General features: G+C 39.2%; 2 protein-coding genes across 3 annotated transcripts; both read left to right on the top strand.

Moving 5' to 3' along the window:
* Positions 1-29754: 29754 nt before the first annotated feature.
* TMEM139 (transmembrane protein 139) lies at positions 29755-48653 on the top strand. The gene is given in 6 exon segments (XM_032214242.1): positions 29755-30003; positions 43551-43692; positions 43694-43769; positions 43772-43862; positions 46811-47028; positions 47031-48653. Coding segments are annotated over 5 exon segments (666 nt in total). The 5' UTR covers positions 29755-30003; positions 43551-43614; the 3' UTR covers positions 47234-48653.
* An 8909-nt stretch (positions 48654-57562) lies between these two features.
* Positions 57563-82236, top strand: CASP2 (caspase 2). 2 transcript variants are annotated; one of them, XM_032213994.1, is made up of 12 exons: positions 57563-57767; positions 58926-58996; positions 59486-59636; positions 64335-64502; positions 66193-66274; positions 68801-68898; positions 70397-70573; positions 71057-71185; positions 71552-71642; positions 80018-80167; positions 80278-80387; positions 81131-82236. In XM_032213994.1, the coding sequence occupies exons 3-12, from the start codon at positions 59487-59489 to the stop codon at positions 81263-81265; spliced, it is 1290 nt and encodes a 429-aa protein (XP_032069885.1). In that variant the 5' UTR covers positions 57563-57767; positions 58926-58996; position 59486; the 3' UTR covers positions 81266-82236. The 2 variants fall into 2 exon arrangements, with proteins under 2 accessions (XP_032069885.1, XP_032069884.1); XM_032213993.1 differs by lacking the exon at positions 58926-58996.
* Positions 82237-124216: the final 41980 nt, after the last annotated feature.

The raw sequence follows: 124216 nt of genomic DNA on the forward strand, positions 1-124216 counted from the left end.
TGATTACCCAACAAAAGCCTTATCTGAATCTTCTCCTTCTCTCTACTCCAGAATTTGTATTCTGCATTCCTTTTTTAGTTACCAAACTGAAAAAGCAAGCTAGGGCCAATAATCAGAACATTATATGCATTGTTATGAAACAGCTTTAGCAAATTTCAGTCTCATCCAGAACCCAACTGAAACTCTGTCTTACCACCTTTAAAGCCATTATTGGCTTAAACATCATATGTTCATATCCAAAAGAGAGTCCTTGTTACATATTGTAGCACGGGTCAGCAACCTGCGGCTCTGGAGTCGCATGTGGCTCTTTCATCTCTCTGCTGTGGCTCTCTGTTGGGTCAGTAAAAGTAAAATGGACACTGTTAGGAATGTAAGCTAACAGTTGGGTTAGCAATATATAAGCCATGATAGTAGTACTGTTTCTTTAAGTACTGCTATAAATGAGGTTGGTTGCTGTTACCCCAAGCGGCCATAAGATGGAGCCAGAATGACTGTTAGCTCTCTCTGTTTGTTAGATGCGGAGCGTCGGATAATGCTTGTAGATGTGTCATGTGTTACTCAGCGTGTTACTGTGAGTTTTGCTACTGTTAGCGACTTTGTGTGCTGAACTGATTATATGATACTGGACTGTGTTTGATGAATCACCCCTTAACTGAGAACGTTGATGACTGACTGTCTTAACCGTGTATGAATTGGACTCTGAATACCTCTATTTCCACAGAAGTAAAGTACTATCTGTTTTTACAATTCAGTGTCTCCGTATGCTGGTTTATGCGTTCTTCCAAACCACTCTCACTACGCTTCTCTGAACGCACTCATTCTCCTAATGGGAAGCTTACCTAACACTGGTTATGGGCCCAGGTTATACCAGATGTAGCTAAAGGAGAGTTGGTGTTGATACGCAATACCGTATACAGACAGCTGTTTAGTTTGTGATAGTTACTATCATGGAGAAGATGGTACACGACCCATCAAGAAGTCTATCACTGATAACCCGATTGGATGAAACAAACTATGTTTCCTGGTTTATGAAGTGCAGTCTACTCTTGTGTAGTGAGGGATTGTGGGATGCTGTACAGAATCCACCGGATGTAACCTCTTGGAATCCAGATGACGAGGATGATGGCGAGAAGATTTTCTTTTCTTTTTTTTTTTAAACAGAACTTTTTTATTTTTCTTTAAAAAAAAAACCACAAATATGTCATCATTTGTCAATCATTAAGACATTGAAGTACAATTTTTTTTGTTGTGTGTGCCCCTCCCTCCCTCCACCCCCCCACCCCCCCTCCTCCTTCCCCCCCCCGACTTCCCAGAACCCGTACACGGTATGGATTTTTAACTAACACAGTCTAAAATCTATTGAGAAAAAAGAAATAAAGAAATTAATGACATTCTAGATTGACCTTAGCTTCTTCTTACTGAACTGACTTTTAACAGTTTAAATCATTTCTGATCTTAAGCATAGGCTAACTGGAATTTCTTAGTCCCGTATTTATTTTGTATATAGTCAATCCATTTTTTCCAGTCTCGTTTATATATCTCATTTGAATGATCTTTGAGATATGCCGATATTTTAGCCATCTCGGCTAAGTTTGTTACTTTCAATGTCCATTCTTGGATTGTAGGCAAGTCTTCCTTCTTCCAATATTGCGCCACCAACAGTCTTGCTGCAGTTATCAGGTGCAGAATCAAATTGGTCTCTACCACTGTAAAGTCAGTACATATACCTAGTAAAAATAACTGAGGACTAAACTTTATCCTTCTTTTAAAAACATTTTGCATGACCCACCATATTTTTATCCAAAATGCCTTAACCTTTTGGCAGGTCCACCATATATGATAATATGTAGCATCGAGAGAACCACACCTCCAACATTTAGGCTGTACATTCGGATACATAGAAGCCAACTTTTTAGGATCTAAATGCCATCTATAGAACATCTTGTAAAAATTTTCTCTCAGATTTTGAGCTTGTGTAAATTTCACATTTCTTACCCAGATTCTTTCCCATGTATCCAACATTATTGGTTCCTCAATATTTTGAACCCATTTTATCATACAATCTTTAACTAATTCTATTTCCGAATCCATCTGTATTAGTACATTATATATCCTCTTTATATGCATTAAGCTTTGATCTCTTATTTGTTTAAACAGATTATCCTCAACTTGGATAAAACCAATTTTTTGATCTATTTTCCACCTAGCCTGTAATTGCCCATACTGAAACCATGTTTGAACTACCTTCTCCTCTTTTAATACCTCTAAAGATTTTAATTGTAATACCCCCCTTTCCGAGGTAAGAAGCTGTCTGTAAGTAATTCTGTCCTGTTTTTGTGCTGTATTCATATTTTCAATTGCGTGTCTAGGAATTGCCCACATGGGTATCTTGTCATTTAATTTATATTGGTATTTCTTCCAAACCCGCAATAAAGCATTTCTTAAAATATGACTTTTAAAATTCTTATCCAATTTTTTGTTGAATAACAGGTAAGCATGCCAACCAAATACCAGATCGTGTCCCTCAATATTCAATATTCTATCATTGGTTAAATGAGTCCAATCACTAATTACAGATAATGCCACTGCATCATAATATAGTTTTAAATTAGGTAGTTTCAATCCTCCTCTCTCACGTACATCTTGCATTATTTTCATCTTTACCCTCGGCTTCTTTCCTGCCCACACAAATTTGTTGATACCCTTCTGCCATTCTAAAAGGTTCGCATCTTTTTAAGTATAGGTAACATTTGGAAAAGAAATAAAAATTTTGGTAAAATGTTCATTTTCACTGCCGCTATCCTACCCAGCAAAGATAAGTGCAATTTCTCCCATTTTTTCATCTCTGTCTGTATGCTATGCCAAAGTGGTTCATAATTATGCTTATATAATTTCCCATTTGAAGTTAAAATGTTAACTCCAAGATATTTGACTTTTTTAACTACCTCACATCCTAGCATCACTCCTAATTCTTCCTTTTGTTTAATATTCATATTTATAGCTAATATTTTGGTTTTTCCTAAGTTTATTTTAAAACCCGACACTTGACCATATTGATTAATCGTATTCATTAAAACCATACTGGATTCCTGCGGTTGTTCCAATATTATGACCAAATCATCCGCGAAAGCGCAGACTCTATATTCTTGCTGCCTAATCTTGATCCCTTTTAAACCATCCAAGCCCCGTATTTTATTCAACAATACTTCCAAAGTTATAATAAACAATAATGGGGACAAAGGACAGCCCTGTCTTGTACCTTTTCCAATTTGAAAAGAGTCTGTTAAATTTCCATTGACTATAATTTGTGCTGTTTGCTGTTGGTATATTGCTTTAATTGACTGTAAAAAATTATCTCCTATCTGCATTTTTTGCAGTATCTTCAGCAGAAATTGCCAGTTAACTCGATCAAAGGCCTTCTCAGCATCCAAAAATATAAACGCAGCAGGGATCTGGTTGTTGTTTCCCAAATATTCTAATGCATTAATAATTAATCTAACATTACTTTTCATCTGTCTCCCTTGTATAAAACCTGTTTGGTCCATATGTATCAATTGTTGAATGACCAACATTAACCTATTTGCTAATATTTTAGTAAAAATTTTATAATCTACATTCAGTAATGAAATAGGTCTATAATTTTTGGGTTGAGTAGTATCTTGATCTTCTTTGGGTATCAAAGATATAAACGCTGTCTTCCAAGATGGAGGGACTTTACCTTCCGTTTGAATCATATTAAATAATTCTCTAAGAGGTTCTACCATTTCTAACTGTAAGTTTTTATAGTAAACCGCTGTCAAGCCATCTGTACCTGGTGCTTTCCCTGACTTTAATTGCTTAATTACCTGCAGGATTTCCCCCGAGGTTATTGGTTGATTCAATTTTTGCCTGTGTTCTTCTCTAACTGAAGGTATTTTCTCTTTGTCTAAATATTTGTCTGTCTAAACCATTAATTTTATCCCCTTTATACAGTTCTGTAAAAAATTCCCAGAAAGCCTTTTGAATCTCTTCCTGTTGAAACACCTCCTTCCCTCTGTAAATCAGTTTAGATATATTTCGAGTTTTCCTTTTTTTCCTAATCTGATAAGCTAACCATCTGCCAGGTTTGTTTGCATTACAAAAAGTATTGTGTTTTGCATATAATAAATTAGTAGCTACCTGGTCAGAGATCAACATGTCAAATTGAGATTTTAATATGTTAATAGCTTCCTTAACCTTTGTATCGTCTGGGTTCATTGTTAACTCCAGCTCTTTTCTCTTAATTTCCTCTTCCAGTTCTGTTCGTTTTAACCCTTGCTTATTTCTATGTGTTTTATTTATATTCATCAAAACTCCTCTCATATACGCTTTGCTTGCGTCCCATACAAATTCCATAGATGTACCCTTATTCATATTCAAAACAAAATATTCAGATAGTAATTTTTTACAATCATTAATATACTTTTCATATCTAAATAAGTTTTCATTCAATCTCCAAGACCTTCTTGCCTGCACTACCCTTCCCAACTCCATCCAAACTGGGTTGTGGTCCGAAAGGACCCTAGCTGCAATCTTTGTTTTCTTGACCCTAGAAAGCAAATCATTAGTGGTTAGGATAAAATCAATCCTTGAAAGGGATTGATGCCTGTCCGAGAAGAAAGTGAAGTCATATTCCTCTGCATTTCTTTCTCGCCAAATATCTCTCAATTCAAAATCATCCATAATGTCAAAGAAAGATTTGGGTAACTTTGCTCGCATCTTGGTATTTAGGCGGGAAATCTTCTTATCTCTCTTAGTATCTATCACTCCATTCCAGTCACCCAATAGTATACAGGAACTATAGTCCCACTGTACTAATTTAGCATGAAGATTTCTATAGAATCTATCTTGCTGTTGATTGGGAGCATAAATTCCCAAAAGTAATGTCTTTTTCCCTTCTAAGATTAAGTCTAAAGCAATATATCTTCCGAAGGGATCTGCTTCTATTAATTCAGCTTTCATATCTTTTCTTAAGTATACAACTATACCATTCTTCTTTTCCATAGCAGAAGCTGCAAAATGTTGACCAAGTTTTGAGTTGATCAAATATTTTTGATCAGTTGACTTGATATGAGTTTCTTGCAAACAAATTACATCGTTCTTAAACTGTTTGAGATAATGAAATATTTTCTTCCTCTTCTGTGGAGAATTCAGTCCGTTGACATTCCATGTTAAAATCTTAGTTGTCATCTTTGGTTGGTTGAAGCATTTTTAGAGCTTCCTGCACGGCCTGTTTAACCTTAGGTCTAGCTCCTCCCACTGCTTCCAGATTTGTTATTGTAGTTCCTTGATCGATGGCCGATGATTGTTGATGCTGTTGCTTTTTAGCTTGTTTCTCCATACGTCTAGTAGTCATGCGGCTAGGTCTTAGTTCCATAGCACCTTGCACTTCTAGAGAAGAGAGATGCTCCATCTTGTCTGGTGGTTGTGTAGTTTGCTGTCTATCCTGTCCTTCTTGTGGTCTTTCTCTGGGTCCAGATGGTGCAGGGTGTCCGGCCTTCAATATATTATAATAAAAATCTCGGGCTTTCCATACAGAGTTGAGGTGGTACCTTTGCTTATCAAATGTAAATATGATGCCAAATGGCGCATCCCATCTATACTGTATCTGACGATTTCTGAGTTCTTCGACCAAAAAAGCGTAGTCTCTCCTGGCTCTTAACATTTGAGGTGATATCTCTTTCAAAACAGCCAGGTCTTGACCGCCAATTTGAAGCTTAGTGTTATAAGACGCTTGCAGTACCATATTTCTAAGCTCTCTTGTAGTAAAATATATAACGATGTCTCGAGGAAGCTGCTTCTGCTTTGCCAGCCAGGAGTTAACGCGGTAAGCTTTGTCAATTTGCCAGTCTTGGTTGGTCCCTGGTCTTCCCATCAGGCGATCAAAAGCTTCCGATAGGATCTATTTCAGGTTCTCCTGTTTCTCCTCACGCAGCCCCCTTACTCTTAATGCGAACTCCATTTGTCGGTACTGTATCATAATAATTTCTTTTTCAGAATTTTCCACTTTTTGTTCCACCACCTCTGTTTTCAATGTCAAGTTAGCGTTGGCATCATTAAGAACCTCTAGAGTATCTTCCATTCCAGAAATATGTTCTGTTAATACAGTTACAAGACTCAGCATGTCGTCTCTAATTTTATCAACCTTAGCGTCAAATTTCTCATATAGCTCCTGTTTAAGTCCTTTTATTTCACTTTTAATTTCTTCCTTCATTTCTTTTATTTCCTCTTTTCTCTCCTCTCTATTATCTCTAAACTTATCTTCCATTTTAATTGTCTGTGCATTAAGAGCCTCGCTTAGATTACTCAGGAAAAATTCTTTCGTTAACACATCCCCAGCAGGGGGCGTAGGAAGCGGAGGCTGCAGCTTTGTGCCAGGCACTGAAGATGTGCCCCTGGAAGTAGAGGGTGACGACTTCAAGTTAATATTTGGTTTTGAGGCCATTTCAAAATTTATCTGCCTGCAGTTAGTAGAACTCTATTGCCTGAATATGCAGCTTTAAGTAAAGAGGCTTTTATTTTGAAGTTTAAGGCTTGGCAAAACTTTCAGTGAGTAAACATTGTATCAAAACCGTTCAGCAGATTCATCACCATTTAACTTCCAAATAAGCAAAGTTAATGAAGGAGTAAAATTCTTCTATTGTGAAACCAAAACATATGATAAGCAATCTCTTTTGTTTTGAATTCTTGTGAGGATTAGCAAAAAGTGTTCGTTATTACCGGAGAAACCAGCCTGCTCAGCGCCATTTTAAAAGCCTCTAAGTAAATAATTTTTCGGAGGAGAAAAAGAAAAGAAGCTAAAATGTTGATAAACAATTATTGTCCACGCAGTAAACGGATTCAGCTCGTGATAAGATTAAATCAAACAAAACTTTGAGCAGAGTGGGGGAGACTTACTTTGTCCCTGCACAAGGCAGTTTGAAGTTCCCAGCACGGACAGCCGTTCTGCCTTGGGCTAGCCCCCCTTTCCTTGCAAGCACAAAAGCTGCAAAAATCGAAGAGCATTTGCCAGCAAAACAGTTTCTTCTTTCCTTCTTGCCTGAAGGATAAGAAAACCTGATAAGACGTCAGATGGAAGATCCTCTAAACAGGTACGTAGCCAGGAATTCGGAGGCAGCTGATTTTTTGCTGCCTCCACCAGCAAGCTCCTCCCAGGAAGTCCTGGCGAGAAGATTTTCAATGACGCAACAAACAAGCGTTGTGTATAATTGGTCTAACATTGACTGACCAACAATTAGTACATATTCATAGAGAAAATTCTGCTGTAAGATGTTGGGAAAATTTGAAGAGCTTTTATGTACGTGACAGTGTAGGTGCACATATACATATTACATGCAAACAGTTTAGGGCACGTCTTCTGAAAGGTGGAGATACGTTAGCTCATTTAAACTTTATGAAAGGAGTTTTCCAGGAGCTACATGAAAAAGAACTGATTTTTTCAGAGCTACATCAAGTTTACATCATTCTTTCCTCACTGGATGAGAGTTATGATGATTTTGTATCTTCCTTTGAAGTCCTAACCCGAAATGAACTCACATTGACTGACATAACTGCACGACTGTTGGAAGAGTGAAGAAGAACGGTGGAAAGAGAACAACTGAGAGAGAAACCACCACAACATGAGGAGTTGTCCTCCTACTGCCTATACTGTTGTAAAATGTTTTTCTTGTGGGGCTAGGGGACATATAGCTAGATTCTGTAAAAAGGCAAAACAACAGAATACTAGAAAGGCTAAGAAAAACACTAATGGCTACTTAGCTATGTCATCTTTGGCTATGTCTAGCAATGCACCAATAAACCATGATTCGTGGGTTGTTGATAGTGGAGCATCACAGTGCATTACTAGAAATAGAAAATGTTTTGTGAAAATGTCCGCGAGCAAGCAACATGTATCTTTGGCAAATGGATGGAAAGTGAAAGCATCTGGTGAAGATACTGCATATTGTTCATTTGTAAATGAACATTTATCCATGTTATATGTATTTAAACTGAAATTTAATTTATTATCTGTAAGGGCTCTAGTTAATATTGGCTGTGCCGGCAGGCCTGGGGTTGATGAGTTCCCCTCCCCTCTCGACTTGTATGGCTGTATGACTCTTGTGTATTTTAATTACATGTATTCTGTTTGTATCCCCGTTCCCCTTTTGAGTTGTTTGCCGCCCTGAGTCCCTCCCGGAGAAGGGCGGCATACAAATAAACTAAATCTTAAATCTTATGTAGCAACCTTTAGGGGAGATAACTGTATAATTGAAAAAGAAGGTAATAGGGTTAGTGTCAAATTAACAAATGGATTATATGTTATATCTGGTGCCCAGATAGTAAACTTAGTTTATGATAATGTGAACCACATGACGAATGTATACATTTACTACATAGACATATGGGGCACATTAATTTTAAGATGCTGCAACAAACTTAAATTGTCAGAAGGGGTAAAATTAAAACCTTGCAGTAAATACTTAAACTGCAATGTGTGCAGTCATGAGAAAAGCAAGGTTACTCCAGCAAACAGATGGAATGGTTTTAAAACAAAGGAACCTCTGGAGGTTGTTTTTGCTGATTTAATTGGACCTTTAAAACCCAGTTTGGGAGGTGCCTGTTATGTTTTGAGTATCATGGATCATTATTCAAGGTACGGTTTCTGTTCTGACCCCCCCTTGCACGGCTCATTAACAAACACAGGCAAATAACTTAAAAGGACTTTTCTTTATCAGTTTTCAGTTCAAACTGGCTTCGAGCCCAGAAAATAACATAAACATAAATCTCTGATAAGAATTCAAAACAAAACTCTTACAAGCAATATGCACTTCTTCCGAAGTCTTCACGGATCAGTTTACATGAAACACCAAAGCACTTGTCCAAGTGTAACAGGAGTGCAACATAAATCACGATTAGTAATCAAACAATCTTTTACCAAACATGGAACACACGAAGGAACGTTGACTCCAGCGACTGGGGCGTGGCAGCATCCGTCCTTTTATCGCCAAACTTGCCTCAAACCTGCCCCCAGCTGCATAATGAATCTTGATCCCGAAAGAACTCTCAGCAAAACTGCTGAGTCACAACAGGTTTCTGCTATTTAATGAAAACCAAAACAGAAACGTTCCAACATTTCTTTTATTGGCTGAGATTTGCTGAAAGAAAGATGAAAACTAAGGTGATTACTGTTGTAACAGATAATGGGACTGAATTTACAAACCAGAAATTCCAAACGATGTTAAAATCAGCTGGTATTGAGCATAAACCTTCTGCTCCTTATAGGCCACAGCATAGCTCATTTATAGAACGAAGGGGGCAAACTTTACAAGCCATGGCTCGAACTATGTTAGCTGATTCAGGATTGCCTGAAACATTGTGGGGTGAAGCTATGATATGTAGTAACCATGTTTTAAACAATATGGTGAATACAGCAACTGGTGAATTGCCATTCACTCGGTGGCATGGCAGAAAACCTGATTTAAGTTATCTACACACATTTGGAGCTCTGGCATGGGTGCATGTTCCCTCACAAGTAAGACTGAAAGAGCAACATAGAGCTCGATAGTTATTTTTTGTAGGTTACGAGGCCAAGCATAGATCGTTTAGATTTTGGGAAAAAGGCATAACTAAGGTATACTGTAGCGCTAGTGCTAGATTTATTGAAACCATTGGGTGGGATAAATTGGAATTTAACAATGATGTAGTTATCGACACCCAGGTAGTCCCTAGTGATGAAATAGTAAAACCAGCAATAGCAATTAAAGAGGAAGAACGGGATCAGGTGAAACAGGAGAGTCCACTGGTGAGCCCTGAGTTACCTAGACGTTCAACCCGTATAACACGACCACCTGACAGATATCAAGCTACTATAGTGTGTCAAGTAGATAAAGTTCCTGCTACTTATGATGAACTAACCCTGTATCCTAAGGAGGAACAAATAGTTTGGAAAACAGCAATGGAAAAGGAACTGAAATCTTTATAGAAGTTAGAGGTGTATGAAAATGTAAGGTTACCCCCAGGTAAACATGCCATAGGATGTAAATGGATCTACAAGATTAAACCAAGTGTAGATGGGACTGTTACCCATAAAGCCAGATTGGTAGCACAAGGGTTTGATCAGTCAGCCACTGACTATGATGAGGTATTTGCACCTAGTTTAAGGGCTACAACATTATGTGCATCATTAGTTTGGGCAGCTACGCATGGATATGTAGTAAATCATTTAGATGTTGAGACGGCATATCTCCATGCACCGCTGCAACATACTATATATTTAAAGAAGCCGTTGGGATTGAACACTGATAATAAGTTAAAAAAGAGTCTTTATGGCTTAAAGCAATCAGGCTATGAATGGAATCAATGCATAGTGAAGGAATTAGCAAAGATAGGTTTCAAAGCTGGAATGGCTGATCCATGTTTGCTTAAAAAAGAAAGGAATGGTGTGATTTCATTGTTGCTATTGTTCACTGATGACATAGCATTAATCGCTAAAACTGGGCAAGAAGCTATTGAGATTATTACACTGTTGAAAACGCGGTTTAAAATAAAAAACCTTGGAGAGATTAAGCAATATCTTGGTTTAGAAATAGATAAAACTAGGAGAGGATATAAAATATCACAAGAAGATTAACCAGCTACTCAGGACTTTTAAAATGGAACTGTGTAAACCGGCTAAAACTCCAGTGGGTCAAGAATTTAGCCATGATGATGTAAAAAGCCCTGTATTTGATAAAGATATTTATCAGTCTCTAATTGGTAGTTTATCTTATCTTAGTAATTGGTAATTGGTCAAGGCCAGATATAGCATATAGTGTTAATCAATTAGCCAGGTTTAATGCTGAACCAAGAGCCAAGGTGGCGCAGTGGTTAAATGCAGCACTGCAGGCTACTGCTAGATCAGCAGGTCAGCGGTTCAAATCTCACTGGCTCAGGGTTGACTCAGCCTTCCATCCTTCCGAGGTGGGTAAAATGAGGACCCAGATTGTTGGGGGCAATATGCTGACTCTCTGTAAACCGCTTAGAGAGGCCTGAAAGGCCTATGAAGCGGTATATAAGTCTACTGCTATTGCTATTGCTATTGAACCTACTGAAAGGCACTGGCAAGCTGTTAAGCATATATTGAGATATCTTAGACAAACAATACGCTATGCCTTATATTTAGAGCTTAAGGATGAACTGATCTTAACTGCATATGCTAATGCAAGTTTTGCTACAGACGTGTCTACACGAAAATCCACAACAGGTATTGCTATATTTTTAGGAAAAGCGTTAATTGGATGGCGGTCTATTCGTCAAAAACATTTAAATCTATCAACAATGGAGGCTGAATTCTCATGTTTCTCTTTGTTATGTACGGATTTGGTTTGTTACAAACAACTCCTACTGGATATGGCGATCAATGTACAAGAGCCTATTGTTGAATATGAAGACAACCAAGCAGCGATTCAGATGGCATCCAATCTTGTTGTAAAGACAATTTGCCTGCGCCAAATCAAGCTTAGCGAATATTTTACCCTTGCCTAAGGTGTGGAGGACTTGTTGAACCACTGGCACCGGATAGGGGTGCGATTGCAGGGCCTTGTTGACGGTGGATTTAAAATCACCACAGATCCTAATGGATCCGTCGGCTTTTAGGGGAACGACAATGGGGGTTTCCCAGGGAGCAAAATCCACCGGCTCCAAAACGCCCTGGGTGAGGAGCTTATCAAGCTCCACATCCACCTTGGCTTTTAAAGCCAGGGGAAGGCGGCGCGCCTTCAAATGTATAGGAGTGACAGCGGGGTCAAGGCTGAGGGAAATTGGGGTGCCAGTGTAGCAGCCCAAGGTGGGGGAGAAAACATTGGCAAATTCAGACAAGAGGGAGGAGAGGTCATCCCCTAGAGGCAGGGAAGGAGAGATAGAGTGGACCCCAGAAATAGACAGCCCCAAAGCCCAAAACCAATCCAGCCCCAGAAGGTAGGCTAAGGGACTTTTGACAATAAGGAGGGGGAGGCGGCCGGAGAAGTTGCCATAGGAAACCCTGAAATAGCCGCAGCCCAATAGGGAAATAGGGTTGCCCTGGTAGTCACGGAGACGGCAGCGGGCAGGCACCAGTTGGCTCTTTTGGTAATTGGGCAGGAGAGAGTGCAGGGAGTCCCAGGACATAATGGACGTAGCAGAGCCAGTGTCCAGCTCCATAGAGCAGGGCCAGCCGTCCAGGAGGAGGTGGAGATGGAGCTTACCCCGAGCCCCCAGGGAGAAGGAAGAGGCTGAGTCAACCAGCCACTCGGGATAAGCATCGGGCGCATCCCCTACAGAAAGGCAGTTTTGGCGGCGGGCAGCAGGAGGGGCCTGAGAGCGAAAGGAGGCAGCAGGCTGGCTGGCAGGGCGTTGGTCCGGCAGGGCGGACTTGCAGACAGAAGCCAAATGTCCCTTCTTGCCACGCTTGCGGCATACAGCAGAGCGGAATTGGCAGGTAGATCGGGCATGCCGGCCACCGCAGCTGAGGCAGGGACAGCCGCCCGTAGGTGCCAGAGACTGCAGGTGGTCAATGGCCAGGTCGAGTTCAGCCTGGAAAACATCAGAGACTTGTGGCGGTAGACAGGGTTAGCCGGCACCTGAGGCGAAGTAGAAGGTGGGAAATGGTGGAGGTCAGGTGTGGACCAATCAGCCATCTCGTAGGCACAGGCGTCATCCACCGCAATCTTGAGAGAGAGTTCGGAACGTGAGAGGATGTGCCTATGCAGATGGACGTCTGAGGCCATAGATAAATTGCTCCAAAAGAGCATCTTCAAGATCAGGAAACTCACAGTTGATGGCCGTAGCCCGAAGGGTAGCCACATATTGGCTGATAGACTGCCCTTCCTTCTGGACACAGCGGCAGAAGAACTGGCGCAGCGCATATTTGGAGGGAGCGGGCTCGTAATGGAGCTTCAGCCGAGAAAGGAGCAGGTCCCAAGGCACCGAGTAGACCGGGGAGGGCGCGGAAAGAGCTTGAGCGGTAGCGAGCATCTCAGCCCCACCATAGTGCAGGAAAATGCCGCGTTTCCTGTCAAGGGAAATGTCTGTGAGGCCATGGGCAAGAAGAAAACATTCAAAGCGTTCCATGAACGCATCCCATGCCTCAGACCCTGGCCGAAAAGGCGCAAAAACAGTAGCGGCAGCCATGGGAGGCATGCAGTAAGGATCTGGTTCTCCAGCCATCGTCGCCAGTTTTGTGGTCTGAAGTAACGACTGAGGAGACCGGTCTGAGATCAACGGAACGGTTTATTAACAGCAACTTGTTCAAGTAACAGGCAACGAAAAAACGCCGCCTGACAGCTATTTATACAGTGAGCTGTCAGACGGGGAACCAATGGGAGTGCAGGGTTTCTCCCGCCAAGAGGCAAACACGTCCTGGCCAATCAGAGGTGCCTTGCACAGTGCCATCTGCTGGCCAGGACACAACAGTTTATATATTGCTGCCAGAGAGATCAAGGAAAAGAAAATTTCCATGTCAGAGGGGATTTTCCTTCATAGCAAAATGAGTGGAGGGAAGGGCTATATTTGTTTCTAAGCATTCACTTCATGTCCCGAAAAGTTTAGCATGGGAATTTTTGTACTCACTGCTGAAATGTTATGCTTTCAGAACTTCATTGATTGTTCATTTTCTTTTATGATCATCCAGGTATTAATTAGACCTATCAACCAAAGGGAGGGCTGTAAATATTGTAAGTAAGTAAAATCAGTAAGTTCAAAAACATTGTCAATGGATGGGTTTAGAGATGCTAACTTGCTTTTATGCCTTCAACAGAAACTTGCGTATCAGAAATCAGTAGGCGAAACTTTTCAATATACTGAACATCAAAGGTCAGTGGTTTTGATCCATTCTACACACTGCCCAAATATGAAGGAGAAAAGAATGATTTAATGATAGCAGCCAGAGCTATAGTCAGTGCCTATTCTTCTTTGGGATATAATCTAAGAGGTAGATCAACTATAAGCTTTTTTTGAATATACAACATATATGAACAAAATGAGTATAAATTTTTACAAATGCTTAAATTCAGGAATCCACTATAAATAATAAAATTTAACTAAAGTTAAAGTGAAAAGCCTTGAGAAATGCATTGGAGAGCGCTATTTGATGTCATCCTAGCTATGATAGAAGAGTGATTCCATAGAGACAGCACATTTTATACCATTATAGTTTTCTGCTTACTTGATGACTAGTGAATATCACTTTAAGTTGCCTGTGAGAAAGAGCACTTTACCTGTGGTGCAATTGTACAACTCTCTCTCTGGATCTGAATAATCTGATCTTTGTGTTATTGTATGGTAAATTAACATTTCTGGGGCTAGGGTTGCATAGAACTTTTTAGTGAAATTTCCTTTTTCCATGTTAGAACCTCCTTAGATTAAAGTACTATAAACTACTGTCCTTACCAAATTATCTTTGTTGCTAATGATACAGCTCTCCATATCTTCAAAGTGTAGCTAAATAATTAATGAGTTACCTTAAATAATCTACCAGCCTCCAGGAGGCAGCAAATCAGCCTGATACCAAGTATAAATAACAATTCCGCAAAGTAGATTAAAAGAGTAGGATTTAAATGCAAAATTCATGGCAGGGCAAATGCTGGTATTTCAGTTACTAAGAATATGTAAGTATAACTAGCTAGGATTTATCTAAGACTGACCAACCTAAAAAAATTACACTGATGTCTATTTGAACCTTTTTCTTTTCTTTCCAAATACAAAATTCTGGTTTGGTGCTGCAGATCTTGAAGTGTCCTTCAAGACTTTTTCACAATGAAAACAAACTAACAGGAATGGTCTCTTGCGGAGTAATGCACTCTGAAAACTTTCCAGAAAACTTATATTTGGCTACCATTCCAAAAATGACTCTTGAGAACATTCAGCAAAGAAGTTCTTGTATTTTTTAAATGACATGATAATTCAATGGAAAGTAATTTGGGTATAATGCAATGTTATTTATTGTTCCACTGGATAACAAATTGCAAAAAGGACAAATTCACAGCCTCCAGCTTTGATCACATGAATGAGAAAAACAGGTTTTACGTTTCATGAAAAACTCTCTGAACTTCTGAAAAATATTTTAGTGAAAACATAGATACTGCCCTAGGATCTAATGAACAGCTGAGTGCACTAAAGTGCTATGGAAATTTTCACTTCATTGGGTGTAGTTGCCTATTGCCTAGAAAATAGATGTATTTGCACTTAAAACATGTCTCTTTGCTTCAATTATTGTGATCTCCAATTCTGAAAGTGTAGGTGCTTCTAAATACTGTAGACAATCTTCATACCATAAGTCAAAAGTCCTGTGTGATCCTGCTGGTGTTCCAACCTCCTTGCTATCTATCAGGATCACTTCTTGAGCTGTAAAGTTGGTTTCTGAACAGGGGGCTGGAGAATCGCTGCCTTTTAATGCTTGGGAATTTCAAGCTGCCCACCATGAGTGCCAACTTCAATCAAGCTTGGGAATTCATGTCCTCTATAACCAACCATGGTCTTGTTTATATCACCTTGATCCTGATTCATATTGATGGTTACATCTTGGATCTTGTAATCATCTCAGAATGGTTGATGATCAGGAGGAGGAAGGGATTTGTATCACCCCATTGCCATAGTCAGAATATGTCCTAATCTGGTTAAAATTCAGAGCCACCTCAGCGATTATCAGCAGTCTAACTGGGCAGAGCTGCTGCCATTCGCTGAGGTGGCATACAATAATGCCATTCATAGTAGCACTGCCATGATCCCTTGCCAGATTACCAGTGGCATGGAATTTGTTCCCATGCCCGAACTTCCCAGGGAGCCTCCCTCATCTAGTAAATGAGTGGATGGATTCTCTGAAACAGGGGTGGGAAAATATGAAGTGGGCATTGCGGGAAGTGGCAAAAATCTATAAAGCACAAGCCGACAAACACCGCAGTCCCCAGCAGCCATTCTGGGTCTGGAACTTGATCTAAGATTAAAGCTTCCATACAAAATGCTAGGGCCTAAGTTCGTCAGGCCTTTCTCTACAGTGAAAGTGATTAATCCTGTTACAGTACAGCTTAGCTAGGGATAGTGCATCCGGTGTTCCATAGCAGTTTGTTGAAACTGGTGGTAGGCTCCCTAATTAGACTGATAGACCGGTAGCCCTGAAACCAATAGTGGTGCAGGGGGAGATGCATTACAAGGTAAAGATTTTGGATTCAAAATTGCATAGGGGTAGGTACCTGGTGCAGTGGAAGGGGTACCCTCTCTCTGAAGCCACTTGGGTCAAGATCTGGGATGTAAAGGTGGATAGGTTGGTCATGCAGTTCCATGACGAGTACCCCAGAAACCTAAGGCACCTCCAGGGGGACGAAGGAGAGGTTAGGCTAATTTGTAACTAATCTCTTTGTGCTTTCTTATCGTTGCAGGAATTAATCGATGTTCTCAAGTTCTGGGGTGCCCTCATCATGGAGTTGGGTCACCTACTCTGCTGCTTTGTCCTCTAGGTTGTCTGTGATGGAGGAGATAATCTCTTGGTTGGTTAGGTACTCGTCCCCGTAGCGATCAATGTAGGCCCAAACTCGGTTTACATAAAAGGCCAGTTTGTCTGGACTTCCGTGAAAGGTAGCCCTGAAACGAAGTGACACTGAAACTGAACCCAAATAAAACAAAATTAATATATTTATACCTGGGTCCTCTGTCAACATCAGTGTTGCTTCTGGATGGGCAGGTGTTACCAATTAAAGAGCAAACTCAAAACTAGCAGATCCTTGTAGATTCATTTGTTGTTAGTTGCAAAGTCGTGTCCGACCCATCATGACCCCATGAACAACGTTCCTCCAGGCCTTCCTGCCCTCTACCACCTTCTGGAGTCCATTTAAGCTCACGCCTATTGTTTATGTGACCGGTGTAGATTCATAACTCCTGCTAAAACAGGCGTATCTAATGGGGAATTTGCCTAGCTAATGCACCAATTGTGACTCTACTTGGTGCAGGAGAAGCTAGCTAAAGTAATTCATTTTGTGGTCACCACCCAGTCTCACCACCCAGAAACTGCAACTGGTGCAGAATGTAATGACCTATGTACATGCTAGCTTTTGGCAATGGGAACAAATAACACCCATTTTCCTGATTTTGCACTGGTTAAAGATCTAAATACAATTTAAAATGTTGATGTTAATCAAAAATGGAATTTTGAATTGGGCATTTGCGGAGCTGACTGCTTCAACCAGAATCAGCCCATCTCATTAGATCTTGGAGGGCTGGTAGTGATCTCACTTCTGGGAGGTGAAGGAAGCCAAGATAAGATGACACTGTTTTTCTGAAACAATACCATTATTTGGCATGGTCTCTGGCATGGTCTATTTTTGATATATTGTGTTTTAATTATTCTTATTTATTTTATTTATTGTCATCCATGCTGGTTTTTACCATGGAAATTTTGATTATTATTTGATTGTATGCTTGTTACTTGATTGCTGTAGGATATAAGTTCAATCAATAATAAAGGTCATTGCAGAAATTGTTCTTTCCTTCACTGACATTTTTCTCTACAAAACAGTGGGACATATGTAATGATTATAAGCTGAGGACAAGATCATCTGGATTCAACACAAAATTGCATGAAGGAATACAGCAAATGTCCAGTAAAAGGTGCCTTTTCGAAGCTACTTGCACACCTCAGAATGAGAAAATTCTGAAATTAACAAAACTACTGTATTAGATCAGCACTGCAAAAAGTTGGATGACCACCAGATGGCAGCAAAGCACCAACTTTGCTGACACTTTGTGATTGTCTGGATTTTTGCAGCACAGATCAGGTTAGTCCTAACATATTTAAGTCTGGCATCAAATCAAAGAAGCACAGTACACCAACAGGGGAACAAATATATTCATTCAAGTAAACAAAATAATTTAAAAGTGATATTATGGAGTCAGGTGGTGTTTCTTGGAAGGCATGCTTAAGCAATGCCTTTATTTCTGGTTTAAAAGCATCATATATGGCCAAAAAGAAAGGGGGGGGAATCTTAACTGTGGTTATCTAAAACATTGACTGGGGTTAACCAGAAGGAAACCAGCTACTCTCTCCACCCTTAAAACCACTTTCCCTTTGCACCATTTCAGCTTTGTATTATCCAGTGTACCACTCTTCTCTTCCTACTTTTATTTTTAGTCTCATAAAACTTTATCTGGGATTACAAGTTAAAATGGACAGACTGCATTTACGAAAAAGACTGAAAAAGACTGAAATTGACTGCATTGTTCTTGTCTTGTTTAAGTTTGAAAAGACCTCATTGGGTGCATTCTCTTTTCCGAGTGTGTGTCAGAGGGGAAGCATCGCTGGGGAGCGGGCAGTGATAATAAAAGAAGGAAAAGTTGGTTGGAAGAAACATGAGGCTATACATTTTAACAGTTGTATTTTTTTAAAAGTGAGTGGAAGTAGAGGAAACTTCTTTACTCAGAAGATAAAACTGGAAGAAAATTCATGGTGGCAGGTACTGGGCAGTGACCAGAGGGACGTGTGATCATACTTGTGGTTTCATTGAAATCTGGAGCTAGGCCCAAAACAGGACACTTTACTAATTATCCTGAAAAGAGGCTGTAAGTGACATTCATATTATACACTTTTGTGTGGGATCTTGCTGAAGGTGGAGCGGCAACCTTTAATCCAGGTATGCGAACTGACAGGAACTGGTTAAAATGTGTGGTGAGGAATAGATTAGATTAAATGATTCACATTGGAATATATCTTAGAGCAGGGTGGGAAACAATGGGCCCTTTATGACTTGTGGACTTCAACTCCCAGAATTTCTGAGCTAGGCTCAGGAATTCTGGGAGTTGAAGCCCACAAATCATAAAGGGCCCATTGTTCCACACCTTTGTCTTAGAGGTACATACGGTTCTATATTGAGGGCATGATCTGGTAGGATAGTCTCTTGCACAAATCTTGCAGAAACGAACAGCCCCATGGAAACGCCCCTACTGGTGTCTTTCTTAACTTTGAAAGCTTGCTTTCTCAGTATTTTGTGAGATGTGTTAAAAATGTAATGCACTGTTAAACACAATAAAATGACAGTACAACTTTAACACACATTCAGTTTTCTAATTACAGAGACCTATGTGCTATTGTAAATGTATGAGGAACAGTCTGTTTGCATAACCATATATCACTTTACAAGATGCCCTTTCCCCGAGCATTTAACAATTTTGCATTTACGTGCTGTATCTGGTACTCATGTAAAAATAACTGAAGTCATGAAGATATATTGCTCTTTCTTGGTATTATAAGAATATTCTCAGCAAGGAAAATACAAGAAAAGTGAAGAAAGAAGAAAGGAAGTAAGAATGACTCACCCATCCTCTTTTATGTTTACTTGATGAAGTCTGAAGCAAGAACATACACATACTTCTCTTGCGATGGAATTGGACATGGTGAAACAGGAACTTTCTAATTTCATTTAGAGAAAATGTGCAAAACGTTAGGGTAGTCAGTTTTGAGGTGGTATTTTATTTATTAATTAAATTGAGGTATCCACTAAATATGTGTCTCTGGGTGGCATTCAGTAAAAACAAAATAATTAAAAACAACAAACCATTAAGAATGTATGTATGTATGTATGTATGTATGTATGTATGTTGCTTTGTGCTGATAAATAAATAATCAGCACAAATGCAACACAAATGTAACAAAGGCAACAGTAAAAATAATGGCTTTCTGTCTGGATGGTCTCTTGTGATGAGCCGATAGACAGAGAAAGGAAGCAGTATGCTTCCTCCCATATTTGGGCATACCAGGGGTTGTGACATACATACATACATACATACATACATACATACATACATACATACATACACACATATGTCAAAATCCTTGATTTATGACCAAAAATGAGACCAAAATGTCTTTCTCTAAGCAACGTGAAAAGCACAACTGATCTTATGACCTTTTTGCCATAGTCATTAAATGAATCACCACAGTCATTAAGCAAATTCCCACTTCCCCCAGTCAATGCTTAGTTTAGGATGTGAAACAGCCATTTTTTTGGGGGGGGGGCTTTTAATCAAAGATTCTTTTATTACATTTTCATTTTCCTTTATACAATCACTTAAATACTGTGCAGTTAAAAAAAAAAGAAGAAGCAATAAACAACTCATAACACTTCTATCCTACATACACCCTTCCTTCTACCCCTCCAACTTTCATTTCTCCCTTCCAACAATCCCCTCTTCTACTTCCCCTCCCCCTCAGCCATTCCTTTCTCCCCTTCCCACCATCTCACCCTCCTTACATTCCCTTCTCACTCCCTCTTAATTCCCCCCTCTTCTTTCCCTCTACACCTCGCTTCGGTGTATTTCTAGTATTCATTGGTCTATTTGTTTGTACTAAAACAAAAGAAAAATAAAAGGAAAGAAAGAAGAAAAGAAAAAAGAAAAAAAAGCAACAGTATCCAAGTGCATTCATTGTTCTGAAAATTGAGTCTATACTTCCACCCTCCCCCCCACCCACCCCCTGAACCCCCCTCCCTGACCCCCTTCCGACTTCCCAGGTCCCATTCCCGGCATCGTTCTTTATCAAGCAAAGTCTGGAGTATATTGAAACCAATAGATTAGAAGTTACAAAATAATAAAAAATAATAAAAAATAAGAACAAAAAAAACAGCCATTTTGAAGTGGAGCTTCAAACGCAACCAGGGTTGTATTTGTGATGGGCTGGGAATAATAATTGGAGGCCACACCTACAGAATAGGTTCTAAAATTTTTTGAAACCCACCACTGTTCTGTTTACACATTTCTAGGAATAAACTAGGTATCCTCCCAAAATATTCCACCTGTCCTGACCTATCTCTTTGAGAATAAGGTACTTACTAGGCTGTGCAAAATCTAGGGTGGCTTTGGTCCCTATTGATTTTGGCATTCCAGGTTTAAGTGGCTAGCCTTTTCAATTAACTATAGGTATGATTAATCAAGTGTCAAGTGTGAGTAAACAGGTGATCCAATGTAGAAACCAAAGCTTGTCAGTCTTTATTTGCGTAAATATAAATTGCTTTATTGCAGTGATTACCAACATAAGAGAATTGATAGTCAAAGTCTAAATTGACTAAGTCAGTCAAAACTAAATTGACAAAGTCAGGACAGTTGTGAAAAGTACATATACACAAAAATTTCTTGGCTAAAATATGATATTAAATCAGAATTTGCTAAAGGCTTGCTTAGGCTACTCATCTACAGCAAAAAGTGATTAAAGTTAACAATCTGTATAATACAAACTTGGAATACCAAATAAAATGCAAATACTATATAGGTGCAATTAAGATTCACTGCATAACATTTAAAACTTATTTGGGGTATATGACTGACTAAAAAGGGTAAAAGGTGTTAATTGTGCACAGCAAGTAAGCATGAATAGGCACTAATTACACAATCCCATTTCTGTGGAAAGTCCCTTTACACAAAATTGGAGAGCAACAGTAGCCTTCAGAGAACTGAAAGTAATTCAAAATGAATTTCTCTTGCTATTGACATAGAGCGGTTTCCTCCATCTACCATCCTCCAAATTTATTGGGGCTGGTGTGGCTGCAGATCCAACATACAATCAGCAGTCCTTTGTGTTCTATACAGAGAGACTCCTACGTAACCTGCTTGAGACAAAATATTATGAGCATGAAAAGGTGAAGCAATGGCACTCTAAAACTACTTTCAACGCAATAAAACTGTCCCTGTCTTGAGCAGCAGAAAAAACAAATCCATTCCTATCAGCATGATTCAACATATCATGTAAGCATTGTAAGGCAATTGAAAAGTAAGAATGTTTTAGTGTTTTCAGGCCAGGGAACAAAGATAGGAAAATCTAAACTTAAGGGGTTTCTTCAAATTCAGGCTGTAGAGATGGGTCTTTGACTGAAAGACCCCTTTAGGCAAAAATTTGCCCCATTTAGGCAAAAATTAAAACCTGGTTAACTAAAAGCTTTTTTCAGATTAAGGCAGATGATGTCATCTTTACCAGATAGACCAGATAAGAAACACAGGCACATCAGCTAATTAAGCTACACTATATTGCCAAAGGTGAGCGAATATTTTTGGCAATATAGTATACATTAGCAGAATCTTGTAAGTTTGAAAGTACAGTTCTCCCAACATCCCTTTTACAGATCCAATTTAGGGAGGATCCCTCCTGAGCCTCTTGCTCTGCTCACTGTTCAGTTGTGGGCTATGCTACCTCTTATCTGATATGGTCTTTTTGAGCTCTCTCTCAAGGCTATTCCTGTATACAATTACAATGCACTGTTTTCCAGTTAATTACAGGCTCTGAGCTATAAAGTATTTTCCATTTGTGATAACTTTGAACCTCAAAGGAAGAATAAGGAGCCTTAGGATTGGTTACTGAGCACACACTCACAGGATTTCTATTACTGGCCTAGAACACTGATAATAGACATAGGATAGGCAAGGAAGTTGCAGCCTAAGATCAGAGAAACTTATGGATGGTCAAATTAGAAACAAAATTCAAGTTGCATACACTAGATATACTTTGTCTACCATATTTGATTTTGGTGCAATTTAACTCCAAACACAAATAAAAATCACACAATAAATGCTGACATAGATGGGCAATCTAGCCAAATAACACAAACAACATATATAAAACACAGCCATGAGAGTCTCCATCTTGCCTAGCCCAAGGTTTAAGGGAACAACAAGGTCTTTAGTGGAGGTGGCACTTCTATACAAATTGTTTTATTTATTTATTGTACTTTTGACTTTTTCCAGCCAAATACATGAAATTTAGAGAACTATTAAAACCATTAAAAAATTTAAAAGCAAACATGAACATCACAGTGTAATCCCCTTCCCCCTTTATCTACCACTGTTGTTGCAGCTGGTAGCCATTTGGATCAGAAGTGGGTTGCCAATTTTTTTACTTCTTGTTCGGGCATGCTCGCACTTGCACACATGTGTGCACCCCTCCAGGAGGGTGGGCGGAGCCACACACCATCATTACTCTGGTTTGGCTGATCCAGGCCGAACTGGCAGAAAACCCACCTCTGATTTGGATGACATCATCTCACAAGATGTTGAAGATCAAGTGGTTCCTCACTATAAAGCAGAACCAAAAACTATCCCATTCTGCAATGGATTCACATGAAATTAAGCCTCCATTCCCCCCAAAAACTGATTATATCCATAGCTTGATTTTGAAGACTAGCCTAGCTGAACCAGACAATGTTTAGCATTGCAATTTGCTTCATATATTTTATCAACAGCCATGTAAGTCAAGAGCTGTACTATTATCCCTATCTTATTAGGAATGCTGAAATAGAAAATTGCAGTTTTCTTTAGACCACTCTGTCCTCAGGGCCAGAGTTAAAAATGGAACCCTAGATTTCTCTGTTTATAACAGCCACTATGCGACATCAAGGACACACATCCTTCATACCTCCCAAGAATCATTTATGCCCCTCTGTGTCCTTATGCCATCATCTGTGTTTAGCAGCTGAGTGACTGATTTCTGGTTCACCCTTGGTGTAACCAAAACAAAACAAAAAGTGATATCTCTATTGCAACAACAAAGCTGTGTTGCCCTTGTGGGTGGGATGTTTCCCATTAGTGGTAACTCTTGTTTCACTAGTCTTCTTGTTCTATACAACAAAATGAGTACTAAATTAGGAAGTCATCAAGTAGAGCTATTTACAGAGTTTCCCATGACAGGAAATATTATGGTTTGAGACCTAAATAAAATATGTATGACTTTTTTCAATTGGAAGGCATTCAGATTGATCCCATGAGGGTCTTATTAGCCAAGGCCCATAGCCATGAGAGTTCCCTTAGCTTTCCTTTACTTTTTCCCAGGATAATATGGGACAGTTGCTTGAATTTATTCTAGGACAGGGGTGTCAAACTTGTGGCCGATAGGCCAGATGCATCACGTGCTGCCCCTGCCCGGTTTAGCAAAGGAGGAAAAAATTCCAATAGGTCTCATGATGCACCATGACACCGCAAGTTTGACATCCATGCTCTAGGAGATATAATATTTGCACTGCTATTCTTACCTGTTATCAGCAACCGCTCCCTATTACCTCAATCCAATAAATAATTTCACATAACTCCTGTTGCTTACACACAAAAAGATAACAAATAAGGAAATTGGCAACCAAAAAATCCATGAAAGAGAAAGAGCAGAAAGAAAGGGAAAAAAAGAGGGAAATTAGTGGATCGACAGATTGAACGAGCAAAATCTTGTACAAAAGCCTACAATAATGGGTTTAATCACAGTTTTTGAGATTTTAAAATTAGCTTATCAGATTAGTCTGTTTTTACCAGTGTTCCTGTGAATGAGCATCCAGGTGGAAGATGAGCCTCCTTTCCATAACCCACAGTACCTTTCTCTGTTACTATCTATAGGTCTCTGCCTATAGAGAAAGCTATATTCAGAAAGAATTGTGGGACCACTTATCTTCTCACATCATTTAGATCTGTATGTCCAACAGAAACATCTTTGACATGCAGGAGACATCTCAAGAAAATTGGCACAGGATTTTATCTAAAGTGATTTTTATGATTCTAAGAATTTAGGCAGAATTGCCAGAATTGGCAGAATTTTAAGGAAAAGGCAAAATATTTTGGGGAAGTATTTCAAAGCTTTTCATTTCTAACTAGATCAAGGGTATGAATAAGGTCCTAATATTAATTTACTTTTAATATTAAGCAAAAAATCAAGAATAAGGAAGCATAACTTCAAACTGACAGGAGGGAAGTTCAAAAATAATGTTAGAATATTTATCTCACAAAAAGCGTAATGGAAGCTTGGAATCAACTTCCAATAGAGGAAGTGGATCAATCATCAGTTACTAAGGTTAAACATGCTGGGGATAAACATGTCTATCATCCAACAAAAATAAAAATTAAACAAACAAATAAAATATGACAATAATTAAGAAGGATATTTTTGATCTTCCAAAATGCACAAAAGAATAGGACCTCAGACTTGTAGACTTTCTATGTTTATAAGCACTTCTACCCAAGAACCTTTCTCCACTGTGAAACTGAAGGCTCTCCACCCATCCTCGAATCAGCAGAAAACTATGCTGGCATGAAATTGGCTGTCCCTGTTGCAGGCTATACCCTGCCTTTATTGCCTCTGTTCTACTCTGTTTAGTCATCTAACTTTCTATCAAGGGGGGGGGGAAGCCTAACAGAGTTTGGGACTGTTATTAGACAATGTCAGAATAAACAGGAAAGACTTTGATACTGCACAACTAAGGATGACTTAAATCTTTCACACTCATGGGCTGGGATAAGTTGAAAGTGATGTCATGGTGTACATAGCACAAAATAGATACTGCCGAGACTTGTCTGTGCCGATGAGGTTAAGTTCAGGTGAGGAAGGGATTCAATGACTCCATGTTAATTTAGAAGCAATTCTGGATCCCTGTGCTTCTGTGACTTCTGTTGGTTTTATTGCCAGCTGAGCTTCAGTGAATCCAAATTGCAACCAGTCAACCCATTTGCAACTCTTCTCTCCCTGTTCTGTTGGCTCTTCACCTTCAGACTTCCCAGGTATTCCCAGGTGATCTATTGAATGTCCTTTAAGGAGAAATTCAAAAGTGAAACTGACCAGTGTCCTGTCAGTTTTCCCTTTGGTTTCCACTGGGAGGAGCAATGTGCTGTATGTGTTTCCTTCTTTTTTCCCACCCTTTTTTTCCCTTTGGGTGGAGTGAGGGATAAAGGAATTTTTGATTACTCCAGGGGATTAGAAATGATGGCAATATTACACAATAAATTCCAGTAGCTTTAAAACTATGCAATTTATCTAGCTGGTAGTCCACAGTAGTCTATAATTACCCAGTTCATTATTTTCATGATGTAAAGTTATGCCATCTCCCTGAACTTTTTAATGCAACAAGAATTATGGCAATGGCCTGACAGCTTCATCCTATTACAGTCAGTTTTCATACAACATGTGTTTATACTACATGGATTCACCTATGCACAATTAATAAATAAGGGGACAATCTCTGTAAAGCAGGGGCCATGTTTGCTTATCCATGATTTTCCTGACATTCAATTTTGAGAAAATGAGATATGGCAGATGAATGCTGCAAGCATTACCTAAGTGAACATTAACAGATTGCTGCTTTGTTTACTGCTCACTCAACTTAGTTTTCTACATGTGTGCTACTTTGATAGTGTCTATTGTGCCTCTCTTCTCATTTTTGATGTTATTCAAGAGTGTCCATAGGCAAGGTAAAAAAAATTAAGATGGTGACCACGAACCTGTGATCAAAGCCCTGTCTCCCTTTTAATCTGCATTGTGAGACAAGATCAAAAAGGTGTGACTACATGATTGTAGTCATCCTGACTTTTCTAAAATTCCCTTCCTGAAGATAGCCCAGGTGCTATTACTACTTTTACAAAAGTGTGTTTTTCTCTCCTAAAATAGTAAAACAGTTTAAGGTACCAAACAACGATAAAGGTGTTAAAACTTCAGGTAGAGAAAGAAAAGAAAAAAAACTATCAACTGAGGAGAAATTTTGAAAAAAACTGAAAGAGCATGTAACATCTTGCATGCTGCTGAAGTGATGTGGACAATTGGGGGGGAAATGCTGAGAAAATACCCACAAACGTTTTAGGAGGAACAAGTAAAGTGCTACAAAGCCTATTAGGACAGGTCATAAAGGAGGAGATGGAACATCTATTAAGAGTTTGGATTGACGATCAAAGAGGACAGATAAAAGAGAACTTATTAGCAATATATGAAGACTTCAGAGAAAAAGTTGAAAACCTTGAAGACATGTTTTCAACTGTGTAAGTACTATATTGGGATTCTTTATTGTATTTGGTTTGCAAAAGTATTTTTGAGTGTCTTCTTCTAATCCTATTTCCCCCCCCCATTTTTTTTAATTATTCATTTGAATGATTTTGCATCACATGAGGTTTTCTAGCAACCCAGTTTTTGAGGTATGTAATAGCTGATTGTTCAAACATTTGAAATTTGACACACTGCATCAGATGAATACATCTCTAGGACTTAGAGGTGAGGGTGTATTCTTCTCCTAGACCAGAAGTTGCCACAGTTCCAAGTAACACCCCTAATGAAAGAAGACTTGAGTTTCCTCAAAGTTCCATTGTATTAGAGATGTCATATTGGCACATCTGGGAAAATCCGAATCTGAAAGCTTCAATGTTTTCCCCACACAATTGAAAGTTCAAATCCCTTCTCAGCACCCACATGTCCATTACATGGTCCAATCAGACTCCAACCCAACTGGAGATGCCTCCCAGTCACACCACTTCAGGTGCAGGACAAGATGTCCTTGACTCTCTGAGAAAGGAATGTTATTTAGACTATATATCTCCCATACTTCATATAATCCCTCCCCACCCCACCCATTTTCCCTCAGACTAAATCTGGCAGGCCTGAAGGCCCAAAGCAAAAGATGGCTTCCAGGCCTGACAGCAGTTGCATGGATACCGAATGAATAACTTTTTCCAGCTAAGCTTTTATTGTTCAGTTAGGGCTTGGCACTTTTGTTGTCAGTATTCTGAATTCAGCAGGGTAACTGGCAAATTGCTTCCAACTACTTTGGAAGGGATGAGTGATGTTTCAAAGTGTCCTACATGTCCTTGTCTAATTTACTAGATTATTGGTCAACAAGGTATTATTCACATACCACAGAGTGCATGCAGGGTTTCTGCTTAATTGACAACCGCGACCCAAGTTATTTCTTCCATGTTCCATTACAGGGCTAGTAGCTGACTCTAAGTGGTAATAGGACTGTGGCCTCCATTTGAGGGCAGAGGTTAGGTTAGGAAGAACAAGGTCAAGCCAAGTAGAACATTCCTAGCTCAGTCCTTTGACTTTTGCTATCATTTACCACCCCTCCAATCCAAAGAAACTATCTTAAAATGCTGTGTTAATTATGTGTTAATGCTGTGGTAATCTTACTTTACAGAATAACAACTGAAATGTCTCCATTGGTTGATGTGATATATATCACTGTGCTCTCTATTATGTTGTGGTATAAATGACCTTAGAGGACAAGAGGCATGTAAAAGAATGGGGATGTTCTAGGAAGTGTTTCAGAAGAGATCCTTTCAGAAGTTTTTCCAAAGAATAGAAGGAAAGGAGAGGAGAAATATTTTCTTGCAAGATTCTTTTGAAGTAACTTTATATAGAGCTAGTACTCATGGTTGTACATCTTGTCTGGACTACCTTGCTAAACTAATGTATGTTTTATATTATTTTAAAATGTTGTAAGCTGCCTAGAATTGCTATTGTGAGCTGGATGCCACATAAATTGAAGAATGAAGAAATGAATAATAATGGAAAGTATACATAAAAAGACAATAAATATTTTTTAAAAAGTATAAGGAAAAACTTTTATCATCTTTCCCATAAGACAATTTATAGAGCAGTTGCTGAACAGGCTTCTGGAATAATTGTTCTGAACTTCCTCCCTTTTAATTAGCAGGGTGAGCTCATTGAAATTCCAGATTGCCCTGGCTTTTGATGGAGGGGTGACTTCAAATGTTTGCATCCATGGTCACATTTTTTCTGATATCTCTTCCAATTTTTGTTAGATGTTCTGTTAAATGATCTGGGTTATGATGCCCTGGATATGCGTGTATGCTTCATTCCAGATTAGATAAGCAAAGCAGGTAACAGTACTTTCTGTCAGTATGAAGAGACCTCCAAACACAACGCAGCTGTACCCAGAAATGTTGTTAACTGGACCAACATCTGATTGCAGATTTCTGGGACATAGATGGAATCATATCTGGAATATGTGTTGAATGCAGATCAGTACAAAGGTATATAAAAATAGAAATCTAGGTCGCTCCAGCCCCTGAAGAATAATAACAACATCATGCCATAGTTGCAAAGACAGAATTATAGTTGTGCCTTCATTTTATATCCTGAAATCTCAACAATCTCAAGACAATTTTGGAAGCCACAGTCTGGTTGGGAGATTGGGGGGGGGGGGGAGAGCTCCAGATTCTCATAGAAGGTGGGAATTTAGCTTTACCTGATGGTTCCTCTTTCAACCAGTTATTCCCAATTCTCATGTAAGAGCCAAGTTTCAATCCCCATCACAGGTAAGGAACAGGCTGGAGGAGAAGTAGAATACGAATTTTCCCATGGATGGGGGAGGAAGTAATTTTGGTCTTTTGATATAAATCATTGGTTCCTAAAGATAAAACATTTGGACACCTCTGAATTATAGTATGGTGTTTCTTTCTTAATGGAAGTCCCTCAGACAACCAGGGCTTAGGTGTCACTGCTGTAAGCTTAGTTCCTTTGTTTGAGTAAGACTTCTGAGAATTTTCAGACTCTTGTTGATGTTTCCACTAAATAGTTGTAACTTTACAGAATTGTTGAGCACCTGCCCTTTCACTTTTTTCCAAACTTGAAATCATCAGGGGGTTACAGACACCTCCCTTGCCTGGGAAGCTAATTTGGCTGCTACTAGTTCAATAGTACAAAAGCTAGGGTGAAAACAGCACCTGGCAAGCAATTGGAGTAGCTAGGATGCCGTGTGTGTATCTTTATAGTTCTCATAAACAGTTTAATGAAGAACAGGCTATGGAGTTAAAGGCTAGGCCAAAGCCTCACCCTGTGGAGGGAGGTGTCCTTGAAGGCTTTTTACAGAAGAACAAGAGATTAAGCCCGATAGGGGAAGGAGGGTAAGAGGCAAACTACGTACATATTCCCTCCCTCTTTCCCTCCCTTTACACCACCCTTTTCCTTCACTAGCTTCCTGATCATTTGAGTAGCTTAGCCTGAAAGGCAGCGAAGAAAAGTGAAGAACATTAATAGAAGCTGAAAGAAGACAGCTTTATTTGAGAGGGGGGAAATCTAACAAAGCTGAAGAGTTTGCAATTATGTCTTCTCTGACTTTCTGAAACAGTGGTGAAGACAGGAAGTGTGAGAAGTTGTTGGAGTTGCTTTAGCTGGAGACAGTGGCAAAGGAGTTACTACGGTTAGCTGGAGATGACAGCAAGAGTCAAGAACACATGGCTGGATCTGTCATAGGATCTCCGTGGCTGGTAAATATCCATAGCTTATTGCATCTTTGGCAAAGGGGGCTGTAGAGAGATGAGAGCTGATTATGTAAATGAATTAAGTATCAGTTTCCTCGAAATATGAGTTTCCTGTAGTTGTATGAACACACACACACATAAATGAATAGTATTGTATGGAGAATGATTGACAAGCATAAAAGCAGATCAGAATATGTCCCAAAGGTGCTTTTCAAAAGGCAACTTAAGTTTCTTGGGGGTTTTTTCCCCTTGAAAATGTTTGCTTATCATCCAAGAAGCTTCTTCAGTTCTGAGATCAAAGTATCTTCTTCACAAAATTTACTGATGTGCTGACAGCACGGTCCTATTCCCGTTCATAAGTCTGAATTCCTGGTACTTTTGTTATAACAGAGTTATAACAACAAATATTGTTAAAAATCTTAATTAAGAGAATTCCAACTTCAGTCTGAAACTTGTAAATATCATTTGTTATATTTAGATATGTAACATTCAGGTACATTAACATTGGTATCCCCTAGTCTCTTTTAATAACTCTCATAACCTTTCCTAAGTGTTTAAAAAGACATTAAAATTTACATCATGAGACTCTGAGCTGTCATTTAATCCAATGTGGTAAGGTTGGCACTACTCACAATGGAGAAATGGTTGGTGAAGTCTAAATTAACTTCTTTGATTAAAGAAAAAAGCAGTATCAACATTTATGGCTGAAAAGAAACACCTTATAAACTTTTTGCGTGAAACAGAAAAAAAATGCAGTTTTAATTTGTAGTTTTGATTATTAGGGGGGAAAATGCTGGATAATGGAAAGTTAGGGACTGGAATTTGGAGGGGAACAGTTAAGGCTACTATAGTGATACTGCTGGAGATTAAGGCATTGGGATTGCTATGGTTTCAGTTTAGAGAAGTTTGTGTTAGTTTCTTTAAAAGGTTCCCTAATATTCTGTTTTTCCAGTGATTTGTTGAAGAAATTCAACTGCACAATTTATAGCTTTTTTGTAATCAGGAAATAAGAGAAAATTTTGTAGTAGTATTTATGTTTGCTGCAAACAAACTCAGAAGCAGTTTTTTCTTTCCCTTTTCTTCCTTTCTTTACTGCTGTTATTCTTGATTAGTTTGTGTTAGTCTTTATGTTCTTTATAAAACTTTTAATAAATATTTATATACATAACTATTCTGAATTGTCAATGACAGTATGTACAAACTTGAATTTGAAATGCAGTGCATTATAAGGATCAAGGAATAACAAAGTGACAATCTTTCTTCTGCATGAATGAAAATAATTAATTTTAGAACTGAAGAAGAAAGAAATATAACTTTTAATTTTAATAATTACACATTAATCTGTAGATCAGAAAGTTTTCAGACTCTGTGATTCAGTAGATGTCCACTTAGGCAAAACGAAAACTCAAATCCAGAATCAGTTTGACATTCCCGCTTTGTCAAAACAAGTCTGATCAAGACTGTTTTTTAAAATAGTGACTCTTCTCCCAGTTGCTTAAAAAAATGGGGGTTTAACTCAGCAGATTGAGAACTGCTGGCATGTAGTTTTCAAATTGGTGCCAACTGCCAACACTCATGAGACGTCATTTAAAATGTAATGTAGAAGTATAAAGTCTAGTTATATCTTTTTCTCTTCAAGATATCAAAAGGTGTATATTCATATTAACCTTTGTTATTATATAAAGATTATATTATAAAGTTTATTTATAACTCTAGGAAGGAATTGTTACTTATATTACATGAGCTACGGGTAATTCCTAATTAGTTTTGGGAGAAGGGGTTCTAGAAATTGTGCAGTTGAATTTCCTCAACAAATCACTGAAAAAAACAGAATGTCTGGGAACGTTTTAAAGAAAATAATACAAACGTTGTCTCTAAACTGGAAAAAACCCCATACTAATCCCAATGCCTTAATCTCCAGCAGTATCACTATAGTGGCCTCAATGGTTACCCTATGTTAGTCCCTAACTAACTGTTAGTCCCTAACTAACAATGCTTCCTGCTCACATATTTATTCAACTAAATTAAAACAACTTTGTGAGACAGGTTAGGCCAAGAAATTGTGAGACTGGACATAGGTCACAGTGAGTTTTAATGGGCAAGAAGAGAATTATGCCAGTTGATTCCTGAGTTATTTCTTGATTCCTAGTTTAATGTTAGCCAGCATTTCATGACAAACCACACCACATAATCCTGCTCATCATAGACATGTTTGCTTTCATGAAATATTATTTTAGAAAGTTTTATCTTTCATACCACCCATGACCACATTTTATTCTAGACAGCCATAGCCTAAAATGAGGAACCTGAAGGCGATCCAGAAGTCTTTTGAAGGAATGTCCATAGCAGGTGTGTCTAACCCCTGCCCTGCAGGCCATATGCGGCCCCAGACAGCTAGTAATGCGACCCCATAGGATCGTAAACTAATGTATTTATATACATTGATTATATTAGGTTTGAAGGTTTGAAGATTTTATTCGACTTGTATGCCGCCCTATTCCCGAGGGACTCAGGGCGGCTAACAAAACCAAGGGGGGGGGGGACAATATAAAAGGAAAACCACAACAAAAACAAACAACAGTACAAAACAGTCTAAGAGGTCTCAACACGCATACCCATTCGAGTAGGGGATGGGACTCAGCAACCCCAGGCCTGCTGGAACGGTTCCACCACAAATCCGTGGTAGACTAAAGCGCGCTCGACGAAAGTGCGTATGTGACGTCATCACAGCGCGACGAAAACGGCACGCTGTGAGCGGTAAATTTAAAATTAAAGCGAAAACCTTACCCTAACCCCCCAAACCTAACTCTAAACCTAACCCTAAGCCTAACCCTTAACCTAACCCTAACCCTTAACCTAACGCTAAACCTAACGCTAACCCTTAACCTAACCCTAACCCTAACCCTAATGCTTAATGTAACCCTAACCCTAACCCTTAACCTAACCCTAACCCTAACCCTTACCTTTATGTGAATCGGCTTGCTTTAATTTAATTTTAATTTATTTTTAATTTTATTTGTCACGCTGCTGATGACGTCACGTACACGCTTTGATCGGGCGCGCTTTAGTGGACCGCGGTTTTGACGGGTCACGGCTGGAACAGCCAGGTCTTGACGGCTTTACGGAAAGCCTGAAGGGTGGTGAGGGTCCGAATCTCCATGGGGAGTTCATTCCAAAGGGCGGGAGCAGCCACAGAGAAGGCCCTCCTCTGGGTAGTTGCCAGCCGACATTGGCCGGCGATGGAATTCAGAGGAGGTCTAATCTGTGGGATCTAATGGGTCTTTGGGAGGTAATCGGCAGGAGGCGGTCTCTCAAGTACCCAGGTCCAATACCATATAGGGCTTTATAAGTGACGACTAGCACCTTGAAGCGTATCCGGAGACCAATAGGTAACCAGTGCTGCTCGCGGAGGATAGGTGTAACGTGGGTGTACCGAGGCACACCCACAATCGCTCTCGCGGCTGCGTTCTGGACCAGCTGAAGTCTCAGAACACTCTTCAAGGGCTGCCCCATGTGGAGCGCATTGCAGTAGTCCACTCTTGAGGTCACAAGGGCGTGAGTGACTGTTGTGAGAGCCCCGGTTCAGGTAGGGACGCAATTGGTGTACCAGGCGAACCTGGGCAAATGCCCCCCTGGTCACAGCCAACAAATGATGATCTAAAGTCAGCTGTGGATCCAGGAGGACTCCCAAATTGCGAACCCTATCTGAGGGACGTATTATTTCACCCCCCAGCCTGAGAGTTGGAGAACATAGCCAATTTTTGGGAGGGAAAAAACAAGCCACTCGGTCTTGTCAGGGTTGAGAGCTGGTTTGTTAACTCCCATCCAGACCCTGACAGCCTCCAGGCACTGACATCACATCAACCGCTTCACTGAGTTGGCACGGGGTGGACAGATACAACTGAGCATCGTCCGCATACTGGTGATTTTTATCCCGTATCGCCTAATGATCTCACCCAGCGGCTTCATGTAGATGTTAAACAGGAGGGAGGACAGGACTGAACCCTGAGGCACCCCATATTTAAGGGGCCTAGGGTCGACCTCTGCCCTCCGACCAACACCGACTGTGACCTGTCCGAGAGGTAGGAGGAGAACCACTGAAGGACGGTACCTCCCACTCTCACCTCCCACAGTTGTCGCAGAAGGATACCATGGTTGATGGTATCGAAGGCCGCTGAGAGGTCAAGGAGCACTAGGATAGAGGAGTGACCCCTATTCCTGCTCTCCAGAGATCATCGGTCAGTGCGACCAAAGCACTTTCTGTGCTGTAGCCAGGCCTGAATCCAGACTGAAAGGAGTCTAGATAATCGGTTAGATTTTATATGTGGCCCAAGATAATTTGTCTTCACTCAACATGGTCAGCAAGTCAAAATATCTATAGTCTCAGGAGTTTAAAATATTTTTTTTCAGAACTTTTAGTTTCTCTCTACATAATTATATGCTCCATTCTATGATATTTAGGATTGCAACAAGGTTTAATATTTGAATATTTGAATTTTAATGTTATGTGTATGTGAACTGGCATGCGTACTTCTGTCTTGCTGTATGTACAATGTTCTGCTTCTTGGCACCTGTGTGGATGAATTGAATTGAATGGGTTTATTTATAGGCCGCCCTTTTCCCTGAGGGGACTCAGGGCGGCTAACAACTCATAGGAAGGGGGATACAGACAATAACATAACATTACATATAATTAAAAAAAACAACATTCATCCAACATTCGGGTGGGGGCAGATCAATCTCTACCCCCAGGCCTGGCAGGATAGCCAGTTCTTGAGGGCTGCGCGGAAGGTCTGAAGGGTGGTGAGGGTACGGATCCCCACGGGGAGCTCGTTCCAGAGGGCGGAGCTACCACTGAAAAGGCTCTCCTCCGCGTAGTGGCCAGCCGGCACTGGCTGGCAGATGGCACATGGAGGAGGCCTAATCTATGAGATCTAATCGGTCTCGAGGAGGTAATCAGCAGGAGGCGGTCTCCCAAGTACCCAGATCCACTACCATGGAGGGCTTTATAGGTGGTAAGAAGCACCTTGAAGCGCACACGGAGATCAACAGGTAGCCAGTGAAGCTCACGGAGGATAGGTGTTATGTGGGTGAACCGAGGTGCACCCACAATCACTCGCGCGGCCGCATTCTGGACTAGCTGAAGTCGCCGGATGCGCTTCAAGGGCAGCCCCATGTAGAGCACGTTGCAGTATTCAGCCTGGAGGTCACGAGGGCGCGAGTGACTGTTGTGAGAGCCTCCTGATTCAGGTAGGGTCGCAACTGGCGCACCAGGCGAACCTGGGCGAATGCCCCCCTGGTCACAGCCGACAGGTGGTGATCAAAGGTCAGCTGTGGATCCAGGAGGACTCCCAAGGCGAACCCTGTCTGAGGGTGTAAGTTTGTCCCCCCAGCCTGAGTGATGGTATGTTGGTCAAATTTTTGGGAGGGAAACACAACAGCCACTCGGTCTTGTCTGGGTTGAGTATCAGCTTGTTTGCTCTCATCCAGTCTTTAAACGGCTTCCAGACCCCGGTTCATACGTCCACCGCTCATTGAGTTGGCACGGGCGGACAGATACAGCTGTGTATCGTCCGCATTGATGGTATCTTATCCCGTGCCTCCGAATGATCTCGCCCAGCGGTTTCATGTAGATGTTAAATAGTACGGGGGACAGGACCGACCCCTGCGGCACCCATATGTTAGGGGCCTCATGGTCGATCTCTGTCCCCGACCAACACCGACTGCGACCTGTCCGAGAGGTAGGAGGAGAACCACTGCAAAACGTGCCTCCCACCCCCACCTCCCGCAGTCGTCAGAAGGATACCATGGTCGATGGTATCGAAAGCCGCTGAGAGGATGGAAGTAAAGACTAGAGTAATTCAGAGAACTCATTTGTTTGAGCAATTATGCAACTCCTGTGAATCTCCCCTTCTGCTTCCAGTTTCTGACTATTTTCTTTTTTTCCCCTCCCTTTCTAATTTGGGTTTCATAAGCACCTTCTGACTCTGAAGAGTGGAATTTTCCTGCCCTTTGCTGTCAACAGATGTGCACTTAGGCACACAGGGCAATCTCTTTGTGATTTAACCCCCAAGAAATGTGACTCGAGCATAAAGCTGTTATCATTGCAAATGGAGAATATGAGCAGAACTTCCGTCAACTGGAATTTCCTTCAGGCCAAAAAAGGACAACGTTCAAGTGGCACTTAAGATATTTTCCTTCAGAACTTTTTGTTTTAAAGATTATGCCCCTAACAGGCAGTAGAGGGCCTGCTTGCTCCATTCAGGATAAAAGCCTGTCTTTGTAGCTCAATAACCCAGATCAATATTAGGCTATTTCACTTCTAAGGCAAAAGGCAGTTACTTCAGGCCAGGTAGACTTCTAAGCATTTCACCTACCGAGGCCATTCTTAATCCTGTGTCAGATTGCAGTAAGTGATGGTATTCATTTGTGATGTATGTTTTGATGTGTTCTTGGAGCTGATCCCCGCTTGCAGCCTTCATCCTGCCCAGACAATTCTCATCTCCAATTCATTGCTCCAAGATTTTTCTTCATCTTATCTCCAGCCTTGTGCTGTCCTTTAATGTATTAGAATAAAAATACCCTTTCCCCCTTAAATTGATTTTATCCTACTCAGATTCAAGGCAAACAAAATGTGTGACATTTTGCCATCTGTTGTGGACATAAGAAGAGCTGTGTTCGTGAGTATTTGGCATGGCTATTAGCCACCTCACCCCCTGAATTCATTCTTTCCTGGTGTTTGCTCTCCCATTTGTGCTGAGATCAATCCCCATTTAATTTATTTAATCTGAGCAAGAAAGGGAGGATATTATTCAGTACCAGATCAGCACTATGCCAGAAGCAGTATTTTTGTTTTCAAACATGGATTGTCACTTTTTTCCCCTCACATAAAATCCTGAAAATCACAAGAGACTTCAAACTAGGCCTTTCTTGGTCATTGGCTGGTTATATCACCTTACACAGCAGCTAGTCAGCTTTAGTTAACCCTATTTAGAGGACATAATTAATTGTACATCATAGTAGAAACGGGACTTCTAGAATGTGCAATTATTTCTATTCCAATCTTTCTCTGTTCAAAATTTCATATTTAACTTGGGAGATGTGATAGGAGGCGCAGACCAGGCTAGAAAGGAATCCCCAAACCAGGCCCACCCCATTTGTGCTGCAGCACCCTGATTGGTGCTGATTTTTCCCACTGACTGGTGATTTTTTGAAGGAGGATATCATCTTAACCAGAGACTAACCACTGATTTTAATGACTGACATATGTGCAAATCCCTATGACACAACTTGACAGTGATATACAGCAGCGACAAAAGAGACAAAATAGGAATTGGTGACAGGCATACCAAAGTTTATGGTGGATTGTGTTTTTGTGTCCAACCCAAGGAATAAACAGCACGTAATAGCAGGAATGCCTACAGTTATTTAGGGATCATTGAATCTTGTTGCCTCTGGGTAACCGTTTGAACAAATCTTTGCTAGCTTGCCCTATCTTTAATAAAATTCATAGCTTTTCTAAGGCATTCCAGTAATCTCTTAGATTCTATTCATCCATCCAATTGCTCATTTCACTCTCCCATTTCCCTCAATCTTGCCAAGCACCTGAATTGGCTGCTGGCCTGAGTCCACAGCTTCTGTGGAATACATGACCTTGAGAAGCACCACCTACTCTTCCTGCCACCTTGTCCTTGGAACCACAAGGAAGTGGACTATCGGCTCTTCGCTCCAAATGTTGGGGGTGACTTTTGTGCTGTTTACATGTAAGGCACCAGAGTACCAGGTGCTGAGAAGCACTGGGACTTTGGGCAGGTGCTTAGGAAGGATTATTTTTTTCAGACTGGAAATGTCCAAGTTGGGACAAGTATGTCTGTTTTCTCTCTGAGTGTGAGATAGTAGACACAACAATATCCTAGGCAACAATATCCTTCTCAGGTAATGCCAGTTTGCAGTTGTCAGTGTGGGATGAAATCAGGGTTTTGTATTATAGTATGTTGATTGATGCGATGGATTACTTTAGGTTCTACTCATGAGTAGAAGTGAATTAAGGTTTCTGACAAGCTAGCTGGTTAGATAGTAGATGGTTGCATCTTACTTCAACCTGGGGGAGAGCTTCCAGGTTTGGGTTTGGTTCAATTGGGAGGGGGATGGTTGCCACTTGCTGGTGATGGGCAGAAGGAGATATGGCAGGAGACAAGGAATGGGCAGCTCTTAGGGAAAGTGTACTCAGTTTCTTGTACCAATTCTGCCTTCTACAACCCTGGCTCAACTCCAGGGATAGTCACTGATTTCTCAGTGGTCCTTAGTGCCATGTTGCTCTGTAATAAGCCATTCCTACATCAGGATCTTACTATGGATGATAGAGTCAACCTAGCATTGTTTTACCAAGACCTGGATAGGCATTTTATGTACATTTCTGAGTCTGGATTATTTGAGGCATCTGTCAGGTAAAACACTTGGATTAGCCCTTAGTGAACTCCAGCTTGACATGGTTATCTGAGAGAGTTTGTGCTTGTTCATCTCAAGGAAGTTGGTTGACCTATGAGAACAACTATTGGACCATGCCTCTCTGATTGGTTAAAGCCAAAACTCCAAGCAGTGAGGGAGGGAGTAGATTCATCTGAGCTTAAGGAGGCAGTGGTTTACCTTCTTCTCAAGATAGAAAGTCCTTTGTTACCCATCTTCATCTTCTCTTTTTGGTTGGTGCTTCAATCTATGGATCTATGGAAGATCTATGGAAGATCTATGGAAGAGTCTATGGAAGATCTATGGCATCTGTGGAAGGACCTATGGAAGATCTATGGAAGAAAACTATCTAGATCCTTCCCATCAAACCTCAGACTTGAGCACAGTAACAAGACTCATAATCGAGGGTGGCATGAGCGGGACCTCTCAATCCAAGAATAGGTGCGCTTGGTGCACAAGATGAATTTGTGCAAAACCTGCCACTGCTCTTCGTATTTAGAATTGTGAATCCTATGTGCATGTGAGTAAAGCAAGTGATTTTTCTTTCAGTGCTTGGCATCATCAATCTTTGCAGCTCTGGTCCAATTATCATTGTCACTCCAGGTTTGTTTGTGGAATTCAGCACTCTTTCCTAGACTAAAAGCATCCCTTGCAGACTGTTAGTTTTATCATGATAACTCATCTAGAGAGTTGAACTTACACTAAGAAGTTACACTATTATTGTGTCAATGATCATGGAAAACAGAAGGAAAAGTGGCAGAGTCTAGACAATGATCTGAGAAACTAAATCTGGTCTGAAGGAGGGGTGGAGGTTGCGGGGGAAAGCATCTCAGAAAGGGCCTCCTAGTTTTTGAGACAATAAACTAGAAGGAAGAGAGGGACTTTCAGACCTGCAAGATTTGTGTTACTATTCTTACAATAATGGTAGCATTAGTATTATCATTGGTGCTCTTGTTGGACGCTCAAATAGCAAGACAACTTTCAGTGTTGATCAAACTATTTCATGTAATTCAAAGGAATAGTATTCAGAATGTATTTAGATGTATTGAAAATACAGTAGAATGGGTTACTATACTCATAGTTCTGAACTTTTAAAATGCTTCAGCTCCTTTTTGCCTAAGTAAAGTTCTTGCATATTTCCATCATGGTTCATCTTCCTTACACTTTACAGACACCCTGCATAATACTCACTAATGTGCAATAAAAAAGGAATGTCTAACCATCTCTGATGGGACCGATATCTTTCAACATTTTGGAGGGATGTCCTTAACAAAATGAAACATATATAAATTTTATTTTTATCAAGTTTAGACCTAGATTTTGACCTTCTTTATTTGATAGAAAGGTAAAAAGTTATGAAACAAGAAGGTTATTGTCTAACTGCAGTGAAGTTAATCATTTTCCACCAATGGAAACATTTGGATATCTCTTACTCAAAAACTGGTTCAATAAAATTGGTCAATAGATCTGCTCGAGAATGTGTTTGATGAAATTTATTGTGGTGTGTGTGTGTGTGTGAGAGAGAGAGAGAGAGAAGAGAAGAACAATTTATTGGAACTATCAGGATTGTATCTGTTTATTAAGATGAAATGAATAATCTTTAGGATATGTGGAAAATATAAAGGGCCTGTTTAATGTAGGAATAACCTATATAATATTATTTTTAGAATTAAAAAAATGCTAAATAAAATGTTTGTGGGTTTCCACAAAGAAGACGGATCAGCCTATTTCCCAAAGCACTTGAAGGCAGGACACGAAGCAATGATGGAAACTAATCAAGGAGAGAAGCAACTTAGGCCTAAAGAAATTTCCTGACAGAACAATAATCAGTGGAACAACTTGCCTGCAGAAGATGTAATACTCCAACCCTGGAAGTTTTAAATAAAGGATTAGACAACCAATTGTCAGAAATGGTATAGGGTTTCCTGCCAGAGCAGGGGTTGGACTAGAAGGCCTCCAAGATTCCTTCCAATTCTGTTATTCTGTTCTTTTATCCTGTTAAAATGAGAGCATTGCAGTCACTTATTTGCATGTATTAATCAATTTCATAAGATCCAACCAGCTTTCGTCAGATCTATCATATTCTTCTCCATTCTCTTAGCTTTGTAGACACCCAAGATATTTGTTTTTATTTCTGGCATTTCATGCATGAATTCATGTTCTATCAATTATACCTATTATGTTCAAAATTGCAATCTTCCATATATGCCATATAATCCCAATAATGTTGAATTCTGCTGCCCATTTTATATATAATATATTTATATAAATATTTTTGTATTAAGGCGCCAGATGAAAAACAGTAGAATGTGAGTTGTGGTCCTGCCTTACCTATAAAAGCTGACTAGAGACTTTATGGCAGCCACTCTCTCAGCCCAACTCACCTCACAGGGTTGTTGTTGTGGGGAGAATAGGAGGAGGGAAATATGTTGGATGTGTTTGCCTCCTTGAGTTATTTGTAAAATGATAAAAGCAGGATGTAAATAAAATAATAAAATGAAATAAATTAAGTTACCAAGCTATTCATTTTATTCCGAAACAATCTGAGTAAAAATTCATCATCACTTAGCCTATTCCAGACTACATTATGGAATAAGTCATGCTACAATTATATTTCTTGCATAAATGATTAAGTCTTTCACAAACAGAATCCTTGGCCTTTTTGACTCAGTAGGAACTGAGTAAGGTTCTTTCTGAGTCAGGGTCTTTCTTCATCCTCCAGAGTCTCCTGATTCATGCAATTCATCCCTAATGCGATGTTCTGATTGATGGTTTCTGTTTTCATTTTGGCTAAAATCATACTTTTTTTTGACTTAATGTCACACACTTTTTTTTCCCTGAGCAATCACACTTTCCAGGTGAAGACTTTAGGTTAAACTCTAGAGTGTAAGCGAATACCCATAACTAGGTCCCATTGGTATCTTATTTACAAGTATACAAACTGCAAATACTGAAAGGAAATAAAGAGCAGACTAACTACTGTAATTACTGCTTTCGATCACCACAGAATTTCTACATCACAACGTGACTTCATTTTCAACTAGCTCCCAGATCTTTGTCCATATACCCTTTGTTCAGAGCTACTGTGATAATTCTTTTTCCTCCGGCTGTTGAACCAGCTGAAGTTGAGAGACAGTTAAAAGCATAAGGCTGCAAACGGAGACATTGAGTGTTAGTCCAGCCTTAGGCATCAAATTGGGTAAATGACTTTGGGCCCATTTCTCTTGCTGCCTCAGCTCTAGGAAGACACCAAGAACAAGCCACTTCTGAAAATCTTAGCAAGACAATCAATTTGGTGTGGTTAAGATGCTGGCCTAGAAGTCAGGAGACTGGGATTGCTAACCCATGTTAAACATGGTAAACTAGCTGGACCAGTCTCTCTCTCTCTCTCCTCCCCCCTCCCCCCCCCCCCCCTCTCAGCCTAACTCACTTCACAGGTTTGCTGTTGTGGGAAAATAAGAGGGAAGAAGTATTAGATATGTTTTTACCTTTTGAGTTGTATGTGAAAAAAACCATTAAAAATTAACCTTTAGGGTACTGTAGTCAGGCAGTCCCCAGGAATCCTCAGTAAGTTGAAGGCACACATATACAAGCCCTCCCCATCCCAACCTAGCTGAAGAATGTGACTTTTCAAGGACACAGAGTGTTTCCAGGTGTATAAAACAGTTGCAAGTCATCTGTATCCTTCTCTAAGTCTTTCATCTACTTGGTCTTTGCTATGAGCAAGTACTCTAAGGAAGGTTAGTCAACCAAGCACGCATGACGATATTTTAGAGTTTGAACGGTTAAGTGGGCTGGAACTTTTATATTCTTGTGTCCTTTTGTTCTGTTACATTTTATTATACTTTGTCCTTGCTATAAGAAAAAAAACCTATTTTCTCTTGTTTTGCTTTTTCCTTTCATTGCCACAATAATTATATTTCTGTACTTACTTATGGGCCAATTTAGATTTTAGCAAAGAACAATTCTACCCCCTATTTTTTTTTCTCTTCCTTCTTCCTCTACCCTTGAGTCTATCTCCATGTAATTCTAAAAAAAATCATTGACATTACTGGATCCTTACCCCACTACTTAAAATATTACATCTCCCAGCAGAGCTCAGGAACCATTGACTTTTACCTGAATATACGTATGCATTGTTGAATTTCTTCCTATTTAAAGTATGTAGCAGTGATGGGATTCAGCCAGTTCGCACCACTTCAGTAGAACAGTTGTTATCTTTCTGAGTAGTTTGGCAAATTGGTTGTAAAATTATTTGAATCCCACTACTGTGTAAGGATTGTTAAGTGTTTACAAATGAGAAGTACTGTGAATGGTTGTGCCTAGCATCCTCGTTAAACTCTTGATATTTGGAAATGCATTGAATCATGCATATCACTCTGTTTTGGTTGATGCCATTTCAATTGTTGGAGACTGACGACTATTGATATTGCATTTTTTCAGAAGTATGGCAGCTAGGTTCAAGAGCTTTCATGGTCTAGCATACGTACATTACTTGAATCTGTGTGTCTTGTCAATCTGCCATACAGGTATCTTTGACTTACAACTGCTTGCTTTAACAACCATTCAAAGTTATGATGGAGTATCAAAAGGTTACTAAAGATACTGTCTTCAAAGTATGATGACTGCACCTTTCTCACAGTCATGTGATCCATTTTGGGTGCTTGGCAACAACTCCATTTACAGTTGGTTGCAGTGTCCCACAATCAAGTGATCACATTTTGTGATGCTTTTGTTTTGTTCTGGCAAAAAACCCTGCACATTGAACCAAGCCAGAATTGGACTTATGACCCATGTGATTTGCTTAATGACCACATGATTCTCTTAACACCCATTGTACAAATGGTTGTAAAATTGTCCGATCATGTGGTGACTTGACTTATGACGCAACAACTTACCACCAAAATTCTGGGCTCAGTTGTGGTCAGAAATCAAGGACAACCTGTATGCTTTTATAGCACTTTGAGCTGCACATACGATAAGTTCTCACATCATCAGGTGTTAGCATTTCATTTAATGAATATTTTCCATCCCATGGATAAACAGGCATGTGTTATTCTGTGCACTATTTTTCATCTCTTTCACAGGCATCCATACTACCATCAGCTCTGCCTCATCCTGTCAACAACTGTTACCCCCACTTGTGTTGCCATGTTGTCAGAGTCACGCTGGAGGGGTCTCCGTCATACCTTGCTGGTGCTCTTCTCAGCCACCCTTCTCATTGGCATAAACGATGCTGGCCATCTCCACTGAAATCAGTCCTGTTGGGGTTTTCTTTCTTGTAGCAGGGGGCTTGTGTTTGGTTGGCTCCTCATTAGTGTGGCAGCTGAACAATGCCTGAAGCATCAGAATGCAGGAGAAGAGGCCCAGGCAGCCCCAAGAAGACAAAACCACAATGGGTAAGACCATGTAGTTGTGCTAATTTTCACATATCTTAATCACAGGATATTTGCACCCATTTCTGATACCAGTTTAAGGGAAGCTGGCAAAGACCAAGGACTTTTCTAGTTTAGAATCCTAATTCCAGTGATGAGTGCTCAAGCTTTTTGGGAAATGTATAGCAAGATATGAAGATTGTAACCTTTCCACTGTTGTGTATCTGCATCATATTTCTTCATATACCCATTGAGTGCTGACATGCATGCATGCATGCATTTTCATTCATTCTGTAGTAAAATCAGACTCAAGGCAGCTACTCTGATGCTGCTAGAGTTTAATTCATATTATCACTACCTGCCTTTCTCCAGGATGGCTTGAAAATTCAGTTCCTAGAATTCCAAGCCAATTTCATTGACTGGGAATTCTGTTCTGCAATACCACACATCTGAAAAGGGATCATTAGTATAGATTGAACTGCAGGTAAACCTTGACTTACCACAGTTTGTTAGTGACCATTCAAGTTACAATGGACACTGAAAAAAATGAGTTATGGCCATCATAATTTACACTTATGTGTAAGGCCTATGTGGATGCTTGGCAACTGGACTCATATTTATGATGGTTGCAGCGGTCACTTTTTGCAACCTTCCACAAGCAAAGTCAATGGGAAATCTGGATTCACTTAACAACCATGTCACTAACTTAACAACTGCAGTGATTCACTTAACAACTGTGGCACGAAAGGTGGTAAAATGGGGCAAAAGTTTCTTGACCATTGCTCAAAACATTATCTTTTTTTAGTATGTTCATCTGATGTTCTAGGACCGTGATGGCGAACCTATGTGGCACGTGAAGCCATATCTGCTGGTATGTGAGCTGTCAGCTCCAGTGCACATGTGCATGCCGGCCAGTTGATTTTCAGCCTTTCTGTCTTCCCTAGAGCCTGGGGAGGGGGAAAAACAGGCCCAACGGGGCAACTGGAAGTTCGTTTTTGCCTGTTGGCCTGTTTTCCGCCCTCCCCAGGCTCCCGACTCTTTCCCTGGAGCCCGGTGAGGGCAAAAATGGCTCCCCCGGCCGCCTGGAGGAAATGCCAAGCTCAGCTTAGGGAAGAGTAGTGCGGCGCATGTGGGAGAGGATGTGGTTGTGTGCGCATGTTGGGGGGCACTTTGAATTATGGGCAATGGCGCATGTGTGCCTTCGGTGGTAGCCAGAATTAGGGTTTCTCAGTTGTAGCACTAAGTCACGGAATTCTTCCAAGGGAATGCAAGTAGACCCCGGGCTGTTTTAAATGACTTCCAGCCAAAGTAGCTGTGCTTCAGATCCCTTCCATAGAAAACAACGACACCTAGTGGAACTGGAAAGCAGTTACAGTGCTTACTCTTTGGAACAATATACCCGAAGTCTTTGAGATTTGGATTGGTTCTGACTGTAGTGGCTTTCCATAAGGTTAAAAAAAACCATTCTCCCCACCCCCACCCCCGGCGTTTGGGCCAGAATGTGGGACAAGCTCTTCTGTAATGGTTTGGATTACACTAAGCCCGGGTAGGCGAACCTATGGCATGCGTGCCACAGGTGGCACACGGAGCCATTTTCAGGGCACACGAGGCGTTGCCCTGTCAGTTGGCCAGCGCACATGTCATTTTTCGCCCTCCCAGGCTCCAGAGGCTTTATAGGAGCCTGGGGAGGGCAAAAAGAACCTCCCCCCCAGGAGGCTTCAGGAGCTTCCCTGAAGCCTCCGGAGCACCAAAAACAGCCCTATGGGCAAACCGGAAGTTTGGGAAAGGACTTCTGGTTTGGTCGTAGGGTCAGTTTAAGCCCTCCAGAGGCTTCAGGGACCTTCAGGAGGCTTCCCTGAAGCCTCCAAAGGACTAAAAAGGACCCCACGAGCAAACCGGAAGTGACTTCCGGTTTGCTCGTAGGACCAGTTTAAGCCCTCTGGAGGCTTCAGGTTCCTGAAGCCTCCAGAGAGCCTACGGGGGGATGGAGGCTGTTTTCGCCCTCCCCAGCTCCTATAAAGCCTCTGGAGTCTTGGGAGGGCGAAAAAAGCATGCAAAAATGGGGGGAAGATAAGATAATGTTTGAGCAATGGTCAAGAGACTTTTGCCCCATTTTACCACCTTTCGTGCCACAATTGTTAAGTGAATCTCATTTGTGCATGTGCACTGGGGGGGGGCGCACGTTGTATTATAGGTGCGACCCGTGCACGACCCCCTTGCGCTCCCCCCCTTTATGGCACGCGAGCCAAAAAAGATTCACCATCGCTGCACTAAGCTGTAACATGGTCTCAGTTATGCTCTAGTACAGTGTGTCTCAGCATTTTGTTGTTTGTTATGCTTTGTCTGTATGTAAGCCACTTAAAGTCACCATTCATGAGTTGGGTTGCCGTATTCAATCAATCAGAGACATGTCTGTTAACCCAGGTATTTGGAGTATACAATTTGTTTCACTACCAGATTGCTTTTTAGGTTGCTCAATTATTCCTTTTTTTAAAGTGAAGCTTGTTAATTGTTGTTTTTATTGCATTTAAAAATGTTTGGTTTAATTATTTTCTTCTTCATTTAAGATTTTCTTGGGAACTGCTCTAGGCTTATCAGGACAAGTTGTATTGGAAATAACATTAGTATAATCATTGCATCACATGCCCAATGGTGCATGAAAGAGATGACAATCTACTGGATAGATGACAATCTACTAGATTATTGCTTACTTATTTCAGATAAATACGTCAGGAAGTTGAATTATATAGCATAATTTACAAGGAGGAGATTTTTGCATTCTTGCAGAATAATAATCAAACAGGATGTAGAATGCAATTATGGGAATTAAGTAGAAATAGATACAATAAACCTACGTGCTTGAAATGATTTAGAATCTTGCTTGAGTCTCATTAAAAAAAATAGGTAACTGTTCCTCATGGAACCCGGAAGCAGATATTTTGAACTTTGCTCCCATTTTTTTTATTATACAGAGACAACGCAACTTACGAAGCACCAGCATATGAGGAAGTGGTGGCTACTGGCTACTTGTCAGATTCAGCGCCCACAATTTGGACCATTACATCTAGTCCTGGAGTAACCCAAGGAGAACCCCCTCCCTATAGTGTGGTTATTGAGCCTCCTGCCCATGGAGAGACAGTGGTGGAAGCATTGAGTGTCTCGGTGGAGCCTGGTACACGGCGGGCCTCCGAACAGATCTGCACTCGAGGCTGCGCTTCCGACTGTTCCTGCCCCCAAGACTGAAACGCTTTGTCTCAGATACTCATGAACTCAAAGGGAGCGAAGAGCGCCTAGAACGCCTGGAACGCCTGGAGCCCCTCACTCCACCTCCTGCATATGAGAATGCGACTGGTGATGAAATCTTTGAAGGACACTTTCAACCTTCAAAACCTTGACTGAAAGCTGGAGATTGACAAATGGTGCCAGTATTACCTCATTACTTCTTTCGAGCCCATTATCTGCTTGGTATTGGAGCCTGTGTGCTTCATCTGACTGCAAAGTTTGTTTGCAAGGGCTTGGCTCTCTTTTATGAAAAATGCATGTATTGTAGACATGCAGCCATGGTAAGCACTCCTTTGCTCCCTTTGGAGTTTCTTTCAGGGAGTGGGGAGAGGTAGAAAGGTTCTTAGACATTTCATCTGATATGGTTACACATTTCCAAAGTCATTCATATGTTCTTACCATGAACAGCAGCTTAGGCTGCCTAGGAAGTGGAAAACAAAAGGCAGGTTGGCATACCTGGAGGAGACAGATTATAGACACAGATTATTAATCATTCTGCCTGGCTGATATAAACAGAAGTCTGGAGAGAGGGAAGAACAGGGCAGGGTAGAGAGCCAGTGAAATAAAGATTTTTTTAAAAAAAACCAGGAAGTTGTTTTAATTTTTCTTTTAACTTACTGTAAGTCTCACTGATAAGCTAGTCTAGATCCAGGAAGCTTTTAAAAGATCTTAAAAGATCTTCCTGGAAAGATTAATATCAGCCAAGAAATACAACACAATAGTGATGATTCATCTTAAAAACTGATTTCTCTTATTTTCTGTGTCATACCTGTCAGGAGTAGGCATTTTATCCAAATATTTATTTCAACATTCTGAATGAAAGCTAACCGTAACAATGAACATCTTCCTTAAAATCAAGTAGGGGCAAGTAGGGGTTCTGTAATGCAGAGGACAGTGCCAGAGGAGACTACTGAAGCGTCTCCTTTCTCTTATTTATTGAAACTGGGCTTGCTTTATGTGAATCATGATATGTACATGTGGAGTAGTTCCTGTTATGAGGATAACGAATCCAGTATGGATCTCTGTCATAACCTTAGAATCTCTCATGATGAAATAAGCTTTTATATACAAACAGTTCATACAAGCTAGTGTAATATAGTTTCCAAAGATTTTAATTAAAATTTTTCAAATCCGTCTTTGGTGAAGGGGGCTAGTAAATCAGATTTCACTAATTTTACCTGAAATAGATATTGTAAGAGGTACCTACTCCATGTAAGTATGAAATAAAGTAAGCTGTGGTGGCAAATTTAAAATTCAAATATACTAAGACTGCCACTTTAAGTTTTTCTAACAGAAAAATCTGAATAATTTTCAGGTATGTTCAAAAAATTCCTGTCTGAAATTATGCATCAGCTGCTAAAAGCAGTAGTATTGTGCAATAAATGTTATTTTTATGGCTTCCACATTGATTGTTAAGGTGCAGAAAGATGAATGTTAACATTATTTTTTTCAATATGTAAAATTGTAAAACAGAGTATGCAAAATACATTTTATAGCTTGCTAGATTTTAAAAGCATAAATCCAGCGCTGCCAAGGAATGCTCAGACAAAATAAAACATTTGATCACAGAAAATCTATGGGCTGATCTCTTGCATCCAGAATAACAAATAATGGAAGATGTTACCATAGTTGAGTAAATCTTTACCTTTCAAGCAATGCACTTTTAAGAATCCCTTGAAACAGACCAGCTATGTGATTCTTGTGTCTATTAGGCCAAGGGATAGTCACAAAAGAATAGGGTGCTGGAAATGAAAAAGAGAACTTTCTATTAAAATATAGTTCTTTCAGACATCATTCCTGGATAGAGGAAGAGGACTTAGCCCTAATCTTCTAGTTTGAATTAATTCCCGAGTGGACAATTAACTATTCACGAGTTTCACATGCCCCATAGCCCCATGGGTTCTTCTAACTTTTCTTTGTGACAGTTATCTTGGGCAAACACATGTTCTATATGCAGTAGAGCCTCTGGTCACAGCCATAATTGGTTCCATAACTTTGGTCACAAACTGATTTGGTCATGATCCGAACCTAATTTTGAAAATTTGGCACTTACAAAAAAAGAAAATGGTGCGGAAAGGGAAACTGGCTGTAAAAAAAAATTGTGAATTTTTTGGTTGGAACCCGATTTGGTCTTGGTCAGAAGTGTTCATGACCAGAGGTTCTACTGTGTTGCCAAACACAATGACTTTCAAACAGAAGAGAATATATGTAGCACAGGTTTGAACGGTGAAGTACTTGTTGCTCTGAGCTTTCTTACTTCTGAGAACCTATTTAGGGACATTAGCAAAAAGGTGTCCCACCAAGCAGTTTTTATCAAGTATTGTGAACATGACTAAGACTTGATTTATGCTGAAGGCATTTGGGTATATGAAGAATATAATAGTGGCATTGTCCAAAACCTATTTGCTATTTAATAGAAACACAACAAACAGTTCAGCAGCATATCTATAACGTTTCTGAAGTGAGCACAAGGCAGACACTCTGAAGTCTTTCAGACGCAGAGGTACTGTATGTTTTTAAAATCTATGATTACTGTTGAACTTGGAAGCTTCGGTTGCCACTGCATTTTTTGCCTTTAGTCCAATTTTCAATCGGCAAAAATTTGTACGTGGATTTTCTGTGCTGAAAGTTTTTATTCCCCCCAATAGAATATCAGAAAGACATTATGCAAAATGGCTTGGGCACTGTGAGTGCAATAACTCTCCAAGAACAGAAAGACTGCAAAATTTGCTGTGCTGGGAGAAGCTGAGGGGGGAAAAAGAGATAGTAACAATTAATGGTGGTTAGGACCGCCTTCACATAGCTCTGTATTGTGTTCCAGTTACGGCCATTTCTAGATTGGGAGGCTCTGCTCAGTCACTCATGCTTGTCATTTCCCAGATGGGTGTATTAAGTGGTGGGATTAATTTTTTTTTACTACTGGTTCTGTTGGTGTGGCTTGGTGAGGGGGTCATGTGACTGAGTGGGCATGGCCAACTCAACATCACTCACATCCATGCCCACTCAGTCACATGACTCCCCCCACCAAGCCACACCCACAGAATCCAGTAGGGAAAAAAATTGAATTTCTACCTATCTATTTTCTGCCCAGGTCTGGCCTAATCTGTCAAAGGCCTCCACCTGCATGCTGCCCACTCTTTTTGGTAGTCCTGTTTCCGCTCCTTCAGAGGCCCCGGCCCTAGTTCTGCTTCCTCCCCCATGACTGCCTCTTTCTTTGCACTTACCTTCCTCCCACAGCGGCTGGTCCGGACTCTGGAAGGCAAGCTCTCTTTTTTGGTGCAATGGTGAGAAGCCTCCCAGCCGCCGTCTCTTTGTCAGCAATTTCCCAGCAGCAGCAGCTGACTGGAGGCCACTGAAAACTACAGGTTGTCTCGAACGTGCCAAAAAAGCCGCTGCCATCACCATCCTGTTCTTTGCGCTGGCCACGCACATGCTACCCATTGCCTGCTGCACCATTCCTCTTGGACTTGCCTGAGCAAGTTCATTCGGTATGGAGGCGATTGGCGAGGTGATTAGCTGGGTCGCATGGTGAAGCCAACATATATAGGGCTGGGATGGGCGGGAGAACATCAAACAGGTGGATGGGGGAGTGTTGAGCAGGTGGACAGGGTGAGCAAGCATCAAGTGGGTGACCGGGGTGGGGCCAGCCAGAGGTTGTTACTAGTTCGGTAAACCAGGTCAAATTTCCCCTACCGGTTCGGCTGAACCGGTGCAAACCGGCTGAATACCACCTCTGGTGTATTGTAATGTGGTATGTATGGGGCTGCCCTTGAAAAGTATCTGGAAGCTTCAGCTGGTGCAGAACGCAGTATATCTCTGGAATGGTACACATTACACCTCTAATCCACAAGCCGCATTTGATGGCAGTTTGCTTCCAGGTCCAATTCAAGGTGTTGGTTTGACCTTTAAAATCCTTTATGGCATGGTGGTAGGTTATTTGAGGGAACACTTCTTCCCCATTGCATTTGCCCATCCCATCAGATTTGGAAGAAGAGATATGTTGTAGGTTCTGTCTGGTAAGGGCCCTATTTGGTGGGAACCTAAAGACGGGCATTTTCTGTCACAGCACATGCACCTAATGGAACACCATTCCCCACACCCCTTATCTCAAGGTCAAGCTGCCTCAATTCCTGCTAACCTTTTGCAAATCTCTCAGAACTTGGCTATGAATCAGGATTGCAGACTCTCAAGGGAATGGTGGGTAGTTGAGATGGTGCCATTCTTGTAAGTATCTGTTGCTCTCTCCTTGCCTTTTAAAAAAATGTATTAATTTTTAAGTGTTGATTTTTATTTTTTTTAAAAAAATATTGTGCACCATCCCAATTGTGCACATTTTGTGAGATGGATAATTTTATAAATATGAATGAATGGATAGATTAAATTTATATGGCACCTGGCTCCTAATGACTCATTAAAACATTTACAAACAAAGAGCAATAGGAAAAAAAACAAATATTCAAACAAAACACAAGAAAAAGAGACAGGGAAGGTAGAGAGACAGAAAGAAAGGAGGAGGCATCAATCATGCATTCTACAGGTCTGTGCAAATACCCACATCTTTAAAATCCCAACAGTGTGAGAATTGTCTGGATTTTGGAGGGAACCTAATTCCACAAGGCAGGTGGTATTACAGAGAATGTGCATTTCTGGGGTCCCAACAGGTAGCAAGTGGCATTGTTTAATTGATGGAATATGGAATCTGCCAACCATACCAGATCAAAACAGCTGGGCAGATACTATGGGAGAAATTCAGAAATAGACCAGAGGTCCCAGTTGGGGAGGAGGGGGAGGAAACAGAAAAATTCCCCAATGTATTTTTGCAAGAGACAAAGTTGGTCAGCATCTCAGAATGAAATCAACTTCTCCATTCTAAGCTTCTTCTTGCCTCCTTTCTGGTTACTGACTCAAAGGGCTCCTATTGTGTTATTAAAGTGTTGGAAAAGCAGATGGAGGGAGGGGAGGGAGAGAGAGAACACATATACTATAGGCAGGGGATTAAGAAGTCTAATAGTTTTCACATTTATATTATATAATCTTCCAAGATTTTGCTTTGTCTCATAAGTTTTAGTTTCATAAATGTTTTGTGAAATTTTGGCTATACAGCAAGCTGTTAGGGCGCTATACTGTGTACAGTATGGTGTTTATGGTGACATCATATGTGGACCCTTGGTCCTATTTGATTATGTTGGAATTGTGGAAGAAGTCAATATGAACAAAATGTTTGGGAATCTTTGCCGTTTACCACATACAATATTTTTTTCCCACTCATTAAAATGAATATTAATTCTCGCCGGCTCAAGGTTGACTCAGATTTACATCATTTCCATGTGGTAAAATGAGGACCCAGATAGTTGGGGGCAATATGGTGACTCTGTAAACCGCTTAGAGAGGGCTGTAAAACACTGTGAAATGGTATGTAAGTCTAAGTGCTATTGCTATTTCAATTATTTATTTATTCATGTTTGTTTATCAAATTGTATATGGCTGCCCATCTCACAAGAAATAACTCTGGGTGGCATACAGTGAAAAAATATGAAAACAAACAAGTTAAATACAGTCATATTTAAAAAAAACACTCACACAAAAGATAAAGATTCTGCCATTTCATTAATACTGGTGATAGTTCATCCTTTGTAAGAACATCCTTTGTTATTTCTTGTTCCATATGTGTTCTTTGCAGAGCACATGGAAAATAGCAGGGATGATTTTCTGTCGACATTTTCTAGGCATCTTTTCAGATAACCCCTAATTCAATCTATGAAAGGAGACCAATAACTAAGAAGGAAAATATATTGAGTTGACATCTGTAATTTGCATCCTTTTACTTATTACATCACCTGATTTGAATGCAAATTTATTTCTGATTATATATTGTCTATCTCAGGCCCCTCACCTTTGTTTAGAGTTCAGTTGCTAAAATAATCCATCCCTCACTCCACTAAGCAGGTGTAATCTTTACACTGGCTCTCTGCCCTGCATGATGTCCTATATCCCAAAATGTCCCTTGCCTCCATGCATGCTTCTAACTAAACTTTAATTATTTTTCAAAACCCAATAATAAAATAAAGATATTTTCTGCTTATTACCACTATCGTATTTTTCGGAGGATAAGACGCACCAAGATTTTGAAGAGGTAATTTTTTTTAAAAAAAGCTTTTGCCTGCGAAGTGCTCTTGAGGGCTGTGGGAGACGGGGGCAAAAATGACCAAAAAATGGCCCATTTTTCACAAAAACAGGCCTGTTTTTTCCTTTAAAAAGAGCATGCATAGCCTTTAGGAGACTTGAAGAGTGCTCCTGGGGACTGGGGCAAAATGAGCCCAAAATGGCCATTTTTGCTTGTTTTTGCCCTCCCCAGCCCCTATGAGCACTTTGTAGGTCTCCCAAAGCCTATGCACTTCCAATTTTGTGAAGGGGCGGGGATTCAGGAGGCGACAAATGCTGTATTCAGTGTATAAGACACATCCAGATTTTTAGCCTCTTTTTGGGGGGAAAAAGGTGTGTCTTATACTCGGAAAAATATGGTATTTATTTCCTTCAATAGGGACATGATGGCTCAGTGGCTAAGACGCTGAGTTTGTCGATCAAAAAGGTTGGCAGTTCAGCGGTTCGAATCCCTAGTGCAGCGCAATGGAGTGAGCTCCTGTTACTTGTCCTAACTTCTGCCAACCTAGCAGTTTGAAAGCATGTAAAAATGCAAGTGGAAAAATAGGAACCACCTTTGGTGGGAAGGTGACAGCATTCTGTGCGCCTTCGGCGTTTAGTCATGCTGGCCACATGATCACAGAGACATCTTCGGACAGTGCTGGCTCTTTGGCTTTGAAATGGAGATGAGCACAGCCCCCTAGATTCGGGAATGACTAGCACATATGTGTGAGTGGAATCTTTACCTTTACCTATTTCCTTCAATAGTATAAATATGAACATAAATATATGCATAGAGAAAAATAAAAAAATCTTAGTTTTAGATAAAGTGCATACATATTATAGGCAGGAATAGATTGATCCCTATTACCTTTATCTTTTACAAGTAATATTCAATTAACCTAATGAACTGAATCTTAATTTGTTACTAACAACCTAAATGACACATTTCAAGATAGATGGGAATCATAGACAAACCACTGAACAGATTTTTTCCCCTATTATGAGAAAGGAAATGTTACCTGATGGAAACTGACATGCACAGATTTTATATTTACTCTAAAATATAAAATGATCCTTTGTTTTGGAAACATTACTAATCTTTCAGGCATGTGCAAATTTTCTTGGACCACATAGAACTTAACCTTATATTGATTCATATTGCCTAATGCTAAACAAGCCAAGAAGAGTGCAATTATATCATTTGCTTTTAGGATAGCTGCTTACTATCCAGTTTCCAATAGGAAACTTCTTCCCCAAATTTGCTTAAGAAGGGTGGGGAATTTCATTACTTTTCTGACTGGGGACTGTTGGAAAACAAACAATGAGTAAGAGGGAAGAGATCAAAGACTTTACATCCACATCTGCAATGTAGGTCAAAGACATTACATTACTAACCTTTAATGGATTTTCCTGTACATACATGCTTATGTTAAGAACTATATGTTGCTCAATGGAATGTCTCCAGGGAATCTGGACTACAGGTAGTCCTTAATTTATAACAGTTCATTTAGTGACTCTTCAAAGTTACAACAGCAATGAAAAAGTGTGGTATGACCGTTTTTCACACTTACAACTTTTGTAGCCTCCTCATGGTCATGTGATCAAAATTCGGACACCTGGCAACTGGTTTACATTTATAACTGTTGCAGTGTCTCAGTCATGTGACCTTCTGACAAGCAAAGTCAATGGGGAAGCCAGATTCACTTAAAAACTGTGTTACTAACTTAACAACTTCAATGATTCATTTAACAACTGTTACTGAACAACTGCAATGATTCACTTAACAACTGTGGCAAGAAAGGCCATAAAATGGGGCAAAACTCACTTAACAACTGTCTCACATAGCAAGAGAAATTTTGGGCTCAACTGTGATTATAAGTTAAGGACCACCTATATTAAGTAACACATCAGATTCAGTTGCTAGGCAAGCTATTTGCTTACCTAGTGGTTGCAAATTATTTATACTAATGTACCATTATTCAATTGTTGGAAGAAATGTCCATCTGGATTGAGGGGGCTTTGGGCAATTCCTCCTATGGCTCTGTCTGAAGGAGGTAGATCTTTGTTACGTAGAATAGCCTGGGCCAGGGCTTAATGGCCCATTGACAAAGGGGGGGGATGGGTTTCTGCCTTCCTTTAAGGGGAATAGTCTGCCCTTTTAATGTTTCCTAAAATATTTCATTTTTCTAGGAGAGGTGTGAGTGCTAACTTCCTACACTACACTACAGAACATGTTATTGTTCTTATTCCGTGCAAAAAAAATTAGCAGCTTGGAAAGATGGACACCCACCCCACCCCCACTTTGCCAATTAGTTAAATGAAATAATTGATTAAAATTATTAATTCATTTAAGTGGATCTTTTCCTGTTAATGAAATCTCCTAGCTCTAATTCAGCTACCCTTTCCTTTTATAAATTGATTCCCAGGGGCTTTTAGAGAAAAACATGATTTTCATAACTCATTAAAATAATAACAAGTCTCATTCATTCAAAGTCAAAGTTGAGTTGCTTTTTCACTGGAGTTTGGGTTTTCCAGAACACTGACACTCAATTCTTGATTTCATGGACAAGTCCATGTAGTTTGGTTGACAAGAATATGAATATAGATTGGGGTTGCATTCTTCATCAAAGTCTACTATCAAGCTAATCTTATCCAGTGTTGTATTTTTTCCTGGACCTAGCTGAAGCTGGACTGATGCTGCCACCTGCTGACTGAATGGTTAAAAGGTTTTCTTATTTATTAGCATCATTTTTCTAGTTCTGAACAAGAAAAAGTAAGTGAAAGTTTGATAGCTTTCATATAATTGCAGGTAGTCCTCAACTTACAATGGCAAAGTTACAATGGCACTAAAAATGTGACTTATGACTGTTTTTCAGAGTTATGACCTTTGCAGCATCCCCATGATCGTGTGATCAAAATTCAGATGATTGGCAACTGGTTCATATTTATGACTGCTGTGCCCCAAGGTCATGTGATGTGTGACCTTCTGACAAGCAAAGTCAATAGAGAAGCCAGATTCATTTAACAACTGGGTTACTAACATATCAACTGCAGTGACTCACTTAACAACTGTGGCAAAAAACCTCAACTCAAACTCAAAAATAAATGGGGCAAAACTCAACAACAGAAATATTGGGCTCAATTGTGATTGTAAGTCAAGGACACCTGTAGAGACAAAAATTACTTAAATAGTTTATTTTATGAGTGAAAAGCTGTACTTACACAGCATGCTAAATTCTGAATACTTTTGTCATGTTTTACTGAACAAAACAATTGGTGCAGTTCCTGCAAGACATTAAATCATAATTGTTAGTTTACAACAATAGTAATGAAAATGGTAAAACCAGCTGTCTGGAGAAGGCTTTAATGTTGGCAAAGGTCAGTGGTGAGATTTAATTTTTTTTTACTACCGTTTCTGTGGGCTTGGCTTGGTGAGCATGGCAGGAGGTTACTGCAAAATCCCCATTCCCTCCCGATCAGCTGGAACTCAGGAGGCAAAGAATAGCCAGGCAGGGCCAGGCAGAGTTGGTATTTACCGGTTCTCTGAACTACTCAAAATTTCCATTAAAGGTTCTCCAGAACAGGTCACAACCTGCTGAATACCACCTCTGGCAAAGGTGCAAGGAAAGAGACGAGAAAGACTACCAGCAAGGTGCATGGATTACAGTTGCAATGGATGCACCATTGGAAGACTGGGAAGGACCAGGTTAGGGACAGATCCCTATTTCTGTGATTGCTAAGAGTCAATAGACTTCAAGGTACATTAACAATCAGTATGGCAATTCCTGTACCTATTACTTCAATACATTATGGCTTAGTTAACGATAGCTAACAAGCAGGTAGCATAATAATGTAAATACAAACAGGAGGAATCACTAATCTGTGAGATGCCTTGTTGTCGGCGGAGTATAACTCCCAAAACTATTCACTCTTGAAGCTGCTAGCTGAGGTTGCTGGGAGTTGTAGTTCAGCGGCATTCGTCGCAGCGCGATTCTCCAGCCTCATTTTAAACTCAGTGTAAACAACGTGCACGGTAGGGGAAGGAACAGCAAGAAAGCCACAAGGAAATCTTTTTCATAAGGGACGCAGTCGCAAGGAAGTCCGAAGATTGGATAAATCAGCGAAAACAACCTGAGTCTAGAGCAGATGAAAATCCTAAACTCTGCAAAAAACAACAAGAACAACCCACGAACCTGGGGAAATCTTTTCCCTTTGTCCTGGGAAAGACAGGACTGCGCGCGCGCGCGGACCGCCACTCGCGCAAGCGCACAAAGGGCAGTAGGTGAGGGCGCGCCCACGTGACCAAGGATGCTGGCTTTTTTTTTTCTTTCCTGCTTGCTAAAGAGCGAGGAATTTGAGCGGGAAACCGCTTTTCCGCCTGGGGCCTAGCAGGGCTGGCGCCGCCAAAAGGAGGACCGGAACGTGCCCTGCGTTGCTTGGCGGTGGCTCCTGCGGCGCGCTTCTTAGTCAGGGTCCGGCGCCAAAGGGACGGGAGTGGACCAGGTAGAATTAGATCGAGGGAGCTTGGCGAAGAAGCTTCCCGCCTGCGGGGATGGCAAGGGATGGAAGAGCAGCAGAAGGACCGCCCGCTCTGCAGTTGCGGCGCGGTGCCTTGGGGAGGGCGGGGCTGTTCCTGGGGGCCGAGTTGCCCCTATGGGCCTTTGACGTTTCCTCCCGAGAGTCTTGCCTACTTTCCTCAGCCCCCCGCCTGCCCAGCTCCCCCTCGCCTTTTGTCTTTCCCGCCTTTGTTTTCGACTCAGCATGCAGGAGCCTGGATGGGAGGAGCACGTTGAGTTTCTGAAACTTCGTGTTCAGGATGTAACTTTTTGCAGCTGTCCCATCTCCTCTCCCTCTTAAGTGCAGATAGAGCGAGAAGAAAGGGTGACTCACCTCAAGACTAAAAAAAATAACTCATGCTTAGGAGAGGTGGGAGGCAGGATTTGCATGAAGGGGTGTTCTGATTTTTTAAAAAAAAATCAGCTTTAGGAATTTGATAGTTGCAAAAGATTGTTGGAATTGAACAGCATTGGAATTTTTCTCTGTCTCTGCAAAGACCCTTGCACAGAATTAAATCTCTTTTCTGTTTATCTGATTATGGAATAACTGTTATATACATCTGTGGTGGCACTGTCACGGATGTCAGTTATTATATTACTGGAGCTTTTCATGGTTCCTGTGCAAAATGAAAATCAATTCAGCAAGATCAGTGTCTGGATTACATAAAGCCATTAATGCATCATTCATAAATATTTACTGGGACATAGCTCTCATTACCTTGCTGGAGTTTATTTTGAAAATGAGAGTATAGCTTTTAAATATTAACAAGTGTACCTTGCTTATGTATAAGATATTTATAAAAATTCCTGTATAATTGTTAAGTCCACATAGAATGATGTATCTGCTGAGAGTTATGTTTGTTGACTCGGGTAGTATATAAACAAATATAGCAGAACATACAGTTTTTAAATATACTTTTCAATAGGAATCAGCCATTTGGAAAGGAAAAGCTGTGAAGGAAACTTGATCTTGCCTGAAGTTGTTAGCTGTTCTTTGGTGTGCTTTTTACTGTTATCTGAATGAATGTCCCATTAAAAACAACCATAAGCTACGTAGATTTGATGCTGACTTAAATCACCAAATGTAAAATTATTTTTTGGAAAGGAAGAAGCTATGATCAACATTTCAAGCCACCATTCTATTTTTGAGTAGACTTATTCGTCCAACATTATTAGGTAATGACATACCACAGAGTTTGCTGTGAAATGTTTTTGCACTTCTGTGGTAGCTGTTGGTTGATTGGAGCAGCTCAGTGATTAAGATGAGATAAAAGAATTATCCTATTAAGAACTAATAGAAAACATGTATATTTATAGTTCATAGACTTTTAGTTGAGCATATTACTGTGCTGCAAGAATGGTTTCATACATGTCCAAGAAATACTTACTTGGACCTTGATCTGACTTGACTGCATGTCTCAGTAATTTTGCCAGATCCTATAATATCTGTATTCCAATGCTTAAAGATAAATTTAAATATTTAAAACTTAAATTGGAAGTATTCCTATTAATAGTCATTAGTAGGTTTGGAATTATATTCTAGACAAAAATGATTAACTAAATTAAATATTCAAACGCTTGCCTCTTATGTGCTTGCTGTAATTTTTAAACATCATGCAAAATGGGAAGAGCAGATATTTCCATTTAGATTTGTTTTGTTTGTAGGATGCTGGGTGCATGTGGCATGCAGAAATGTCACCAAGAAATGCTCAGAAAGAACCGCGTATCACTAGCAAGTCAACTAGTATTGAAGGAACTAATGGAACATCTTATAGCAAAAGATATTATCACAGAAACAATGATGGAGATGATACAGGTGTGTTTGGTTTTATCATAACTGGGCTTAATTTTAATTACCCCAAGTGACTTTTGCTCTAACATTGTTTATGCTTTCAAATGTTAACATTGCATTCTTCATGAATTAATACCAGCAGTTTCGGGTAGCATATAGCGATATAACTAAACCCTTATAGATGAATGAAAGTTTATAGTGTCTTGATTGATCATCTGTGGTGAGAATTGCTTCTAAATATAAATGGAAATGCTTTATAAGTGGAACATATTTTTCTCTTTTTTTTACTTTTAGTCCATCAGCACTGAAACTAATAGAAAGAGAAGGTTGCTTGGTAAATTTTCTGTCTTACAAGCCACACTGCAGAGTAAGAAGTAGAAGAGGAAATAAGTTTTATCATGCAGTGCTTATATAAGTAATCAAAATATAGCTATTAACCTCTTTTCTCAATAGTTCTCAAAAGTTAATTTTTAAAATCGTTTGCATCATTAAACATAGTAACTTAAATTATTGGAATGGTTTTGAAATATGAATATTCCATATTTTTCCTAAATTGCAATTGTCTTGCTGTGTGTTGATGAAAATTTGACCAATGTATTGTAGGAATGTAAATGTTTGGAAGCAATATAATTTTCTAGCTATCAAGCTGGGAGACAAACTCATCAATAACAACCAGATTTATTTCTATTCCTATTTATTAAAACAACGAAAACTATGTTATATAGAATGTTATATTTATGAGATCTAATCTGAACTTCTTTATATGTCAGTGTGCATAATTGCATGACAAACATTAAAATTATTATGTAGGTTTTTTATTGTCACTATCTTAAGCATTGTATGTTCAGTGAAACAATAAATATTTAATATTTATATTTCTCATCTGTGAGTTTTTCTGGGTATATAATATTTGATAGCCAATTTGGTGTAGTGGTTAAGGCTTAAGGCTAGAAATCAGGAGACTGTGAGTTCTAGCATCACCTTAAGCACAAAACTGGCTGGATGACCTTGGACTGGTCATTCTCTCAGCCTTAGGAAGGTGGTAGTGGCAAACCACCTTTGAAAAATCTTGCTGAGAAAACTTGTCCAGGTAGTCTTGGTGAATAGGACATGATTGAACAGGAGAACAAAAAAAATAAGGTACCTTTTGTGAGACTAAAGGTAATAGTATAGGAAAAAGATTAATGAAAACTATGAGCATTGAGTTGACAAAATATAATTAATTAGAATATGAGATTTATTGATTTATTTTTCACAGTTTTGACTCTTTGAGAGGGAATCTGGTTGGTATACAATAAAATGCTAAAATATAAAAACAGCACATCATCTTTCTAGTATTATTCCCACACGTACAGTGTCTGCTTTTCGGATTGACAAATGCCATCTTGCATGATCAGATGCAGCATCCTGGTCATGTCTGCATTTTGACAGATGGCTATAGATCCATTGGTTGCATAAACACCACCTTGACTGACTGACTGTTGCCTGCGTCTGATCTTGGTTTGATCTGTGCTCAGCTTATCACTGCCCTAATAGGCGGGTAGTATCCATCTATAAGAATTAAAAATGAAATATAATTAGAATTTAAAAGGAAGCAAGGATGATTGAACTGGTTAAAAATGGATTAAAAATGTGAAGGGAGAGTTCTCAGGGCTCCAACCAGACCCACAGCTGTGGGCCCTTCTGAGAGCTCCCAAGCAAGGTGTGCAGAGCCATGTTTTAACTCTTTTTCAGAAGACCAGGAGAGTGGGGAGATTATTCCACAGGGCTGGTGTGACGGCAGAGAAGACCCTTCCTAGACTCTGCCAGTCGAAATTCTCCAGGGTCTGCAATCTTCCCTACCTAACCAGGTGGGATGGGTAATGATAACAACAACAACAATAAATCAAAAACATATGCCAGACTATCCCTCCTCCTTTACATGGAGGTTCTGTAGCTGTTTGGAAAAACACCATCTGAAATAAAATCACTGCTCAACACTGTCCATATATATAGCCAAAATGTTGCAATGGAGTTTGGTTTGGACAAATGTGCCACACTCACTATCAAACAAGGAAAAATAGTGAAAACTGAAGGAATCAAGATTTCCCAGAAAAATAAAATTAAGGGTGGGTGAAGATGAGTACCACAAATACCTGGGTATCCTTCAAACTGACAACATCAAGCACACTAAAGTCAAGAAAAAGATTAGAGGTGAATACATCAAGAGAGTGAAGAAGAACTTAAAGTTCAAACTCAATGGAGGAAATACCATCAAGGCAATCAAAACCTGGGGCAATTCCAGTCATTAGATACACCGCTAGAATGGTGGACAGGACTCAAGCAGAACTAAAAGCAATGGATAGAAAGACCAGAAAAACAATGACAATGAATCATGCCCTTCATTCTTGCAGTGATATTGACAGACTCTATCTAACAAGGCAAATAAGTGGGCAGGGATTGTTGCAAGTACATCAGATGAAAAAAGGTCTTTGGAAGAATATCTAAAGGCAATGAAGAAGATGCACTGAAATTACTACACGTACTGACTATTGGAGAGACCAAACTGGCCAACAAGAAAGACCAAATGACAAACGGAATGGAGTCATGAGAAGACAAAGCACTAAATGGCCAGTACATTAAAAAAAAAAACAGGGAAAGCAGATAATAACAAGACTTGGAAATGGCTAAGAGCAAGAAAGTTGAAGGAGACCGAGGGACTAATTCTGGCTGCACAAGACCAAGCCTTAAGGACAAATACATAAAAATCCCAAATTGAGACAACACCAACAGACAGTAAGTGCTGCCTCTGCAATGAAGTTGAAGAACAATGGACCACCTGCAAGAAGATTGCGCAGACTGACTACAAACAACAGCATGACAAAGTAGCAACAATGGTGTATTGAAAGATCTCCAAGAAATATCATTTGCCTGCAAGCAAGAAATGGTGGGACCGTAAAATAGAGAAAGTCAAAGAAAATGAAGAAATTAAATTGTTCTATAACTTTAGAATTCAAACAGACAACAACCCAGACTTAACAATTGTCAATAAGAAAGACAAAAAAAGTCTGCATAGTGGATATGGAGACAGCAGAATAGAAGAGAAAGAACTGGAGAAGGTAACAAAATACCAAGCCCTACAAATAGAAATAGAATGACTGTGAGAAAAGAAAGCAAGGGTAGTACTGATAGTAATAGGCGCTTTGGTACAATCCCAAAACAACTGGAGCACCACTTTAACACCACTAGCATTGACAAATTGGCCATCAGTCAATTGCAAAAGGTAATTTTACTAGGAACAGCTTCCCTCCTGCGATGATGTCTGTAACACCTAGATCTACCTATTCTTGGTAAGGACTCGATAGATAGACAAAATGCCAAATCCAGTCTTAAATCTGGCTGATTGTTGAAGATTAAATCAATAATGATAATGATAATCACCATCACACAAAATCTACCTACTACTAACAACAACATCAACAATAACAACAACAACAATAATAAGGAGGCTTTATTTTGGCAGCTCAAGAACAAGCCTTAGCCACAAACTGCATGAAGGCAAAAATTCAACATGTTACCATCAACAGCAAATGTCTCCTGTGTAATGAAAAAGACGATACAGTCGATTACTTGATCAGTGGGTGCAGCAAAATTTCACAAACTGACTTCCTACAACGCCATGACCGCGTTGCTAAGATCATTCACTGGAAATTGTGCCAAAAGTTTGGATTTGAGTACAGCAAAAATCACTGGGAACATCAGGTTCAGAAGGTTTTAGAGAATGAGAAAGTCAAGATCTTGTGGGACTTCAGAATCCAGACTGACAGGCGCTTGGCCCACAAGACACCTGACATAACAATAGTTGAAAAGAAAAAAGTATGGTTCATTGACATTGCAATACCTGGAGATGCACGAATTGAAGATAAACAGCAAGAAAAAAATCACAAAGTACTGGGACTTGCAAATTTAAGTTGAGTGACTGTGGAAAAAGAAATCGTGTGTTGTCCCGATTGTAATTGGAGCCCTTGGAGCAATACCTAAAGGGCTACCTCGCTATTTAGAAAATTTAAATTTATCATACTTTAACATTCTGATTCTACAAAAAACTACCCTACTTGGAACAGCTTATATCCTCCGACGTTACCTTAACAGTTCCTAGGTCCTTGGTTAGGACTCGATCTGTTGAGCTACCAACCAGCCCCAAAGGCTGTGAATCTCACCAAAGATTAACCACATCATACTAATAACAATGGCAATAATAATAATCACCATCAAACAAAATCTGCCGAGTTCAGATCCTTTGGAGGGACTTGATAAGTGGATAAAAATGCCAACTCCAGTCTAAACATTATGGTTGGACTGTGCGGTCAACCATAATAATAAACTACCCTGCTTTGGAACTGTCTTTAATCTTAGACACTATGTTAATCATTCTTAGGCTGTTATGACTTGTATTGTTAAGTCTTACACTGTGAATCTAATTATAACAATACATTTAACACCATCAAACAACAACATCAGCCTATCCCGGGTTTTTGGGAAAGATTTGATAGGTGGATAAAAATCCAGTTTAAATGTGTGGCTGACCATGGCCATTCCTAATAAGTTAACTGGCAAAGTTTCATTATTGCAAGCAGTGTTTTGATGGCAAAGGTGGTGATAATATCCCCTAGGTCTGGATAGCTTTTTGTTGTTATTGCTGCTGTTTAATATTCTTTGAATTGTATGTATTTTCGCATGCAGGCGAAGTCTGGAAATTTTAGCCAAAACATAGAATTCTTGAATTTGCTTCCGAAGAGGGGCCCCAAAGCCTTTTCAGCCTTTTGTGAAGCTTTACGAGAAACTAAACAACAGCACTTGGAAGAAATGCTCTTGAGCACTATCCCCTGCCATAGGATTGAGGCTGTAAAGGTAAGGTAAGGGAAAATATAAAATTAAGGAGTACATTTAGTGCTAGTGATTCCATTTGCTTTTTCATGCAATACTAGTAGGATATTTTCAATCCCCCTTGATCCTGTGTATTCAGCTTCCTAAACTTAGAAAGTTAATGTTTCATAGAGAAGATGTTTGGCTTAGTTTTCATTATAAATAGTTTTACAAGCATTGGGAGGTTGGATCTAATTGCATCTTCAGGCAAACAAATTTTAGAACTGATATATTTCATTAGGACTGTACAGTGGTATGCACACACTTCTTGCTGTGAAGCTATTTTTCTTATATTTTGAGAAGTATTTACCAGGAATTGTTTTGAAACTCATGGTGATTTAAGATTAAAAGTGAGAGAACCATTATTTCAGCCATTCCAATTTGTATATTGGTTTAATATGAATTTATAATTAGTAAATTTAAGAAATATCATTTTATTCTTTACTTTAGATAGTTAAAATAACACAAAGTACAGATACTTTTGAATTCTTCGGCAATAAATCTATATTATAACTATTCAGCCTTATCAGGACAGATTTGACAATGAACAGAACTAAAATTACATGGAAGGTACCAGCAAGTTCAGTAAAATGCTTGTGATGTATTTTTCCAAATCCGGAGTGAATTGTTTAGAATTTAGAGAGTTCGATTTGAGATTTTTGAAGAGAATGAACATGAACCCTGCCTTCCCACTTTTCATTCTGCTAGGACAGGACAGAAGGCATCATTAGTAGTAATAGTTACTACTAGTTACTACTAATTAATAATATTAATTTATAATTTAATAATAACAATACCAGCTAAAGAACAGCAACTTTACTGTTTACATTGTTATGAAGAGATAATAATTGGACACAAACTGAAATGGACAGTTGAAAAACAAGAAAACTGACCATTCGCTATGCATTACATTTCCATAAGGACATTGATAGAGTTGCTTCAACAGTGAGATGAGTGGCATATAAATTTAATAAATACATAGAATATACCTGTCCTGCAGAAATGGAGATTTATTTCAGCGTGTATGAAGGCCAACAACAGCTAAAGAATTGGCAGCTGTGACTTCAGATTTTGAACAGATATAATAACAATCATTTTTTATTTAAATAAATAAATATTTATTACATTGATGTGCTGTCTGATTCCCACTGACTCTGGATAGTTTGTTTAAACTTTTGAAAAACAAAGAACAATACAAAAATAACATTTAAAAAGATTAAACAGTATATATTTTTATACAAAGATCCAGATTAAACAGCATATATTTTTATACAAAGGTAAACCTGATCTGAGTCATTACAGAATTATAGGAGGTAATACATAAATACATTTGTGCATGCATCTGGTTGCGGGAATGTGATTAAGCATAGCAGTCAAATTTGATTCAATAGGAAAACATTGATTCAAATTTGATTCAGTAGGAATCTATTGCATGGTAAGTACTGTGGGCAAAACTGTCAATAGTTTCTGATTATTGCTCATTGTATAACTATATTTTGCGAACTAGCTGGCTTTAGGGAATAATTTATATCCATGTGTATATGCACACATAATTGCACTATCATAAATAGTGGGAATTTTTTCATCTTTTGTCCCCATCTCTCATCTGAGGTTTTATTTGACAACCACAGTGACATTTTGTGATATTTTCATAGTACTTTCTGGTCTTTTTCAGCGACCTAATTGCTATGATGAAAGTTTTCCGTTTCCAGTGCCTGAATCCTGTGTATCCCAGAAAAGACTATATCAGAATAATGGTAAATTTATAATACAATTTGCCTTTGTTACAGCACTGTCATTATTTCATAGACTTGCAGAATGTACCAAATCTGACATAAGAACAAATATGTAAAGAAAAAAAATGCTATTTTTGTAATATATCTATTTTACTAGTTTGGGCCTGTAAATTTAGAAATGTCAAACATTTTTTAAATTAGTATATTAGGAAAAAATCTCTAAAATCTTTTAATAGGAACAAGTCTGAAAAAATTTAGTCTCAATATTTTTAATATCAACACTGAGCATGAAGTATGTTTCTAAAAGCCCAGTGACAATAGGACCTAGAGATAATCCAGTTAGGTTTTATTATTTTGATTCCAGGCCATGAAAAATAGTTCTGTGTCTTAGTCTATTTCCTTGAACAGATCTGGACAGCTGTGACTTGTGTGCTTAGGTTTTTTCTGTCTTAGTGATGAGATGTGGGAGAATCTTACACAATTTTTGCTTTATACTGTATTCCCCATACTGTAATATGGGGAAATCAATATCCCTGTATAAAATTATAGCACTAGCAGATAGATGTAATAGCACTAGCAGATAGATAAAAACTTATACATCAATGAATGCTACGGTTTTTTTTTTAATACTCTTATTTACTTTTACTATTTGGTTACATCAATTATTTTCTCTTAACTTTATAAGACAGGTATGACCTTTGAAGCATTTTTGAAATCACATATATGGTTTCCTAATCTGTGCTACAGTTCTGTGTAAGAGTGTGCTCAGAGATAGTGGGGTAGCTTGTAAAATCTAAGAGGCATTGGGATCTGGTAAAGTATTATTCAGACTTAGTCCCTGAAATATCATCAATTTTTGACATTTGAATAAAAAGTTGGTCTGCAATTTCTAAAATAGAAAAGACATTCTTGTACTTTCTTCTTGTGGTATTAGTTTCATCTGAATAATTTTTAAAATTTGATTTCCAGCATGTTTCTTTCAAATATGGTTTATTTTTTTAAATAAATTATACAATATGAATTATTTTGTAAATTATTTTTTAAAAAAGAGAAAATATTTCGGAGGTTGACATTTTGTTTTCACATTCTTGTCCACGCCTTTTCTTTAATACAGGTCCTGGTTGAGTTGTTTTTGGAACTCCCAGACTACAGTCCTGACTGAAGGATATACAGAAATCAATATCCCTGTATAAAATTATAGCTTTTGAAGGAATAATGAAAGAACAATGAAAAACAATCCAAATTTAATGCTCGGGATTTAGCTGTATCCCACTGAGATTTTAAATTGCAAACTGTTTTACTAGCTAATAATTATATAGATTATTCATTGGATGAGTCTACTATTCATATCCCATGGCTATGACTGTAGCCTAGACATATTCACAAAAGTTAATTGGCTCATTTTTCGTTGTTAACTTGTGATATAAACATAGATTTCTATACTGCAGAAAATGGAACAAAATGAAGCTATTTAAAGAATGTCAAGTGTTATACATGTGTTCAGAATACATGAGTTAGAGTTATTTAATGCTGTAGGCCATCATAAATCAAGGAAGAAAGCACTGGGTCCTCATGCTGAACCCAACAACAGATCTCCTTTTCCCCCAAATCCTGATCCTTGATGCCAGAGACTTCTGTCTAATTTGCTTGCGTCTTGTCCTTGAGGAGCAAGCATGACGGTGAAATACCAGTTTGTCCTAAGGTGGTGCAATAACTTTACTAATGACTCCCAGTGAGAAAACCTCTCCCTTCCTGATATTATAACATATAGTATTTTAAAATATTACATACTCTGCACAAATTTTGTTGAAGTTTCACGTTTTTAATTTGTACTTCATGGTAACCTTACTCTTGATACTCAAAATAGCTCAACTAGTTTAGAGGGCTATTGTTATTTAAAGGAAAAGTTCAGTTGAGAGATAATTTTTGATGGAACTCTGAGAGATGGGTTAAATTTGAAGCACTTGGATTGCAGTATTTCAATAAAGAAAAGAAACATTGCATTACAGTACAAGTAATCCTTGATTTAAGACCACAATTGAGGGCCAAATTTATGTTGCTAAGCAAGTCAGTTGTTAAGTGAGTTGCCCCATTTTATAGTTTTTCCAGTTATTAAGTGAATCACTTGGTCATTTTAATGAATCTGGCTTCCCCCATTGACTGCTTGTCGGAAGCTGGCAGGGAAGGTTACAACCGGTGATTACATGACCCCAGGATGATGCAACAGTCATAAATATATGCCAGTTGCCAAGTTTCTGAATTTTTTGACATGACTATGGGGGTGCGGCAACACTTATAAGTGTGAAAACTGGTCACTTTTTTCAATGCTACTTTAACTTTGAACAGTTAAAACAAGTGGTTGAAAGTTGAGGACTACCTGTAGAATACTTTTTAATACATTTGATAGAGGTAAAATGCTTAGATTAAGAAATGCATATACTGTATAGTTTTTTTCTTAAATATCCTCACCTTACCGTAAATCTAATGCTGTTACACCATGGCTTGCTTTGCTGTGGAGCCCTTTACATATTGGTATTTGGTTTGCAGCAGTGCCAATGGAGCATTCATTAGATGATGGAGATGGCCCTCACTATTCTCTGGTGAAACCATGCACTCTAGAATTTTATCGCACGCATGCACGCTCGGTAAGTAAATTGGAAAGTGGACATTGATAATTTCTTTTGCTGTTTTTCATAAATAGGTCTGGAGTTTTTTCTTTGCAGGAAAACAGTTAAATAGAGGGCTATGTGAAAAACTGCCCTCACACAAAATGTAACATTTTCTTTTTTTCATATATGATTATAAAAATTTAAGTAACTGAAAATTCAGAATAAAAATGGAGGGGAGGTAGGGTTAATCAGTCTGGGTTGATTGGATCTTCTGCTCGAGCCAGAGGTTGGACTAGAAGAACTGCAAGGTCTCTTCCAACTCTGTTAATTCTGTATTTGATGAATCAAGAAGAATGTTTCTCAAACTCTGTCCCACAGACTGCCATTGTTCCCAAACAGCTCAAAAGTTCTGCAAGCTAAAAAAATAATCACTAGAAGACTTAGAAGGCTGTTCATATTTAATGAGCTTTTGAATAAAAGCATTGGGGATTCTACATTTTCCTTCAACATAATTTCGCAAAAGTAAATTATCAGCAATTGCTTTAACTAAGATCAAATATAAAAATAAACAATGTTATACTGATCCATTTTAACAAATCTTACTCCAGACCTAAATGAGTACACAATCATATCCAAACTCATATTTCTCCTTAAGGTTAATAAAACATTGACTATTTATTTATTTCCATGTATTGAAAATTACAGGTATTCATTTAAAAAAATAGTTTTGTACAGTCTGGAAATATGAACTAATACTAAGTGTTTTAATTTTATATTTTGATTTGTCTTTGACCCCTGGTAGAGAGAGTTGTATATTTTCAAATCAACTTGTGATTTTACTTTCAGTGTATATACCAAGAAACTAAATGAATATATATATATATATATATAGATAGATAGATAGATAGATAGATAGATAGATAGATAGATAGATAGATAGATAGATAGATAGATAGATAGAGTTATATTTGTGCTGATAAATAAAGGGAGACTAGTATAGATCTATTTCAAGCTATTTAGCTCTCATCAGCTAGGTCTCATTTGGGTTTCTGTCATGATGGACTCTTGTGACGAGCCGATTGACAGATAATGGGAGCTGTTAGCTTCCTCCCAGGGGTTGTGACACTATATATATATATAGTTGTATTTGTGCTGATAAATAAATAAAGGGAGACTAATATAGATCTATTTCAAGCTATTTAGCTCTCATCAGCTAGCCATACCCTTACTGGGATTCGAACCTGTGCTATATTACTGTGTGTGTGTGTGTGTGTGTGTGTGTGTGTGTGTGTGTGTGTATGTGTGTAGTATTTGTGCTGATAAAATGTGTGTGTGTGTGTGTGTAGTATTTGTGCTGATAAATACTACACAAATGTAACAAAGGAAACAGTAAAATATTGGGCTTTCTGTCTGGATGGTCTCTTGTGACGAGCCGATGGACAGAGAATGGAAGCAGTTAGCTTCCTCCCATAATTGGGGCATACCAGGGGTTGTGACTTTAAATATATATATATATGTTATCTTTGTTTAATAGGCATACAAGTTGAAATCATACCCACGAGGCCTGGCTCTTATCCTTAGCAATGTGCATTTCAGCAATGAGACTGATCTAGAGTTGCGTTCTGGAGGAAAAGTGGACAATGCTGTTCTAGATACACTCTTCAAGCATCTTGGATACCAGGTGGTTGTAAAACATGATCAGACTGCACAGGTAAGTTGAAAAATGTGACAATTGTGACAAATGTTTGCATAGGTTTCACGAAATTTATTTTCCAGAATTGGCTGTTTTTAAGATAGCATCTAGATTATATTAAAATGAACATATCCTCTTAGAATTCTTTTATATTATAAAATTTTAATTATCTATAATATTGTTTTTAACTTCCATTTCTTAATTGTTTCATTATAACAATTTTATTTCTTTATTTCCATATAAATATATATTTGAATCATTGACATAGATTTTCAGATTTAAATTTAAAAAATTGAAATTTTTTTGGGACTTTTGATTGAAAATGATATAACATCATGAGCACTTTTAGAAACTATGCTCATACGTTTTCAATTTTGATCATTCCTGGATCCTTTATCTCCTAGTTATCATGTTTTTGGGTGATTATTTCCTCTAATTTCCAACTTTGTTTTCCTGTATGGTTTAAGAGATTTCTGATTAGGGATAATTTTTTGTCCTCAGCAAATGAAAGAACAGTTGGAAATTTTTTCCAAGCATCCAGTTCATCAAAACGTAGACTCCTGCATAGTATCACTTCTTTCGCATGGCATAGAGGGTGGAGTCTACGGAGTGGATGGGAAGCTACTTCAGGTAACTCAATTATATGCAGATTCCTTCTTTGTTTTGGAATGTGATCATGCAGGGAATCTGAGGATCAGACTGGCTATCATGGAAACAATCAAGCCTTAAAAAGCTGTAACATGTTATGATATTCTGCCTTAAAGTAGAATGGAAGATATTTTGGTGAAGGAGAAAGAAATGGAGGGGAAAAAACTGGGTAGAGTAGATATTATGCTTGCATTGTAATAATTAAAAAAATATGGAGCCTTTATATTCTTTGAATCACTATACAGTAAAATATTAAAGTAATAAAATAAAATATATAAAATGATAATATAATCAGTTTAACAATTCCCTTTTAAAACACTCAGTTACCTTGTCTTGTTTCTTTTCCAGCTGCAGGAAATTTTCAGTCTTTTTGACAATGCCAATTGTCCTAATCTTCAGAATAAGCCTAAAATGTTCTTCATCCAGGCATGTCGGGGAGGTAAGTGACTGGGGAGGGTGACCTGTGATTCACGACAAACATTCCCGTTTGCACGCTTGTGGTCACCTCTCCTCTTTACTTCTCTCAGGTATAAGCGGAACCCATTTCACCTCACTGCCTTGCTGTTGCCACTACCTCTCTCTGTAAGTGGTTCTCGCTGTGCATGGCTTTGGTCAGCAACTTGCAGACCTTGCAGTAACATGGAAAAAGAAGAAGGAGATTTGTAATCTCCACTTCTTGCATGTATATGGGGGGCACTTAGCCCTACTAACCGCACTCCAGTTGAGATTGTGTGCTGGAACTTTCATTCTTTCTCTCTTTGGCCTGGACTCTGGTTTTTCCTACTTGTGCCGAACTTTGATAGATTGAATGAATAGTAGTCTGAGTTCACCTTGTGCAAAACATTATGAATAGTTTGAAAAAGTTTGCTATTTTGCATTTTTGTTTGATTCAGATGCAAGGGGGAGCAGCTGAATTTAAAAGACTGTAAAGATCCAGAGGCATCCTAAAACATGTCTCTTCTAATCTGAATGTAAAACAAGTTATAGGAATGTAAGAAAAAAAGAATATAGAATGTAAGACTGATCTTAGCCAGATTATATCATACTCAAATGATTATAACTGATGTAAGGACTGGGGATGATTCAGCAGATATTTTTATCTGATTAGAATTTGTAGGAAATATTTCAGTTGCTAAACACAAACATATCACCATAATCTTAAAGGATTCCTAGGATTTTAAGTAAAAATATCCAGAGTGAAAAATAAAATCAACATGAATAATATAGACCAATAAGCCAAAAGGCATTATAATTCCAAATTATTCCCTAAATGCTGTCTCATAAAATATGTCAACTTATCCAATTTAGGGAAAGATTAAAGCTGGTGCACCTAATTTCTGGAAAGAGGTTGTTCTGTAAAATAGGGTCATTGCTGTGAAATAGATTTTTTGGACTTCAACACCCTCATCTCACAAAAGTAGGGAACCATCACTTTTTCCTGGAAAGCCTGTATTGGCAGGATGATTCTGGTGAAAGGATCTGATGTGTATTTTAAAATTAGAACTACTATCACTAATTGTGGCTAGTTATCTTGAAAAGGAGGAAAGTTTTAATAAATATAGAAGTCTAAATTCTCCTCTGTGATTCACATTTAGAAATTGTTAGTAGTGTCAGTAGTATACTTGGCTTCATGGAGAAATTGAACAAGGCTGCCGAGATGAAGTTAATTTCACCTAGGCAGCCTTATTCAATTTCTCCATGAAGCCAAGCAGCAGAGAGCATTGACTCCGTCTTATGTAAGTACATATCTAAAGCTTTATTTTTTCCCCTTTATATCTACAGCAACATTATACCTTCCATTACTACTTATTGCATTAAAGATTATTTCCCTCTGATGAAACTTCAGACAGCATGCCTGCAGTACAGATGAACTTTGTGAAGTAAATTAGAAACCAGCGCCTAGAAAATCTGTTTATGTAGTTCCCCAGAGGCTTACCTTAAATGTTTGCCTTTTATAGGGAATACATTTTAGACTTGAAAAAGGTTTTATAGGGAATAAAGGTTGAAAAACTGATTGGACATTTTTAATAGGGCACTTAAATGGTCCTTAAATTTAAATTTATTTTTTTTAGCCAAGTTTCAGATCTTAGGAGAATACCGATGCTACTCTCTGATGTGCAAAACCAGAATAGAGCTAGTGTTCTATTACTGTGCCAGGGCTGCAGACACCTTGTTTAAGGTAATATATGCTTTTGAGATATGTGTAAAGAAAACTTTGGTATTACAATAACACTTCTTGATAAAATTAACCTGTTAAACTTAAGCAAGTTTATTTAAGGCACACACAGTTTCATAATATATATCTGTTGCATAAACATTTGAATTAATTTGTAACATAATTATTATATTCCATTTTGTGTTGAAATTCAAGTGCTACGGATCATAACTGAGGGGAATTTACCACTAAAACCAGGGATATCTCATCAGGGAAAGCAGGAATCCAGTATGTGCCTTGCATAGAACAACCGTGAACTGGATGCAAATCCCCTGGGCTATGCACTAGTTTGTGGTTGAATAAATGGTATTATTTATTATTGTATTATTTTACAATATTTTGGACCACTGCATTACCGCACAACTCCTAGAGGTTGCAGTATTTCTATTAAAAATAATAAAGCCAGTACATAAAATGACAGTGAATATCAAATTCTCTGTGGTGTCTGTTAATAGCAATAAGCTGTGAATTAAAAGCCATATGAAACAGTTGTGTCGTCTGATAATTCCAAAGAGCACACTATAGTTTATGAATAAAATATGCTATTAAAGAGAATCCTGCAGTTATTTGTGCACTATCTTGCTTTCAAATAAGATGTAAATGCATTGATGGCAGGCTTCATATTAGTATGTTATGAGGATTTTTTTCTAAAATTTCTCTAGAAGTATTTAGGAAATGACCAAAGGTAGAAGGAGAAAAAGGACCTCATCATATCCTTATATTGGGAAATCAAGCATTCTGACTAGGTTACTTTAAACATTTCAAAATTATTTACTTGGTATAATTATAAAAATTGAAGAAGTGGAGGCTTATAAAATATGTTGTTCAAAAATACCTCTGTGGCTTATTCTGAACATAATTTTCGAGTGTTGTAAAGCAAGTAGAACTTATATTTGTTTCTTTGATCCAATTTTAATTTAATTTATTAATTTGCACTGTCCAATTTAAAGTTAACTATTTTAGTTTGTTATCCTTTTTACATCCACCTGTGCTACGTTTTTCAGTGAATAATAAATTGGATCAAGAAATTTGGCTAGGACATGAGTAAATAAACTCAAGGTTAATCTTTTAACTTACCGTAGTTGGAAATAATGTACAGAAAGATAGCCCAAGCCAAACCCTAAACCACTTAATGGCTTAAACTTGTAACAAAAGTCAGGAAACTAGACATGCATGGTGTATACCATGACTCAGAAGCCACAATAATTAGATGAACATTTTGTGCTAAGCTAGAATCTGCCAAGCAACTTTATGCTATAGCATGATTTGTGAACATAGCCTCAATTTCTTCTGTTAGGGTTAAGGTTGAAATGGAAGGTCTTAGAAGAAACAAATTTGGGATCTATGTTCCTTTCTCTCTGACACTCATTGTGGAAATACTGGATTTGCGAAACTGTTAGAACTAGGAAAGGAAAAATACCAACGAATGGAGAGCTGCTTGGAAGAAGAAAAATGCTTTTTTTTGCTTGACATGGGGTGTGTCTTTTCCTAGGGATTATAAGTGTATCCCAAACGTGTTGGATACTGGTATCTTTCTTTTAATTTATCTTCAGAGGATTGATCAGAGACACAAATGTTTAGTAAGCTAGCACCAGCTTTCATAGTTGGAGTTTTTTACTTATCTCCATACATCTTTATTTATTACTAAAGAGTTTAATGCATGGATAACAGTTTATTTGCACTAAAGGAGAAAAAAATCAAGAATTTTTTTACAACCTAGCTTGTACATTCTAGTTTCACTCAGGAATTCCATCTCCAAGAAATTAAATGTTTGACTTAAAAGCTGATTAAATGACTTTATGTCATTATGGAAACCTGACATTTGATGCTTATTTTGATTACCATATTGTTACATTGTCTAAACGTATGGAGGCTTGTTTGCCTTACTTTGATCCAATCTTCCATAGCACACTGCTGTTGCTTCAATATTGCAGTTCCCACTGTGAGGCGTTCATCTGTCCACTAGCTGCTGTTTCCTTCACAGTAGGTGTGGACTGACTCCTGCTGTTTAGTAATCTTGCAGCTGGAATGGAGTGGTTATGTCTATTCTACAGTCTTGCTGCCAGTCAATATTGAATGCTTGGATTTATTTCATTTTAAAGGGGAAGGGAAAAGAAGGAAGGTTAATTTAGTTAGGAATAACAAAGGTCAGCAACAGCTCCTTGCTTTCTCTAGGGGCATCTAATGATTTCACCATTATTATGAACTGGTTTGAAACTGATTGTATTAAATGTAAATCGCAGTAGGGTAAGTATGCAATTTAATAATAGTGTGCATAAAGCAATTTCAAAACACTTGGCACTGTGAATCCAGCTGTATGTATAGCCTTATTAATACCTGGCATGCAAGAACAATGAGCAAGAGAAAAACCCAAAATAAAATGCAAGTAAATAATGATAAAAATAGCTTTGAAAATATGCTAATAGCCTAATAACCATTTTTGGTGGTGGGTGGGGAGCTTATACATTTAGTAAAACTAACACTTGTCTGGACTGAATAGAAAAGAAAAGATTTTTGGAGCAAAACTAGCTGAATTTGGATTTGCTGAAAGAATAATTAAAAGAAAGGAAATATAAAGATATACAGAGTATAAGCTGCTTTCTCCAACTGAAGCTCTTGAAAATAAGGTTACCTAGTTAAAAAACCACTTTTGTGGAGCAGATAATATGAGAAAGACTTAATATTTGAAACATCTGATGAGAGCTATGGTTATAAATCAAGCTATTCTTGCTTTGATATATTTTCCATAAATAGAAAAAGAAGGTTTTTTTTAATCCTATCTCTATTTTTAGAGCCCTCAGAAGGCTACCTTTTCATTTTTCAGGAATGCTTATGGTGTCTTTAGGTTCACTGACAAAAGGGCGACCCACAAAATGCACGCCCGACGAAACCGCGGTGATAAAACCGCGAGTTCTAAACTGCGCCGACGAATGAGCGCTGAAGCACGCCGACAGAAGCGTGCTCTAAACCTAACCCTAACCCTAAATCTAACCTAAACCTGACCCTGACGCTAACCCTTACCTTAACTTAAATCGTGCTTCTGTCGGCGCGCTGTTGTTGGCACGTTGATGATGTTGCAGTTTTAGCGCCGCAATTTTGTTGGCACACTTTTGTCGTGCGCGCATTTGTTGGGTCACGGTGTCTTTAAAGAGTACCATAAATTAATAATTATTTAAAACTATTAAAGCAATATTTAAAGTAAATACTTAAACTGACAAGTTTTTAGATGAGTATTAAGGGAGATAATGGCATTTATGATGATGCATATAAATATCTGGTTATGTATACTCATGAAAATCAGGTGATTGAAGTGCTCTAGATTGTTTTTAAGCATTTCTGCATACGTACTCAAAACTGAATTCTCAGTTTGCATGGTGCAATAATAAATCTGAGCAATGTTGAAAACTTTTATTTTTAATTCCAGTTGTAGACTTGGCTTGTTTGTAAAACGCCTGCATGTAGGACTTCATGCATGTGTACATTCTTTATCCAGCACCATATTGATCGGAAAATGTTCCCTTCATATATTCTTTTTTGTTAAAAAAAAAAAAAAAGTATAGAGAGCATTTCACAGCTGAAAATTCCTAAAAGTCTTGGAAATAGCAACCACAAAGAGTGTATTAGAAACACTGGTGACCTTTCTTTAACTGTTGGAAATTGGATACAATAAGTATGGAGGGAGGCTGGCAGCAGTTGGTAATTTTAAGGTAGTCTGTAGCTCTATATGCAATTCATGTTGTATTAGGAATCTATGGTGCCTTTAGAATTCCCTGTTATTACAATCTGATCTATGATGGCTGGTTGTCACAATATAATATAATGTTTAAGTCTAGCATAAAGTGAAAGTTTAAAAAAAATACAGAACTAGTTGCAAAATTAATAGCTTATAGTTTTAAGATAACTGATGTATATAAGCTGAACAAACAATAGCTAGAAGTTTGAGAAATAATAGCATAACTATAAAATGACTGAATTACAGTCAGTTAGATTTCATGCTTTTACAGCTGAAAATAATGCTCAATTAAGATAATTGTAGCTTGTATAGTAATGATACTGAAAAGGTTTACAACATTAGAGACTGCAAAACTAAATATAAAAGTTGGAGTAAAAATACAGTGTAGCAGTACTATTAATCAGTTCTTGCCAAATCTTTCTTACTTCTGGTGCAGAATGTAACTTCATAGGTTATGGAGGAGATATTCAGAAAGTAATCAAGAAATATAAAACTGATCTGTATGGCTTGGCAATTTAGAAAATAAAGAATATCAAAACTGCCAACACTGTTGAATGAGCAGTAGAGAAGGTTATGCTTCATAGTTTTAACTTGTCTTTTCATCGCAAGGGCACAGTTGTTCTGGGAAAGATATCTTCCGTCGAGTTCAGTTGAAGGGAAAGTATTGTACTGAGCCAAAATAAAAGCCCTTCTATGGGAAAAAAGTCTAGATAAGTACTGGGTTTTACTTTGCCCTTTAGACTTCCATGATTTTTTTAAAAAAAGTTTTGCATTTAAATTAGATTGGCACTCAATATCCATTGTATACTGACTATTAGTGGTTTTGACTTGCTCATAGCCTAAGGCAGAGGTGACCCACTACCAGGCCGTGGCCTCTTCGGAACTGGGCTGTGCAAGCCACTGAACAGGGCATATGCACATTGACTTGCATGAGTGGCAGGCTGATGCATGTGCAGGTGTGCCAGCCCGCTGCTTGCGTGGGCCAGTTCTCCTCGCCCTGCTGGGCCACCAAGCTGTAAAGGTTGGGGATCACTGGCCTAGGAAGGGTAAGTGGTAGAGAATAGTGATTAATGTTGGTTTCTTCAGTAAAATTGCTTTAGATTAAGATTCATCTCCCAGCATTAAACTGGACAAAGTCCACAAGTGCAGGTTGGAAGATAAACTCAACTGATCACTGCAAATGTGAGATCCTCGGTGCTCTCTGAACTTGGCTATTTTGTGGCAGATGTTTCATTACCAAACTAGATAACGTTATCAATGCTATAAGAGAGTGGAGTTTGCTTTCATTTTATATACCAGTGGCTTGCCTTGTCAATGTTGGTGAGAGGGATCTTGGTAGTTCCTTGATCAGGCTTTTTGTTTACTGTTAACTTGTTTGTCTGCATTGGTAGTTCCTTGATTGGTGTACTGACTGGGGTACCAGAACCGACAAACAAGCTAAGAGTAAACAACAGCCTAATCGGGGAACCACCAGGATCGTTCCCACTGACAGGGCAACCAACTAGTATATAAAATAAGAGCAAATCCCACTGTCTCCTTGCACTGATGATGTTACCTAGTTTGGTAATGAAATGTCTGCAAGAAATCCATCAAGCTCAGACAGCATCAAGGACCTCATAGTTCCAAATGAGTTACGAATATTCTCTTCTATTGATCTCTAGAAATTGTACCAACTTTAGCTAGTTGGAGCTACAATAACTTTGCTTAAAAATAAAAAAAATTCACAGTGGCAACAAAATCTTTGCTCATTTTGGGCAAAATAGCTTCCATGAGTTTTGGATTACTGAATTTGGAAGATTACGCCCAGATATTTAAAATGTGAGACCTGTTTAATGATAGTCTTGTTTATATACCAGGTTTCCTTACAAAAGGTTTGGTTTGAGGGTTTTAATAGTTTATTTTCAGTTATATTGAGCTAGGGTTACCAAGACACAGCTAAGTCCCATTGGGGTTCTAGAAACAATTCTTACATCATCTGGGTAGAGCAGAAAAGAGCTATGCAGGAGGAATGGGGCAAGTATGTTTAATACCCTTGTGCGTTAGAACAGCACTTGATAAATGGCCATAAGGGTTGCATCTGACTTTCAGGCATCTGCTATTGTGAAGAGAATGACTAAGAAACAACAAGTATTAATTAACTGGAGAGGCTTGGTTTTTCCCAGACACAAGTCATAGAGTCAAGTGTGGACTTAAGTCATGAGAAAATGCATGCAGCAAACTCTAGTGTGTATCTCTTGATTAGATGTTGCAAGCACTGATCAGTCATGGATTGACCTCTCCCTAAAGCCAGCCTGTCTCTCCAGTAGGTGGCTTCCTTCTTCTAGCCAATCTCTTAACTTCCACTAAAAGCTTCTGACAGAAAATATCCTAAGTAAACTGAAGGTCTGCAATTTACCAGTCATGTCTCTTCCTTACTTTTGACATGGGTGTTGCATATACTTTTAATCTTATCTACCTCATATTTATGTGCTTGTGAATGCTGTATAATGTTAATAAGAGGACTGTTTTAAGAAAAGGTGGTTTATATCACACACAGCAATAGCATTTAGACTTATACACTGCTCCATAATGCTTTACAGCATTCTCTGGGCGGTTTACAATGTCATATTGCCCCCCAAAATCTGGGTCCTCAGTTTACTGACCTTGGAAGGATGGAAGGATGAGTCAACCTTGAACCCCGTCAGGATCAAACTCCAGGCTGTGGGCAGAGTTTGCCTGCAATACTGCATTCTAACCATTGTGACACAGGACTACCGGTGAATACATATATGAAAGTCTGTGGTGCAATGAGTATGCCTGTCATTTAACAAAGATATAGAATAGAGCTGCGTGGGGTTGATCATCTGATCTTTTTTTCTCTTGTTAGATGAGACAGATCGAGGAGTGGATCAGATAGATGGGAATGACCGGGCCTGTTCTCCTGGTTGTGAAGAGAGTGATGCCAACAAGAAGGAAAATCCCAAGTTACGCCTCCCCACCTGCTCTGATATGATCTGTGGATATGCCTGCCTGAAAGGTATTTTGGATAATACAAGTGCTGTCATATTGTCACATTATTTCTCTTGTTATGCAGCTAAGGTATTACTATTTCTTTTTCCTTTAATTGGCTTTGCTTTTTTTTTATAGGTACAGCTGCTATGAGAAATACCAAACGTGGATCATGGTATATAGAAGCTCTCACGTCTGTGTTTGCTGAGGATGCCAGAAACACACATGTAGCTGACATGCTGGTCAAGGTGGGCAGGGATACTATGCTTCATTTCTTTTTATGTTCTGTCTAAATTTAAGGTAGTTGTTTGTACTAAGTATATGCAGAAAAAACAACTTTTCTAATGGTCCATGCTTGAATCAAAGCACTTGAGTTTCAGATAGCAGCATGAGGAGGGGGATGGCAGGTAGGGAAGGAAGGAGCTGAGAAGAGAGTACGGAGTGGGAAATGCTGGTTGGATAATCACTACTACTACCAGTGTCCCTAGCTTTAAAAATAGCATATCCAACTAGTCTGCCTTTCTGCCCTCTTACCTTTGCAGAGCTTTTCTTTCCTTTCCTCTTATACTGCTCTTAGAGTAAAAAATGTCAGCCATGGTAACTAAGGAAGGTATGGAAAGGAAAGTCCTGGGAAGATAGGATGAGTATGTTGCTTGAGTGGCTCCCTTCCCCAATCTAGCCATAATTGTTGCTGATGTCCTTGACTTCAAGAGCAAGATAAGAGACATAGCAAAAAAGGGTGCTGGAGAGGTAAGCACAGGCTCTGCAGAGGAGAAGGTGCACGATACTTATTGTGTTCCTCACTGGATTTTATCTCAGCCAAAGCCTAAAATAATCAAGCTCTTCTTTGGCCCAGGTTTGCCAAACTGCAGCTCATCCAAAATGGTCCAGCAGAACTTCTGAGACACAATGTAATGGGTGTGAAACAAAGTACATTTTTTTGGAGCTATCTACGTTTTTAGATAATCTTTTGTTACTTTCTGTCTTGCAGGTGAACAGACTGATCAAACTCCGTGAAGGCCATGCCCCTGGCACAGACTTTCATCGTTGTAAGGAGATGTCAGAGTACTGTAGCACTCTCTGCCAAGACCTTTACCTATTTCCAGGGATAGATGCTGAGAATTAATTATATTGTTCTTTTGACAATGAAATCCTTTCCCTGTTCCTCTTCAGCATTCATGAAATACTTCTATACTTGTCTGTATATGTTTATGATCTACAGTACCTTCCTTCATGGTTGTAAGATGAGTTAAAACTTTCTATGACAGTGAAAACTTGACTGATGAGTTATGGCTATTTGCTTTCTTGTTTTTTGTTTTTTAACCTGAGATGTCCTAAGCTATAACCTGTAAATAAATAATGCCTGGCCCTATCAAATTTTTTACGCTGTTTGCAGACTTTGCTAAAATTACTCTTTAGAGTAAGATTTGGCCATCGTATTGGGGTTTTTCTCCCCATGTACTAAAAACAGACTGATGGGGAGCACTTTAATGATTTTATGTGAGTGTAGAAAATGTGAGTTTGAAAATTCATGTAATTATTTTTATAAAGGAAAAGATATAAACATTTTTTTAAAAGTTACACATTGAATTCTTTTTTAATTTGAATTGATGTTTGGTTGCCCACAGTAGTAGCCTTGAAAGGGAACCTTAACTCTAAAAATGGAAGCTTTGCAGACTATGAAGGCCAATTTAGAATGGCAGGCCAGTACTAAAGTTGCTTTATGCATATAGAATTCAAGCAGTCACTAAATCACTAATTTTTGTTACAAAAAATTAATATTGCTGGTTACAATATTTCTTACAGTGAAATTTGATCATTCTTGTAGAAAATTGAGAGCAGGTCTTGGAAATAATCACAGTGTTTTTTTCATTCTCTAAGATACTTCTGGTTACATAAAACTATGTGTTTCTAAGTTGTAATAGCTTTAGCTTATGATTCCGAGTGTTCATAAATATTTCCATTCTGCATGATACTATCTGTTTATCTAATCCTGATTTGAAGTTATACTGAAGACTTTACTAGACAACATAAGTACTGTATGCTGCCATGGATTAACCTACCTTTATCCTGTTCTGATTGCCTGTTCTTTTAATGTAGAACAGGAAATATTTTGCTCTTCTGCTTGTAAGGATGCCTAGACAGGCACAGGATAGAAAGTAGAGGAAGACTTCAAAGCCATCATTTTTCAGAATCTAGTTCTACTACTGTCCCTTGGGTGGGACCTATCATGTCTTTGACTTCCCAGTGGTCTTTGGAAGTAAAGGACAACAAGGCCCAAGACAGTTTTCTTGGTATGTGTGAATTTACCCTTTAATGACATAACAATCCAGGCACTCAGTAGCTCCAGAATTAAATTGGTAGCCCCTGGACTTGCTGCAGTGTTTGAGAAATAGTTATTTTTCTCTATTTAAATTGAAACCTTTGAAAATATATTTGGAATATTTTGTGCTCTTTTTAAGAAAAACGTATTTTTGTATTTTTAAAAAAAGTGTTTCTGCAACCAAAGTGACAAGTTTTTTAAATCACTGCCTATATATTGTATATAAATTGCTTTGATATATGCCAAAATAAAAAATAATCTCATTTTCCTATTTCCGTGCCTCTTTTTTTCCTTTTTCACTTGTGAGAATTACATCGAGACTTTTCCTGAAAACCTGTAACACCATATTCTTGAAGCTACTGTTAAACAATGATAGGATAAGAGGAGGTTAATGCTGCAGTTTTTTTAAAAAAATCAGCATTGAGAATTTTAAGTTCTCCACATTTAATATATTTGGAAGTATTCCTGATAGGCATCATTGAAATTAAATCAGAAAGTATTCTCCTAGCCACATTCTTACCTTAAAGCAGGAGAGAAGCATGGAGCTTTTGGGCTGGACAGCTCTGACTGGAAAGCTATGAATAAGAAAGAGCTTAAGGTCCATTGCAGTATCTTTTTTTGTCTTTCAACTGTCCAGAGTCGCTAGGTTCATTGAAACAAGAACAACCCATTAACCAACAGAACCAGTTAATGCTATTTTTATCTTTACTGCAATTAGCAAAAGTGGTATCTTTCCTGCTGTTTTTATTTACTATGTTTGTTTTCTGTGCGAAGGATAGAATATATGGGTTGCACTATAATATTGTCCCTGAAGATTATGTTATATATTTTTGCTTCCTTTTAAACTCAGTTTATTACATATAAAAGTATCCTTGGTGTTGGATTTTTGCTCACAGGTTTAGAAAAACAAAAATCTATTCCAGAACTATCTGAGCTTGCTTTAATTAGATTGTTCAAAAGCAGGAAGGATGCACTATGCAAACCAATAACTAGTGAGATGTGTTGATGCTTTTGTGGCTTTGATTCCTAATCTCACAAACTATGTATGTAGCCAATCAGATTCAAAAGGTTGACTACACATTCTGGCATGACTTACATAATCTAGCAGAAATCTCAGAGAAACTGGGACTTTTCTACTGACTGTAAACATGGTAACCTCAGGGGGAATAGGTAGAATTGATTTCACGGGCTGAAATTATGGATGTTCTTACTCATTAAGTTTACCATAGAATTATGTCTTGCTGATTTCATTGGTGCCTGTTTGTCCACAAGGATTGCAACCACAACCTTATTTCACATCTGTGAAGCTTGTGGGATTGGACTTCAGCCTCCTGGGAGAATTAAGGATTGAGGGGGCATTCAAAATACCCTAAACATGGTTGATAATGATCCTGCATTTCTATGAGGGAAAAGTTGGCAGTGCCACCACAATATCCCTGTAAATATAGTAATTATCGTAATTCATCCTCTTCATTGCTCTGTTTGTCTCTACGGGTCAAAGAACTGAAATCCTCTTACTCTCCCCCCCCCCCCCAAACCGCGGATTGTTTTCCCTTCTTATTCCAGAATCAATGTCCATGGACATAAACAAACTTGCTGTAGCCAGGAGAAAGAAATCTTGCCACCTTTTAATTTACTTGGCTGACTGAATGCCAGGGCAGCAGTTAAAAGTTATTGAGCAAAGCCATGTGTCACAGCATAAACAAGTGGGGGTCTCTGGTTACATAACCCCCCCCCCCTACATAGAGCAGCCTTCAGCCAGAGCACTCGGACGGACATCTATTTTTTCTCATTCCATGAACCTGCTACAGGGAGCCTAAAGGGAAGGCATCTCCCCCACAATGTCCAATTTCCTTATTTGGAAATCTTGGATATGACTGGGAATACCCCTCTAAAAAGGACACTATGTTATCAGCAATCACTGGTGAGTACAGTGGTATTCCTTTACTGTCTCTCGTCTACCCCAGGCTGTAGCTGGAGACCTTTAAATTAACAGTTGGCATTTACCACTTGTAAAAACAGGACTTAAAATCCATTGCATGGACCTTCCATGGATTCCATGGATCATGATAAATCAATGTACATGGCAAATGTTATCAGTCCTGCTTTCTAGATAAAGTGCTTTTGTTAGAAAAAGTGGCTACACTGCACATAATTCCAATTATTTCAGAAATTGACTTTGAAGGCAACTTTGAGCTTGGTTTTGGTTTTTGGAAATTATGGTTACTGTTGATAAAATCAGAATTGATGTGTTTTAGCTTCCTGGCTGAGGCAAAGAAAACAGCAAAATAAAAGTTAGTGCTTGAATGGAAGACTCAATTCATTGCTCTTGATAATGAAATCTGCCTTGATAATTGCTCTTGTCTTTTTTTTTGATACTTCATTGATTAGTATTGACATCTGTAGTGTATATAACCCTTGTTTACATGCATTTGTTCCTTTGCTGCAGAGCAGAGAAATGTTCTAGCTTTTCAATTTTGGATTTTTTTATCAGCTGTGCCAGCTAAAAATGTTGTTTTGAAGTAATCATCAGTTTAAGCTCCTAACTAGCTAATACTATTCAGAACTATTTGGCTTATTTCTCAGCAACCACATTTATTTTAGAAAAGTCTTGTGTTCTGATCAGAAAACAGATTGCAAGAAAGAAGATGGAATTTTAGCCAGGACATAGCTACTTTCGCTAGTAGTGATCTTACCAGAGGTTTTTCTTTGCTAGTCTAGTCTTGGATTTTAATCTAGCCATTTTGTCAGTTGTTTTGAGAGGATATCGGTGAGAGATTAATCACACATTCCCACTGCAGAAACATTAAAATAATAGAATTGTGTGGGATATAGTCACAGCCTCAGTCGCTTCAGTGTTGTGGTGAGCATACTGTGTATCATCCAGCCATCCCCAAACAATATATATTCAAATACTAATAGAAAAGTGTAGATTTAATCACCAAACAATAACCTGTAATATTACATGTGTCTGGTTAGGTTTAGGAATAGAAAGGCTGTATCCTAACTTAATTTTGTTAAATGAAGGTGCAAAGTGGCCCTGAAGCACATCCAAACTTTCTTTGACAAGTGTAGATTCTTCATGGGCTTTTCAAACTGTTCGTACGGATTTGTATATTTAGACAGCCACTTTAAAAACTCTTTAAGTGGTGTGTGTGTGTGTGTGTGTGTGTGCAAGAAATGTAAAAAATGAGGCCTGATACGTATGATCAAGCAAGAGAATAAGTTGACAAAGATGTTGGAATTCTTTCTCTTTGTGGCTTTGAAATCTTTGAAGAGATATTCCCCCTCAATCATTAGTAAAATATATTCTTTTCTTGGAGCAAGATATTGGACTAAATAGATCATAGGACTCTTGCATCATAACTATGCTAAGTAAGAATTGTGTCACTCCATGGCATATATCTCATCTGGACATTTTATGGCCTCTGGGCCACATCTGGTTCTTTGGTTGTTTCTGTCTGGCCCATTTGAGATCAGTTGAAAATTAGAAATCAGATGTAAAGAGGGCAGAGGGCAGGAGAAGAAGCCAAGTCAGGTCAAACTCTGCACAGCCACCCATGTGCTCCCTTAGTCAGCTGGTGGCTGCAGGAGGGTAAGGAGAGAACGTGCTTTTTTGCACTTGAGGAGTTGAGGTGACACACTTTGAAGATAGTTACACTGGTTCAACTCCATAGCAGTCCCAGTTTCTCATGTGGTCCTTTGGGAAAATTAATTGCCCACCCGTGACATAGATATGATGCTCCATTCTATCGAAATAAACAGCACAGCATATAGGGACAGATGTGGTTGGTAGATGCAAGGGAGTTCCCATGCCCATAGGGCAATAATATAAGGCCATGCATAACATGGGAATGAACCAGAATAAACACACACATAAACTACATCTTCTTCTGCATGATTGCATTATGAGATTGCTCAAACAAGCAATTCTTGGTTGTGTTAGTTAAAGATTAAGGCAATTCTGACAAGCTATAATTCATTAATAACTCATAACAGTTTTATTGTGTTACTGAGTCATCTTCGGTTTACCTTACCTACCATGGAAGTTCTAATCTCTTATTCCTGAGAAAGTTTAAAAGGATACTTGACCATTCCAAGTGAATCACTGTGACCAGAATTTCTTCCCTTGTTGGTAAACCTTCCAGGAGGTGACACAAGGCTGGGTTAAGATGTTGGTGATCAGTAGCTTGTTTTGAAAGAGATGGTAGTATATCCCCTCCTCAAGAAGCAATCACTCACCCCAATCATTTTGGATGCTCCCAGCCAATTAATAACCTTTCTTGGGAAATATGTTGAGAAGGCGAGGTGACTACACTTCCAACTGAGTTCTGTGAAGTATGCTTACCAGTGGCAGTTTGGCTAAGAAACTTAAATCTCATTCACATTATTGCAGTTGGTATTTGTTTATTCATATCCAGTTCTCTCCCAGCTACAATTGGACACTTTGCCGCTGTTTTCTCTTCAAAACTAGAGCAATCCCATCCCTATTGTGTGTGTGTGTGTGTGTGTGTGTGTGTGTGTGTGTACTGTACGTAGAGAAAAATGAAAAAGGGTATTTATATCAATATTTGCTGGAGAATGGAATGAAATTATTATGAAAAAGGCAATCTTTCAGGTATTGGAGAAGGAAGCATCTAGCTGGACAAGATCATGACTCTGATGTGCCTTGAACAGCCTCTCCCAAACAATGCAATTCCTTCCATATCCAGAGGCGGTATTAGTCTTAGATTGTGGTTGTACTTGGGTGATGTTCTAGGAGTTTGGCAGGCTGAACTGATTAAATTTTGGCTGAGTGTCTTCCTCGTCTGAGAAAATATTGTAATGACACTTTTTCAGTTCTTCCTCTGGAGCTACAGGGCAGATATTTTCCCACTGGCTGAAATTCCCATAAGATGCCATTCTAGTGGCCATGCCATCCTTCCCAGTCCTGAGGGAGTTCTCTGTTACTTCCACACATATACTCCAACAAGGGCTGGTTGTTGCTCTGTTAGCTTTGTCTCTCTCCTACTCAACCCACTCCTCTATTTAAAAGCAAATATGGTTGGAAGAGAGCAAGGATGGAGACCTAATGCCATGTAGCCGTTGCCTCTTGCCTTCTACAATTGGCTGGCTAGAAGGACCAAAAGCATGACAAATGATGGATCAGCTCCATATCTATGTAAATGTATGCTATGATAAGGATATTTATGCATCTATATTCGCATATAATATTCAATACTGCAATTTTGATGCCCCCCTTGCTTAAAGGCAAAAATTCACTGATGGTGACTTGCCCGTCAATCAGCTCTACTCAGATTTCAACGTTCCAGTTGGGTGAAATGAGCAGTGAGCAAGACTCCCTGGAGGCACAGCTTCAGGGTATTCCAGGAGCAGCTTTCCAGCAATATGGCTTCACTGGATGAGGAAGGCTGGCCGGACAGCTCAGAGGCTTCTGCAATAGCATCAACTCTATCTGCATTTGAAGTCATGTGAATCTTTGGTTACTCTTTACTAACTTACTCAGTTTTCATCCTGCTGAAATTACATAACTCTTAGTGGTTTGATTTTAATGTCACGGTAAAAACAATGGAATTAAAACAACATACAACTCAAATTGCAGTAACAATACTGAAGTATGATTAAAAAAAACTACAAGAAGAGGTTGGAGGTTTTCTAAGTTTTTAAGTTTTCTAAGTTAGTATGTTTTCTCTTAGAAAAAGTTCCATTTTTAATAGTTTCCTAAAAGCCACCAGGGTGGGGGTAGTCTGAACTCAGTCTTTAATTGATGATTAACTCCTAGTGAAAAAAACAACAGGCACATTATTGCTTAGATGCTGTCAATGGGTGGCATTATCTCAGGATCCATATTGGCTTTTAAGGAAAAAAGCAGCTCTGAGCTCTGGAATACTCAACATGCACACTGAACGCACATGCAAGCTTACAGCTTGTATTTGGTGGGGGGAAAATCCGTCAACTTGTTAATATGGCTTTTCATTGAAGAGGAGCTACAATCTTCGCTGTGTTTGTGGCTGTCCTGGTATTCTGCAAGGTGATTAGATGACTCGTATGGTCAGAGGGGCTTGTATTCTTTATTACTTTGTGCAAGTCAGCCTGGAGCCTCATGAGAACCCCTGCTCAGCTGTAACCTCTGGCCAGAGATCATAAAGAGAATTGCCCACCTGAAATGCAGGGGCGTTTTGCAGCCCCTTTTCCCTGATAGCTGTCGTTCCTGTGGCACAAGGGCAGCTGGGAAAACACCCCTAAATTCCAAGGCAGCATTGAGAATATCCTTGGAGAGAGAAAGTTGCTAGGGATGAGATGGGGAAAAGTGTTCTCACAGTAAAGAAACAATCCCTCCCTCCCAAATGACTTTCAAGATCATATTTAATTCTGTCTTAATGTTTTTTTAAAAAAAATCGTGTGTGTAGTTTTACTATTTAATACTCACACTTATGAATCATCCATTGACCTAGCTATGGCAGCTATATAACAAGGATGAGCAAAGCAGTGTAATCTTAAGCAATCCAATTAGTTGAACAACTGCCACTGTCACTAAAAATTATCAGCAGACATTGAACAATTCTTCCACCATAAGGCAAAATTAAAATTTAAGCCAAATTTGGGAGCCAGTCAGCGCTAAAATAAAATAAAAACCTACAAATAATTACTTTCTGGAGGGAAGAAGACTCAGGCAGGAAATGATGCTTAATAGACACATGTGTAATGGAGTCATTCTGCCTTGCTAAAGGGTCAAGCTGAGTCCATCTCAATCCATCACCCTGCCTTGGCAAATGGCTTCTGCACGTGTCCTGTGTATTTGCAGAAAGGCAGTGGCACATTCTCTTGGCTCCAAAGAAGGGAACTGTTTTGAAGCCATGTGCCAGTCACACTGTGCTGAGACAATGTGTCCTTTTGAAACTTTGCACGGCCCTTAATGCATCATCCTTCCACAGCACTTTGGCCCTATCAACATCATCATGTTTGCATGGGCTTCCCTCATCAGTTTCCCTGGCTACAACAAGCATGCACCTAGGTAGCACACTCTTCTCTTAACATATTCCTAAACCAGGTTGTCCTTTATGAATGATTCAAATCACCTTCTGTAACCAGGGCATTCCAAAGACAGGGCAAGTACCATATCCAAGAAGGTTTTGCTGCCTGTTTTACCACAGGTAGCCGTGTCCTGCTTAGCTCTGCTTCCTTAGCAAGGATGGGGCACAGCAGATATTGACTCAAGCTTTAAAAGTTGACAGTAGAACTTTGAATTGGTCCTAGAATTAAGCTGAGGATCACCACAGCACAACTGTGTTCCTTTTAATAAAGTCCCATAAAGAATCTGATTGCTATATTCTAGATAAATTGATCCTGAATTAGAACTGTCACGGATGAACGATGAGTTTAATCTTTTCCTCCAAATATGTAATCATTTATAACTGATTCTTAATCATTTCCCCCTAAATTTTGTTTTCATTCCATTTTTAAAACTGGATCTAAATCTGCAGTATACAGTTACCCATGAACAGCCGGAGTATAGCCTAAAGCTTCATCCCTATGTTTAAGGATTAATTACAGTCTATTTGGCAGACATGCCCATTTATTTTCCCTTGGCTTGTTTTTTTATTTGCCAAATCTCATTAGATTGGCGCTTGTAAATGCTCAAGCAAATCTAATATATATTTTGGAAGCTTATTGAATAGGGCCATGCATGTCAGGCAAAAGAAACCAGGAGCCAGGATAAAGTTCAAAAGTACTGTGAGTTTATTTCATGCTACCTATGCACAAGAATCTGATCTACTAACAGTCAAGGCAAATTGGCACTAGATAACGAAATCATGGGGGGCTGGACTTAAGTCTGTGGTGGGAGCATAGCAACTCCAAACTGATGACACATTTGACCCTACTCTCAGGCTCAGGTTGGTCATCTCCTACATTGCAGTGCTTCAGATTCAATTCCAAAAGATGCTTCCAGGGCAAATGATATTATGCAAGATCTGCAACTCTTTAAAGCAGCTCCATCTTTTCTTAGGATTACATGACAACTACCATGTAATCCCCTAAGAAGACACAAACCGGCATTACATTTTTTATGAATCAGATCCAATCGTCATAAAGTTCTATTACTCAAAAATTATCACTAAGTGCATCCAGAACATAATCAGAATTAATTGGAATTCCCACTTGAAACTAATTTTGTCATTCATAGACTAGCTAATGTCTCTTTGTCCAACTGCATGTTTTCAACGCAGCACTCCTATTGGTATAGGGTACACGAAGCATGGTTGTTGCTTTTTTGCTAAGTTCTTTTTATGGTTCTATGCTTTCCAGAAATGGACTTTGTATGGACCACATCTACTTTCTACAAATCACCTGGAAGGCTCAGACCCAGGTTAGGCAAAATAGCATTTGTAATCTATCAGTGGCTTGATGAGCTTGGTGACATTACAGAACCTTCCTAGAAAGCTTTGCAATATAGCACTGCAGGAGAGCGCTCAACTCTCCGTTTCATTGAAAACACATTTTAACCATAAAAACTATAGATTCTAGAACAGGGTGATGCCTGAAGATGAAAGTCAGTCAACACAGAAATGGACCAAGTCTCGATTTTCCAGAAATGTATCTTCAGTAATGATCCTTCCATTGTAACAATTAATTACTTTCCCCCCCAATTGGCATTAATGCTAATTTCAGAAACCACCTTTGTTAAAGCAGTGAAAGGTTATGTCTGCACAACAGTTAGTCCCATGGACTCTTCCCAAATAGGAGGATGGAAATGCAGAAAACAATGCAGATTCTGTAATGCTATATGGTAACACATATATACAAACACCTGCACACTGTGTACACACACACTTTCTCTCTAGATGTGTATCATCTGTCTATTTTATTGTTCTAGGTATTATAATGTAAATTGTGCAAAGTCACTTGGAGTCAGGTGTTCTTTAGGTCTATGAAAATAAATAATCAGTATATAGAGCCATAATATAATATGACAAAAGGCTGAGAGAGGAACTATTTTAGGGAACTGTCTGTTGATCTTTTTAATCTACGTTCTGTTAAATTACCCAATGTTACAGAAGATTGAATCAATATTCAAGACTATGCACAACATGCTGACGTCTCTCTAGTGGCAAAATGTCTTCATGCTGTAAGCAAAATCTTACGTGATTCTCAATTCAAATGGGGGCACTCGGGGAAAAAAGAGTCAAGGAGAAAACAAACTGCTTATCCCAAATGTATAATGCTGTATTACATAGAACAATCTACAATGTGAATTTCCACCTATACCTGAAAGTGCCCCCTCAAAAAAAAACCCCTAAAGGCAATTAACTATTCATGAAGATGTTCTAAGGCTTAATAAGAATTTGGCTGAAGTTTGTTTTTTTTAAAAAGCATTTTGGTTTTTTTTCTGTTCAAAATATAGTGCAGGTTAATTGGAGAGACAGAGATATACAGTCTAAGGGGAATTAAACGGTAAGCTTCTCACCTAACGAATGTCTCTTTAATTCCCAATGCTGAGAAAGGAGTAGGTAAAGTGTTATTTTTAAAAGAGTCAGAGTTGATCTTATATAATAATCATATTTAATGGAGGATAGGATCTGGGGGGATTTTCATCTCATTTACAGTGATATGGTACAGATACGATTAATAGGAAACTGCAGCAAATTTTAAAACAGTCGAGTTGCATACGTGTGGTGGAAGACTTCAGGAAATAGATTGCAGACATCTGCATTATGTTTTGAATTGCTTTGGTTTGGATTCTAAGGAATGTTTAATTCTTCCCCGAGTGCTAGTCTGAATCCCAAATAATTTTAGATTTATGAGACTAAAAAAAGAGAAGAAAGTACCGTCAATGATTTTGAACTGCTTCTAATAAGTCTGCATACAGTAGTTCTTAATACAGATTTAGAATTTGCCATCAGAAAGTACTGTTCACAACAGAAACATGACTTTAGACTATGACTAGGTACCTCTAGATGCAGGGTGAAGGTCAGAGGTGGTATTCAGCCAGTTCTGACCGGTTCTGGAGAACCGGTAGTGGAAACTTTGAGTAGTTCGGAGAATCGGCAAATAGGCTGGCCCTGCCCCTCGCTGCCTCCCAGCTGATCTTCTTTTGTTGCCCTGAACAGGAGAACAGAGCTGGAAAGCAGGTTGGTGGGGTGGAAAGGGAATGGGGATTTTGCAGTAACCTTCCCCCAGGAGTGAGGAGGGAATAGGGATTTTGCAGTATCCTTCCCCTGCCAACCCAGAAAGCGACACCCACAAAGCCATGCCATGCCCACAAAGTGGTAGTAAACAGAACCGGTAGTAAAAAAAATTGAATCCCACCACTGGTAAAGATGGAAACTGCTCTAAAAAAGGGCATTGATGGTGCCAAGAATCATCTGATCCAAGAGGATTTTAAAGTGTATTTATTCTGTATGAGGCAAAAGAAGAACGGGATGACAGAGAATGAGGTGGCTGGATGGAGTCACTGAAGCAGTAGGCATGAGCTTAAATGTACTCCAGAGTATGGTAGAGGACAGGAAGGCCTGGAGGAACGTTGTCCATGGGGTCGCAATGGGTCGGACATGATTTCACAACTAACAACAACAACAACAATTCTGTAGGAACAACTGATTTGAGTTGTGTCATTCTAGCAGGGCTAGGAACTCTAAGCTTCATGATCATTGATGACCACTAGATAGCAGTGAAGATACACAGAAACCTCTATTTCTTTGCTCCCATCTGGTGGTCCTTCAGATGTTTGCAGCCAGGCCCTAAATGCTAAATAAAAAGCTAAATAAAAAGAGAGATTCACTTTCTATTTTCAATCCTTTTCTTGATTTGTCTTTTTCTATCCCCTTCACCTCACCTCCAGGATCTTTGCATCACTTCTGCAAGACTTGTTCTAAAAATATTTCACTGTGCTCTGTTTCCTCAGGCAGAAAGTGTGTCCCTCTGGCACTTTGCTTCTTCCCTGTGAATCCCACAGAATAGCGGGAAGGGGTGGGGTCTGGTCACTGAGGGCAGGGGGGGATATCCCAGTGTTAATTCTAGCCTTGCAGAGAATAGCAAACTGGATGTACACAGGGTCAAACTACGCCAACAGGGATACAAACACCATGCCTGGGCTTTACTCTCACTGATGCCAAGTGGTTGTCCTCTCACTGCTGTTAGGGAGAGGGGGAAATCCAATCTGGAAATTACTCAGATTAAGGTTGGGGGATGATTTCAAGGAAAGAAAGCCAGTGCTATTAATGCCTCATTACTCTCACTTTGTCGAATAGGACTGTAGTGAACTTAAGACAATAAAGAGGGCTATCCACTTTTTTTTCCCATTGGGAGGACAAATGACAATGGGGGGCTGAGGAAGAAACGTGGTTTGTGTCTTTATCTGAGTGCAAGATTAGTTGTCTGAGCACAGACTACTCCTCTGATAATACTGTAATTAGGTGGACACTGTTTGCTTACCTACCAGTCTGCAATTTTTGTGGGCAAGGGTTTTAGTCCCTGTCTTGTCCGCAGAGATTTTATTTGGGTGAGGGAGACTAGTCCAAACATTCTCATTTTTAAATAAAATTCTCTTGCATGGGCTATGTGCTTACTCAATTTTGGGTTGTGTTGTTACTCTGATATATTTAGATAGTTGTATGAGTGATGCACAGGGACGTGCAGTCAGGGGAGGCAGGGGAGGCGGGGCCTCACCAGTGTCATGAGGAAAAGAAAAGAATTTTTAAAATAATTAAAAAGGCTAAGGTAGCTGCTGCCAGACTCCAGAGTCACAGTGACTCTGAGCCTGCTTAGTACTAACTGTAGGGGGAGGCGAGAGAACTATGGGCCACCTTTGCATAAAGAATTTTTCGCCTTTTAACGCTTGCTCAGAGTTAAGCAAGGGTTAAAAGACGAAAAATTCCTTATGCAAAGGAGGCACCTGATTCTCCCGCTTCCTGATCTGGGAGCAGTGAATCTTGCCTTGGTAGCCTTGCCTAAGTAAGTTGCTTTTTTATTTAATTTTTTATATTTTCATCATGGCGGGCGGACAAGAGGAGAGTTGAAATCCACAGCTGGAAAAGGTATGTGGATCGGACGGAGGGAGGGGGGGATTCAAAATGATAATTTAATTTGTAATTTTTTGTGAGGAATTTGTGTGTGTGCATGTGTTTCTTTGGGGGGGGTGAGGCGGTGGAGCTCAGCAGCGGCAGGGACGTTCTCGTTGCTGTGTCCAACAGGCCAGATGTCTCATGTTTATGCCCGCCATAAATGCGAGATGCCTGGCCTGTTGGACACAGCGGTGGTGGGGGAGGAATGGGCTGGGTGGGCTGGCTGGCTGGGGAGGGGGGAATCATGGCTGCTCAGGCCCTGGCGGCAGGGCTTTAAAGTGGTGGCAGGCACCGGCGGCAGGACTTTAAAGTACCAGCGCCACGTCCACCATAGAGAGGGTCCCGGTCCCCACGGCGGCAGGGCTTTAAAGTGTCGGCAGGCAATGTCGGCAGGACTTTAAAGTCCTGGCTCCATGTCCGCCATAGAGCAGGTCCTGGTCCTGCTCTATGGTGGACAGTGCCGGGACTTTAAAGCCCTGCCACCGGGGCCCTGCCGTGGTGGCAGGGCTTTAAAGTGGCGGCAGGCACCGGCGGCAGGACTTTAAAGTCCCGGTGCCGTGTCCGCCATAGAGCGGGTCCCGATCCCGCTCTATGGTGGACAGTGCCAGGACTTTAAAGGCTTGCCGCCGCGAGGCCCTGCTACAGCGGCAGGGCTTTAAAGTGGTGGCAGGCACCGGTGGCAGGACTTTAAAGTCCCGGTGCCGCATCCGCCGTAGAGCGGGTCCCGGTCCCGCTCTATGGTAGACGCGGCACCGGAGCTTCAGCGGGGCTTTCGTCCTTGCCTCACCGGCCATGAAGCTCACTGCACATCACTGGTGATGCACTGTATTCCTGTTCATCCAGGCTTTGTGTTTTCTTCAATATTGCAAAGGATGATGATGATGATGATGATGATGATGATGATGATGATGATGATGATTATATTTATAATCAGACTTTACTTTATACAACTCAAAGCAGCATATATAAGGTTCCTGCTTCTTATTTTTCTCACAACAACCAGCCTGAGCTGGGCTGGGCTAAGAAAGGGACTGTCTCAAAGTCACGCAAGTTGGCTTTTGTGGCTGAGGACTACTAGACCTCAGCCTTTGTGTCCTCTCTGTACTGCCCCAGACTTCATCCATTCATTGAAAGACAAAGAGCTTGTTGGTTGTTTAAAATAGCATTTTGTACTATTGTTTGTCAACCAAAAAGTAATGAACTTTTTATGGGAACAGAATCAACTGCTATGTTTTAGGCTGATAAGGAGCAGGGAAATCTCATGACTATATTCTACACTTGTTTAGCTTCACTGTGAGGATTGAGTCATCATGGGTATTTGGACCATGTCCTGGCTGGGATGCCTGGGAATAACTAGTGCATTGGAAAGAGCTCAAGGTGAAAAAAGACAACAACAATCAAACCTCCCAGAGTAGAGAATACAGTGTCATATAACACTGGTAGTTAATTTCCAATGTCTTATTTCTATTAGAAGGAATGATGACTCTTAATTTGGCATATAATGCTCATGCGTCTCAAAGGGAAGAGTCATTCAGTTATAATTTCTTACGCATGTTGCTCATACAATTGTGCCAAATGCAGTATAGGAGACCAGGAATAGGAAACCAGGAATAAATAACTTCATCTGTTTGCAAAAGGATGCTGTTTCTTTTTTTTAAACACAACACACAACATATTAGGACAACTTTGCAGGATAGGCAAATTCTGTTTTCACCCTTAACAGTTGACAAGTACAGGTAGTTCTTAATTTATAATGGTTTAGTGACTGTTTGAAATTATGACACTGAAAAAAAATGACTTTAGATTGTTTTTCACATTTACGACCCTTTTAGCATTCCCATGGTCATGTGATCAAAATTCAGAAGCTCGGCAATGGCGTCATATTTATGACGGTTGCAGAGTCCCAAGATCATGTGATCACCTTTTGCGAACTTCTGACAAGCACAATCAATCTGGAAGCCAGATTAACAAAGTGTGATCCTAACTTAATAACTGCAGTGATTCACTTAACAACCATGGAAAGAAGGATTGTAAAATGGGGCAAAATTCACTTAACAACTGTCATGATTAGTAACGGAAGTTTTGAGCTCAGATGTAATCATATGTCAAGGATTGCCTGTATTGAGAACAAAGCTGTGTTCTTTTTCTGCTGAGGCCAGCTCTAAGGCAATAGTTCCCAAACTTGGATTCTGGGAGTTGAAGTCCACAAGTCTTAAAGTTGCCAAGTTTGGGAACCACTGCTGTAAGGAATAGTAATTTATTTATTTAAATGTATTGGCCCCCTCAAATCCAGCAATCATATATTTCTGGTGCTCCTTCTCTCCTTTAAAAAAGAATAAAAGGAACCTAGTTCAGGAAATTGAACCAAGAGTAGAAAGCCTAGATCAGAGCTGTGGTGAGCACAGTGGTTAGAATGCAGTACTGCAGGCTACTTCTGCTGATTGCTGTCTGCCAGCAGTTTTTCAGTTTCAAACCTCACCAGGCTCAAGGTTGACTCAGCCTTGCATCCTTCTGAGGTCTATAAAATGAGGAACCAGATTGTTGGGGGAAATAGAGCCGAGGTGGCGCAGTGGTTAGGGTGCAGTACTGCAGGCCACTTCAGCTGACTGTTATCTGCAGTTCAGCGGATCTAATCTCACCGGCTCAAGGTTGACTCAGCCTTCCATCCTTCCGAGGTGGGTGAAATGAGGACCCAGACTGTGGGGGCGATATGCTGACTCTGTAAACCGCTTAGAGAGGGCTGAAAGCCCTATGAAGCGGTATATAAGTCTAATTGCTATTGCTATTGCTATATGCTGACTCTGTAAACTGTTTAGAGAGGGCTGTAAAGCACTGCAAAGCTATTGCTATCAAGAACTGAGGAAAAGAGTAATGCTTTTCAATAACCTCCAAGGCAAGGAAACTGTTCTAGTGTGTAGGAATAGCTGGTCAAAGACTGGAGTCTTCGGAGCTAAAAGTAAATCAGGCTAGATGGGGTGCCTGTCGGTAATGATCTAATATTAACAAGATTGCTTTTTATTGTAGACAGAAAGCAAAATCTATTGATTACCATGTTAAGTAATAACCTTTTGTTACGGGACCTTATGAGTTGGCTTGATGTAGTTAAAAGCCAAACCATTCAGGCAAGAGTCTAACTTGGTATTATTTTGTTACTTCTTCGACCTTAAGTAAACTGTGAACTATCAGAGCAATTGCGTGTGCTGCATGTGAAACCAAAAGCAGGGCAGCTATGGAGCTGGAAAGTTCAGCATGAACCAAGTGACCCACTCTAGAAAAGGGGATCAAGCTGATTTTATTTATTTATTATTAAACTTATATACCACCCATCTCACCACAGGTGACTCTAGGTGGCTTACAATCATTCAATAAAAATGCAATAAAAACATTGAAACAATAAACAAAGATCTTACATTTAAAATTTAAATTTAGAATTCAGTGACAATAACATTGATCAATCCAAACTGATTGTTATACTCTTGGTGCTTCCAGTACATCCAGTTCAGTGGTGGGTTCCTACTGGTTTGGACCGGTTCAGCTGAACCGGTAGTGGTTTGGTGGCCTGGGTCACTGAAACCGGCAGTGACCCAGGCCTGTCACGGCCCAAGATGGTGCCACCATCTTGTTTTTCAGTTCTGCGAATGCGCAGACCGGCAGTAGTGCCTGCCAGAACTCACCCCTGCTCCAGTTTCCTAATTAACCAAAGTGTGTTTTATTTGGGGGTGGAGGTGGGGGTGGGGTTTCACAATGTTTTTATTAACAGTTTGGGAGACTGCCATTCTTACCCTACTAACCACACCAGATTGTAGAGAGTCCAATCAAGCTAGGACCACTGAAATGTTTCCTCAGAGAGCTCTATGAATTTACGGAAGCACTACTATTATTGAAGACCTGTGTCTGAGTTTCTGCAAAGAAGTCTGAATTCCAGCCATTTTTTTCTTTTATGGTTTACACCTCTGTATAAGGTACTTATACAAGAAAAAAAATGTAGGGCAAAACCTGAACCTTGCTAAGAGGTCAATGACTGTCTCTTGAGGCAGAATTTGTTTTACTTTCCAATTTAATTCACTATGCCTATTGGTGCACAGTCTGATGTTTAAACAGGATGGGGCTTTAAATAACTTACAGTGAGTGAATGTAAACAGTTCTGAAGGATACAGAATGAAAAAGCCAATATAGTCTTTCCCTCTTTTTAATGAAATGTCTCACTTTGCAGTCATATATCTAAAACCAATTAAATAGCCCCATATGGGAATCTTGAAAGAATAAATTCAATGGTGTCTTGCAAACAGACATACACACACCCTTCTGAGAGAGAGCACTCTTAGGAAAATGTTGGTGAGGGAATATCAATATTAAACCATTAAACAAAAGCCCTTGAAAGCAGTGGTTGGCTCTGATTAGCTTAATATAGCAGTACATTTTCACAAACATCTAGCATAACTTGGAGTAGGAGTTTGGGATTAAACTAGCATGTAAAATTCTTTCTGAGTGATGGTGATGGAAATAAATGAAGACAGTGCATACATCTTGTCATTCATGGTTTTGGATCCCCCATGTTCATAAACATCAAACCTTTCTGGTGGCTAATAGTGGTTAGAATGCAGTATTCAGGCAAACTCTGCCCACAGCCAGGAGTTCGATCTTGACCAGCTCAATGTTGCCTCAGCTTTCCATCCTTCTGAGGTCAGTAAAATGAGGACCCAGATTGTTGGGGGCAATATGCTGTAAAGGACTACAGATAAATATATAAGTCTAAGTGTTATTGCTATTGCTAATATAGAAGCAATATGGGAAGCAAATTTCCTCAAACAATTGGACATTAGAGCTTTGCAATTATAAGAGGTGGCGAACATGCTGATTGTAAGACAGTCCATCAGATGAATTGTTCAATGGATAAAGTTGCCATTCAAACATCCAATGCTAATCAGCATTCAGAACTTCTTGAGTGAAAAACAGAGGTTCCTCCCATGTAATATGTTAATTTTACCCCAGATATTCTAAGTGCAACCCACCTATCCAAATACATTGCAGTTGATCAAATTGGATAGCAATCTATTTAAATTCAGTTTGTCAATTTGATCTGTATCTCTCCGGATTTTCAATTTAAATTAAACTATTACTTCTGGCCTCAGCAAAAGTGCCTGAATGAAAGTGATTTTGACATCTTGATCATTTCCAAGGGCAATTGTTCTTATTTAAACCAGTTAAGGGTCCATCCAGAAAAGGCTGCTGAGCCACTTGTTAATTTCATACATTTGATAGAGAAGATTCAGGAAGAAAACACTTATGTATAAGCCTGTTTATTTTTAGCTATCATTTTGGAAAACAATAAAAACTGAGAGCTACTTTAAGAAAAAAGTATTTGGAAAGAATAAACAAACAGGTTCATCAATGACTTTCTGCAAATCCCACGAAATAATTGCAGTAGGTTCTATCTTGATTTTGCAAAGGCAACTGGGCTTTCTTGGTTCTTTTCTTTGAAAATGTTTTGCTTCTCATCCAAGAAGCTTCTTCAGTTCTGACTGAATGGTAGGGAATGGAAGGATTTATATACTTTGCAGTCCTCTGGTTGTTAGCTCTCTGACAGCCACTGAGGCCACTTGGGGGTTTATCTGTAACCTCATGGCCAACTGAATCAGAGTGCAAATGGGTGCGGAACTTTCTTGGGACTGCTGAAAGGACTGCATTGTAAACAGGAGATAGTGTTATATCTCCCCTTTCCCATCCGGTTTTTGAGAGAGGGCTGTTCAATTTTAGGGCTGTTCAATAGATGGTTTCTTGGGTTCCTCTTTAAAACCAATGGTCCTCTCTGTCCAGAATGTGAACTTTGCTGTCTTCAAAAGAGTGCCCCAAGTCTTGCAGATTCAGATGGACTGCCTAATCCTGTCCTGATGAGTTTGTTCTAGTGTGATGTGCCATGCGTTTGTGAATGGTTGTTTTGTTTCCCCAATATATAGATGTGCAGGGAACAGTGGCTCAGTGGCTAAGACGCTGAACTTGTTGATCAGAAAGGTCAGCAGTTTGGTGTTTCGAATCCCTAGTACTGTGGAACAGAGTGAGCTCCCGTTACTTGTCCAGCTTTTGCCAACCTAGCAGTTCAAAAGCATGTAAAAAATGCAAGTAGAAAAATAGGGACCACCTTTAGTGGGAAGGTAACAGCGTTTCGTGCGTCTTCAGTGTTTAGTCACACCGGCCACATGACCACGGAGACATCTTCAGACAGTGCTGGCTCTTTGGTTTTGAAACAGAGATGAGCACCGCCTCCTAGAGTTGGGAACAACTAGCCCATATGCATGAGGGAAACCTTTACTTTTACCTTACAGATCTGCACATATCTTGCTGCATTGCATAGCATATATCACATTGCTTTGTTAGAACTGAAGATGCTTTTTGGATGAGAAGTGAAATGTTTTCAAAGCAACATTTTCAAAGAAACTAACCAAGAAAGTCCAGTTGCTTTTTGGAAAAAAACTTTTGGGACAACCATGACCTGGATGATTGAGAATCTCCATAGATAGTCTATCTTGGTGCTTCAAAAAATGTAATGATTATGTTTGATTATAGGTCAGATGTAATCATTTAGTCCTTGATTATAGCAAACAAATTCCTATTGAGCAGAAATCTTCCGGAAGCAGCTAAGAAAACTCCCAGATATTCTTTGACATCTACATTCATTAGTGAAATCCATCTGAATCTGGTTTAGAAATGGAAGATATAGAAGTTTGGTGTATCTCAGCAGGTGGCAGCACCTAGCTGACCTTCTTTGAGTTTGGGCTTGATTAAAAACTTGGAAAAGAGACTAGCAGAGAAAATCAGATCTGTAGGCTAGACTGTGTAGTCAAAATGCATCCCAGAAGAACAACTGGCAAAACCTTTCTGCTTTCTTGCCAAGAAAACAGCAGTGGGAGTCTGCTAGTGCTGGGGAGGCAGCAGGGCAACGGCGGGGTCCTTATTCAAAGATTTGTTAATGTAAGTCTGCAACCTACCAAATTCAAGCAGTTTCTCATAAACCTTGCCAAGTTCAGTCAAAACATCTTTGTAGGCTTCATACCATTCTGCTCTATAGGGAAACCATCTGGCGGTGGTATTTTTCCATTCTCTCTGTATACTGTATATCATGCATTAGATTTCTTCCTCCTGAATAGACTCTGAAAGTAGCTTTTTCTGTGGATTATCCAATGATTCAGCTAGGAGAAAAAAGAATCTTATTCATTTTTGTAATATTCTTCTGAATAAATGTGTTCAGGCATTACAAATGTATTGTCAATTCTCTAAACTATTGGAGCAAAACTCTTGGCTCAATGCTGCTTTAGTTTATATGCCAAAATGTTACCTGGGCATTCACCCAGTTCCTAATACTTCTGCCATAGGCATAATAGAGCAAAGGGTAATTTATTCTGTTAGCATCTTGCAGCTCCTGATAAAACCTGTAGAGCAAATTGAAAAAAAAAAAAGAAAATCATTTAATTTATGATGTAATGTCTTTTCTTTTTTACTTAAATGTTCATACAATATGATTTCTCCTGGTTATACGCCTTGTGTACCTACCTACTCAATAACACAAAATGATGCTGGGTGTTTTTGCTTTTATTTAATTAAATAGAACAGAAAAAAAGAAAGGAAAAAATATGACAACATATCATGCATATATATAGGTTTATAGCATTCAACACAAATGTTTCAATTAAGGATTACTTACTTCATTACAATTACAGGCATTAAGTTACAGGCAGCACCAGGTTTTCTGTACATGGATTAATTGTGACTATACATTTATTTTTCCAATATTGAAAAATAAGTCTCTAAGCAATAAGAATTGTATGGATAATTCATTTTAATTGTCCAGGAATAGATGAATAATTCAAAAGAATATGAACAACTGAAAATATTAAATCCTATCTCAAATTACATGTGTATGCACTTCTTCAAAAATATAACCGTAGGGCACTGCAAAACCACGTCTTTTAAGGACACATTATTTTCATTGTATTTCCAACAATTTTACTCATTTCTTTTCTCTACAGCTTCACTGGTTTTCAACAATTCTGAAATACTATGTGTGTTGGATAAGCTGCAGTCTAAGTTTTAGTGAACTTTTGATGCAGATGTTAAGATAATTCCCACTACTTAAAGCCATTTTCAACCACTGTGCTATTTTCTTGGATCAGCTGTTGGGGGAGGAGGAGACTGAGACATGCAGATTTTCAGTGTTTGAGGGGCTGAGATGCAACTTGCAAGAGTTGCAATCAACTCTTGCAAGTTGATTGTCAGCTTGTACAGAAATGGGGTTGAAGCAGTAAGTGATCTTTTCTTGGCTGACTGTTGGCATTCATGAGGAGATCTAGGTAAAGAGACAAGCAAGCAGGCTGGAGTAGGTCACCTAGTACAGTGATCCCCAACCCCCGGTCCGCGGACCGGTGCCGGGCCGTGGAGTACCTGGCACCGGGCCGCGCAGCGGCCGGGGGCCATGATCGCTGCAGCGGCCGGGGGCCATGATCGCTGCAGCGGCCAGGGGCCATGATCGCTGCAGCGGCCGGGGGCCATAGTTTCTTTCTGTATGCAAATTAGGGCTAACTGGCACAAGGGGTGTTACTGGACCGCTGGTGGCACTCTGACGTCACCAGCGGCCCACCGCCCCCCTGTGTCCAGCGCCGCCCTTCTCATTCCTTTTCAGCGCTTCAGCGCTGGCCGATTCCTGAAAAAAACCTAAGAGCGCCTGCGCAGTTACGTAGGGCTAGCATTGACAGCGCTAGTAGCGTAGCCTTGCACTTTATATTTATGTAATTGTATTTTATTTTGTAAGGCATGTTTAAATACAATAAAATAAAAGTTGTTTAATCAAAACAATCTGATATATAAACAATCAATGTTTCATCGCGAACAACGCCCCCCCACCCCTGCGCGCGCTCAGCGGGCCACGGTAAAATTATCAAAGGCTGACTGGTCCGCGGCGATAAAAAGGTTGGGGACCACTGACCTAGTAGACCTCTGCAGACCACCAGTGGTTCATGGACCACTCGTGGAAAACCACTGTCTAAGATGAACAACTTCTACTTCAAACTGTTTCAGTAATTTTATTACAAATTTCACTGATGTTCAATAAACAAAAGTTGTTTATCAAAAAGTTAAATGCAGTAGGACTTTGACAGTGATGACACGCCATGCAACAGTTCATTGATATTGGGGGCATACTTGTTAACCAAAATAATTATTTTTTTCTAAAAAAATGAGCACTATTATCTTGTCTTTAACATGCTCATCTTGATGTAGGAGAATATTGGAGGAATAAGATGGGAATAGTTTAGATCAATTAATAAGGCAGATGATGATTTTTCCCATTTAAGGAGCCATTTTGCCATTTAATAAAGCTGTTATTTGCAAGAAAGTCAAAGTTGCAATATTAACATTAAAATCATTTTCTTGATTTCTAGATACAGACTTTTACCAAGGTGATGAAAAGATGACTTATAAATACTCCTCACACTTACAACCATTGCAGCATAATTGTGGTCATGTGAACAAAATTCAGGCACTTGGCAACCAGCATATAGTGGTTGCAACATCTGGGGTTTATGGGATCACCATCTGCAATCATCCAGAGGCCAACTGACTAGCAAAGTCAATATGGTAACCTGTATTCACTTAAAGACCTTGTAATTCTCTTAACAACTATGCTTCATTTAATGACTCTGGGGGGAAATTTGTATGATTCACTTAATGACTGCAACTTCTGTTCTGGTCTCAATTGTAGTCGTAATTACTTATATGTTCTTTCAACCCTAAGGGCTTCAGAATCCCCTTCCATTGTAAAGCATGTAATAGACTCCTTATAAAATACTGAGCCTACAATTATTATTTATAAGCACTTATTAGAGTACTTTAAAATATTCAGTAGCATAGCAGATGCTTGGAATAGGATATAGGAATGTCTAGTACACCTATGTCAAAAGTTACTTATTTTGTATGCATGTCATATTTCTATAAATGTAAAATTATAAATCAACAAAGATATTATGTCATATGTATTGAACATCGCATCTTTTCTGGGAGAAATTGACCAATCTGTAGGGATACAATCCATGTATTTAGCAAAATACGGAAGCCACACTTCTATCCTAGTGGCTTCTTTTTGGCCAGTAGTTCTTTCTCATAAATTTATTGTTTCAGATGATTCATTGGTTTTGAGAAATGCTTATGTTCTTTTAAACCATGTAGCCATGGTGTGGAAACTAATAATAGGAGCAAAACAATAGACAGTAAGCAAGTTATGATTGCAAAAAATGTGATATTGGAATAGGAAAATTGAAGAAGGTTATATAACATAAGAAGAAATATAAGTAGTCTTTGACTTATGACAATTGAGCACCAAAATCTGTTGCTAAGTAAGGCATTTGTTAAATGAGTTTTGCTCCATTTTACAAACTTGCTTGCTACAGTTGTTAAGTCAATCACTGTAGTTGTTAAGTAACATGGTTGTTAAGTGAATGTAGTTTAAGTGAAGTTGATGGAGTTGACTGAAATGGCAAACTTGTCTATTTTTTATTAAATAAAAGAATGTAGCTCCTTTTGTTGCCGCTTCTGAACTTTGTGCTTGAAGTGGAAAAGAATGAAACTTTGACTTTTTTCCAATGAGACTGAAAGATCTTTATAGAAATGTCTTGTTTACATTATTATGAAAAAACAAAAAGTTGTGATTTAATGTTAATACCTTATTTTATTGCAACAGGGAGAGTCAGAAGTCAGTGTTTCTTTTTCTTTTTCCCCCTATCCTTCCTCACTTCTATTCCCCCTCTACCTTCCCACCATTCGCCTATTCACTTTTGTATTTTGTATCTTATCTTACTTTACCTTATAACTCTATAAAAATGTTAAACCACACACACACAAAAGAATAAATAAATAAATAAATAAAGAACGAAAGAAAGAAGTGAATGTATCTTCTCCATTGACTTTGCTTATCAAAAGTTTGGAAGAGGTGATCATATGACCCTGGGACACTGCAGCTGTCATAAATATGAATCAGCTGCCAGGTGTCTGAATTTTGATCACATGACAACGTGGATGCTCCAATGGTTGTAAGTGTGAAAAACGATCATGTCACTTTTTTCAATGCCATTGTAACTTCAGTTACTAACTGAACTGTTTTAAGTCAAGGACTATCTCTAGTGTTGTCAGAAAGGCTGCTTTTTTTCAGTTCTTCTTCGCATCGACATGAACACATTTTAAAGATCTGATCCAAGCTGCTACTGAAAAACATTTAAAGATAATGGTGGCATGGCAACCTGTGAGCTCAGTAGTCAGGAATCTGGGGGGAAAAAATCCATGTTTAGCTAGATTTTTCTTTGATTTTTCTCAAGGGTGGAGTTCTGCAGATATACATCATAGAAAAATGTTGGCTGGGTTGATTTATTGCTTTCAATGTTCTCAGCAACAGAATGGACATCTGGTTGCCCATTTCTTTTCTTTCCCCCTCCTTGACATTTAGTCATCTTTTAATAAAATCTCAGTTCTGATGTTTTGCATAATTTCTGCCATTAATAATAAATCTGAGCAAGGGCACCTCGTGTACAGCATATTCACTATGTGATTAAATCTGGAACTTGCTTCATTACTGCTGGTGTATACACAAGAATGAAAATACATTTGTTTTCCACTAGTTGTATAACGATATGAAAGATTTACTGTATCTGTGCCAGAATTCTGGGAATCTGGACAACAATTTAGAAACTTAGTTTGCTTTAATCTATTGTGTTTGTATAGAAAAGGAATGAATACATCAAGGCTCGAATGATATACCATGAAAATTGACAGCTAAAAAACAAAAAAGGATTCTCTGTCCTGCTGTTATTGCTAAGATACTAACCCTTTAACACTTCCAATTTATGTCTCTAATTACTTAGTAGATTGAAAACCTGGTGTTACTTGTAACTTTTAAATGAATTTCTTCCAGATGTCTTTCATATGTGGAGCTGGACAATGAAATATGATCAAATGTTACTGAAACTGTGAAGCCATTCATGCCTATATGAAAAGCTTTTATACAATTCTTCATTTTATTGTACTACAGTATGGCCTTTTCTTTATTAAAGCAAAAAGTAGTCCATATATATTACTTTGTATGCTTATGCTTCTATTTGCTTCTTTCTTCTTTTTAAAATAAGCAATCCTTGACTAACAACTGGACCTTAATAACCATTTGAAGTCATGACAGAATCCCGCCCCCAAAAGGTACTTACAACTGGTTCCAAAGTTGCGACAGCTGACTCCCTTGGTCACATGATGTACTTTGATTTGTGTGTGTGCATATGCACCTTTGAGCCAATCTTGACTTAACTCCTGACAATTGCCTGGACAAGTCCTGGCAAGGTTTTTCAGAAGTATTTTGCCCTTGCCTCCTTATTAGGGCTGTGAGATAGCCCAAGGTGACCCAACTGGTTTTGTGTTTAAGGCAGGAATACAACTCATGTTCTCCTGGTTTCTAGCCTGGTACCTTTTAGTCAAACTAGATTGACTAAAATGTACACAAATTAATTAAACCATGTGCTATTATGATATATGATAAGCGTGAGATAAACTGATATACTGTGTGTGAAACAAATTTAGTTGCCATTGTAAAAAAAAATTGAAAATAACCCACCCATTTTTATCTGCTTGGAGTTTCAATCATATGGTTGCAACTGATCTTTTGATTTTTTTTAAATATCCCTTTTCGCCCCCCCCCCTTTCCCCCACACACCTCTGTCAAGACACACAATAGTTTCTTTGGATGAATGAATGCAGGACTTGTGCCTTCCAGGGAGTTTAAAATTCAGCATGTCACATGTACCTAGTCTTTACATATTTGTAGGTTTGTAGCATTTGGGTATCCTGGGAGCAAACCTTGCCCATTCCCCCCCCCCCCCTTAGAAAACCTCCATTTAATATTAATCATCCCCTGGATGACGAGAGCCCATTCTGGTATTAAAAAACGTAACAAAAGGACAAAGTTCAACCCTTATCACTTTTTATTCACTCCCAAGTTTGCTTTTTACGTATGTTAAAGCATATCTGTGTCACAGATATCAAGATTAATAACCTTCATGATAGAAGACTGGTTTAAGCTATCTGATTTGTCAGGATAGCCACACTCAATCTGAGATAAAGAGCGGTGCCACATTTTAAGTCTTTCTTTGCTAATGGATGACATTTTCTTACCTCTCAGTTTGGATTTTTCCTTCCTATCCCAGCCGTATATTAAACTGGAATTTATTGCACATCAGTTCCAGGGATGACACAAATTCTCACCAATTTAAAAGTGCCTTTGGTTCCTCCATGAGCCCTCCTCTTTCTGGCCCTTTCTGATAGCAGATTTTTTCCCTCACATCAGAAAGAGCCAGGTGTTGAGTCTGGTCAGAAGCTGTAGACTGCCAGAGAATATGACAGAAGCCTAACAGAAAAGCCACCACTTAGTGGGTGTAACATTCTTTTTAACTGACCTACATTTCTTTCACTATTAACATTAGAATGCTTGTAATGGGAATCAAACACTCTCCCAATAGCCCAAGAGAAACACTACTTTGAAAATCTTCTGTTGCTTTCTTGTTTTTTTTATAGGATTCCGTTTAACCAAATCCTTAATTGATGACTGGCGGGGGAGTGGTGGGGGTGTTGGTTGCAAAGAATAGGTCTGTTTTTTAATGTTGTGGTGCTATCCATCAGTTCTTGAGGTGGCAGAAAACATCAGCTGTCCCCATTGGCAATCCTATTGTGCCACAGGCAATGGTCCATATTATGTTACAATACAGGCAAATGGCGCTGTCCTTATTTAGGGTGTACAGAGTACATTGAGAATTTTTCTTGGCTTTGCTCCCCTCCCTTCCTACTAAACGCCACCAGCTGATATGAATCACGTTCCTTAATATTTATTTATTTATTGGATTGCTTATGCTGCCCATCTCACTAATATAGTGACTCTGGGAAGTTTACAATGTCATTAAAAAATACAAAAAAGTGCCAATTAATATAGAATAAAAGTTTTTAAAAATTGAAGTTTATTTATTTATTTATTGGATTTCTAATATGGGATTGTGCTGGAAATGGGATAGAGGGACTATTTCAAAGACTGTAAGAGGGGCTATAGTTCGGAACCGATAAGACTGGTAGATTTAGTCATCTGTCAAAACATCCTCTCTTTTTGCAAGTGTTTGTGGGATATGCTCAAAGGTTGATAAGAAGGTAATCAGGACCCAGAAGAAATAAATGGCTACCAGGCTGTGTTTGTACCACACTTAGATGCTAGTGAGAAAACGTGCTTTGACTCTTAATTATGCAGGTTTGTTGCTATGAACTCTTTCCCCAAAACACCAAGGACTAGCAAGGGAACATTCATTGGGGAAATAAAATTACCAAGGAAAATGCCTATATTACGTAAGGCAGAACAATTTAGGCAAAGTACTAGGAGATCTATTCAAGAAAAAAAAATCACTGCAACACATTATAAATTCAAATGTTGTTTAAAAGCATCGTTTAGGGGGAAATATAGTACTCTTGAATAACGTCTGTACATTACTTTGATGCAGCATTCTTGGAGGGAAAGTGGTCTTAATCAACAGCTGATGTTTTGAAGTATTGGAGCTGTATAATTTATTTTCTCTCCCCCCTCCCCCTTTGGCTCTATGAATTCAGGAGACAAACTAAGCAAGGAAAAAGTATCTGAAGCTAAGGGTGTTGATTTCTAGCCTGCCAACCTCTAATTTTCAGCTAATTTTCTCCTTTTTATCATGGATATTCCAAGAAAGAAAGAAAGAGAGAGGGAGGGAGGGAGGGAGGGAGGGAGAGAGAAAGAAAGAAAGAAAGAAAGAAAGAAAGAAAGAAAGAAAGAAAGAAAGAAAGAAAGAAAGAAAGGGCTTTCAATAGTATAAGAGTGATGATACTTGTAAGGATTATCTCCAAGCTCAAAAAAAAAAAAAAAAAAAAAAGCCAAGTGTAATTAAATGTATTCAAGGAAATTGGCACTTAAGATAAAAGTTTGACTCCAGGAAAGAAATTTGAACAAAGAAAAGAACAAACTGTTAACCAAAGTGCCTTTGCATCCTTTGGGGTGATAATTTAAACCTAACAATCATTATATTCAGAGATGCTGGAAATAGTTTAAAAATTACCCAATTCTTTGAAAAAAAGAATCAGGAGCTCACATTTCAAGGGAATGTGAAAGAGGAAGAACTTGTCTTCTCTTGACTGTTTTTATAACCTAAGAGGAAATAGACTCCTTTTTATATATATCTATAACCCAGATTTGTATAATTCATCCTTTTTCTGATGCACTGTGCAGTAATTGGTAACATTTTACCCTATCGAATTCAGAAACCACCTTCACAAAATCACTTTTTACTTCCGGGGAAAAAACGCTCTATAGTGAACAATGGGTGCACTTTACAACCGTGGCATTTGCGTTACGACTGCCACAATAAAGGTCATAAAAACCAGTATGATCATGTGGTTTATTCAGTCGTTACGCAACTTACGACCATTACAAGTAGGCTCCATTGTGGTTCTGAGTTGAGGATTATCTGTATAAGCATAATTATCAAGACTTTCCTTCAGCATTATCTATCTGGAAATGAAAGGAGCATGCCTCTTTTAAAAAATGCTTTTATATTTTGCATCTTAAATAAATGTATTTAGATGCTTTGGATGGGGTTGGTTCTACCCCACCTGTATGGCTGCTGATGCCAAATACTAATCATAGGAATGAAGATTGTAACCATGTCACAATCTTCCCTATGGAGAACCCCACCCCCCACCCCTTTCTTTTTGCTTATTAATATCTCCCAATATGTTAAGACAGCAAGTCTGTTAATATTCCTGTAACAAAGTACACTAATTAATAATATACATCACCCAAGATGAGAAATGATTATTCAAACACATCCCCGTTTCATCAAACAGGTTTCCCTTAAATCAGGTTTTTAGTCACTGCAACATAAAATTAAACACAAGACTTTAAATTTAAAATTTAATATTAAAGGTACAACTAATTTCCAAGAGCTGAAATATGTTGTTACTTTCATGTTAGGCATTATCCCTTCTTGCAAAAATTAGTAGTTTTATTAGACTCTATAATGTTCATTTCCAGACAAAAAGGTTTACATTCCAACATTCATTTGGGGCATTTGGGTGGCATTTCTGTATGGGAGGTTTGCAGCAGTTTCAAAATGGTTAGCTGGGCCCAGGAATAACAAGACAAGTAATATACAAAAGCTGAAGGCTAAATCAAACAGATGAATGTAGATTCCTTGTTTTACTCAAAATGGGAAAATATGTGGTCAAATAGTCATTTATTTATTATTTGTTTTTCATATTTCTAAACCACCCTTCTCCCTCAAAGAGGAGTCTGGGCAGTACAGAACAAGACATCGAAGCATAAAACAGTATGTAAAAAAAATCAAAATACTAAATTGTTTGGTTATTTTTTTAATTATAATTTTATAAGGGATGATGGCAAAAGGTAGTAGATAATATGTTTCATAAACAGTGAAAAAATACCAATATAAGTCAAAATGAGGAGAAAGAGTGTGACATAATGGTTCAAATTGTTAGGAAAAAAAATATGATCCATTGAAAGCGGAATCAAAGCAAAGTTTATTAAATTCCCTAAAGTGATCACTGGGTTCCCAGCCAACTAGTTCCCAGTTAGGCAAAGGGTTACATAGGAGATAAAGAAGATGGATCAGCCATCATGAATTATGCAACTTACATTATGTAGATAGGAAAGATTCCCAACTTTATATCCGCAATAAATCTTTCCTTTTTTTATGGCTCTAATTTCTTTGACTATTCCAACCTCCACTCTAGCTGATCTTGCTTTCCCTGAAAAAGCAGTAGTTGATAGGAATATGACAAGATGGGAACCCAAAACTGCCTTTTTCAACCTGGTGATCACTAGAGGTTTGCTAAATTTTGGTTCCCATGACCCCAAGTCAGCACAGCTTGGGGATTGAAAAGCATATTCCAACATATTTGAAGAACATTAGGCTGAATATGCAATAGGTCACAAATGGTTGAGGCAGGTAAGTAGAGACTTATGTCATACCTACCTGTGGTCAGTGGATCTGGCTAAGGCAAAGTTTCAATCCCTTCTCTATCTCTCTTGCCCTCCATTGGGATGTTGCTATTGTCTGAAACTTGTAGCTACAAAACAGCAGAAGAAACCAAGTTGGTCTATCTGACAGGCCACTAATCTGCATTTGTGTTTGCCTGCCTAGTGTGAGCCTTTAAGGTAGGTGTCAGGATTCCAAGTAACTTCCCCAACGAAAGAAGACTCCGAGGCCTGAGGTTTCTCAAAGTTCCATTTTATTAAATATTCATACTGGCACATCTGGGAAAGCCCAAATCTGAAAGTTTCCAGGTTTTCCCCATCCAAATGAAAGTCCAAGTCCCTGCCCAGCACCTGGATGTCCATCACATGGCCCAATTGGAGATTCCACCCAGTCATACCTCTCCAGGTGCAGGGCAAGATGTCCTTGCCTATCTGAGAAAGGAATGTTATTTTGACTATATATCTCCCATACTCCATATAATCCCCCCTCTCATTTTCCCACAGCATTCAATATGGCAGGCCGGAAGGCTCAATGCAAATAATGGCTTCCAGGCCTGACACTGGGTGCATTCCAGACCCTCCAGGTTAAAGAGTCTTGTCTCGTGCAATTCCTGCCCACTGGAATGATCTCCTTCCTCTGAGATTTGTATGGTCCCACCAGTGGTGGGTTGCAGGCAGTACGCCCCAATACGGGTGTACTGGAGCCTGCCCGGAGCACCGGATACCATTCCGGTACAGTGCTCCAGAGGGCCCACCCATCCGCTCGACCTCCTTACTTGTGCTTTAAGCCTTTGGCACCTGCGCTCTGCTCTGCTGAGCAGCTGGAGCATTGCGGAGGCTTGCGGAAGTGTCAGAGGCAAGTATGATGCATGTGCGCACCGCATGCGTCCATGTAGGTGACACCAGGGCCGCTCCAACCGTACCGGTTGGAACAGAATCCGGAACCCACCACTGGGTCCCACCCTTATGTCACTCAGGAAACTAGATGCTAAGGACAGGATGATTAAGGATCCCTCTTTCATTCTTTTGCCTGATTTGATTTCTATTGCTTTAATCTTGTTTTGAATATTTTGTTCTTCTGATCAACTGTGTGAGTTGTATATTTTAGATTCTTTTATATTTATAAATTAGTTCCTTCAGTGTAAGATGCCCAGAGAGACATTTAGAAAACAGGTGGCTTATACATAAATCAAGGCAAAAACACACATTAGTTCCATTGGTGACCAAAGGAGTTATGAAGGCAGCAGTTCCTTGAATGTAAATATATACATATTCCAGCTATATAGAAGGAGGGAATTGGGTCAGTTTTTCATAATAAAAGGAGAGTGATGTTAAACAGCTATGAACTGTTTCTTCAGAAGTTCACTTCCCTATAACCTATTGTCCAAGGTAGTTTTCTTAACCGCTTATATAATTTAGTTCAATTTATTAAAAGTATGTACTTAGCCATACTCCCACAATGATTGCCTGTGGAGCAGAGGGAAAAACACAATCTCTGAGAAGTAAGAAACACAGGGGTGGTGGGTGGGTGGGAGCTGTCACTCAGAGTAACACCTTTTGGCTGTTAAAAAGGACCCCCTCTCCCTTCTGTGGGATTTAAAAATAGAACAAAATGGTTCTGCTGCCATTCCATCAATCTTGGCCTTCCTCTTTGGAGGCTCTCTTGCTGGAAATGCCTGGCCACCACTGGCTCAGAAATGTCTATGCTGCTTCCCATGAGAGGCGCAACAGCAGCAGCGTCACCTGAAGTGAGAAATGAGGAAAGCAAAGAAGAGAAATGAGCTCCCAAGTCTAATAAATCCATCACTGGCAAGGCCAGGGCAATGTACTGCTCTTGTCAAAAAAAAAATTGGCATGGGCTGCTGATAAGGGGGGGGGGGACAGAACATTACAGTGCCGTGTGACACTGCAGGATACTGTCCCTCCTTCGGTTGGGGGCAGAGTTAGGATCCGAGGAGCGAGACAGGAAGGCAGGAGTCTCTGATGCCAGATTGATTGCTGGCGCAGCAGGCAGTTTCTCTGCAAAGCTCATAAAACTGAAGCTGCAGGAGATTAAGTAGCTCGAATGCTTCGGCTGCGGCAGGAAGGTGGGGCCGAGGAGTCAGGAGCTGAGAAAGCCAAAAGAAGCCACTGATGGGTGCCAGTCCTGAACACTTGCGTTCCCTGGAAATGCATGGGAACACCCGGTTATGGGTCTTGAACCGAAATAAATCCCTTCTGTATTTATGCTTCACATTTCAGGGAAAGTTTCATGCTTTGTACTAGTTTTAGTAGATTGCTGTTGTTGTTTTTTTCTTCCTCTCTTTGTTTCTTCACACTTAAAGAGAAGCTTGAAAGTATATTTACTGAGTAACTTCTCCAATGATAGACCTGGAGAAAAATCCACAGTTTTGAGTTTATTTCTTTCAAATCAATATTACAGTCATGTCTGTATATAAAAATGAGAAAAATCTCTAGTAGAAAGCAACTTTTACAATTATCTATATTGCTATAGACAGGCTTCGACCTTGATTGTATTACTGCAAGAAAGGAAGAGGGATTCTGGGTAGTTTGTGATCTAAGAGTTTCAGCAGGTGAATTACCTGAGCAATATAAATTGGCTCAACCTTCACAATTCTGTTCCTGTTGTTGTAGCTGAATAGCTCTTCTGAGGGTCAAACTCAGAAATCAAATATATAAATAAATTATATTGGAAGTTTGGCCTTGATGTTATAGATTCTGATTTTCCCACTTTGCTTTGCTTGTCTTTGGTTTTATAAGCCACTGTCTTTCTTCTGCAGATGAATGATGCTACCAGCCGATTGGGCTGGAATCAGTTTTGCCTCTGTCGATGGGATTTTTCAAAAATCTTTTGTCAGTAATTTCTACAAAGTTGCTTTGAGAGTTGCAAAATTCTCCACAGTCAAAATTCTCCACAGTCAAAAGATAAACGGGAACCTTCTTCAAAAGGGGAACATACAGAATGATTTGACAGTATCATGGTTGTGGTGGGCTGTACAGATGGCAAAATTTTGTTTGTGTATTGCAACTCATCCAAGAGGCAGTTGCTATTTTAAGGTTGTATGAAGCTCAGCGTTCTGGCTGTGTTACCAAGAATCCTGTGAATGAGCTCTTGGAGGTGATCTGTCTTCAGAATATGATTTTCTAAAATTGCTTGAGTTTCATTTGCAGAACAGACACAGCACCTGCTATCCTCCGATCACCGAAATCTTAGCTAAGTTCTTGAAAGACACAAAGAGTTCAATTTCCATATTACTTGTTCAGATGAGTACAGTTACTAAAGGTGACTTTCCAAATAGCTCTTTCCTTCTTATGCAAAAAGAAAAAAAAGAAACCTCATTTAGAAGCCTCCCTTGTAGAGAACTCAAGATAGTCTCTTTTTGCAGGAAGAAGAAGATATCCTTGAAATGATGGCTGCTTAGTTACATGATGAGACTTTCAAATGCTTGTTTATCTAATTTGTTAATTCATACACTGCCCATCTCACTATCCAAAGTGACTCTGGATGGCTTAGAAGAAAATAAAATCATAAGTATGAAAGGAATTAACATTAATAAGAATTAGAAAAAAAAAGACTAAAAAATAAAGCAGCATGACTGGGTTGGAGAGGAAATCTCTCCTCTGGTCATCTGCAGCATAGAGTGCCCCCATTGGGACCCCCAACCCAACCAGCAGACTAAAATTTTAAGGGCCTTCCAGAAGGATTTCAGCCCCTGCAGCAAGATGTCACATACCTCCCAACGGCCGATAAGATCGCACAGGGTGGGTCTCCTTAGGATGCTGTCAGCTGGACAGTGTGGGCTGGCGGGGCCTCGGAGGAGAGCCTTCTCTGTGGCTGCTCTGACCCTGTGGAATCAGCTACCCCCAGAGGTCTGGACCTCACCCACCCTCATGGCCTTCAGAAAAGCTGTTAAAACCTGGCTGTTCCAGCCGGCCTGGGGCTGTTGACCTTATTATGTAGGGTCCAGCCCCGATCAGAATGTATGCGTGTTGGGGAATTTTTAAATTTTCTTATTTTTATTTTGTTTTTCTTTTCTTGTTCTTTGTAAGCCGCCCTGAGTCCTCCGGGATTGGGCGGCCTATAAATCTAATAAATTGAATTGAATTGAATGTTTAAAATGGCAGAGGCTATGGTAGAAAAGACTCTTCTCTCAGACCCTGCCAGACAAAATTCCTTGATAATGGGGTCTGCAGCACCTCTTCTGTCAGATTAAGTGGGACAGGACAATCCAATTGGGGTGAGATGGTTCCTCAGGTACCCTGGTCCTATTCCACATGTAATATATTTATTTCATAAAAAATACATAATTCCAGACACATTTGCATGATTTTCATACATAGCATATATAGATGTGGGACCTCAATCCTGAGAATGGAGTCTTAACAAAATGAAATTCCACCTCTTCTTAAAACAGTTTAGGCTGTTGAGCTCTCAAACAACATTTTTTTCATGCTACTAAGAATTTTGATGCTGATATGGTGCAATGTGCATTTAAGGGGGAAAATACAAAATGTCCAAATCATTTATTTAGAATCATTTATTTATTTATAGATAAACCTGGGATGTTACATTTACAAATGTGCAGTACAGTGCATAGAGGTGCAGTAGTCTAGTGGTTAAGATGCTGGGCATGTCAACTGGAAGATCAGCAGTTTGAGACCCAAGCATTCCATGATAGGGTGAACTCCTGTCACTTGTCTCAGCTCCTGCCCACCTAGAAGTTCAAAAGTATGCAAATGAGAGTAGATAAGTAAGTACCACTTTGGTGGAAAGGTGACAGTATTCCGTGCACTTTGGCACATAATCATGCTGACCACATGTGGCTCCCTTAGCTAGGAAACAGACATGAGCACTGCCCCTTAGAGACGGACACGATTGGGCAGGAGAAAACTATCTTTAGTACAGTGCACAATACAGAATTAATGTAATTGAATTATGCTTTAGTGTGACGTGGGTGAAGAGGTGATGGGACTGCTTATTAGATATGCAGGTGGCATAAAATTGGCTGAGATGGTTTGTTTTAAGAAGTCAGAAATAAAAATTTGATCAAAAGATAGAGTCCACATCAGTGGTGGGTTTCAAAAACTTTTCGAACCTATTCTATGGGTGTGGCCTCCTTTGTGGGAGTGGCTTGCCATCCATGTGACCTGGTGGGAGTGGCTTGCCGGCCATGTGTTTTCTCTCTCTCTCTCTCTCCTTCCTTTTGTCTCTCTATCCCTTTTTCCTTTTTTTCTTTCATCTCTCTTACTTTTTATTTCTTTTTTTCTTTCTTCCTTCCTTTCTTTCTCTTTCTCTCTCTGTATCTTTGTGTGTGTGTGTCAGTGATGGGTTTCAAAATTTTTTGGAACCTCTTCTGTAGGTGTGGTGTGCTTTCCGGGTCTGCTGGTGGAACCTCTTCTAACCGGTTCAGTAGATTTGACGAACCGGTTCTACCGAACTGGTGCGAACCGGTAGGAACCCACTTCTGGTCCACATGCTTGCCTTAAAAAGTTGCATTCAGGAGCTACATTTGTGCTTGTACATGCTTCAGAGCACCTTTTTGAAATGAAATCTGAAGAGCCACCACCTTATTAGAAACTAAATCCTATGAGGAAAGATGGAGGAAGAATTTGATACCACTCTTCACACACTACTGCATCCAGTTCTGGTCACCACAGTACAAAAAACATATAGAGACTATAAAAAGAGTGCAGAGAAGAGCAACAAAGTTGAAAAGGATCTGGAGACAAAACCATTTGATGAACAATTCAGGGAATTAGGTATATCAGGTGACATGATAGCAATCTTCCAGTATTTGAGGGACTGTCACAGGGAAGATGGGGTCAACTTGTTCTCCACAGCAGGTATCCCCAATCCCTGGGCTGTGAACCAGTACCAGGCTGCAGCCTGTTGGGAACTGAGGTGCAGAAGCAGCAGGTGACCATGTGAAGCTTTATTTGCACATGTGGAGAGAAACCACCCCCTTCCCTCTTCTCCCCCACCACCACTGGTCCATGGAGCCAGAAAGTTTAGTTCCAAAGCACCTAAGGGCAGGACAAGAAGTAATGGGTGGAGGTTCATTAAAGAGAGATCCAACCTAGAGCTAAGGGGAAATTTCCTGTCAGTGAGAACAATGAATCAGTGGAACGGCTTAGCTCCGGAAGTTGTGGTTGCTCCATCACTGGACGTTTTCAAGAAAAAGATTGGACAAGCATTTGTCCAGAATGGTATAGGGTCCCCTGCCTGGGTAGAGGGTTGGACTAGAAGACCTTCAGGGGCCCTTCCAACCCTATTATTCTATGTTCTACCTGAAAGGATGTTGTATAGAAGAACAAGGTATATTATCTTTTGATCCAGAATATAGACACCAAATAATGGACAAACATTAAAGCAAGAGAGATTCATAAGTTACAGAAAACTTCCCAAGAGCTAGCGCAATTTGAGACTGGAACTAATTTCCCATATACGTGATAGGCTCAGTTTCTCTATTTATTGCAGGGGTCCCCAACCCCTGGTCCATGGACTGGTCCCGGTCCGCAGCATATCAGAAACTGATCCGTGCAAATAAGCAAACCCCATCCAAGCAGTTCACAAAACCACACCCCCTCTCTCCACAAAATGGGTCCTTGATGCCCCAATGGTTGGGAGTTGCTGCTTTATTGGGTGTATTCAAACAGAGACTAGGTAGCTGTCCATCAGAGATGCTTTCATTTGGATTCCCATTGAGTTCAATACCTGAAATAGTCTGTTCTAACTTTATTATTCTTTGATTCTCTGTTATTCAAAAGTGGAATGTTAGTTTTACCAAAAAGAAAAAGAAAATCCCATTTCAACTAACAATTCCTCCATAAAAGGTGTTAGGAAATGCTGCATGCCAACATAATTTTGTTATTTAAAACAAGCTGGAAGTATATTAAATAAAAGGTTTAACACTAAAATATATAACTTTTCTCTGCCATTACTTTTTAATATAATCTCTTTTCATTTGTCATTATAAATAATACATTTTGTCTTTTACTGCATCAAGACCATTTGGACATGCATATTATCAGCCCTCATAAATATCCAAAAGCCATTTGTTAACACCATCTGTTTCTGTATCACGAATTCAATAATATTTTTCTATTTTTCTGTGAATCTCTTTTTCTACAAAACGTGTTTTTACCTCTCTCATTTACTTATTCCCATCTGCCATCTTTTCTTCTAATTTTCTTCCTTGCAGATTAGACATTTCCTCAGTGATTTCTCTAAATTTCTTCTTCCCTATGGATATTCCAGAATCCTGACTTTTTCCTCAAACTTACTTTCTCATTGACATCCTTCCCAGTCCTTGTAGTGTCTCCAGCAACGACTGTAATTTAAAGAAGTATTTTTTCTTTACAGACTTATTGATAATACATCTCACATCTTTGTGCCGTATCTATAAGACACTAGCTTGCCTTATTAAACTATAGAATCATAGCATTGTTTCTCTTGTTCTTCTTATTTCTCACCCAAGTAAAACTATTTTTTTTAAAAAAACGCCTGTCCTGGTTAACACTTCTCTATCATATCCAGCATATTTCCTTCTGTTTAGCTTTCCACCTGACCATGATCAAGTGATCCCACACAATACACCAACTGTCACTGGGTCTGAAAAAAATTGTGTGTAAATGTCAAGAGTTATGTGAATGCTGGCTTTGCCCAAAAAGGTCAGGGTTAGGGAGAATAGAGTAGCTACTTTTTGAGAGTTTCTGGCCTGTCACATCTGAAGGACCATAGCTTGGACAAGGCTACTTTGAGTAGCTCTTACCTGGGAAATCAGAAATTTCATTGTTCCAGTATCTAGACTGGAACAGAAAACCTTTGCTAAGAGGTGCAGGGTGGGGTGGAGGACACAAAGAATTAATCCTTCCTCCAGTGATAGATAGTTCTATGATATGAGGTAATAAATCACCCATTTGGCACAAGATATGAGACCAGCACTGACACTCAAGGTCAATAGATGTACTTTCCTGTTCCCTCTAAACCAGGGATTCCAAAGATAATCTCAGTGTGTTCACACAATGGTGAAGCACATGGGGATGGGGGTGGAGGAAAGAAGCAACAACTATATTAGGTCAGCAGGGCCATTGCCATCTGGGGAAACAGGTAGAAGAAGGGAGAAGAGAACTGAAGGAATCAACACATTAGGTGAAATATGAATGACAGCAGGAAACTTCCATGGCAGGTGAGCTTCAACATCCCTTCCATTTTCTTTCTTCTCAAAGTTTCCCCCATTCTGAATATATACATATAGATAGATAGATAGATAGATAGATAGATAGATGATAGATAGATAGATAGATAGATAGATAGATAGATAGATAGATAGATAGATAGATAGGACAACAAGAATTTCCTGATTGCCATTGGTTGGATGTATATTCCATTCCCTAGATTGAGAGAAACTGCGAAGCATCCTGTATTCTGTAATTAGAGCAGTTTGATCTACAACGTCTCAGCTTTCGAGATTATGTGGAAATCTCTTAACAATTTATTTATCAAAAATGTATAAGTACCCTATACAACGTACAAAACTCAAGTTTAATGTTGTATAATTCAAAGATCTTTGCTTTCTAGAAAAAATGTAAAAACAGAACATTTGTAGCATTTCTGTCTGGATGAGAGATTTTTACCATTCCTACCTTATGCTTAAAAGGGCATCCAGAAGCCACCACCTCTGCCATTTTCATACATTGATGATGTCTCTGAAAATAAGACATCTTTACATTGGAAATTAAACCTTGAGAGGCAGAAGGTTCATAATTCAACAAACAGAATGCAGAATGCAATGGTGAATGTAACATATAGCTATAGGAATTACTTTCTTTTACAGAAGTCAATCATTGTTTAAATTCTATAACTGTTATAAATATCCTTTGGAAAGAAGGATGGGATAATTATAATTATACTATGGAATATATAGCTCCATTATGTCTGTTAATATCTGATCTCTTACATGATTTTTAAAATCTTTTTAATAATGACTGTTTTTGTAAATATGTTTATTGTTTTATATCCTTCTTGTGTACCATTCAGAGTTATTAATACTTTATTATAAAAGAAATACAAACATTGGGAACTCTTAATTCTGTGTTGTGTCATATTCTGTATAAACAGATAGTGGTGTTTCATAATTGGCCGCTTTCATTTACTTGAAATTTTAAATATCTTAATGCTAGTTATTTACAATTCTGTATTACAGAGCACTTTTCACTTAGCTGTGGGAAGTGGGGTGTTCCCATACACTTCAATTAATGCTTAAGTTAAATCTCACCCTTAGGACATTTCTCCTTACAATAAACTCACAATGAAACAGCACAATAAAATAGCACTGTTCCAATATTTAGACTCGAATCAAATAGAATAGAATAGAATAACAGAATTGAAAGGGACCTTGGAGGTCTTCTAGTCCAACTCCTTGCTTTGGGAGGAAACTCTACATCACTTCAAACAAATGGTTATCCAATCTCTTCTTAAAAACTTCCAGTGTTGGAGCATTTACAGCTTCTGGAGACAAGTTGTTCCACTGATTAATTGTTTTATCAGGAAATTTGAGGGCTCCTACAAAAATGAGGGGGTCAATCTATTTTCCAAAACACCAAAAGACACAAGAAACAATGGATGGAAACTAACCAAAGAGAGAAGCAACCTAGGACTAAGGAGAAATTTCCTAAGGGTGAGACCAATCAACCAATGGAATAGCTTGCCTTCAGAAGTTATGGGTGCTCCATCACATACAAGCAACACAGTTACAAGATAATTTGAAATCTTTACAGTCTAATACTGTACTCTTAAATGCTGAAAATGCAGGATCAAAATACATAAGCATATACACAGCATTGCAATCCTATTCCAAATTCATAAAATCAATTCTGCTAATTAAAACATGTATTTAAAAATACATAAGAACTCTGACAAGAAACTCCTGCTCTATATTAACATTTTAAAAACTACTTCCCTGGCCTAATCCTGTCAAGAACAAGGAGAGATTCAACCTAGTAATAAGGAGGAATTTTTTGACAGAGAGAATAATCAACCAATGGAATAGCTTGCCTTCGGAAGTTGTGGGAATTTCATCACTGGAGGCTTTCATGAAGAGACTGGACTACCACCTCTCAGAAATGGTACAGGGTCTCTTGCTTGGGTGTAGGGATGGACTAGATGACCTACAAGGTCTCTTCCAACTCTGTTAATCTGTATGATCTATAAATTTCTATTGTTTCTGTGCTGACTGCATTCCTGCGGTTTTGTTACTGCGACTAAGTATTTGCCTGTTAAGTGGTTCTTGGCTATCTGTCCAGAGCTATTAACTGAAGGGAGAGAGGAGGAGAAGAAGAAAAAATTCTTCTCTTTTACTTTATTTCCCCCCAGAGTTTTAAAGGGGATAGAATTTTTTTGCTGAGGATATGGCTATGTGGTTATTTCTTCTTTTTCTGTCCCCTTCCTTTGGTTAATTACAAACAAGCAGAAAGGTCTGAGGTGTGTGTAAGCTATTGGAATCAGCAGGCAGGCAGGCAGGCAGGCAGGCAGGCAGCCAGCCAGCCAGCCAGCCAGCCAGCCAGCCAGCCAGCCAGCCTGCCTGCCTTGACTATTCAGTTGGTTCGCAGAACTGCACAAAGAGTTAACAAACAGTTCTCCCAAACCGGTGCGAACTGGCTGAATCCCACCACTGGCAAGGACCATACAATGAAGACTCACTCTGTCAAGTGAAGGAAAAAGAATGCCGAAGCAGAAAAAAAATCAGAAAAACAATGGATGCAAAATTTTGTGAAAAGGTGGCTTATTTTCTTAATTTCAACAATGGCAAGCTTTCCATTAAAAAAAAAAAGCAACTTTTGATGCAACATTTCTTAAAGTATATTTTGGAAGGAGGGGCATGCAAAAATCCCAGTCTGGTGTCTTAAAGATTCACAAATGGAGAAGAAGTGATGCTCTTCTTTTGTTAGTTTCAGACTTCTAGGATTCAAGAACATTCTTGTTCAGAATGCAAAATTATTCTCTATCTGTATTGAAAACTGTCTAAAATACTGGCAAAATAATATCTTCTGGCAGATGTGGAAGGCCAGGCATTTTTCTTATTTTTAATTCAGACAGCTGGTAGTACAGAATAAAGTGATACATTGTGGTTGTCTATTTCTTCTTGCTTTTATGATTGCAAGCCCCTAGGCCCTTCGGAGTAGGCAGCATACAAATGATTGCATAAATAAAAATAGGATTCAAATGCAGCTGATTCAGGACAAGAAAAAGGAACTATATAATACACACTGAAGTGACAAAATCCACTGGTGCAAGAAAAGATAATAGTTGCTACATTAAGTTTTGTTTTTTAAAGAAGTGTTAAATAAATGAATGAAAGATACGTGTCTCCATTGGCTACAATTAAATAGAATCTTCCCAGGCAGAAGCTAGGTACCGTACCTGTGAAGGAAATTGCAGAATAAATAAATCAGTATAGGCCAGTTGCATTCATATCTTGTTTTCAGCTTCTTGGAGACAATTTGATGATCACTGCAGAAAACAGAAAGTTCATTTAGAGGGAATATTCATTTTGCCACTTTGATGAATATGATGTGTATGATTTGCTGTGAAGTTCTATAGCAGGGGTGTCAAACTCAAGGCCCGGAGCCCAAATCCGGCCCATGGGCAACTTAGATCTGGCCCACAGGGCCACCCTTGAAACAGTGAAGGACTAGCCCGCGGTGCTTCTGCCAGCAAAAACAAAGCTCGGGAGCCCATTTTTGCTGGCAGAGCGCTCGGCCATCACAGCCCCCCCTGACACGACTGACGTCGAGCCAGCCACACCCATCCTGGCCATGCCCACCCCAGCCCCTTAGGTCAAACTCAATCCTGATGTGGCCCTCAATGAAATCAAGTTGACACCCCTGGTCTATATTGTCTTCCAAATGTCTTGAAGGAGCTTACCCTCTGATGAGGATAATACATAGGAGAAGGGGAGGGATCTGGAACAAAAGCTGGAAAAAAAGAAGTATTAATTTTATACATAGGTTTAGTTATAGAAGAGTTTGGTGGCTAGAGATGTGTGCCTAAGTTTTTTTTTAAAGAAAAGGTGCTTTTTTTTTTTTTTTTTTTTTTTGAGGAAGGCACCTGGAGCAAGAATTTGAGAGGAGACAGAAGATGTCTCTACATAAAAGGGACCAGTCAGAATACAATTGTTTGAACATTTTCAGAAAAGCATCAGTGGCTGTCTGGAATTTATCAGGATGTGAGGAGAAAGAAGGCTACCTGGGAAGTAATTGCTATGGGCTTCTCCTGGCAGTGTTATAGCTGGAGTAAGCAACTCAAGGAGGGATTTAAGGGGAATATCCTTACATTTGGAATATTTAAAAGCAGGGAGTGTTTTAGGTGGCAGGGTTTTGGATATATGTGAAGAGGGAATAATTCCTGTACTCTACACTGGGTCACTTAGATTTCTATAGTCCCTGCCTTCAGACAAGGCTGCTGCTGATGTAGAGAATTGCCAAGGAAGCCATCAATCAGTTCCAAGTATCTTAAGTAAGCTTGTATGCATTAGAAGCGGGAAGCCCTTTGACGTGAATATAAAGCTCGCCACATTTGAGTTCCATCCTGCTGACTCCTTCCCTGACTGTTGC

The sequence above is a fragment of the Thamnophis elegans genome, chromosome 3, assembly GCF_009769535.1.
Source record: "Thamnophis elegans isolate rThaEle1 chromosome 3, rThaEle1.pri, whole genome shotgun sequence".
Taxonomy (NCBI): Eukaryota; Metazoa; Chordata; class Lepidosauria; order Squamata; family Colubridae; genus Thamnophis; species Thamnophis elegans.

Excerpts from the sequence above, each read along its gene's own strand:
- CASP2 (XM_032213994.1), top strand. The coding sequence starts at position 59,487 with ATGCTGGGTGCATGTGGCATGCAGAAATGTCACCAAGAAATGCTCAGA. Across the intron at positions 70,574-71,056 it reads AACATGATCAGACTGCACAG|CAAATGAAAGAACAGTTGGA; the intron begins GTAAGTTGAAAA and ends TTTTGTCCTCAG. Across the intron at positions 80,388-81,130 it reads TAGCTGACATGCTGGTCAAG|GTGAACAGACTGATCAAACT; the intron begins GTGGGCAGGGAT and ends TCTGTCTTGCAG.